Below are 123,162 nucleotides of genomic sequence, written 5' to 3'. Positions count from 1 at the left end.
AACAAGGGTGGTCTCGGGGCGCTGCGCCCTGGGCACACCCACTTATGTGACAATAGCAAATTAATATTCGCTATTGTCTTCTTGATTCTCCTTGCCAGGCCAAGTATGACCCGGTTGGCCTGAGACCCGATTGGCCTGAGAGGAGAAGCAACCGTATTGGCCGCTGAGGAGACGCAGGGGAAGCTGCCGGTGATCTGCCGATATGGTTCCGGCTAACGTGAAAGTTCCTGCGCAGGCGCAATCTGATCTGCCGATATGGTTCCGGCTAACGAGAACGTTCCTTTAAGGACTGCGCAGGCGCAAACTTGCCGAAGGAAATCTCCGAACCTCGGCCGGCATCCAGGGCGACGTGGATTTTGAGGAAAGTGGCCAGTCGGCCTCACGTCCTCGCTGCGCTCCGATGGCTCGCTCCGCTCGCTCGGCCTCCTGGCTCTTTTTTTTAACATCCTCCAATCCACGGGGATGTTAAAGAATGAGCCTGGATGCCGGGCCTAGCTTCGGAGATTTCTGTCGGCAATTTTGCGCCTGCGCAGTCCTTGAAGGAACTTTCTCGTTAGGGGAACCTTAAGGACAAGTCACCTGGGAAGCCACCGTGAAGCCGTCGAGGAGGAGGAGATACAGGGAGGATCCAAAGCTGCCAGCGACTTAGATTGGGTAATGGCGGAACCAACTGACTGGGGGGCAGGTGGTTAGTTTGACGTCCCCTGGTCATCTCTATGACCTTCGGAGGCCAAGAGCGATGACACGGTGTCACTTCCGGCACCGGCACTTTTTTTTAACTGGAAAGCCGAGGTGGGTTTTTTTTTTTTTTAAGCTTTCCAGCATAGAGGTGAGATGTGGGGACTTATAGACCCCGGATAAAAAAAATACCAAAACATGTATAAATAATAATAAAAAAAAAATACAAAACATGTATAAATAAAATCAAAATAAATGGGCAGACTCGATGAATCACTCCAGCAGAGGTACAGTAGTGAGTCAGTCAACAGTAAGTGGCTTTAAACATGCATGGGACTAACATAAATCTATACTCGGAATAGAAAGTTAACAGAATAACACCCAAGAAAAAAAAATTTATAAATAAAAAAGTGCAAAAACATGTATAAATTAAAAAAAAATTAAAAATATATATAGATTAAAAAAAAAAACACGTATAAATAAAAAAATATATATAGATTAAAAAAAATACAAAAACATGTATAGATTAAGAAAAAATAAAAAAAATGTATAAATAATAATAATAATAAAAAAAAATTCAAAACGTGTATAAATACATAAAAAAAAAATGTGCAGAATTGATGAACCACTCTGAGTTTTTTCTGCTATCACTTTTCTATTTTTCTGTGTTTCCAAATGGATTATTAGGGGGTTACACTCGCTCAAGCAATGAACTTACCCCTTCAGAAAAGATTCCAACCAACAGCACAAAAAAGAGCCAAGCCCGATACATTTTCCTTATAGCTTCTCAAAACCGGTCAGTTCAATTCAGAAGAAATATTTCTTCTCTCCTCTGGCCCATGAGGGTCACTCTACTCATTTTTCCAAAGCTCCCTATCGGCTGGGATTGTCCATCGGAGAAATTGCAACCAACATGGCCAGTTGAATGGAGAGACACCAAATGAGGTCGTTTATTTCATGACTTTGCATGGGTAGAACAAAACAATCGTTTTCTCGATGTCTTCCACAGAGTCAACCAGTTTTTCTAGCCTTTGTCAGATCGTTCACTTTGTTTGTAGAAAAGGAGGCTACACAGAAAACTTCCTCATACCTTACCTATGTGCAGACTTATTGGTATGTCACAAACTATTTTCATTTTCTGGAAACCTTAGATCACATACACCAGCTTTGAATATGAGTGCCATTTTATTGGTGATGTTTATACACTATGGGCCAGATTCACAAAAGAGATACGACGGCGTATCTACTGATACGCCGTCGTATCAATGGGGTAGATTCAGGTAGCTTTGCGCTTTTTTTACGGAGGCGCAGCATACCAATTTGCCGCTGCGCCTCCGTAAATTCCCTGCACTACGCTCGATTCACGGAGCAGTAGCTCCGTAAATTGCGTGGGCGCTCCTGAAAAATGCCCGGTGTAAGCGCGCGCAATTTAAATGATCCCGTAGGGGGCGTGGATCATTTAAATTAGGCGCGTTCCCGCGCCGAGCGTAGTGCGCATGCTCGACGTGCATTGCGGTAAATGACGTCGCAAGGACGTCATTTGCTTCAAAGTGAACGTGAATGGCGTCCAGCGCCATTCACGATTCACTTACGCAAACGACGTAAATTTCAAATTTCGCGACGCGGGAACGACGGGTATACGTAGCATTGGCTGCCCCTGCTATGGCAGGGGCAGCCTTATGCAAAAACTGACGTACGCAAACAACGTACACTGCATACACAGGGCGCGCGTACGGTTGTGAATCGGCGTTAGTATGCAATTTGCATACTCTACGCTGACCACTACCGGAACGCCACCTAGCGGCCTGCGTAGGAATGCAGCCTAAGATATGACGGCATAAGAGCCTTATGCCAGGCATATCTTAGGCTGCAGTCGGCGTATCGAGGTTCCTGAATCAGGAGCATTCGATACGCCGGCGCAAGTAAGCAATTATGGTTACGCAGACGCAATTGCTCTCTGAATCTACCCCTCTGTTTCTAACTATGCGACTGATTCATAGAATCAGTTACGCATAGCTAGCCCTAAGATCCGACAGGTGTAATTGAATTACACCGTCGGATCCTAGGATGCAATACCTCGGCCGCCACTGGGGGGAGTTCGTGTCGTAAACCAGCGTCGGGTATGCAAATTAGCAGTTACGGCGGATCCACAAAGGTTTTTCCCGTCGTTACGTTGTCGCAAGTTTTAGATTCCCGTCGCAAAGATAGGGCACCTTTAATATGGTGTAAAAGTACTCCACCATGTTAAAGTATGCCCGTCTTTCCCGCGTCGCTTTTGATTTTTTTTTTTTGGCGTAAGTATGTTACGCACGCCGCGATTCTCCAAACGTTGGCGCGTCGTAATTTCGCGCAAAGCACGTCGGGAAAATTGCGACCGGAGCATGCGCAGTACGTCCGGCGCGGGAGCGCGCCTAATTTAAATGGTACCCGCCCCATTTGAATTGGCCCGCCTTGCGCCGGACGTGTTTACGATACACCGCCGCAAATTTCCAGGTAAGTGCTTTGTGGATCGGGCACTAAAACTGAAAAATTGCGGCGGTGTAACATAAACGGGTTACGTTACGCTGCGCCGCAGCTATGTGAATCTGGCCCTATATTACCAAAAGTATTGGGACACCTGCCTTTACACGCACATAAACTTAAATGGCCTTAGTCCGTAGGGTTCAATGTTGAGTTGGCCCCGCCCTTTGCAGCTATAACATCTTCACCTTTTCTGGGAAACTGAAACCCCAAACTCGCTCATCCACGTCTTTATGGACCTTGATTAACCGATGAAGCTGACCGATGGTCCGTCGCGCCTACACACCATTGGTTAAAAAAACGTTTGTGTCAGAACGCGGTGACGTAAAACACAACGACGTGCTGAAAAAAAACCGAAGTTCAATGCTTCCAAGCATGCGTCGACTTGATTCTGAGCATGCGTGGATTTTTAACCGATGGACGTGCCTACAAACGATCGTTTTTTTCCCATCGGTTAGGAATCCATCGGTTAAATTTAAAGCAAGTTGGCTTTTTTTAAATCGATGGTTAAATAACCTATGGGGCCCACACACGATCGGTTTTGACCAATGAAAGCGGTCCATCAGACCGTTCTCATCGGTTTCACCTATCGTGTGTACGAGGCCTCAGTCTTCACTGCCTGTGTTGCTGTCGCTGGACCGCGTGACTTCTTTGACGTGCCTCACTCCTTTGACATCCCAAACTACCCCTGCATTGCAATATGACTAATAACTTACGCATTATCTCCTGGAATGTCAGGGGATTAAACTCAAGACCCATAATCCACATGTGGTGCTGTTGCAGGAGACCCACTTTATGGGAAATAGGATTTTATTTTTGAAAAGGAACTGGATTCAACATGCTTTTCACTCCACACTTTCCACGTATGCTAGGGGGTCTCTGTTATTCTGCACAAAAGCCTGCATTGTACTCTAAGCCAAGTATTCTCTGATCCTACTTGGAGATATATAGCTGTGGTTCTAGAAATAGACTCCTTAAAATTTGCATTGGGCAATGTTTATGTGCCGCCACCTTTCCAGGCTGCGGGACTCTACTCCATAATTGACAAGCTTGCTTCCCTTTTGCCTCTGAAAATTCTTATTATGGGGGATTTTGACCACTAGTGGTCCACGCTATAGCCGAATGACAGCTACAGCGCAGACCTCAAATACCGGGAGGACGTCAATAGACGTCCTCCCCTTTGCAGGCGCCCGATGCAGGGCGTGCTCTGTGATCACTGAGTCACTAAGACTCGGGTGATCACAGATCCAATTAACAGGCGGATCCCGGCCCCTTACCATGAGATCAACTGTCACCCAATGACAGCTGATCACATGATGTAAACAAAGCTCGGCAATCGCTTTTTTTCTCCTGCTCATATGTAAGGGACATCTCCCTAAGAAAACCTTGAAGGGCTCTCTAGCTGGCAGGGGTGGAGGGCTGCACTGGCCGGTCGGGGGGTCAGATTTGGAACGAAAAGCCTATGGTGCATGTGCCCCTGGAGTGGCAGTCCAGGGGTATCTGAAGATCACTGTGTGTGAGGGACACATTGATTGAAGGATACCACGGTCACTGCACCAGATACACGCTTTTTTTAGCACCTGCCTCCAAGGCCCCATACACACGAGAGGATTTATCCGCAGATACGGTCCAGCGGACCGTTTCCACGGATAAATCCTCTCAAAGATATCCGCTGATTTCGATGGGATGGAGTGTACACACCATCCCATTGAAATCCGCGCGGAAATCCTCTGCCGATGACGTGTCGCGCCGTCGCCGCGATTATGACGCGGCGACGGGCGCGACGCTGTCATATAAGGAATTCCACGCATGCGTCAAATCATTACGACGCGTGCGGGGAATCCCTTTGGACGAATGGATCCGGTAAGTCTGTACAGACGAGCGGATCCATCCGTTGGAATGGATTCCAGCAGATGGATATGTTGGGCAGCACAACAAATATTCGATCTGCTGGAATCCATCCCAGAGGAGATTTCTCCGCGGAAACAGATCCGCTGGCGTGTACACACCATAGGATCTATCCGCAGAAACCCATTTGCTGGGATTTATCTGCGGATAGATTCTATCGTGTGTACGGGGCCCAAGGCCGGGCCTTTTGGCTAGGACCGGAGGAATTTTTTATTCCTGGCCGGAGGGCCTGGTCATTGTTTCACCACAATGGCCACTTCTTTCACTCTCCTCTCCACTATCCCTTCCCCCACTTTATTTTATGTTTGTCACTTTTTGTCTTTTTTTGTTGTGCACGTTTTGTGTCACTGTGTGATCAGTAGGGTGCCGGTCCTCGGGCCAGCCCTGAACGTCTTGGGAGTGGGCAGACATGGCCTTCTGGCTTAGTTTGCCTGCTCTCATGGGGTCTCCCTTCGGGGGAGCCCCAACTAGTACTGGGAGGGTTCTGTTTCGGCAGTCCCTCCGAGGAAGTTGGGTCCGTGTCGGCTTCGGTTGCTCGGACCACAGTACCTCAGTCCCCGTCTGGAGCCTAACGCCCCGGGGGATCAGGGTTTTGGTTCCTTTCTTCACAGGAGGACCACTTGACGTTGCACCCGTCTGCAAGTTTTTGTGAACACTCTTTATGTGTGTGCACTTTTTTTCTGCACCGGGTGGAGTTTTTTGGGTGCGTTCACACGCCATAGGCTTTTCAAAAAAAAAAAAATCAGTCCCGAGTGGAAGAAATGTGCCTCTTAGCCTCAGCCTCATTAGTGCCCACCAGTACTGCCTGCCAGTGCCCCCCCGCCAGTGCCACCTGCCAGTGACCACCAGTGCAATAAATGCCACCTAAAAATGCCCATGAGTGCCACCTATCAATGCCCACCAGTGGTGCCAGTCAGTGCCTTATCAGTGCCACCTAGCAGTGCTGCCTATCAGTCTCACCTACCAGTACTGCTCACCCATCAGTGCCCATCACTGCCAGCTATCAGTGCCCATCACTGCCAGCTATCAGTGCCCATCACTGCCAGCTATCAGTGCCACCTATTAGTGTCAATTCTCAGTGCCCACCAGTGCCACCTATCAATGCCCTTCAGTGCCACCCATCAGTGCCATCTCTCAGTGCCCACCAGTGCCGCCTCGCAGTGCCGCCTTATCGGTGCCCATCAGTGCAGCCCATCTGTGCCGATCAGTGCAGCCCATTGATGCCCATCAGTGCAGCCTCATCAGCGTACATCAATGAAGGAGAAAAATTACCCATTTGCAAAGTTTTATAACAAAATATAAAAAGATTTTTTTTTAATGCGGTGGTTTTTAATTTTTTTACCAAAAGAAAGCTCTATTTGTGGGAAAAAAAATGATAAAAATGTTATTTGGGTACAGTGTATGACCACGCAATTGTCATTCAAAGAGTGAGTGCTGAAAGCTGAAAATTGGTTTGGGCAGGAGCGGGGTTTAATTGCCCAGTAAGCAAGTGGTTAATAACATACTCTACTATTCACTGGACACGTCCAACACGTCTAGGGCACATAATCCTGACTTTGCCATCTGGGCAGAGGCAGCTGGGCTTAGTGAATTATGGAGATGGAAACATCCGGCTATTCGGCAGTATTCGTACTTGTCTCATGTATTTCATTCTTCTTCCAGATTAGATATGACCTTTGCTAACCCTGACCTGTTGTCCTGGGTATCGGATGTTACATATCTAGCTGGGGGGATCTCAGACCATACCCCGCTGCAGGTCACCTTGAGCCTACCAGAGCGAAAGAAAGAAAAAAAATATATAAACATTTTTTTTTTAAATAATAAACAAATACATTAAATAATGAAACATTTTTTAAAAAAATTAAGAAAGAAAAACTGGTCCTTCTGGCCCATGGAATAAAGGGTGCAAGAAAAAAGACTTTTACTTTATAGCATCAAAAAAGGCTGGGTTAGGGCTGTGGAATAGAGTTGAGCGGACGCCTGGATGTTCGGGTTCGGACCCGAACCCGAACTCCGAACCCCATTGAAGTCAACGGGACACGGACTTTTAGTAAAAAAAAAAAAAAATGCGCGGAGGTCCCCCCAAATTCAATAACCAGAGGTTATTACCATTACCATTTCACACAGGGGGGGGGGCAGGATCTGGGGGTCCCCTTTGTTAAAGGGGTCTTCCAGATTCTGATAAGCCCCCTGCCCGCATACCCCCACAACCACCGGGCAAGGGTTGTGGGGATGAGACCCTTGTCCCCATCAACATGGGGACATCCTCCCCATGTTGAGGGCATGTGGCCTGGTGCGGTTCAGGAGGGGGGGGCCGCACTCTGTCCCCCCCTCTTTTCTGCGGCCGGTCAGGTCAAAGTGCTCGGATATCGGGTCTGGTGAGGATTTTAGGGGGAACTCAACGCCATTTTTTTTTAAATTTGGGGTGGAGTTCCCCTTAAAATCCACACCAGACCTGAAGGTTCTGGTTATGGATATTTAGGGGGAACCCCACGTCATTTTTTTTTTAAATTGACGGCGGGGTTCCCCTTAATATCCATACCAGACCTAGAGGGTCTGGTTATTGAATTTGGGGGGACCTCCGCGCATTTTTTTTCCCGAACTCCGAACCCGAACTTTCAGCAATTATTCGGGTTTGGGAAAAACCCAAAGTCCGTACCGAACCCGAACTTTACAGTTCGGGTTCGCTCAACTCTACTGTGGAACATGAAAATAAAGTGTTAGTACAGTACTAAAGTTTCGCAGGATATACAATAATTCTAACACTTAATTTTTATGATTTATTCTCCCTTAAAAAAGAGGAGATTAAAGTGGTTGTAAACCCTCCAATACAACTTTATCTCTCTGTAGTCTGATCGCTGCCTGTGAAAGTGTACTCACTGTGTTTGTTTCCATAGAAATCTTTCTGCAAGTTTGAGTGACGTCAGGCGCGAATGCGCACTAGGTATTTTCATTAACGGCACACTATGTGTGTCCTTTCTATCTCCCCTGCATGCCGGGACATCAGTATTAATGAGCTTCCTCTCAGAACGGCACAGAGGGAGGTCTCGCCATGCTGCAGTGATCAACTCCTTCCTGTTTCTCCCCTTTGTGACAGCGCTACAGCGCATGCGCGACATTTCCAAAGGGAAACATAGTAAGGGCGGAAGTGATGTCCAGAATAGATTTACGAAACAGTACAAGTAATGGCACAGCCAATACCCGGAAGTGGAGATATAATAAAGACCATAAATAAGGTATTTTCCGACCTTGTTTTATGTCGATTTAAATGTATAAACATTTGTAATTAACTATAGTATTTAGATGTTGAAAGAATAAGAAAAATCGCCCAGGGTTTACTTCCTCTTTAAAGCGGGAGTTCACCCCCAAATCAACTTTCTGACATTAGTTCCAGCATACTGCTAACTAGGGCTGCAACTAACGATTATTTTCATAATCGATTAGTTGGCCGATTATTGTTTCGATAATCGGATAATAGCCTTAAAAAAAATTAAAATTAGCATTTTTAAAACAATTTGGGGCCAATTTGTTTCTGGGCAGATTACAAAACACAAATTGCCGCAAAAACACATTACATGCTTTTCTGCAGCTTCTCCATTGAAGTATATTGAACCAAAAAAGAAATAGCACCCTTTTGCGTTAAAAAGTCCATGCCCTTTCCAAATACGCAGCAGCTGAAAAAAATCATGGATGTGAACGTGTCCCATAGGAAAACTGTAGTGTGTTTCTGCAAAAGGTGTGACCCAGGCCTGAGATGTTTAGTAACATAATGGGGTTAAAAAAACTAAAATAAGTACAAAAAGAGCAAATAATCTCTACTTTAAGGGGTTCATTTTTTTACTGTGGGACAGTGAAAGTAATATTTACAGTAGCGATTTGCTTTTTTGTACTATAAAAGGGCCAATTTTAGTTTTTTTAACCCCATTATGTTACTGGCCGATTAATCGATTATGAAAATTGTAATCGATTAATTTCATAATCGATTAGTTGTCGATTAATCGATTAATTGTTTCGGCCCTACTGCTAACATCTGCAGTATGCTGTTTTTTTTTTTTCCCCGCTACTTATCGTTTTATTTGCCCTTGTTATCCGGCTCCGAGCGGGGAATCCTGCGGGGAGTAGGCGTTCCTAAGCGAAGAGGAGTTGATTGACGGGCTGCTAAAGCTCGTCACGGCTTCCGAAAATACCCGAAGTGACACTCGGGTGTTTACGGAAGCCGTGACGCGCTTTAGCTGACCGTCAATCAACTCCTCTTCGCTTAGGAACGCCTATACCCGGAAGCGATCCCCGCTCGGAGCCGGATAACAAGGGCTCATAAAACGATAAGTAGCGAAAAAGAAAAAAAAAAAACAGCATACTGCAGATGTTAGCAGTAGGCTGGAACTAATGATTTGGGGGTGAACTCCCGCTTTAAGGGGGCATACGACCACCTTAAATAAATATAAAAAAAAGGTTCATAAAGTAAACTTGGTGCAAAGTTGTTCACTTTAAGGCCATGACAAATGACTACAGGTACTCTTTGCCCCTGTCATGGTTTGCATAACAAAAGGCTTTTTACAGTAAAAATTTGGAACATTCTTCCCCAAAGAACCGGTTCTAATTGGAAGATTTGAAAAATGGATGCGTTCCTAAGCACAAAATATTTGCACAAAATATAAATGACTACTTATATGAACTAACACATTACAATTTGGTCAAGGAGCATCTAAATACCATTGGGGATTGGGAAGGATTATTTTTTGGAGGAAATTAGAACAAATGATACAGAATTTTTTGCCTTCCTTTGGATCAACATTTCAGTCTTTGCAGATGACACCAAGCTATGCAGTGGAATAACGTCCTTGCAGGATGTCTCCAATTTACAAGCCGACCTCAATGCTCTGTCTAATTGGGCGATTAAGTGGCAGATGAGGTTTAATGTTGATAAATGTAAAGTTCTGCACTTGGGGGCTAAGAATATGCGTCATACATACTAGGGGGAGTACAACTGGGGGGATCCGTAGTGGAGAAGGATCTGGGGGGATCCGTAGTGGAGAAGGATCTGGGGGGATCTGTAGTGGAGAAGGATCTGGGGGTCTTGGTTGATCATAAGCTCAATAATAACATGCAATGCCAAGCTGCAATTTTTCAAAGCGAGCAAAGTCCTTTCTTGTATAAAGAGAGGTATGGACTCCAGAGAGAGAGAGAGAGAGAGAGAGAACATTTTGCCCCCCCTGTACAAATCATTAGTAAGACCTCATCTGGAATATGCAGTTCAGTTTTGGGCCCCAGTTCTCAAAAAGGATATCAGGGAACTGGAGAAAGTGCAGAGAAGGACAACCAAACTGATAAGAGACATGGAGGAGCTCAGCTATGAGGAAAGATTAGAGGAACTGAATTTATTCTCTCCTGAGAAGAGGAGAACAAGGGGGGATATGATCAACATGTACAAATATATAAGGGGTCCATATAGTGAACTTGGTGTTGAGTTATTCACTTTACGGTCAAAACTGAGGACAAGGGGGCACTCTTTACGTCTAGAGGAAAAAAGATTTCACCTCCAAATACAAAAAAGGTTTCTTCACAGCAAGAGCTGTGAAAATGTGGAATAGACTCCCTGCAGAGGTGGTTCTGGCCAGCTTAGTAGAATGTTTTAAAGCGGAAGTCTGCTGATTTTTTTTTTTTAAGTCAGCAGCTACAAATACTGCAGCTGCTGACTTTTAAAATAAGGACACTTACCTGTCCTGGGCGCCTGCGATGTCGGCACCCGAGGCCGACCTGTGCCTCAGTCCTCAGATGCTGCCGCCGCCATCTTTGGTAAGGGAATCAGGAAATGAAGCCTTGCAGCTTCACTTCTCAGTTCCCTACTACGCATGGCGTGAGTCACGATGTGCAATTGAAATGGCCCCCCCATGTCTTCTGGGACCCGTGTGTCTCCCAGAAGACAGTGGCGGGGGGAACAGGAAGTCCGTGGGGGTCTATGCCCGGAAGTGGGTACAAATACCTGTATTATACACCCCCCTCCCCCTGAAAGGTGCCAAATGTGACACCGGAGGGGGGGAGGGTTCCAAAAAAATTAACAAGAGTAATACTCACAAACAAACGTTATAAAAAGGATTATCAGTGCTCCAGCAATTGGAACCATGTCTCTAGACACCTGCAACCTGGAACGGGTGTTAGGAGGAACCAGATGGCATCACAAACGGTTTACGCGTTACGAGGGAGGACCCTCTTCTTCAGAGCCACAGCAATAGTAGACTGACCTCCTCAAGCTTTCTCTGTATATAACCACATTCACATGTCGAAGACTTTAGCAACTGAACCCAGCCGGATCCACCCATCCCTGACTACAGGGGCCATTCACTGGTACTACTAGCAGTTGGCATCACATAACGCCCTTCTGTAGAGATTATTTTGTTTTGTTTTTGCATAATTCTCAGAACACCAAGTTAAGTTTTAAAGATCATGAATTTGAAATATTTGCACATTTCCTTGGGCAGTTTCCCCGTCCAATTAAATAACAGACATTCTATTAATACTGACATGTAACTTGAGGTAGATACATTCCGGAGGCGACACTTAAGTGGGCAAAAAATACAATTATGAAAAATCCACCTCCTTTCTCAAAAATGGACTTTCCCAAGAACTACTCTGTGAACATTTAAGAATCAGAAGCAGACTCACTCATTTTCAGTTTTAAGATTGTAAAGATAGGCTTCTTCCATCTGATACAAATTAGAGGACACAAAATGTAAATGGTGGACCAGCTCAACTAGAGGAAACTTCCCGATAGATTTATCACTTCCATCCCTCCATTGGAGAAGACTTTTGCAGCCAACAAGGATAAAAGAACAAGATGGATATTTTTGGTGGACAGCCATTGGGAAAGAACAAAATTCCGTGGAACTTCATCTGTCTTCTCTTCATTATTGGAATAATTGGTGGGAAGGTAAGTTCTGATTCTCTGATGTGTGAGGAACACACATTAAAAAAGATGACATTGTAAGATTAAAAAACAGTGAGGCCCTGTACACACGATCAGAAAAACTGATGAAAACGGACTGAAGTTCAGCTTCATCGGTCCAAACCGACTGTGTGTGGGCCCCATCGGTCCGTTATCCTTCGGTCCATAAATTTAGAACTTGCTTTAAAATTAAACCGATGGACGCCTGACCGATAGGTCAAAACCGATGGTTAGTACGCAAAAGCATCGGTTACATGCTCAGAATCAAGTCGTCGCGTGCTTGGAAGCATTGAACTTAAAGTGGAGGTTCACCCGGAAATGTACATTTTTAACATTAGATTGATGCTCATTTTGTGAAGGGGAATCGGGTAGTTTTTTTTAAATCGAAGCCGTACTTACCGTTTTAGAGAGCGATCTTCTCCGCCGCTTCCAGGTATGGGCTGCGGGGGACTGGGTGTTCCTATTTGATTGACAGTCTTCCGACAGGCTTCCGACGGTCGCATCCATCGCATCACGATTTTCCGAAAGTAGCTGAACGTCGGTGCGCAGGCGCCGTATAGAGCCGCACCGACGTTCGGCTTCTTTCGGCTACTCGTGACGCGATACATGTGACCGTCGGAAGCCTGTCGGAAGCCTGTCAATCAAATAGGAACGCCCAGTCCCGAAGACCATACCCGGAAGCGGCGGAGAAGATCGCTCTCTAAAAACGGTACTGCTTAGTTTTTAAAAAAACTAGCCGATTCCCCTTGACAAAATGTAATTTTTCTAGCAAAAAATACTGATTTAAACTTTTAAACATAAAGTTCCAGAAAAGGTTTGGTCTTCAACCATGTATGGGTCCGGTGGGTCTGGAAAGTCGTTGGTGAGCACATGACTACCAGATATTGAGGACACACCTTGAGGGAAACCTATTGTCATACCCTCTACCATGAAGAGCTGCAACCCTGTCAGTAAGGCATTTGTAAAACTTTTACAGGAATTCCCAACTGGTTAAACCTGATTCATAATTTTTAATTATTTAGTTGTCAGTTTTTTTTACTGTATTTTGTGCGTTTTGGTGAATTTTACAGCACACAACCATCCCCTCACAGGGGTGTGATAATTTGATGCAATCAATTTAGCTACTAATTTTCAAGACAATTGGTATGGGATCTATGAGAAAAGATTAGCTAAAGTGGAGGTCCACCCTAAAAAAAAAAAAAAATTGCCAAAAAAACAAAATAAAATTGGAAAATGTGTGCAGAGGTCAGAAATGCATAATGTACAGTGTAGAGGAGTCAGGTGTGCATAATGTACAGTGCGCAGGGGTCAGAAGTGCATAATGTACAGTGCGCAGGGGTCAGGAGTGCATATTGTAAAGTGCGCAGGGGTCAGGAGTGCATAATGTACAGTGCACAGGGGTCAGGTGTGCATAATGTACAGTGTGCAGGGGTCAGGAGTGCATAATGTACAGTGCACAGGGGTCAGGTGTGCATAATGTACAGTGCGCAGGGGTCAGGAGTGCATAATGTACAGTGCACAGGGGTCAGGTGTGCATAATGTACAGTGCGCAGGGGTCAGGAGTGCATAATGTACAGTGCGCAGGGGTCAGGAGTGCATAATGTACAGCAGGCTACAGAGCAGCCCCGATTCTCCTCTTTTCGGGTCCCTCTTTGCTGCTCTTAGCCCTTCACTTCTTTGAGTGCCCCTCAGCCATAAGCTTCCTATGGGGGCACCCAAGCCAGGTCAGAGCTCTGTGTATCCATTCAGACACAGAGCCCCCGACCTGGTCCTGCCCCCTCTCTCCCCTGATTGGCTTTGACAGCCCCGGGAGCCAATGGCGCTGCTGCTCTGTTTCAGCCATTCAGGAGGAGTGAGGGAATCATGGACATTGCTGGAGAGAGAAAGTGCTCAGGTAGGTAATTAGAGAGTGCTGGGGGGAGGGGACTGCTACACACAGAAGGTTTTTTTATCTTAATGCATGGAATGCATTTGGGGGGGGCCCAGAACGAGAGGGTCTTTGTCCCACCGTCATATGATGGCGGGCGGTAGACAAGTGGTTCAATAAGGTGAACCATGCTATTTAGGTACAGGGTCCACTTTAATAGCACACCTCCCAACATTTTGAGATGGGAATGAGGGACACCTACTAGAAAACATATGTAGGCATAGGACACGCCCCCCTGCCACACCCCTTTAAAGGAGAATTAACCCAAAAAAGTTAATCAAATCCACAAGAGCTTTTTTTTAACCACTATTACTCCTTTTAATTGGCTTTAAAAAATTACAAATGCAGCAATTTAGAATTTGGATGAAAGGTATGGCACTGGGAAACATAGAGATCAGACCAAAATGAGGGACAAATGAGGAGGAATGAGGGACATTGCTCCAAATCAGGGACAGTCCCTCGAAATTCGGGACAGTTGGGAGCTATGTAGTAGGGTGAACCTGTGTTTACTTTGAAGACCCAATCATGGCCATAGGAAATTAAAAAGAACAGGATATTTGCTGGAAAATTATTGGTTAATTGAAGGGAACACATTTGCATCTTGTTTACTGAGCTACGTGAATATTCGCTTTGCCAAGTCAAAATTCCTTCAAAAAATCAACTCCAGTGATGACAGCCCTGGAAAAAGTAATCTCTGCACTGTGTACACACCATCAGACCAAAATCCCCGCGGACAGAGAACGCAGTGACGTAGAAGACACCGAAGTTCTCAAACACGGAAGTGCATTGCTTCCACGCATGCGTCAAATCAATTTGACGCATGCGCGGGATTTCGGGACGCTGGTTACACGTCATAACCATCGGACATGTCCGACGAACATGTTTCCAGTGGACAAGTTTCTTAGCTTGCTAAGAAACTTTTGTCCGCTGGAAACCTGTCCGCTAGGCCGTACACACGGTCGGACATGTCCGCGGAAACTGGTCCGCGGACCAGTTTCAGCGGACATGTTCGACCGTGTGTACGGGGCCTATGAGGTTGAATTTCCATATACAGTATATACATTTCAATGATTAAAGAACTTTTCTAATTGTGTTATTTTTTTTTTTCCATTCAGGTTAAAGCAACTTGTAAAGGTAAGGATTATTATTAGTTGTTATGATTATGCTGTGCTCCGCCCACCAATGATGTAATAATGAGGAAGGTGTGGTTCAGATTGGTAATACACATCCTATTCTGTGATGCATGAGGCAGTGCATGATGGGATATGATGTACAGGAAGTGATGTAAGCAAGAAGCATTTTTTTTTTTTATTTCAAACAAAAAGGTGAATATTCAAAGCTGCCGTGGACGAGATAAGTGAGAGATAAGCACATTGGGATAACCGGGGCAAAAAAGACATTATAAAATGCTTCTATTTATTATTAAAAGTGAAATTCTGCCTGAAAAGGTGAATTTAGGGCCAAATTCACATACAAATGCGTTACGCTGCGGCGGCGTAACGTATCCCATTTACGTTACACCGCCGCAAGTTTACAGCGTAAGTGTTTGATTCACAAAGCACTTGCCTGTAAACTTGCGGCGGCATAGCGTAAATCCGCTCGGCGCAAGCCCGCCTAATTCAAATGGGGTGGGGACCATTTAAATTAGGCGCGTTCCCGTGCCCAGCGTACTGCGCATGCTCCGTCCCTAAAATTTCCCGACGTGCATTGCGCTAAATGACGTCGCAAGGACGTCATTGGTTTCAACGTTAGCGTAAATGGCGTCCAGCGCCATTTACGGATGACTTACGCAAACGACGTGAAATTAAAAATTTAGACGCGGGAACGACAGCCATACTTAACATTGGCTAGGCCACCTAGAGGGCACCCTTAGTTTTACGCCGCGTATCTCTACGGAAACTACGTAAATTTAGAGAGACGGGCAAAGCGGATGTTCGTGAATCGGCGTAACTAGTCATTTGCATATTCTACGCCGACCGCAATGGAATCGCCACCTAGCGGCCGGCCTAGAATTGCAGCCTAAGATCCAACGGTGTAAGTCAATTACACCTGTCGGATCTTAGGGCTATCTATGCGTAACCTGATTCTATGAATCAGGCGCATAGATACGACAATCGTATCTCAGAGATACGGCGGCGTCTCAGGAGATACGCCGTCGTATCTCTTTTTTGAATCTGGCCCTTAGTCTTTAACTCTGACTTTTCTCACCGTCCAGCACCCCCAGTTCTGCGCCTCCCCCTAAACCGTCACCTTATAATTGAAGTATACATTTTATGCACACCTTTACCACTTAAGGACCGAACCTCTTTCTGAGATTTGGTGTTTACAAGTTAAAACATTTTTTTCCCCCTAGAAAATTACTTAGAAGCCCTAAACATTATGGCCCAGATTCTCAAAGGGCTTACGACAGCGCAACGCCATGTATGCCGTCGTAAGTCCTAATCTGGGCCGTCGTATCTATGCGACTGATTCTTAGAATAAGTTACGCATAGATATCCATTAGATCCGACAGGCGTAAGGCTCTTACGCCGTCGGATCTTAAATACAATTTTTTTTTTGTCCGCTAGGTGTCGCCTCCGTCGTTTTCCCCGTCAAGTATGAAAATTAGCTAGATACGCAAATTCCCGAACGTACGTGCGGCCGACGCAGTAAGGTTACGACGTTTACGTTAGGCTTTTCCCGGCGTAAAGTTGCCCCTGCTATATGAGGCGCAACCAATGTTAAGTATGGCAGTCGTTCCCGCGTCGAAATTTATAAATTTACGTTGTTTGCGTAAGTCGTTCCGTGAATGGGGCTGGACGCCATTTACGTTCACGTCGAAACCAATGACGTCCTTGCGACGTCATTTGGAGCAATGCACCATGGGATATTTTACGGACGGCGCATGCGCAGTACGTTCTGCGCGTGAACGCGCTTAATTTAAATGCTACACGCCCCCTACCCGCCTAATTTGAATTAGGCGGGCCTTTTCAAATCCGATTTTCCAAATTTTTGATTTTCGAATTTCCGAATTTTAAGTATTTCGAATTTTCAAATTTTCGAATTTCATATTTTCAATTTTTTTTTATTCAGAATTTTTGAATTTCAGATTTTCGATTTTTCCGAATTCCCGATTTTTGAATTTTCAAGTTTCCCAAATTCCAATCTTTCGAAATTTCGAACTTCCTAAATCTCGAATTTTCACATTTCCGAATTTCCGAAATTCAGAATTTCTGAATTTCGAGATTTTGGAAATTCATAATTTTGGAAATTTGAAAATTCGGAAATGTAAATATTCGGAAACTCGAAAATTTCGGAATTTGTCAAAATTCGTTAAAAAAAAAGAATTCTGAACTAAACGAATTGCACATGTCTACCTCCTGCCCAACCCTTGTCCCGGGCCAAAATCCATGACATCCTGGGCTCACAGGAAGTGGGTTGAATGATAAAGGGGCAAGTGTAGGGGGTTGGGGTAAGGTAAGTGAAAGCTGCTTTAACCACTTAAGGACCGCCTCATGTACATATACGTCAGCAGAATGGCACAGGCAGGCACATCAACGTATATATACGTCCTCTGCTTGACGTGGGTCGGGGGTCCGATCGGGACCCCCCCCCGTACATGCGGCAGTCCCCGTGGCTTCAGGAGCGATCCGGGACGACGGCGCGGCTATTCGTTTAAAGCCGCTCCGTCGCGATCGCTCCCCGGAGCTGAAGAACGGGGAGAGCCATGTGTAAACACGGCTTCCCCGTGCTTCACTGTGTCGGCGCATCGATCGCGTCATTCCCTTTATAGGGAAGACACGATCGATGACGTCATTCCTACAGCCACACCCCCCTACACTAGTAAACACACACAAAGTAAACCCTAACTCCTACAGCGCCCCCTGTGGTTAACTCCCAAACTGCAAACTGTCATTTTCACAATAAACAATGCAATTTAAATGCATTTTTTGCTGTGAAAATGACAACTGTCCCAAAAATGTGTCAAAATTGTCCGAAGTGTCCGCCATAATGTCGCAGTCACGAAAAAACTCGCTGATCGCCGCCATTAGTAGTAAAAAAAAAAAAAAAAAAAAAAAAAAAAAAAAACTATCCCCTATTTTGTAAACACTATAAATTTTGCGCAAACCAACCGATAAACGATTATTGCGATTTTTTTTTACCAAAAATAGGTAGAAGAATACGTATCGGCCTAAACTGAGGAAAAAAAATTATATATGTTTTTGGGGGATATTTATTATAGCAAAAAGTAAAAAATATTGCATTTTTTTCAAAATTGTCGCTCTATTTTTGTTTATAGCGCAAAAAATAAAAACCGCAGAGGTGATCAAATACCACCAAAAGAAAGCTCTATTTGTGGGGGGAAAAAAACGCCAATTTTGTTTGGGAGCCACGTCGCACGACCGCGCAATTGTCTGTTAAAGTCCCGAACTGTAAAAACCCCTTGGGTCTTTAGGCAGCATTTTGGTCCGGGGCTTAAGTGGTTAAAAACGAATAATTTTGAAATAGAAAAGGGTGGGCTTTAAAAATACCTTTGAATTGGGCAACAATAATCCCCTATACACAATTGATTATAGCCGGGGATGACATGTCTAGTAAGTATAAAACAACCAATCTGAAGACCATTTATGAAAACCAATCCTTGTAAAGTATAATGGAGAATTAATAGACATGTTCCATTTCACTTCTTTTACTTTAGATAAATGTCCGTCAATCTCTGTCCAAGTCTCCACCAATCAGATAACAGTCGGGGGACAGGTGGATGGATGTGTCCTGCAGAATATAACGCACATCAATGGGACAGCGGTGTTGGCTTCTGATGGCGGCTACAATAACACCTCACTGATGACCTTCGTGTCCGGTACACAGTACACCATGCACTATGGAAACGACACCTATGATTGCTGCTGCTACAACTTTACAACTAGTAAGTTCTTGAGCTCAGAGTGTATCGCACACCACAGTGAGTGACCCCTTCTATGTAGTAGAAAACTGTTAATTTCTCAACTGCTCCCTACTTCCTGTTAAAGGGAATACCGTATTTATCGGCGTATACGTACACTTTTTCCTCCTTAAAATCAGGGGAAAATCGTGGGTGCGCGATATACGCCGATACTGCTGTTCCCGGGCGCCGCCAAAATAGACCGAGCCGAGCAGGGTGTACTCGGCTAGGCTCGGCCACGCGAGAGGAGCCGAGACAAGCCGAAAGGAGCTAAGCGCTGCAGCCTAGAGCCGAGCCGAGCCGAGTGTACTGCGCACTCGGCTAGGCTCAGCCAGTTAAAGGGGTGTTCCAGTCAGTTTTTATGTTTATTAAAAGTCAGCAGCTACAAAAAGTGTAGCTGCTGGCTTTTAATAAACATACACTCACCTGCTCCACGTTCCAGCGACGCGCCGACCGGGGCTCCGCTCCTCTCCCCCCCTCTCCGGCCGGCGTCTTCATTCCAAGTGTGGGCACCCGGCCGTGACAGCTTTCGGCTTTCACAGCCGGGCACCCACTGCGCATCCACGAGCGCCACTGCGCATGCACGAGCGTCGCCGCTTCATCCAATTGGACAGGCGATCGCCTGGGACCTGTCACGTGTCCCAGGCGATCGCCTACACGGAGGGGCTGCAGAAAGGCGATTCGGCTATTCCCACTTCTCCTAAACCCTTTACAACCACTTTAACCTACAGGTAAGCCTAGATTAAAGCGGAGCTCCACCCTAAAGTGGAACTCCCGCTGATCGGAACCCCCCCCCCCTCCGGTGTCACATTTGACACCTTTCAGGGGGAGGGGGTGCAGACAGGTATTTGCACCCACTTCCGGCCACACAGTCTCGGGTAAACTGCGGGCATTACGGCATCTCCCGACCCCGTCCCCCGTTGTGTTCTGGGAACACTCTGCTCCCAGAACACAGCGGGAGCCAATCGGCAGCGCCGTAGGGAACCGGGCAGTGAAGCCGGAGCGCTTCACTTCCTGGTTCCCTCACCGAGGATGGTGGGGGTGGGGCAGCAGAGTGACGAGCGATCGCTCGTCCTCTGCTACGGACGGCGCTGGACTCCAGGACAGGTATGTGTCCTAATATTAAAAGTCAGCAGCTGCAGTATTTGTAGCTGCTGGCTTTTAATATTTTTTTTTCAGCGGACATCCGCTTTAAGGCTTACCTGTAGGTGCAACAAATATCTCCTAAACCTGCAAGGTTTAGGAGATATTTAATAAAATCATGGGCGCTGGATGTCTACGGCGCATGCGCCGAGACAGCGGCGCAGGCGCACTTTAGCAACGGTGATCATGCCGTTCCAAAAGGAGGCCATGCCATGACTGGCGGCTCCCGCACGCATGCGTGGGAGTGACGTCATCGCGGCTCCGGACAATCACATCGCCGGAGGCGCGATACCCAGAAGTAACCCCCGGGAAAGATATAGGCCGCCCGAGCGGTGTACGAGGATGGCTGCTTTGATCAGAGGTGAGTATTACAATACAAGCTCATTATGCCTTTGTCTTGCAGAGTTATTTTTATTTTTTTTGCCTTTACTTCCTCTTTAACATTGAATGGTAATAAAAAAATAAAAAAATTCTGCCAGTAAATACCGTATACAGCCCACTTCCTGTTTCTTGTTTGGTCATTAGCCTAGGCTTATGGCATCGTGCACAACTCTCTCGGGAGAGTTTTCCAGGAAGGGAGGGGGGGGGATGAGTCATAAGAGGGCCAATGAAAGCTGTGCCTCTGTGTGTCTGTGAAAATCCAGGAAGTCAACAGGCAGCAGCTTCAGCTGCCCACAGTTAAAATGGCTGCAGCTAGACTCATTGGAGGGAGATATATTGCAGCATGTTTGACAAGTACAGAATCACAGTATATATAAAATAATATGCAAAGTGGTTGGAGGGAAGCTTCAGAATGGCAAGGATTTTTTTTTTTATTACAAATTATGTGAAAGAGACTGCAGATTCTTCAATGTATTCTAAGTGTTTTTCATTCTCTTATGTAAAGTTCAAATGTATGTTTTCTATATTTTAGAACCACTGCCTGTGAAGTTGCCCCAATATTTTTATATGACTTCAACTTCTGTGTCCTTATATTGGAGCCGACCGGATGAATATCAGAGTTCTTACACATACAGAGTGCAGACAAATGTCACATTATCATCTTCATGGATAAATAATACAATAGTGACCTATGAATCAGCTACAATAGTGAATCTGACCCCGGGACAAACATATACATTCCTGATATATACAAGAGCTGCTGATAATTCCACTGAATCTGATCCGGTGTCACTAACTACCTGCACAGGTGAGTACAACTATTATTATTATTACTGAGATCTGTCAGCTTGAAAAGAGGAAGTTGACTCATTTTTGAGTAAAGTTACTTATTTTCTTTGCCATGACATGCCAGATAAAATTGATTATTTTTCTCAAATATACACACAACTTGACAGATGACCTATAAATGGATAATTTGTTAAATATCATTGCGCTTAATATTTTAGATTGTCCTGCTATTATTGAAAATAGCTGGAAGAATTCATCAACCATCAATGCAATGTACAGAATGAGCCTTATAAAGAACATAGGGCCAGATTCACAAAAGAGATACGACGGCGTATCTCCTGATACGCCGTCGTATCTCTGTTTCTAACTATGCGACTGGTTCATAGAATCAGTTACGCATAGATAGGCAGAAGATCCGACAGGTGTAATGGACTTACACTGTCGGATCTTAGGATGCAGTACCGCGGCCGCCGCTGGGGGGAGTTTGCGTCGTAAACCAGCGTCGGGTATGCAAATTAGGAGTTACGGCGATCCACTAAGCTTTTTCCCGTCGTTACGTCGTCGCGAGTGTTAGATTTCCGTCGCAAAGATAGGGCACCTTTAACATGGTGTAAAAGTACTCCACCATGTTAAAGTATGCCTGTCTTTCCCGCATCGCTTTTGAATTATTTTTTTATTTTTTACTTTTCCCGGCGTAACTCTTTTTTCACGTCGCGATTCACAAAACGTTGGCGCGTCGTAATTTTGCGCAAAGCACGTCGGGAAATTTGCGACAGGAGCATGCGCAGTATGTCCGGCGCAGGAGCGCGCCTAATTTAAATGGTACCCGCCCCATTTGAATTGGGCCGCCTTGCGCCAGACCTGTTTACGATACACCGCCGCAAATTTCCAGGTAAGTGCTTTGTGGATCGGGCACTAAATCGGAAAAATTGCGGCGGTGTAACGTAAACCGCTTACGTAAAATTGCGCCCGCTCTACGTGAATCTGGCCCATAAATACTACAAATCAGTGTACAATTTTTTTTTTCGTGACTATTAACCACTTCAATTCTCAGGGCTGTCGCAATTTGAATGACAATTGCGCGGTCATGCAACACTGTACCCAAATACATTTTTTATGTTTTTTTTTCCCCCCACAAATAGAGATTTCCTTTGGTGATATTTGATCACCTCTGCGGTTCTTATTTTTTGCGTTATAAACAAAAGACAAGGGACAAGTTTGAAAAAAAACACAATATTTTTAACTTTTTGCTATAATAAATATCCCAATTTAAAAAAAAAAAAAAAAATTTCCCTCGGTTTAGGCCGATATGTATTCTTCTACATATTTTTGGTAACAAAATCGCAATAAGTGTATATTGATTGGTTTGCAAAAAACTTATTGCGTCTACAAAATATGACATATTTATGACATTTTTATTGTTATTTTTCTTTTTACTAGTAATGAGGACGATCTGCGATTTTTATCGTGACTGTGACATTGCAGTGAACATATCGGACACTTTTAACACATTTTTGGGACCATTCACATTTATACAGCGATCAGTGCTATAAAAATGCACTGATTACTGTGTAAATGTCACTGGCAGGGAAGGGGTTAACCACTAGGGGGGATCAAGGGTTTAATTTTGTGTCCTAGGGAGTGATTCTAACTGTAAGGGGAGGGGACTCATGAGGGGAGGAGACTGATCGGTGTTCCTCTGTACTGGGAAAACACCATCGGTCTCCTCTCCTCTGACAGGACGTGGATCTGTGTGTTTACATGCACAGATCCACGGTCCTGCTGTTTAATTTTTTTTTCAATGTTTTGGAATGTAACTTATTTAATGTTTTTTTTGTTTTTTAAATTATTTTTTTGTGATGTCACATAACATCCAACAGTTACTGTACATATGGAGTCATATGAAATTCAATTTCCTGGATACTTTCTTGCTCTTGTTTTTTTTTTTTTTTTTAAATAATCTTTATTTTTATTTTCAAAAACATAAAAAAACATATCGTGTACAAAAAAAAAGTGGAAAGTGCCCAAGAGAACAACAGATCATAAATCACAAGCATTCAAAAATGGCTGATGGAGAAAGTAAAACAGTGTATTAGTTAGAAACAGTATAGGCTTATTTAACCACTTGCCGACCGCTGCACGTCGATATACGTCGGCTAAATGGCAGCGGTGGGCAAATGGGTGTACCTGTTCGTCCCACCGCGTACTCGCGGCCCGCGATCGTGACACGGAGAGGCAAAACGGGGAGATGCCTGTGTAAACAAGACATTTTCCTGTTCTGCCTAGTGACATAACAGGGATCTACTGCTCCCTGTCATCGGGAGCAGTGATCGCTGTCATGTCAGTGGTAGCCCACCCCCCCCACACAGTTAGAATCACTCCCTAGGACACACTTGACCCCTTGATCGCCCCCTAGTGTTTAACCCCTTCCCTGCCAGTGTCATTTACATAGTAATCAGTGCATTTTTATAGCACTGATCGCTGTATAAATGTGAATGGTCCCAAAATGGTCCCATTGGCTGAGATACCTTAACTATTCCTAATCTGTCCTTGCAATGTCCTTGTCTTATCTAATGTCACCAGATACCCAGCCATCTAGTGGTAAAGAGACAAGTGCAGAAATTCCAGACTCAGGCCCCATACACACGATAGAATCCATCCGCAGATAAATCCCAGCAAATGGGTTTCTGCGGATAGATCCTATGGTGTGTACACGCCAGCGGATCTGTTTCCGCGGATATATCTCCCCTGGGATGGATTCCAGCAGATCGGATATTTGCTGACATGCACAACAAATCCATCTGCTGGAATCCATTCCAACGGATGGATCCGCTCGTCTGTACAGACTCACCGGATCCATCCGTCCAAAGGGATTCCCCGCACGCGTCGTAATGATTTGACGCATGCGTGGAATTCCTTATATGACAGCGTCGCGCCCGTCGCCGCGTCATAATCGCGGCGACGGCGCGACACGTCATCGCCAGAGGATTTCCGCGCGGATTTCAATGCAATGGTGTGTACACTCCATCGCATAGAAATCTGCGGAAATCTTTGAGAGGATTTATCCGTGGAAACGGTCCGCTGGACCGTATCCGCGGATAAATTCTCTCGTGTGTATGGGGCCTTAGGGTAAAATCAATTGATCTCTCACAATTGGCCAGGGCAATGATACTTGGCAGGAAAATTTAAGAGCAACCCTGCCTAGACGTAAGGGTGCTACATAAGTTATTAAAAAACAGAATAGAATGAGTCTAATAAAGCAGATAATAATTTGAACATTATATTTCCAGTTCCCGGAAAAGCTGGGGGTGTCACAGTGAACAATTACCGGTCGGTGAATTCTCTGGTGGTGAACTGGACGGCGCCAACAGGAAAAGCGTCCAATTATAATGTCACCATAACAGGAGATGTAAATAGGACATTGCAGAATACATCTACACAAGTGACCTTCACTGACTTACTACCAGGAAGGAATTATACCGTCACTGTACAGACAATCAGTGGGAGCTGCAACAGTCCAATCACTACAGTGACAGAGGCCACATGTGAGTATTGTCCAAGGGTCATCCGTGTTATCTGTGTATGATCCGAGTATGGGGGGTGTGATTGTAAGAGTGCTGAAAGGCCACAGGTGAGTATTTGTCATGTTTTTTTTTTCCAGGAGTTAAAACATGCACCCAGAGGCATTTACCCAACCTTTTTATTTGTACCTCTTTTTACCAAAGACAGATTTGATTTGGCTTATTATAATGTATTTTATTTAACTTAACATCTTTGTGGCTTGTTCATTAAAGAGGAATTAAACTCTCCTGTATAGTTTGTACCTATAGGTAAGCCTATTATAAGGCTTACCTATAGAAACTGGGGTAGATTCAGGTACAGCTGCGCGCTCCTTACAGAGGCGCAGTGTACCCTTTTTTACCCTGCGCCTACGCAAATTATTTGCGCTACGCTTCATTCATGAAGCAGTAGCCACGTAATTTGCGTGGGCGCTCCTCAAAAATGCCCTGCGTAAGGGCGCCTAATGTAAATGATCCTGTAGGGGGCGGGAATCATTTAAATTAGGCGCGTTCCCGCGCCGAGCGTAGAGCGCATGCTCCGTCGGGAATCTTTCCCGACGTGCATTGCGGTAAATGACGTCGCAAGGACGTCATTTGCTTCAAAGTGAACGTGAATGGCGTCCAGCGCCATTCACGATTCACTTACGCAAACGACGTAAAATTTAAACCTCGCAACGCGGGAATGACGGGTATCCTTAGCATTGGCTGCCCCTGCTTTTAGCATGTGCAGCCTTACGCGAAACCCGACGTACGCAAACGACGTAAACTGCGTACGCAGGGCTCGCGTAACGTTGTGAATCGGCGTTAGTATGCAATTTGCATACTATACGCTGACCACAACGGGAACGCCACCTAGCGGCCTGCGTAAGAATGCAGCCTAAGATATGAGGGCATAAGAGCCTTATGCCACGCATATCTTAGGCTGCAGTCGGCGTAACGAGCTCTCTGAATCAGGAGAAGTCGTTACGCCGGCGCAAGTAAGCAATTGCGCTGCGTAACTATGGTTACGCAGACGCAATTGCTTCTTGAATCTGGGCCACTGTAAATATCTCCTAAACTTGCACCGTTTAGGAGATAGTTACTGTACACCGCGCCGATTACATCATCGGCGCATGCACGCTGAAGGAAAGGCCGCCCGTGCCATTTCTTCAGAGCCCTGTGCCACGAGCGGCGGCTCCCGCGTGCATGCACGGGAGTGAGGTCATCCTGGCTGCGGCCAATCACAGCGTCAAGAGCCCAGGAACGCAGATGAAACATCGGGGAAGATGTCAGCCGTCTCAGCGGTGTGCGGTTGCTGCTGCGGGGTCTTTGTTCCAAGGTAAGTATTTCATAATGAGTTTTTTTACTGCTCAGTTTATTACTGCTTTAATACAGTGCAATCATTTTCGTTAAATTAACTGTGGTAGATCAACCCTTTCTGACCATTCCAGTGGCTGAACAACCCTTCCTAACCATCCCACTGGCAGATCGAACCTTCCTGACCATTCCAGTGGCAGATCAACCCTTCTTGATAATTGTAATGGCAGATTGACCCTTCCTGACCATTGCAGTGGCAGATCAACCCTTCCTAACCATTGCAATGGCAGATTGGCCCTTCCTGACCATTCCAAGGGCATAGCGACCCTTCTTGACCATTCCAGTGGCAGGTGGACTCTTCCTGACCATTCCAATGGCAGATCGTCCCTTCTTGACCATTCCAGTGGCAGATGGACTCTTTCTGACCATTCCAATGGCAGATCGTCCCTTCTTGACCATTCCATTGGCAGATCAGCCCTTCCTAACCATTCCAGTGGCAGATCTGCCCTTCCTAACCATTCCAGTGGCAGATTGGCCCTTCCTGACCATTCCAAGGGCATAGCGACCCTTCCTGACTATTCCAGTGGCAGATGGACTCTTCCTGACCATTCCAATGGCAGATCGGCCCTTCCTAATCATTCCAGTGTCAGATCGGCCCTTCCTAACCATTCCATTGGCAGACCATGGTCCATTCACTCTTTCCTCAGCCTTGTAATTGAAAGCCTGGATAGCAGTACGGCACAAAGATAGAGAGAGAGTGTACAGGAGCTGACGTTGCACCCGTGATCCATTGGTTATGGGTGAAATGCTCTGAACAATTAATGCACATTTTTTTACCTGCATAAACCTTTTTTTTTTTTTAAGGAAAACTTTTAAGCATTGTGTAGGTGGCAGTAGATTTTTGAAGCCTAGATCTGTATAGAATTGAGAAGTATTACATTGCTATGGAAGGGGCTCAGATTCATAGAAATGTACAGTGAGGTGAAGTAAAGTGTACCTGTCTTCACTGTATATATCCAACTACATCCAAAGAAACTGGAAACATTTAGCTAGATTCACAAAGAGTTACGCCGGCGTATCAGTATCAGTACGCCGTCGTAACTCTGAATCTGCGCCTTCGTAAATGTAAGCGTATTCTGGAAACCAGATACGCTTAAATTAGGCTAAGATACAAGCGGTGTAAGTCTCCTACGCCATCGTATCTTTGGGTGCATATTTACGCTGGCCGCTAGGTGGCGCTTCCGTTGTTTTCTGCGTCGAATATGCAAATGAGCAATATACGCCAATTCACGAACGTACGTGCGCCCGTCGCAATTAGTTATGCCATTTACGTAAGAGATACGCCGGCGTAAAGATAAAGCTGCTCCCTAGGTGGCGCAGCTCATGCAAGGTATGGACGTAGGAACAAGCGTATCTTTTTACGTCGTTTGCGTAAGTCGTACGCGAATAGGGCTGTGTGTAAGTTATGTTCACGTCCTAGGCAGTGTTCGACGTATCTTAGGCATTCTATCCGACGCATGCGCCGTTCGTTAAAAACGTCAATCACGTCAGGTCACGAATCATTTACATAAAACACGCCCCCCTGTTCCTTATTTGAATTAGGCGCGCTTAGACCGGCCCATTTACACTACGCCGCCGTAACTTAGGAGGCAAGTGCTTTGTGAATACAGCACTTGCCTCTCTGACTTACGGCGGCGTAGCGTAAAGACGATACGCTACGCCGGGTCAAAATTAAGCCGCCCTACCTGAATCTGGCCCACAGAGTTTCTTCTTCCCAGGGTTTCATATGTAAAATTAACAAATTTCCACGTCACTTCAATTTACTCCCAGGTTCACTTGACTTCACCTCACTTCACAATTTAGCAAATGAGTCCTGATACATTCTGCCTCATTCTGATTGCACTGTGCTGTTCTGCTTGCTGTCTATCCCCCCCATATGCCATTGTTTCTTCTAAATATATTTTGTATTTTTATTTCCCAGATCCGACTCCACCAGGAAACATCACTTTTAGTACAATTGGCACAAACACCACCACATTGTCTTGGGTAGAGCCAGTAAACATGACAAAGTCATATAATATAATGTTCTATTGGAATGCTTCTTCCCCCATCACTGTGCCAAGTAACTCTCTAAATACAACCCTCCTGAGCCTGAAATCTGGAAGTTATTACACCGTTACTGTGGTCACAGTCGGAGTCCGGGGGTATCAGAGTACACCTGTCAGCAGATACGTTTTCACAAGTAAGTTCCAACTATCTCTATGTGTTATGAGACAAATCGTTGCTGATTCCATTGTAGCCGGTAAAACAGAAATATAATATATAGAACAATATTTTATTTCTTCCATCATATTAGAGATATGACCACTGATATATCCATGGCTAGAAATGTGTAGTTAAGAATATAGAACACTTATTTTTTTCACTAGAAGTGCCGAGTGGTCTCATGTCTCAGAGAAATGGAACCATCATTGAGAGGTAGGGGCTACAGAGGGCCTCTCATTCAAAAGACAGGTGGTTCTAATATGAAGGGGTGCTCTATCAATAATAGCATTGGGTACTTTTGATGGTTTAAAACAGTGGTCTCCAAAATGTGGCCCGGGGGCCAGATGTGGCCCTTTGCTTGCTTTTATCTGGCCCTTTGGCCACTATTTTCATCCACTTATACCAATAGGCTATAATTCCCCCACTGACATAAGTGAAGGGGCGGTATTCCTCCAAATGATGCCAACAATGGGGCACAATGCCTCCCAATAACACCAAAAATGGGGCACAATTCCTCCCAATGACACCAACAATAGAGCACAGTTCCTCCCAATGACACCAATGATGGGGCGCAATTCCTCCTCCTGACACCAATGATGGGCCATTATTCCTTCCACTGACACCAAAGATAGGGCTTTGTATAATACCACTGATATCGGGACCTTTTTTACTCCCAATGGCCACAGTCCGGCCCTCCTTAAGTCTGATGGACAGTAAACTGGCCCTTTGTTTAGAAAGTTTGGAGACCCCTGGTTTAAAACCTGCAAATAGTTATCTTAATTTTTTTAATGTATCTTTTAAGTTTACTTATTGGACCACCTAGGTTGGTTTATAATGATATGAGAATTTCTCTTGTATCACACTCTAGAAGCACTTTATTTAAGTGTAGCACCATCCTGGATAGGTTGCTAAAAGGGCTTGGTAAATCTTGCTGGACGTTAGACAAAGTAGCATCTTTGGGGCGGTTTGGAAGCGATGTTTACAGCGCTCCCAAAACACGCCTGCCTATTTTTCAATGAATGGGAGTTTTTAACCTTCTTTGGGGTTAAAAGCACCTGCCAGCGGCCAAAAAGTGCTGGTCAAACAGCGGTAAATCGCCGCTAAAATGAGCAGCGCTTTACCGCGAACACGGCCACAGTGTGAAAGGGGTCTTAGTTTGTTCTGTAAATTGCCTCCAGCATTGCTCCTGTTTCTTCTTGCTGGAGGCTGCCATTTTGTTGAAGTCCAGAGCCCCTGAGCAGTAGTAAATCCTTAGGCTGTCAGCAGATTGGCCTCTACATTTTAGGTACAGTGCCGAAAAATAGAGAGCAACTGAGTTTGTGCAGAAAGGGATTTGAGGGCGTATTACTGGGTGTTACACAATATAGAGACTTATTTTTAATGTTGTACATAGCTATACCTGCAAAAGGGGCTCGCCTGAAGTGATCTAGCACTGGACTTTATTTTCTGACTAAAGTTCCACTTTTTGGGCTAGATTCAGGTAGGGCGGCGCATTTGTACGGCGGCGTAGCGTACCGTATTTACGCTACGCCGCCGTAAATCAGAGGGGCAAGTGCTGTATTCACAAAGCAATTGCCTCCTAAGTGTAAATGGGGCCGGCGTAAGCGTGCCTAATTCAAATGAGTATGAGGGGGCGTGTTTTATGTAAATGAGTGGTGACCCGACGTGATTGACGGTTTTTACGAACGGCGCATGCGCCGTCCGTGTACATATCCCAGTGTGCATTGCTCCAAAGTACGCCGCAAAGACGTATTGGTTTTGATGTGAACGTAAATTACGTCCAGCCCTATTCGCGAACGACTTACGCAAACGACGTAAAATATTCAAAATTCGACGCGGGAACGACATCCATACTTAACATTGCGTACGCTTTATAGAAGCAGGAGCAACGTTACGCCGGAAAAGCCTTACGCAAACGATGTAAAAAAATTCCGCCGGGCGCACGTACGTTTGTGAATCGGCGTATCTAGATCATTTGCATATTCTACGCCAAAAACTACGTAAGCGCCACCTAGCGGCCAGCGTAAGTATGCACCCTAAGATACGACGGTGTAAGAGACTTACGCCAGTCGGATCTTAGCCTAATTCCGGCGTATCTTGCTTTCTGAATACAGAAAGAAGATACGCCGGCGCAGCTTTGAATTTACGCGGCGTATCTATAGATATGCCGGCGTAAATCAATGCTGAATCTAGCCCTTAGTGTTTTTCTTTTAAACTCACATGTGTATTTTTTATATTTTAGGACCATTACCTTTAAAGCTGCCACAATATTATAATGTGACTTCAACTTCTGTGTCCTTAAATTGGAGCAGACCGGATGAATATCAGAGTTCTTACACATACAGAGTGCAGACAAATGTCACATCATCGTCTTCTCTGATAAATAATATGATAGTGATCAATGAATCAGCTACAATAGTGAATCTGACCCCGGGACAAACATATACATTCCTGATATACACAAGAGCTGCTGATAATTCCACTGAATCTGATCCGGTGTCACTAACTACCTGCACAGGTGAGTACAGCTACAGTCCTGTTCTCATAATGCTGGTGGGGATATTAACCAGCTCACCCACTGTACATTTGGCGGTGGGTGGTATGGGCAGGCTGGATCATGTACATGCTCAGCACCAGCTGAAGGGCGCTCAGCGCACCCCCTTATTCACGTTTCTCAGTACCCGTACACTTTGAGAAGTTGGGGGATCACATGATCACAACGTAAACACAATTGTTATGAATAGGTTTCATTCATAACAGCTGTGCTTAGTATTTTGATGATGTGATTGATCCACAGCTATCACATGGTGCTTGGGCTAATCACAGCACCCTGTACCATGTAATAGCTGTGGGCCAATCACAGCACACAATAATATTCTCAGATGTTTTGAATGTAACTCATTCATCACAATTCAATGGTTAATCTCTGTATATATTTTTGTAGACAGTTTTACACAAACAAAAGAGTGTCAAAAGGGGAAAGTTTATGTGTCATTCTTCTCTACGCATTTTATTTGACAATATCCTCTTCTTCACGAGAGAGGGAGAAGTAATATATACTGACATCAACAACTGATTATTGTACAGTAGACATGTGCACTGCCGAATTTTTTTTTTTGTTTCATTCGTTTTTGTTTTCATTTTTCGGGTCATTCAATATGATCGCAATTCGTAAATTCAAAAATTTGTAATTTTCGTAGATTCAAAAATTCGTAAATTCAAAAATTTGTAATTTTCGTAGATTCAAAAATTCATAAATTTGAAAATCCAAAAATAAGAAAGAAAATCCGAAAATTCAAAAGAACAAAAATCCGAAAAATTCTAAATAATACCTAAGTATTAAATTATAAGTATTGGAATTTTCTTTCAAATTTGGCTGTTAGTAAACGTAAGGAATACCAATTTATCCGAAGTTATGAATTATCCGAAATAATGAATGCTAAACAAATGGAACGAAACACATTAATAATAAATAATAATAATAAAAAGTTTTTATTATTGTTATTTAATTATTATTAATTTGTTAAGTTCCATTCCTTTAGATGCAGCATTCGTTATTACGGATAATTTGTAACTTCAGATAAATTCGTATTTGTTACGTTCACTAACAGCCAAATTTGAAAGGAAATTCCAATACCTATAATTTAATAGTTAGTTATTATTTCAGATTTCCTAATTTTCAGGTTTTGGAATTGACGAATTTTTGAATATTAAAATGTTACGAATATTCAGGAAAAATGTGTTAATTCTGATGTTTCCGAATTAAGGAATTTGTCTAAATTTGTTAAAAAAAAACAAATTCGGAACTAAACTAATTGCACAAGTCTATTGTACGGGCTTCCAGAGAGACAAATTTTATGAATATTAGGGAAAAATGTGTTAATTCGGAACGAAACTAATTGCACATGCCTATTGTACGGGTTTCCAGAGAGACTGATCCGTGTGAGGGAATAAGAATGCTTATTCTTGCTATCAATTGCTGTTATTGTCAGGAAAGTTTTTACATCTTCTTTTTTTTCCTTATGTTTCATTAAATAAAATGTTTATGTTTTTTATTTATTTATTTATGGCCTGTGGATTTTTGAGCACCACCATAGTCCAGTATGAAGACATGGTGCTATCACAGACACCCATCCTCTTCCTTTTTTTAGCTACTTTAAATGTGGTTTAAAGTTAAAATGTGGAGGTTTTGAAAAAGTCTTAAAATGTTTTTGTAGAATCATTTATTAAATGTAAATGTCCGGAATTCTTTCTTGATCTTCAACTATTTGTAGACTTATCAGTCATCAGAAAATATGAATAGAATGAATCTTATTGGGCACATAACATTATGAACATTGTGTTTCCAGTTCCCGGACAAGCTGGGGGTGTCACGGTGAACAATTACCAGTCGGTGAATTCTCTGGTGGTGAACTGGACGGCACCAACAGGAATCGTGTCCAATTATAATGTCACCATAACAGGAGATGTAAATAGGACATTGCAGAATACATCTACACAAGTGACCTTCACTAACTTACTACCAGGAAGGAATTATACTGTCACTGTACAGACAATCAGTGGGAGCTGCAACAGTCCAATCACTACAGTGACAGAGGCCACATGTGAGTATTGTCCACGGGTGATCTGTGTTATCTGTGTATGATCAGAGTATGGGGAATGTGATTGTAAGAGTGCTGTAAGGCCACAGGTGAGTATTTGCTATGTTTCCAGTTGTTTACAATACATGACCTTTATTCTGCGCCCCTCTTACTAAAGACAAATTTCGGTCGCCACTTTGTGATGTCTTTCCTATAACCCTAAATCTTTATGACTACAAAGAAACTAACACCCTATATAAAAAAATTATGTACAGAAAAACTATAATGGCTTTGGGTAAATTCTATTTATTTCTTCTGTTTATTATTGATAAGTTTGTACTCATTTATTTTTGTTTTATAATGTACAGTATGCAATCTTTCTTTTACAATATTTAACATATAGAGTGTCTGCGCTAAAGCATTCCCCAAATTCTCAGAGCTGTCTACAGAGAGAACATTGCAATCAGTGACCCTCTATCCATGCATCCAGCCCCCTAATCTACATGCGGGGGCACATGGATTCCAGCCAGGGTTTTCTTTTTGAAGCACGTGATTAGAGCCAGAGGCTTCAAAAAAGGATGGGCTTAGGGTGCAGATCACTGTGCCCTGAGCCCACCCAGTTGTGTGACAAACGAATGAATATTGTCTATTGTCACACTGATTTTCCTTCCGGCCAATCAGGAAGCGGGTCTTTAGATCCCTTTTTCTGATTGGACAAAAGGAGAAGCGATTCTATTGGCCTAGAAGGAGGAGGGAGGAGACACACAGCCGCAGTGATGCAGAGGAAACACAGGGGAAGCCCGACCGACTAGCCTATCATTCGCCACTGGAAGATGGAGGAGGCACACGGAGGAGATGGATGGGGGCACTCTCCAACTTGTCAGCACGGGGACAGCACTGGGTAAGTGGGCTGACGACCGGGGGATATGGTATGCAGTGCGGGTACGAGGGCGGTAACGATGGGGGATCCGGTCCGCCTGCCGCCCCCCCTGACCAATGGAGCACCAGCTGCCACTGACAGCAATGAATATATCCTTTCAGCCAATCGGCCACTCCTGACCATTCCAGTGGCAGATTGACCCTTCCTGACCATTCCAGAGACAGATAGCCCTTCCTGACTATTCCAATGGCAGATCAGCCCTTCTTGACCATTCCAATTGCAGATCCGCCCTTCCTGACCATTCCAAGGGCAGATCGACCCTTCCTGACTATTCCAGTGGCAGATCGGCCCTTCTTGACCATTCTAATGGCAGATCGGCCCTTCCTGACTATTCCAATGGCAGATCAGCCCTTCCTGACCATTCCAAGGGCAGATCGGACCTTCCTGACCATTCCAAGGGCAAATTGACCCTTTATGACTATTCCAGTGGCAGATTGCCCTTCCTGACTATTCCAATGGCAGATCAGCCCTTCTTGACTATTCCAGAGGCAGATCGACCCTTCCTGACTATTCCAAGGGCAGATCGAACCTTCCTGACTATTCCAATGGCAGATCGACTCTTCCTGACCATTCCAATGGCAGATCGACCCTTCCTGACCATTCTAATGGCAGATTGGCCCTTCCTAAACCATTCCAATGGCAGATCAGTCCTTCCTGACCATTCCAAGGGCAGATCTGCCCTTCCTGACCATTCCAAGGGCAGATTGACTCTTCCTGACCATTCCAATGGCAGATTCGCCCTTCCTGACTATTCCAGAGGCAGATCGACCCTTTCTGACCATTCCAGTGGTAGATCGACCCTTCCTGACCATTCCATTGGCAGACCAGGGTCCATTCACTTTTTTCTCAGCCTTGTAATTGAAAGCCTGGATAGCAGTACGGGCACACAGACAGAGTGTACAGGAGCTGACGTTGCACCGGTGATCTATTGGTCATGGGTGAATTGCTCTGAAGGCTCCTAAAAACAATCAACGCACATTTTTTTTACCTGCACAAACTTTTTTGATTTTAAGGAAAACTTAGGTTTTAAAAATGGTGTAGGTGGAGGTGGATTTTTGAAGCCTAGATCTGTATAGAAATGAGAAGTATAACACTGCCATGGAAGGGGCTACAGTAAGGTGAAGTAAAGTGTACCTGTCTTCACTGTATATATCCAACTACATGCAAAGGAACTGGGAACATCGAGCTTCTCCTTTCCAGGATTTGATATGTGAAATTAACAAATTTCCACGTCACTTTATAATTTACTCCCAGGTTCACTTGACTTCACCTCACTTCACAATTTAGCAAATGAGTCCTGATACATTCTGCCTCATTCTGATTGCATTGTGCTGTTCTGCCTGCTGTCTATCCCCCTGTAACGGGAGTCACTTTTGGGCACAGATTGAGCCAGGAAATAATGGACAGATCTCGGATTACATGAGATGGGACAGTAATGATAATTCACAATGTATTGCAGGAGATCTTGCAAGTTGTTGATTCTGAACCCAACAGGCCAATAGGAGAGTGATTCATTCAATGTGGAACATAGACTGTTAAGGGGGTAATTAAGTCTGCTACTGTCATGTAAACTAGCCTTAGCCTGGCTTCTAAAGACCTTTTCATTGTGTGATGCTAATTGACACTGTATTGTGTGAAAGTTCTATTGATGATAATGTGTGTTGTGAGTTAGCACAATCTAAAAGGTCAGATGTCTGACTTATGTTTACTAAAGGAATGTGGATTGTATATAAGGTGAGAAAAGCTGGAGTCTTGATGTCTGACTTGTCAGCTGTAGTAATTAGCTAATGTTAATTATGTCAGACCTGGAGTCAGAAAGTCTCACTAAAATATGTGTATTAGGCTCATTGTATAATGTTGTGGGTGGAGTTAAGCCATTGTTTCTTGTGGTTCCTAAACTGTATATAAGAAGCCTGAGTTTTCCCATTAAAGTATCTATTAGTTTAACCCGGGGAACAGAGCTGTGTGTCTCGTTTTCTGGGGAATCCTATGGGCCTTGTTCGTCTGCTGGATTGTGGAGTGTCGATAAGCTGTCTTGGGTGGAATGGAATATCGTAAACGGCATTAACCCCTGTCCGTTACACCCCCCCATATGCCATTGTTTCTTCTAAATATATTTTGTATTTTCTTTTCCCAGATCCGACTCCACCAGGAAACATCACTTTTATTACAATTGGGACAAACACCACCACATTATCTTGGGTAGAACCAGTAAACATGACCGGGGTGACAAAGTCATATAATATAACGTACTATTGGAATGCTTCTTCCTCCATCACTGTGACAACTAACTCTCCAAATACAACCCTCCAAAGCCTGAAATCTGGGAGTAATTACACCGTTACCGTGGTGACAGTCGGAGTCCGGGGGTATCAGAGTACACCTGTCAGCAGATACGTTTTCACAAGTAAGTTCTGACCATCTCTGTGTGTTATGAGACAAATCGTTGCTGGTTCCATTATAGCTGGTAAAACAGAAATATAATATATAGAACAATATTTTATTTCTTCCATCATATTAGATATATGACCACTAATATATCCATCCATGGCTAGAAATGTGTAGTTAAGATATTTTCATCACTCTATCTTATGGGATACATGTTTTCAGAATATAGAACACTTTCTTTTTTCACTAGAAGTGCCGAGTGGCCTCATGTCTCAGAGAAATGGAACCATTTTCAAGCGGTAGGGACTACAGAGGGCCTCTCATTCAAAAGACAGGTGGTTCTAAAATGAAGGGGTGTTCTGTGTATGATAGCATTGGGTACTTTTGATGGTTTAAAACAGTGGTCTCCAAAATGCGGCCCGGGGGCCATATGTGGACTAATATTTTCCTCCACTGATACCATTAGTCTATAATTCACCCACTGACATAAGTGAAGGGGCGGTATTCCTCCAAATGATGCCAACAATGCAGCACAATGCCTCCCAATAACACCAAAAATGGGGCACAATTCCTCCCAATGACACCAACAATGGAGCACAGTTCCTCCCAATGACACCAATGATGGGGCACAATTCCTCCTCCTGACACCAATGAGGGGCCAATATTCCTTCCACTGACACCAAAGATAGGGCTTTGTATAATCCCACTGATATCGGGACCTTTTTTACTCCCAATGGCTACAGTCCGGCCCTCCTTAAGTCTGATGGACAGTAAAATGGCCCTTTGTTTAGAAAGTTTGGAGACCCCTGGTTTAAAATCTGCAAATAGTTATCTTAATTTTTTTAATGTATCTTTTAAGTTTACTTATTGGACCACCTAGGTTGGTTTATAATGATATGAGAATTTCTCTTGTATCACACTCTAGAAGCACTTTATTTAAGTGTAGCACCATCCTGGATAGGTTGCTAAAAGGGCTTGGTAAATCTTGCTGGACGTTAGACAAAGTAGCATCTTTGGGGCGGTTTGGAAGCGATGTTTACAGCGCTCCCAAAACACGCCTGCCTATTTTTCAATGAATGGGAGTTTTTAACCTTCTTTGGGGTTAAAAGCACCTGCCAGCGGCCAAAAAGTGCTGGTCAAACAGCGGTAAATCGCCGCTAAAATGAGCAGCGCTTTACCACGAACACGGCCACAGTGTGAAAGGGGTCTTAGTTTGTTCTGTAAATTGCCTCCAGCATTGCTCCTGTTTCTTCTTGCTGGAGGCTGCCATTTTGTTGAAGTCCAGAGCCCCTGAGCAGTAGTAAATCCTTAGGCTGTCAGCAGATTGGCCTCTACATTTTAGGTACAGTGCCGAAAAATAGAGAGCAACTGAGTATGTGCAGAAAGGGATTTGAGGGCGTATTACTGGGTGTTACACAATATAGAGACTTATTTTTAATGTTGTACATAGCTATACCTGCAAAAGGGGCTCGCCTGAAGTGATCTAGCACTGGACTTTCTGGATTTTCTGACTAAAGTTCCACTTTTTGGGCTAGATTCAGGTAGGGCGGCGCATTTGTACGGCGGCGTAGCGTATCGTATTTACGATATGCCGCCGTAAATCAGAGGGGCAAGTGCTGTATTCACAAAGCAATTGCCTCCTAAGTGTAAATGGGGCCGGCGTAAGCGTGCCTAATTCAAATGAGTATGAGGGGGCGTGTTTTATGACCCGACGTGATTGACGGTTTTTACGAACGGCGCATGCGCCGTCCGTGTACATATCCCAGTGTGCATTGCTCCAAAGTACGCCGCAAAGACGTATTGGTTTTGACGTGAACGTAAATTACGTCCAGCCCTATTCGCGAACGACTTACGCAAACGACGTAAAATATTCAAAATTCGACGCGGGAACGACGTCCATACTTAACATTGCGTACGCTTTATAGAAGCAGGAGCAACGTTACGCCGGAAAAGCCTTACGCAAACGATGTAAAAAAATTCCGCCGGGCGCACGTACGTTTTTGAATCGGCGTATCTAGGTCATTTGCGTATTCTACGCCAAAAACTATGTAAGCACCACCTAGCGGCCAGCGTAAGTATGCACCCTAAGATACGACGGTGTAAGAGACTTACGCCAGTCGGATCTTAGCCTAATTCCGGCGTATCTTGCTTTCTGAATACAGAAAGAAGATACGCCGGCGCAGCTTTGAATTTACGCGGCGTATCTATAGATATGCCGGCGTAAATCAATGCTGAATCTAGCCCTTAGTGTTTTTCTTTTAAACTCACATGTGTATTTTTTATATTTTAGGACCATTACCTTTAAAGCTGCCACAATATTATAATGTGACTTCAACTTCTGTGTCCTTAAATTGGAACAGACCGGATGAATATCAGAGTTCTTACACATACAGAGTGCAGACAAATGTCACATCATCGTCTTCTCTGATAAATAATATGATAGTGATCAATGAATCAGCTACAATAGTGAATCTGACCCCTGGACAAACATATACATTCCTGATATACACAAGAGCTGCTGATAATTCCACTGAATCTGATCCGGTGTCACTAACTACCTGCACAGGTGAGTACAGCTACAGTCCTGTTCTCATAATGCTGGTGGGGATATTAACCAGCTCACCCACTGTACATTTGGCGGTGGGTGGTATGGGCAGGCTGGATCATGTACATGCTCAGCACCAGCTGAAGGGCGCTCAGCGCACCCCCTTATTCACGTTTCTCAGTACCCGTACACTTTGAGAAGTTGGGGGATCACATGATCACAACGTAAACACAATTGTTATGAATAGGTTTCATTCAAAACAGCTGTGCTTAGTATTTTGATGATGTGATTGATCCACAGCTATCACATGGTGCTTGTCTAATCACAGCACCCTGTACCATGTAATAGCTGTGGGCCAATCACAGCACACAATAATATTCTCAGATGTTTTGAATGTAACTCATTCATCACAATTCAATGGTTAATCTCTGTATATATTTTTGTAGACAGTTTTACACAAACAAAAGAGTGTCAAAAGGGGAAAGTTTATGTGTCATTCTTCTCTACGCATTTTATTTGACAATATCCTCTTCTTCACGAGAGAGGGAGAAGTAATATATACTGACATCAACAACTGATTATTGTACAGTAGACATGTGCACTGCCGAATTTTTTTTTTTGTTTCATTCGTTTTTGTTTTCATTTTTCGGGTCATTCAATATGATCGCAATTCGTAAATTCCAAAATTTTTAATTTTCGTAGATTCAAAAATTCATAAATTTGAAAATCCAAAAATAAGAAAGAAAATCCGAAAATTCAAAAGAACAAAAATCCGAAAAATTCTAAATAATACCTAAGTATTAAATTATAAGTATTGGAATTTTCTTTCAAATTTGGCTGTTAGTAAACGTAAGGAATACCAATTTATCCGAAGTTATGAATTATCCGAAATAACGAATTCTAAACAAATGGAACGAAACACATTAATAATAAATAATAATAATAAAACGTTTTTATTATTGTTATTTCATTATTATTAATTTGTTAAGTTCCATTCCTTTAGATGCAGCATTCGTTATTCCGGATAATTCGTAACTTCAGATAAATTCGTATTTGTTACGTTCACTAACAGCCAAATTTGAAAGGAAATTCCAATTCCTATAATTTAATAGTTAGTTATTATTTCAGATTTCCTAATTTTCAGGTTTTGGAATTTGCAAATTTTCGAATTTTCAAATTTGACGAATATTCAGGAAAAATGTGTTAATTCTGATGTTTCCGAATTAAGGAATTTGTCTAAATTTGTTAAAAAAAACAAATTCGGAACTAAACTAATTGCACAAGTCTATTGTACGGGCTTCCAGAGAGACAAATTTTACGAATATTAAGAAAAAATGTGTTAATTTGGAAGGAAACTAATTGCACATGCCTATTGTACGGGTTTCCAGAGAGACTGATCTGTGTGAGGGAATAAGAATGCTTATTCTTGCTATCAATTGCTGTTATTGTCAGGAAAGTTTTTACATCTTCTTTTTTTTTTCCTTATGTTTCATTAAATAAAATGTTTATGTTTTTTTATTTATTTATTTATGGCCTGTGGATTTTTGAGCACCACCATAGTCCAGTATGAAGACATGGTGCTATCACAGACACACATCCTCTTCCTTTTTTTAGCTACTTTAAATGTGGTTTTAGAGTTAAAATGTGGAGGTTTTGAAAAAGTCTTAAAATGTTTAAGTAGAATCATTTATTAAATGTAAATGTCCGGAATTCTTTCTTGATCTTCAACTATTTGTAGACTTATCAGTCATCAGAAAATATGAATAGAATGAATCTTATTGGGCACATAACATTATGAACATTGTGTTTCCAGTTCCCGGACAAGCTGGGGGTGTCACGGTGAACAATTACCAGTCGGTGAATTCTCTGGTGGTGAACTGGACGGCACCAACAGGAATCGCGTCCAATTATAATGTCACCATAACAGGAGATGTAAATAGGACATTGCAGAATACATCTACACAAGTGACCTTCACTAACTTACTACCAGGAAGGAATTATACCGTCACTGTACAGACAATCAGTGGGAGCTGCAACAGTCCAATCACTACAGTGACAGAGGCCACATGTGAGTATTGTCCACGGGTGATCTGTGTTATCTGTGTATGATCAGAGTATGGGGGGTGTGATTGTAAGAGTGCTGTAAGGCCACAGTTAGGCCCCATACACACGATAGAATCCATCCGCTGAAAAATCCCAGCGAATGGGTTTCAGCGGATAGATCCTATGGTGTGTACACTCCAGCGGATCTGTTTCCGCGGATATTTATCCCCTGGGATGGATTTCCAGCGGATAAATATTCGATGACATGCTATCAAATCTATCTGCTGGAATCCATCCCAACGGATGGATCCGCTGGTCTGTATAGACTCACCGGATCCATCCGTCCGAAGGGATCCCCGGCATGCGTCGTAATGATTCGACGCATGCGTGGAATTCCTTATATGACAGCGTCGCGCACGTCGCCGCGTCATAATCTCGGCGACGGCGCGACACGTCATCGCCAGAGGATTTCAGCGCGGATTTCCATGCGATGGTGAGTACACTCCATCGCATGGAAATCCGCGGAAATCCTCAAGAGGATTTATCCGTGGAAACGGTCCGCTGGACCGTATTCGCGGATAAATCCTCCCGTGTGTATGGGGCCTAAGACAAAGAAAAGATATTCAATACATTATCAAATCGGACAGATTCGAATCGGTAGGATTCAATCTTTTTGGACACTAGTCCAACCCACCAAGAGAAATGGTATGATGGCATTCATTATATAAATCTGATTTATGAAACAAATTTGAAAATGGAATGAATTCCCCCATATTTCCGAACTACTATTGCATCATGTGTTGTCCTCCAAATTAAACAAATGCATTCGTTAATTTCGTTAAAAAAAATGGTTTTAATTTATTGTCTTTTTATTAAATGAAATTTTCTTCCTGTGTTAATTTTTTTCTCATTTTCTTATTATTTCCCAGATCCTACTCCACTAGGATACGTCACTTTCAATACAATCTCAGCAAACAGCATCACATTATCTTGGGCACAGCCAGTAAATATGACCAATCTGGTAATGTCTTACAATATAACTTATGGGAACGCTTCTTCTTCTCCCATCATTGGAGCCCAAACAAGCAACACAAACAATACCACCCTTCAGAGCCTGACTTCCGGAACTAATTACACCATTTCTGTGATGACAGTCGGAGTTCGGGGGTATCAGAGCACGCCTGTGACCGGATCTGTCTATACAAGTAGGTAGCAAATACAAGGCACACCTAGGGTGACCACGTGTCCAGGATTGCCATTCTGCAGGTCTGTCCCGGGCACCTTCACTCTGGGACAATACAGTGTCCCGGAATGAAACTGACACAGGTCCCAGCATGAACCCCTCAGAGCTTAAAGCAGGAGTTCACCTGAATTTTTTTTTTTAACATTAGATTGAGGCTCATTTTGTCAAGGGGAATCGGGTAGTTTTTTTAAAAACGAAGCCGTACTTACCGTTTTAAAGAGCGATCTTCTCCGTCGCTTCCGGGTATGGGCTGCGGGACTGGGCGTTCCTATTTGATTGACAGTCTTCCGACAGGCTTCCGACGGTCGCATACATCGCGTCACGAGTAGCCGAAAGAAGCCGAACGTCGATGCGGCTCTATACGGCGCCTGTGCACCGATGTTCGGCTACTTTCGGAAAATCGTGATGCGATAGATGCAACCGTCGGAAGCCTGTCAATCAAATAGGAACGCCCAGTCCCCGCAGCCCATACCCAGAAGCGGCGGAGAAGATCGCTCTCTAAAACGGTAAGTACTGCTTCGATTTTAAAAAAACTACCCGATTCCCCTTGACAAAATGAGCATCAATCTAATGTTAAAAATTAACATTTCCGGGTGAACCTCCACTTTAAGATGTGACACCCCCCCCCCAAACTAGTGAAGAACTACAGGTCCCAGCATAGATCTGTGAAATCTATGGGGTCACACCCTTAGATCTCACGGGTTCATGCTGGGAGTTTCAAATTTGGGGGGGGGGGTCACATCTTTAGATATCAGTGGTTCATGCTGGGACTGGTAGTCCTTTACTTTGGGAGGGGGGGTGTTACCTCCCCAATGTTAAGGACTACAGGTCCCAGCATGACCCCCCCCCCCCCCCAGAGCTGAAGATGTGAAACCCCCACCGCTCCCCCAAATAATGAAGAACTACAGGTCCCAGCATAAACCTGTGAAATCTATGGGATCACACCCTTAGATCTCAGGGGGTTCATGCTGGGTGTTGTAGTCCTTCAAATTTAAGGGGGGGGGGTCACACCTTTAGATATTGGGAGTTCACGCTGGGTCTTGTAGTCCTTTGCTTTTGTGACCCCCAAAAGTGAAGGACTACAGGTCCCACCATGAACCCCTCAGAGCTGAGTGACACCCCCCCTCCCCAACCAGTGAAGAACTACAGGTCTCAGGATGAACCATTGAAATCTATGGGGGTCACAAAAAAAGTATAAATAATTATATTGTTTTAGGAAGGGGGCGGGGGGCTGTCCCTGAATGGCAGTTTGGATATGTGGTCACCCTAGGCACACCCCACTTTTAAATACACAATTGGGTTTATTTACTAAAGCTGAAAAAGCTAAATCAGGCTCATTTCTGCATAGAAACCAATGAGCTTCCAGGTTTTATTACCAGGCTTAATTGAACAAGCTGGGGTTAGAAGCTCATTGGTTTCTATGCAGGAGTGAGTCTGATTTTGAACTCTCCAGCGATGGTAAATAAATCCCATTGTGTACTTAAAGGGGTTGTAAAGGTAAACGTTTTTTCACCTTAATGCATTCTATGCATTCTATACCGGCCTCCCCAGCCCTCTCGTTTACTTACCTGACCCCTCGAAAAGTCCCGCACCGTAAACGCGCTGTCATCTTGGCCGGCTTCACCGCTCACTCATTGGTCGTTTGAAGCAACGCAGCCATTGGCCCACGCTGCCATCAATCACAACCAATGACGCGGTGCACCGGGGGGCGGGGGGTCAAGTTATACAGTTGATCGGCTATGGCCGCTCGCTGTATCACGGGAGCGCACCCGCAAGGACTCCACACAATGCGAGGGAGCTCACATGAATGTGTGGAGTTCTTGCAGGGAGGACCAGAGACAGCCGCCGAGGGCCCCCAGAAGAGGAGGATCGGGGACACTCTGTGCAAAACGAGCTGCACAGTGGAGGTAAGTATAACATGTTTGTTATTTAAAAAAAAATAAAAACATTTCCTTTACAAACCCTTCAAAAGTGGGGTGTGCCTGTATTTATTTTTTTAGAAAGTTTGGGCTAGATTCAGCAAGCAGATACGGTGGCGTATCTCCAGATACGCCACCGTAATTTCAAATCTGCGCCGTCGTATCTTTATGCCGATTCTCAAAGGCAGATACGTTCAAAAAATAGGCTTCCTTCGCCGACGTAACTTGAATACGATGGCGTATAATTGTGTGCAATTTTACGCTGGCCGCTAGGGGCGCTTCCGTTGTTTTCGGCGTAGAATATGCAAACGACCTAGATACGCCGATTCACAAAAGTACGTACGCCCGGCGCAATATTTTTACGTCGTTTACGTTAGGCTTTTTCAGCGTAAGGTTACTCCTGCTATTAGGAGGCGCAGCCAATGTTAAGTATGGACGTCGTTCCCGCTTCGAATTTTGCATTTTTTACGTCGTTTGCGTAATAGGGCTGGACGTAATTTACGTTCACGTCGAAACCAATACGTCGTTGCGGCGTACTTTGGAGCAATGCACACTGGGATATGTACACGGACGGCGCATGCGCAGTTTGTAAAAAACGTCAATCACGTCAGGTCATCACACATTAACATAAAACACGCCCCCTCATCCTCATTTGAATTACGCGCGCTTACGCCGGCCCCATTTACGATACGCCGCCGTAACTTAGAAGGCAAGTGCTTTGTGAATACAGCACTTGCCTCTCTAACTTGCGGCGGAGTAGCGTAAATACGATACGCTGCGCCGCCGTAACTATGCGCGCCCCTACCTGAATCTAGCCCTTTGTGTTTGTAATATCTATTTTATATTACGATTAAAGCTATTATTATTATTATATTATTTTTATTATTATCATCTTTACTTTATAGAGCCATGGCCCGTGTCAAATCTGAATTTCGTTAATGTGACGTCAGATACTGTGATATTAAGTTGGAGCAAACCGCCTGAGTATCAAAACACATACCGCTACAGAGTGCAGACAATTGTCACATCATCATCTACACTGATAAGTAATACAACGATGTATAATGAATCCGCCACAATAAGCAATCTGACATCGGGAGAAACATACACATTCTCTGTATATGTAAGAGCTGCTGATAATGTCACTGAATCTGATCCTGTGAACAGAACTACCTGCGCAGGTGAGTAAAGAATGGCTTTTTAATGATGCCCAGAAACAAAGGGCCATATTCTTATACATCTAAGGCGGCGGAACGTATGTACTTTACGTTACTCCGCCGCAAGTTTAAGTGGCAAGTGCCTGATTCACAAACCACTTACCTGTAAACTTGCGGCGGCGTCGCGTAAAGTCCACCCGCGCAAGCCATCCTAATTCAAATGATCCTGGCAGGGGGCGTGGATCATTTAAATTAGGCGCGCTCCCGCGCCGATCGTAATGCGCATGCTCCGTTGGGTAAATTACCCGACGTGCATTGCGCTAAATGACGTCTCACGGACGTCATTTGTTTTGACTGTAACGTAAATGGCGTCCAGCGCCATTCACGGACAACTTACGCAAACGACGTTAAATTTTGAAATTTCGACGCGGGATCGACGGCCATACTTAACATTGAGTACGCCACCTAGGGGGCATCTTTATCTTTACGCCGCGTATCGCTTACGGAAACGACGTTAAAACACTACGGCGGGCAAGTGTACGTTAGAGAATCGGCGTGACTAGTCATTTGCATATTCTATGCTGACCGCCACCTATCGGTCAGCGTAAATATTGCAGCCTAAGATACAACGGCGCAAGCCGTCGTATCTTAGGCATGTTTAAGTGTATCTCAGTTTGAGAATACACTTAAACATAGGAAACGGACTTACGTAGGCGTATCTGCTGATACGCCTACGTAACTTGTTTAAGAATATGGCCCAAAGTTTTTTTAAAGGCAATGGGCCAGATCCACGTACCTCGGCGCATCTATACGTCCGGCGTAGCGTATCTCAGATACACTACGCCGCCGCAACTTACAGCGTATTTTCCGTATCTTCAAAGAATTTGTGCCGTAAGTTACGGCGGCGACCTGTATCTGTGTTGGCGTAAGGGCGCGCAATTAAAATGGATGAGATGGGGGGGTGTTTTATGGTAATTCCTATTGACCCCACATAATCGGCGTTTTTTTTGAACCGCGCATGCGCCGTCTGTGGGGTTATCCCAGTGCGCATGCTCGAAATTAACCCGCAACAAGCCAATGCTTTCGACGTGAACGTAATTCTACGCAAGGCCCTATTCGCGAACGTTTTACGCAAACGACGTACACGCCGGAAAATTTGGCGCTGGCCGGACGTCCATACTTAACATTGCGTACGCCTCATAGAGCCAGGGGTAACGTTATGCCGAAAAAAAGCCTTACGTAAACGACGTAAAAAAAAAGCGCCGGGGCGGAACGTACGTTTGAGAATCGGCGTATCTAGCTAATTTGCATACTCAGCGCGGAAATCGACGGAAGCGCCACCTAGCGGCCAGCGTAAATATGCACCTAAGATCCGACTGGGTGCTAAGACGTACGCCAGTCGGATCGAGCCCACATTCAGTCCTATCTTGTTTTGTGGATACAAAACAAAGATACGCCGGAGCGTCTTAGAAATTACGCCGCGTATCAATAGATACGCCGGTGTAATTTCTTTGTGGATCTGCCCCAATATGTTGTATATTAAGTTCAAGATGTGTGTTAAAATGTAACATTACTTGTAAGCTAAAGTCTTACTCCAACCTTATTCCTGAAGACCTGTATTAATTGCAGAGAGCTAATTAGTTGTGTGAAAAATTGACTTTGATTATCTCTTTGGCCTGTATATGTACAACAGAGCTCAGATTGGGAGAGGGAGGGGCAGAACAAGCAGCTAGTTAGCTGTGCTTAAGTGCTCATGTGCTAACAATGAACATGCTGACAGAAGAAAAGAGCAGAGTGACAAAGCAATGCTGCTTCTCCTTTCACTCTCCAGTCACAGGCTAGGGGAGGGACAAGGCCTGTAAATTATAATTTCCAGATTTTCCATATGAAAGCTGGGGACGTCCCTGCTACTGAGCACACCCCCTTTTGTGGCCACATCCACAAAACCACGCCTCCTCATTTTAGCCACCTCCACAAAATCAATCCTGATTTAACCACACCCACAAAATTACACCCCTATTTTTAATAGGCCCTGAAACAATCGGTCATGGACATTTGAAATAAGAGGCAAATGTTCAAATATAAAGACAAAATGGCTTGGGCAGCATAAGTAGAAAATCTGTGCATAGTGCATCATTGAAAATTGTGGGTGTGGCCAAATTATGGTAACAGTCTAAGGAGTCTAAAGGGGTATGTTTAAATAAAATCTATGCCCACTGTGCTCCTGGTCAAGTGTGTATACTGCACTGAGTGCAGGGGTCAGGAATAAGAAGTCCACAGGGTGCAGAGGTCTGGCGTATGTACTGCACACTGTGCCAAGGTCAGGAGTAAATAACGCACAGAGTGCAGAGGTAAGTAGTGCATAACACACATGGTGCAGAAGTGTGCAAAAATCTGGAGTGCGTAATGCACCAAGTGCAGAGCCCATGAATAAGTAATGCACAGCGCAGTGCAGAGGTAATACACAGAGTGCAGAAGTCAGGAGTCAATACCGCACAGGGTGAAGAGTTTAGGAGTGTGTAATTCATAGAATATAGGAGTCAGGAGTGCTTACTAGACAGAGTGCGGGGGTTAGGAGTGTGTAATGCACAGAATGCGTCGGTCAGGAACGAGTAACGCACAACAGAGTGCAGAGGTCAGAAGTACCATTCTAATTAGAATCAATAAAATATGTATCGATCGATCCGAATTCTGTGTGAAGAAGAGCTGGTTGTTAAGGAACAAGCCTGGAAGTCGGCCGCCACAGCCTTTGCAACCGATGACTTGTCAGCTATCAGCAAGCTCCACCACTGACAGCTGAATGTAAAAAGAAGAATGATGTCCCAGCATTCACCGCTCTATCCCGCGCATGTGCAGTATTTACGGCGAGCGGCGCCGTCAACACTACACAGTTGCCATCACAACTGTAATGTGTAATGGCGTTTTCACCTGTTTTCCATCAGTTAAAATGGCGGAATTGTATCCGTCCTCGTCACATGACCGGCTGCAAGAGTCATGTGACATGTAAAATCACGCAAGAGTGCTTCTGGTGGGCTAGAGAATCATCTCCTGGGCAGCGTCACGCTGTGCTCCCAGGAGACATTGCAGCCAAAGCGACACGCCCACTCCCGCGGGAGCCAAACCAGGAAGTGCCTGGTTCAGAAGAGATAAAAAAGGTATGGAATTGATTTTAATTTTTTTGGACAGCGAACTTTCAAAACAGACACTGAGCCTGTGTGTTTAACGCTGACTTTCAAATTAGGGTGAACCTCCGCTTTAACAACCCTCAATAAAATATCCCAAAAAAGCCCAGCAAGGACTGTTTTCTGTGTCAGAATGTCAGAAGAAAATGCTATGCTAAGTGTTTGGAAAATAGCAATAAAAAGATGTAATCTTTCTGCTTAGGTCCCGGACAAGTTTCTGCCATCACACTGAACAATTACAATTCAACAAACACTCTGGGAGTGAACTGGACGGCAAATCCAGGAAGAGTGGATTCATATATTATCAGTATAACAGGAGTGGTATCAAAATCAACACAAACTAATTCTACGCAAACAAACTTCACCGGATTACTGCCCGGCAGCTTATATACCGTCACTGTACAGACAAATAGCGGGAACTGCAGCCAGACATCAACGTCAGTCATGGAGGCTACATGTGAGTACAAGCGCCATTTATCATTTGCAATTTTTTCTGAGTTAATTTCGTATTTAAAGCCACTCGCTTGCTTCCCTCCAAAAATCCAATGAGTGGTCCCGGAAAAAGAAGACGGAATACTTACCGCGTACACACGACCGGTTTTTCGGCAGAATCCAGCAAGAAACTCGATGGGAGACGTATTCTGCTGAGAAAACCGGTCGTATGTACACTTTTCGCAGAGAAACCCGTCGGGAAACTCGTCAAGCCAAAAAGAGAGCATGTTCTCTATTTCCTCGACGTGCAATGGGAAAATTTGGCTCGACGAGTTTTTTGACAGCCGAACGGGAAACTCGATGGGGAAAACGATGTGTTTCGCCCGTCGAGTTTCTCGGTCGTGTGTACGTGGCCTCAGAAGTGCATCCGCCAGTTGCTGTTGTTACTCCAGGGCTGTCCCAAGACATTGAGCTGCCTGCAGGGCTGCTGATAGAAATATCGTAGGGCCCTGTACAGACTACCTGACAGGCAGGGCCGTTTAAAGGAATTTGGGGGCCCCAAAAAAGAAGAAGCGGGGGACGGGGTGTTGCTGAGGTATCAAGTTGAGAAGCGGGGGGGTTGGGTTGGTGGGGGACAGATTCTGTCACTGCAAGTTGATAAGCGGGCGAGGGGGGAGGGGGTGTGTGTGCTGCTGCCGCCGAACGGGTAGTACTTCTTCTGACTTCTTCTGAATGCTCATTGATTCCGCTATAAACCGGGTAGTACTGATAAGCGGCTGGGGGGGGGGGGTGTGTGTGCTGCTGCCGCCGAACGGGTAGTACTTCTTCTGACTGCCTCCCCCCACTTACTCCCCCCCCCATGTTCTTTTTACCCCCCCCTCCCTACCACATACCACGCAGCAGGAGATTCAGTTTGCTGTTCCTGGCTGGACTGAAAGGAAGTGAGCCCTGAGTGTGTGCACTTCCTGTCAGTCCGGCCGGGAACAGAAAACGGAATCTATTGTACCGCACGGTTACGGTACTCGGCCGGACTGCAGGAGGAACTAGGAAGAGGAGCTCAGCCACGCTACAGGCTGCAGCCCTGCTGGGGCCCCAGGCCAGCTCGGGGCCCCAAGCAGTTGCTTGTTTTGCCTGTCTTGTTCCAACGGGCCTGCTGACAGGGCCCCCTTCCCCCAAGAAAATATTAAAGCTATATTTTGCTAAAAATACAATAAAATTATTAGCAGACACAAAAGCTCACAGAATTCCTGCTAAATCTAAAAGATAAAACTGAGTTAATAAATAAAAATTATAAAAAAATAATAAATAAAAATGAAGATAAGATGAAAAAAATATACAGGCTGGGCAGTTGAAGATCAGAGAGACAGAGATAGAGAAACAGCGTTACAGAGATAACAAACTCAGGAGCAGAGCTAGCATTTGAGCCAGGGAGGGGGATTAGTAAGGGACAACTGTCTCTTTCTCAGCAGATAATGTGATAGACGTGAAACTAAAATGAATATTTTTGTGTTATGATTAGAACCACTGAAATGGAGTGTATATTTTCCTTGAAATGATTCTTCAGATTTTGTCAGATATGTTCTTAAAGTATATTTTAACTTGGATGGACATACAGAGAGAGCTGTTGAAATCAAAAAGCAACTCCATCCACTCACTCACTCTGTGTCCCCCCTCCCTCCTGGATTCCTCAGTTGTAACAGGAAAAGCCTTCCCATCCCCCATTGTAATTCACTCTTCTCTGCATTCCTGATCATTTCAAGAGGAAATTGTGACTTTGCTACATCCTGCCTTTTGGAGATGGAAAAGGAATTTGTAGCCTGGACTGTTTTTCCCTTAAAAGGCAACGTGCTGGTTTCCTGTGTATGGATTTGTAAATGGGCGATTTGCTGGAACTATTTCCCAACGAATATCCTTCCTCCTGCCCTGGACATGCCCCTTTCCAGCCCACCTCACTACATCCTTGCAGTTCTGATCGAGAAACCCCTATCATTTATGATGGAACAAAGACTTTGCCATGTGGATTAACAGAATGGGAGGGTAACTGGGTGGAGTAAAGGGTTATTGGGAGGGATTGATGGGTGTGTATTCTGTGACGACATAAGGAGAATAAAGCTAAGAATGAGAAGATTGCCATCAGCATTCTGCTCACATTTTCTCACATTCTCTGTGTGTGCATCTGTCTGTTCTTCTCTTCTCTCATCTTCCTGCTGTGCACTTCAGCTCCAGACCACAAGAAGCTGTATATGTGTGTGTGTGTGTGTGTGTGTGTCTCTGTTTGTTTCTGCTTATTTTAACAGATTATAGCAGTGAATCATTACAAATCTAAATCAATTGACGCTCAACGTGCTTCTTTTGGACTTCAAGGACAGACTTTGTGGACGCACAAGAAACTGGCTGAGAATTGAGGGACCGTCTACCATTGAAAGGGGCGTCATGAACCCCTAAACACGGTAAGTGCGAGTTTTTTTTGGCTCCCTTACACCGTGTTACAGGCTGGACGGCCTCTATTCCCATCTAGTTTGTCTACAAATTCCGAGCCTTTGAAACAGACGGTATAATTCTGGTCCAGAAGCGAACCCCGGTTTGTGTTGATTCACTGCTATTAATTTTTTTTTTGGTTCTTGCCTGTTTGTATGCTGCCTGTGAGTAGAAGGGTGAGCTTGTGGGTTGTTTGCTGTCTGTTTGTGGTTGTGTGTGAAATCGGCCTACTAAGTTAAGGTACTGGTCGTACATCGTCTCGGATTAAGCCGATGTGATAAAGGGGTGTGCACGGGGAGTGCATGCTGGCTGGGTTGAGCCTGGGACAGCTCTAAGGAAGTTGGCTGCGAAGATATGGGTTTGTTTTATTTTGGGGAACTGGGATTCTGGGGTTTATTTGAGTATGTCTGTGGTGAGATATTGAGTCAGCTTTTCCACATTTTGTCCTTGCTTTGAATAACGCGGGGGTTTTTTTTTTGTTTACTGAACTTCCCTGTGCTAGGAAAGGTGGGGGCTGAGCTGGAGGAGGTCGTTTTTGTGTGGCTTCTGCTAGCTGGCTATTTGTGTACATTTGTGTGTCTTAAATTGCTTTTTCCCTTACACTTCTGCCTTTTGTTACAGCTGGCTTGCAATAGCTAGCTTACTTAACCCTTTATCTGGACGAAGGCTGCTAAATTCTGTGTCTGGCTTCTTGCTCTGCCAACTGTGCGCCTGAAACCTTTTGCTTTTTGTCACAGCTGCATGCTAATTAAGGGTTTTCTGCCTAGCAGTCTTAACTCTTTGCAGTCTGAACAGGAAACTTTTTCATTTCTGTGCCTTTCCTAGTTAATTTTTTTTTGCTGGGATGATCCTTTTGTCTTTCTCAGTATGTCTGTGTTTTTATTATGCTGGATAACTGTGTTTGACTGAATAGAATACCTGGCTTTCTTGTTGTATGTATTGACTGCTGTTGGCACTGACTTTTGTTTTTCATCTACAGAAGTCTGAAGTTTTTCTTTATAACTTCTGACTCCCCTTCTTCTTCGTCTTCCATTTTGCTTTTCTTTGGCTTTAGATTTTTCCCGCCTTTTCTGAAAAGCTCCTCCCCCCTCTGCCATCTTTTTCTTAGCTCCTCCCTTTCTTCTCCCTTTTTCATAGCCACCCCCCCCCCCCCCGCAATCTTCTTCTTAGATCCTCCCGTCTTCTCCAAATCTTTGCCGCTTTTTTTTTCATAGCTCCTCCCCTCTCCACCATTTTCTTCTTAGATCCTCCCGTCCAACCCTTTCTTTGCTGCCTACTACACAGCCCCCCTCTTCCCCCCCAGGGACGACAACCTAGGAGACAGTTTTTTTGTAACACAGAGTTTTTTTTAACAAAAGGTTGACTTGGGATATTGCAACTGTTTCTGTACAATTAAAATTGGTCTGAATATGCCTGTTACATTGTACGCTGATTTATCAGATAATTCGATTTAACTAGAAATAATGGGATATTTCTCCTGAGGTTTAAAAAATATGGAACAGACATTTGATGCACATAATAAGCAATTGTTAAGTCTTTATTTTACAGTTAAAATCTTCTATAGAGAATTAATTTAGGTGAATTATTTCGTCCCGTTTTTTTTTTTTTTTTTATCCTTTTAATCGGATAGATTGAATGCGTGTTCTGTGGGGACCTGTCCCATCTGGGTTGCCCACTTACACTGACGATGCCATGCACTGTATTTTGACTTGATACATAGAGGTTTTTTCCAGTTTGGTTGTTGTAATGTGATACCCAGGGCCTGTTATTGTCTTTTCGTTTCCCTCATGTTCTGCCCACGATGCCTGCTGGAAGCATGGGCCCCGCCCGACTGCTTGAGGCCGTGCCCCTTCCTTCCCCTTACGTTCTGCCCAACTGTCTGCCCGGCTGGAGGAAGCATGGGCCTGCCCGGATGCTCTTCCCTGCTGAAGGCTTTGCCTCGTTCTGAACGCATATGGTGTCGCCTCCTGCCCGCTGCCCGCTGCCCATACTGGATTCTGTGCCCTCCGGCCCACGGGCCTTCTTCTTCATGCCCTCCTTAGTCTGTCCAGGGGGGGGTAACTACAATGCCACTTCGCTGGACAGACACGTAAGGGAGGAGAATGATGTAGATGGGAGTGGCAGACCTACCTGAAGGTAGAATCCGCTCATATGCTGTCCTGTGTGCCCCGACCTCAATTCCTTGACCTCATGGGGTGCCCAAAAGCGGTAGAGAGAGTGTGTAAATCCTGGCGTTCATGACTACAGAAGCTGCGTTCACAAGTCACAAATGAGGGATGAGGAGATTCTGGGTATCACATTGGAACAGTAGAACATTTTACATAGTACATTTAAATGGTTTTATTCCACATGCTGTGCCATGCCATCCTCAGGGTTAAGTGGGTAAGTGGCCCCAAGGGGGGAGCATTCAATACATTATCCCTTTCTGAAATCTTGTTTGAGACAGTCTCTAGATTAGATTGTTATGAGCTATGATTATGTGACCGCTTTTGAAAATAGGTAACTAATATCCCTGTACGAGTTTTTCTCACATTTCTGATGTAGGTACCGATAATTACCAATATCCCCTGGGTGATGATTAAGAGGTTCCTTCGAAAATATTCTCTGGAAGATGAGTGATATTATGGATTGTGCCGCCCAAATCTGGATGAAATTATATATCTTTTTTCAAATACATGGGATTGTGACCACTGGGGTTTGTGGGTTGGAATATCTCAAAGGGGGGTCCTTGTTACATGGGGTAATTAGTTAATTCATGTCAGAGTGTAAAGAAGTTCTTTAATGAGATAATTAAGTTTAATTCTGCCTGTAAATGTTTATGAATATGTTTACCCCAACAACTGAAAATGTATTATGACATGTCAAAACATGCATGGGATTAGAACAAAGGTTTAATGGGAAAATTGTTGATTGAGATTGTGTGAAGAATTGTATACAATTCAGTCTATGGTAAACAACATGGTATTTTATGTTTAACTGAAATCCTACAGATCTGGTTGTAAGAATTAATAAGTAGAGGTTTGAGCAATGTTTACAACAGATTCTAAACTTGGGTTTGGTTTATTATAAGGTTCCCCAGAGAAAAATATTAAAATATGAAAGTTATGTTCAATCTAAAAAACTTTATAAAAAATATTATTATAAAAATTGTAAAAATTAAATTAAAAAATAAACAAGTGTTAAAAGTTATTATAAAATGACATTTCTGATAAAATATAGATTGTGAGTAATTATGAGTGACTTTATCAGTAGAAAACAATGGTCGGTTCATGCGCAGGGACTGGTCAGTGGATTTCATGAGATTTGTCCTCTAAGCGATCTTTTGTCGCTATTGGAAGTTAAGGAATGTCATGTTATAATGTGGTGTACATGATTTTTGGCAGATGTACAAACCAAATATGTTTTAAAATTTTTGAAAAAGAGTTAAAAATGAGAAAAACGATGCAATTCGATTGGATTGTATATGGTCTAAAACTTGTACAATCTGCTCCAAGCATGGGGGGGACAGATGTTTTCCCTTAGAGGTCATTAACAGCAGATCAGGTTACAGGCTGTGGTGGTTTACAGGAGTGAGTGCTAGCTTGAAATCCGACTCCCAGTCTAAGCATCCTCAGCTGCTGTGCTTTACAATGGCTCTTTTGCAAGTTTGAAGGGAAAAACAAATAAATATCAGAGTTTATGTTAAGTAAACTATGGAAGCGTATTATGAGGGTAAATCTTTCTTTAATAATAAAAGGTAATTTGTACACAATCATTAGAAGATCTGCCCTTAATAATAAAATATTCTCTTTCTTTCTTTCTTTTTCTCTCTCTCTCTCTTTCTGTGGGTTTTTGCACCATTTGGTTTGAAGAATACCTTACTTAAAGGGTGTTATTTTAAAGAGAATGAAATATGGTGTTAATCTGCATAGCTTAAAAAAGGTCAGATAAAATAGTGAAAAATAAAGTAATAAATAAATAAAGTTTCTTTAGGAAATAAAATATTTAGGACAGAGCCCAATATAAAATTAAAAATGCTAATGAAGGGAAATATAGTAATTTGGTGGGAACGGATGCTTTTATGAAATTTAACTTAGTAATGTAAATGTAGATTGGATCAATTATGGTTGCTATGGTCAATAGAGGTTTGTTAACTATAAACAAGAATGCATTCCAGTATATTACTGAACACCTAGAGGCCACTTCACAAATGACTTTGTATAAAATTATGGCCTTATATAGGATATTAGGTGAACAAGGGGGGCATTTAGAATGTCACCTGCGGACAATATTTTGGGTGATAACACATTTGTACTCAAATAGGTATAGCAATTCTGTTTATATTGGTTATGATAATGTTTTGTTATATTGACCGTGTCCTCCATTACCGTCCTTGTCTGTTAAGAAATAACAAAGAGAATGAACTGATGAAATATTCATTTCAAGGGGGGGCTGTGATAGACGTGAAACTAAAATGAATATTTTTGTGTTATGATTAGAACCACTGAAATGGAGTGTATATTTTCCTTGAAATGATTCTTCAGATTTTGTCAGATATGTTCTTAAAGTATATTTTAACTTGGATGGACATACAGAGAGAGCTGTTGAAATCAAAAAGCAACTCCATCCACTCACTCACTCTGTGTCCCCCCTCCCTCCTGGATTCCTCAGTTGTAACAGGAAAAGCCTTCCCATCCCCCATTGTAATTCACTCTTCTCTGCATTCCTGATCATTTCAAGAGGAAATTGTGACTTTGCTACATCCTGCCTTTTGGAGATGGAAAAGGAATTTGTAGCCTGGACTGTTTTTCCCTTAAAAGGCAACGTGCTGGTTTCCTGTGTATGGATTTGTAAATGGGCGATTTGCTGGAACTATTTCCCAACGAATATCCTTCCTCCTGCCCTGGACATGCCCCTTTCCAGCCCACCTCACTACATCCTTGCAGTTCTGATCGAGAAACCCCTATCATTTATGATGGAACAAAGACTTTGCCATGTGGATTAACAGAATGGGAGGGTAACTGGGTGGAGTAAAGGGTTATTGGGAGGGATTGATGGGTGTGTATTCTGTGACGACATAAGGAGAATAAAGCTAAGAATGAGAAGATTGCCATCAGCATTCTGCTCACATTTTCTCACATTCTCTGTGTGTGCATCTGTCTGTTCTTCTCTTCTCTCATCTTCCTGCTGTGCACTTCAGCTCCAGACCACAAGAAGCTGTATATGTGTGTGTGTGTGTGTGTGTGTGTCTCTGTTTGTTTCTGCTTATTTTAACAGATTATAGCAGTGAATCATTACAAATCTAAATCAATAAAAGCTGGCTTCAGGGAGAAGGGGAGAGACTAGCTTCCAGCTACTGGAGGAAGAGAGACACAATTGTTGTCCATCACTAATCCCCCTCCCTGTGTCGGCCCCCCTGTGTGCTGGGGCCCCCTACAAGAGGACTGGTGGTCCCCCTATCAGCAGCCCTGGCTGCCTGGATCCAAGAATTAAATGCTGCCCCACACACCCCCAACAAAAAAAATCACGCCTACCAAAAGGCCCCCACATCCATTATTTTATATCATGATAATTAAAACTAAAATTGTATTTATCAGAAAGTCAGATTTACATGCAACAGCACCTTGTCTATATGCAAAATTACATGACATACCATTATGTTCAATTCCAAACCACAAGCTCCATATCACAGACTCCACTCATCACAGACCATCCCATCACAGACCCCTCTCCATCGATATTAGACTGCCCCTTCCATGAGATCGCAGCACTCCCTCTCCCATATCTTATTTTCACAAGACGGGAAGCTTGGCAGGTCCAGAAAAATGGTGGGACTTTTCATTGGAAAGGCCAGTGATTGATTTTTCTTTGACTGCCCCCCTATCTAGTAACCAATCTCCTTAACTTGAAAAGTCCCGCCCTTTGTCCGGGCCTGCCATGCTTCCCGTCTTGCGTAAATAAGGTAGGGGAGGGTGAGTGCTGCGATCTTATGGAAGGGACAGACCTGCCGTCCCTGCTGGGCCAGGGAGGAAAGCTGAACATGCACACCAAACTGCTGAAAGAAAAATCTTCTTGGGCGTCCCTTTTGACACCCCTCTCAAAGAATAAAATGGCAGTCGTTGCAAAACTTTCTGTCACACCCTATTTGTGCAGTGGTCTTACAAGCGCACTTTTTTTTGGAAAAAATACACTTTTTTTTTTTTATTAAAAAATAAGACAACAGTAAACTCAGCCCAATTTTTTTATTATGTGAAAGATAATGTTACGCCGAGTAAATTTATATCCAACATGTCACGCTTCAAAGTTGCGCCCGCTTGTGGAATGGCGACAAACTTTTACCCTTAAAAATCTCCAAAAGCGAAGTTTAAAAAAATCTGCAGGTTGCATGTTTTGAGTTACAGGGGAGGTCTAGGGCTAGAATTATTGCTCTCGCTGTAACGATCGCCACGATACCTCACATGTGTGGTTTGAACACCGTTTTCATATGCGGGCGCTGCTCACGTATGCATTTTCTGCTGCACGCGAGCTCGGTGGGACGGGGCGTGTTAAAAAAAAATATATCTTATTTATTTTACCTTTTATTTTTACACTATTCTTAAAAAAAAAATGGTGTCACTTTTATTCCTATTACGAGGAATGTAAAAACCCCTTGTAATAGAAAGAAAGCATGACAGGTCCTCTTAAATATGAGATCTGGGGTCAAAAAACCTCACACCTCATATTCACACTACAATGCAATAAAAAAAAATTGTCATTTGAAAAAATTAAAAAAAAAATTACCCTTTAAGAGCTATGGGCGGAAGTTACATTTTGACGTTGTTTCCGCCCTGCAATGGTATGGAGACGGGTGGGGGCCATCTTCCTCTAACTCATCTCCATACCAATCACAGAAGAGGATCCGATTGCCTCCGCCGCTGCCAGACGGCTCCGGTAAGCGGCGGAGGGCACCGGAAAGCTTCATGGAGGGGGCCCTCTTCCGCCGCTGATAAAAGTGATCTTGCGGCGAATCTGCCGCAGAGACCACTTTTATCTTAATCCGGACCGCTCACTGAAGAAGAGGATACCTGGGTTATGGTAGCTAGCTATGGTTGCCATAACAAAGATATCCCCATAGGTGTGCACAGCCTATTGCATTAGGGTGTGCACCTCAAAGCTCAAACATGTTTGCATGGGTGTGCATGTGTATATATACTGACGATGTCAGCAGGTGTCAGTAGGGCAAAGATTGGTGTCAGTAGGGCAGTGGACAGTGTCTTTGCAATTACCCCCATAATTTGTATTCCTTTTAAAGCAGATGAATCTTCTTCCACTACAGTAAAAAAAAAATCCTAACATTGTTATATTTCCAAACAGATCCCACCCCACCAGGCAGCATAACCTTTCCTATGATAGGAACTAAGAATGTCACCTTATCTTGGGGAGATCCAGTAAATATGACCGGAGTGGTGAAGTCATATAATATCATTTATAGGAATTCTTCTTCTCCTTCAATCATTGCTGGAAATGTGACAAGCAACACAGCAAGTGTCACCCTTCAAAACTTAATATCGGGGACTAATTACACCATCTCTGTGGTGACAGTCGGAGTCTGGGGGTATCAGAGCTCGCCTGTGATTGGATCGGTCTGTACAAGTACGTTTTTGCTCCTCTTAAAACCTATATTTATAAAGCGTACACACGATAATTTTTCAGCATGAAAGAAAAAACAAAGTTTTTCCAACTTCATTATTAAAACGACGTTGCCCACACACCATCGTTTTAAAAAAATGCTCTAGCAAAGCGCGGTGACGTACAACACGTACGACGGCACTCTAAAGGGGAAGTTCTATTCGCTTGGGGCTGCTTTAGCTGATTCCTTGTTAGTAAAAGACGGTTTGCGCTTTTCTGGCTGTTACAGCGTGATGAATGTGCTTACTCCATTACGAACGCTAGTTTTACCAGAACGAGCGCTCCCGTCTCATAACTTGCCTCTGAGCATGCGCGGGTTTTTAACGTCGTTTTAGCCCACACACGATAATTTTTTACAACAGGAAAAACGACATAGTTTAAAACGTCGTTAAAAAATGCAGCATGTTCGAATTTTTTTTTTGTCGTTTTTCAGAAACCGAAAAATTATATGAAGCCCGCACACCATAATTTTAAATGACATTTTTTAAAAACTATGTTTTTTTCATGCCGAAAAATTATCGTGTGTACGCGGCATTACTGGTCAGTTTCCCTACATGAGTTTGAAAATTAAAGAGAACCTGTCAGTATTTTAAAAAAAGTATTTTGAGTGCCCAGATTCTCAAACCTCTCTCATACACTATACAAAAATTGCAGAAAAAATATATCTCTGTCCATACTGCTGAACTCCACTTGGATGCTTTACAAAATTACAAAAACTTGCGAACCAAAATCACGGGGGGAAAAAAAAAACAGGGAATGAAAGAGAAGAAAAAAGAAAGAGGAAAAAAAAGAATAGGATATCAGAGGGAAAGAATGTACACTGAGAAGGATGGAAAATCTCGGGTAAAGGGGGGGAATGAAGCAAAGGAGGACAATCCTGGAGACCACACTGTGCTGGCGATCTGAGAGAGAGGAACATGGAGATATGATGCCCAAGGTTCTGCTTGTAGAAATTCACATTTATACAGCGATTAGTGCTATAAAAATGCACTGATTACTGTGTCAATGTGACTGGCAGTGAAGGGGTTAACCACTAGTGGGCTAGGAAGGGGTTAAGTGTGTCCTAGGGAGTGATTCTAACTGTTAGGGGGCGTGGCTACGAGTGACATGTCACTGATCGCTGTTCCCGATGACAGGGAGCAGACGGTCAGTGACCTGTCACTAGGATGAACGGGGGAGATGTTGTGTTTACACTGACATCTCCCTGTTCTTCAGCTCCATGACACTGGCGGACATCCACGCAACCACACAGCGGCAAATTTAAAGGGACGTGCCTGTACGCCCATTTGCACGCCATGTGGTTGTACGCCCATTTGCCTGTCTGTGCCATTCTGTCGACGTATAGGTTCGTGCGGCAGTCGGCAAGTGGTTGACTTCAATGGGGAAACTCGCTTTGATATGCAAGTACTTTGGATTACAAGCATTCTCCTGGATGCTCGTAATCCGATGTTCCACTGTATTGCCAAATGAAAAGTACATTTATTTAGTAAAATAAGCTGCTTTCATCAAGTAAGGGTAAAAACCAATGTGAGTAGTGACACACTCGCCTCCTCACCGTAATTCTGTAAAACACGACCGAAACTGACGTCACAAGGCTTCACCTCCAGGGGTGGAGCCTTGCGACGTCAGTTCTGGTGGTGTTTTACCTGTTTTAGGTGTTATTGCATTAGGGTTTGCACCCCAAATGTATTAAAACATGGATGGTGTTAGTAGAGCAGTGGATGGTGTTAGTAGTTTTCTATTTTTATAATTTTTTTTAGGAGCCCTGTTGGGGGGCTTTGGTGAAATATCAGCAGGGGGAATCTGCACCACACAGGGTGATTAGAGTGTGCCTAGGCACACCCGGCACACCCCCTGTGCACTCCTATATATAGAACTCTTCTCTTTAGCCATGTTTTTCTGTTGATCATGACTTATAACATTGTAACTTCAATATCACACTTTGAATGTAAAAATTGGTTATTAATATGACTTTTTTTCCCTTATCCACAGAACCGATATCTGTGAAATCACCGCAGATTGTTGCCAAAACTACCAATTCTATGTCCCTGACCTGGACACAACCAGACGAGTATCAGAGCTCATACACCTACAGAGTGCAGACCAATGTAATCTCATCATCTACACTGATAAATAATACAATAGTGAGTGGTGCATCGGCTACAATAGGAAATCTGACAGCGGGAGAGACGTATACATTTCTGATATATACAATATCTGTCTGTAACGTACAATCAGACCCCACATCTATAACTGACTGCACCCGTAAGTACTACTGAACAGGAACAATAACTCATAAAATCCGAGCTCAGCCATTGCTAACGTTCTGGCAAGAAGATCCCCTTATTCTTAACAGCCAATCTAATTCTCTCTTCATTCTCATAAACTGGAAATGAAGAATCTGATTTATTGCCCCCAGTAACAAGAACAGTCCTTGTGTCAGACAAATTGATTAACACTTTCCTTGCCAGAGCAGTTTTTTTTTTCTTTTTAGGCCTAAAGGTTAGTTAAAACCTCTAAAACATTAAGGCCCGGATTCAGATACATCGGCGCATATTTCTGCCGGCGTAGCGCATCTCATATGCGCTACGCCGACGTAACACAGAGAGGCAAGCAGAGTATTCACAAAGCACTTGCTCCCAACGTTGCGCCAGCGTAACGTAAATTCTTCGGCGTAAGCCAGCGTAAGTGTAAGTGGGTGTGACTTTATGCAAATGATGGTCCGAGCGTGGAGCAGTGTTTTACGCCCGGCGTATCATGAACAGAGCATGCGCAGTGACGCGGACGTATGACCGCACCCCTGTGCGCATGCTCACAACTACGCCGGCGCAACTTCCTGGGATACGCCGGCCCACCGGCTTACGCCGAGCGCATAAATACGCCCAGCCATACGCCCGTCCGGCGCAAAAGTACATCCTGCTTGTTTCCCCCCCTGAGCAAGGTACTTTTGCTAAACGATGGCTAATGTTGAGTCAGAGAGACAGGAGGAAAAAAAAATTCTCCCCAGATGAGAAGGCTGTTCTCATCTCTGCCATAGAGAAATATCATGTTTTCCTCCATGGCGCACAGAGTGGCCAGACCAGCAGGGCCAAGAGACAACAGATCCTGGAGCAGATCACCCTTGATGTTAATGCCATTGGTCATGAGTCCAGGACCTCTAAGGACATTACCAAAAAAATCAATGATTTGCGTTGGCATGTCCGGGATAAAGTGGCCGCCATCAAAAGGCACCAGGGGGGCACGGGGGGGCGGACCACCATCTGCTGTGCGGTTGACCCCAGAGGAGGAGGTGATCGCCAGGTGTCTGGAGAGGGAGCAGGTGGAGGGCCTGGAGGGCTTTGACTCCAGTGACCAGGCCTTGAGGACAGGTAAGTGTTTTTTATCCCCCATCCGGTGTGTAGCATGTGAGGGGGTGGAAGGGAATATGTGACAAGTGTGTGGGTCCACCAACATGTGAATGCTTTGTGTCATTCACAGATGTGCTGGAGGGAGCTGGGCCATCTGCTGCCGGTGGCCGTCCCACGTCATCCCCGGAACATCTGGCTCAGCCTGACCTCCTGGGAAGCCAAGAGACAGCGGTGGAGGGGAGTGCCCACACCTCTCCTCTAGAGGTGGTTGAGGAGGAGACGGTGGATCTGGATCAGGAGGTTTGCCTCTACTTTGAGGAGTCTTCCCTTTTGCCTGGGCCCTCACAGACCTCCACGCCCATCAGTGGAAGCCCCTCACCCTCCCCTCCAACAGGGAAAGCCCCTCAAGGGCCTCCCCGTACAGACGGCCCCAAGCCTCTCCTGCCCCCAGGAAGGCTACGCACAAGTCAAGGGGTGTTCCTGAATCCCTCCAGGAACATCTTGCGAGGGAACAGGCCCACCAGACCCGCCATATGGGTGCTATAGCCTGCGACGTGTGGCAGACAGCCTGGCCTCCTCGGCCAAGATATCTGACAGCCTGCAGGATGTCAGTGGTAACTGCGCTGCTCTGGTCACCTGCGTTGGGGAGCTGCAGGCCACAACATCAGGCCTTGTGGCAGAGGTGAGGAGCCTGGCAGTTGCGGTACAGGCCAACACTGCTGCCATCGAGGCGGAGGGGAGGCAGACGAGGCGCCACCAGTGGCACACCACCACCCGCCAGCTGCGGATGCAGGCTCAGACTAATGCGGTCCTCATCCGCATTGCCCTGGCATTGGAGGGCAGGCAGCCAGCCAGTGACAGACCAGGGGATGTTCCTCCTCCAGATGCCCCACCCCCCCCCACCCGAGGCTCCCCCCAGGCAACTGAGGAGCCGGAGCCGTGGCGCCATGCATGGTCCACGACAGGGCAAACGAGTGCCTCTTTTTTTTTGGTGCTCAGGTTATGAGCTTTTTTCTTTTGGAGTGTCGTGCACAGAGGGATGTGCCCGCCTCCAGTAAGGGCATGCAATGTCAGCCAATGGCATGAACCCTTTTTGTTTTTTTGTAGTGTATGCACATGGTCAGTAGTGCAGGCTACAGTGTGACTGGTGTGTGAATGTGGGTGACATGCCTGCCAGCAAGGTGTGTCACCCTGGATCGTCAGGGAGAGGTTATCCCCACGACCGTGTGAATGTGGTATGAATGGACAGTAACACCATTGGGGTCTTGGCGTGGCGTTGCTGCTCCCAAGTCCTGCATGGTGGACTTGAGCTAATCTAATGTGAGGTGGATGTGGTGTGTGTGAGCATAGGACCCCAGATGGCAAGCCCCCTTTTTTTTATTTTTTTGAAAAAAAAATTGGATTTTTTTTTTCTTTTTTTAGTTCCTTTTTTTCTATATATTTTTCTTTATTTTCTCTTTCTCAATTCGCGGCAGCACACCCCAGGCCCATGCCTGAAGCTGTGTAAGGGGCCCCATAATTCCTGCCTGGCATGTTGGCATACAGATGTGTTGTCCTGCAAGTGTGCTTGCTCAGCTCGTCCGTACTGGTGCTGCTGCAGCTGCTCTCCAGCTGACCTGTGCACGTCTGGTGCTGAGTTACACCTGCTTTATGTGGAATAACTTTACGCCGGACGTTTAACTTACGCGCACCGCGCGTAACCTGCGCCGGGCGCACGTACGTTTGTGAATCGCCGTATGTCCCTCATTTGCATATTTGAATAGGAAATCAATAGGAGCACCAGATGCGTCCAGCGTAAATATGCGCCCATGATACGCTGGTGTAGGAAAGTTACGTCGGTCGGATTAAGCCTATTTTCAGGCGTATCTAGTTCTGTGGGCATGGCGCATAGATACGATGGCGCACATTTACACTTACATCTCAAGATACGTCGGCGTAAGTTCTACGTGAATCCGGGCCGCAATATTTTCTGAAAGCAGAGAACCTTGAGAATAAAATAGTGATATTTCACAATTTTTCTGTAACACAACATTAGCTAAATAGTTTATCAAGTGCACATTGGCAGTAAAAAATACACTATACTTAATTTTACAGCAGACAAACACAATACAACCATTATTTTTTGTAAAAAATAACATATAAGGTTGCTGGAATCCTTTTTAAAATACAGCACACAGACAACTGCAAAGCAGAGACTCTATATATAGCACACTGCTATATACACTATATTTCCAAAAGTATTGGGACGCTGGCCTTTACACGCACATGAACTTTAATGGCATGCCAGTCTTAGTCCGTAGGGTTCAATATTGAGTTGGCCCCGCCCTTTGTAGCTATAACAGCTTCACCTCTTCTGGGAAGGCTGTCCACAAGTGTAGCACTACCCCCGCAGGAGCTGCTGGTTTAGATTTTGGATGGCACGTTGTGGGTGGCCCGTAGTACAGTGGAAGGATGAGAAGCTCTACTGATGATCTTGTATTAGGCCCACTTCACCACCGTTGTAGAACCCATGTACCCTTAATAAAATCTGTATGTATACCCTGTTTACTGTTTTTAAGGAGTTGAATTTTTTTCCCTTGTTAGTTCCCAGACAAGTTGTGGGCACCACAGCAAACAGTAACACGTCAGTGAATTCTCTGGCGGTGAACTGGACGGCACCACAAGGAAAAGTGTCTAATTATAACGTCACCATAACAGGAGATGTCAATAAATTAATACAGACTAACCTGACACAAGTAAATGTTACTGGATTATCACCGGGAAGAGTCTACAATGTAACAATAGTGACAGTCAGCAGTTCCTGCAGCCAGGCGGCCCCTTCGCTGTCACAGGCTACATGTGAGTATGATCAATGTCATGTGACTTCAATGTTTTGTCAAAGTTTACAAAAAATTTACAAATGTACACCATTTCACTAACTAGTACGAAAATGTTTCTTATTCATTTGCTGACCGGCTCAATCCGATATACGTCGGCAGAATGTCTCTCCTGCGCAAACTAACGTACCTTTACGTCAGTCCACAAAAGCACGATATTGGGGGCGGCCGCCGACTGCGTGCCACGGGAGCATGACCGCGGCTTCCGTGGACGAGAGGCAAAACGGGGAACTGCCTATGTAAACAAGGCATTTTCCTCTTCTGCCTACAAATAACATGACAAAGATCTCCTGTTTCCCTGTCATCGGTGTCTTCGAGATAACACTCGCAAACCGAGTCAGGATTTTTTTTTTAAAATGCTCGTATTGCGAAACACTCGTTAACCGCATTACTCGTTTTTCAGCTGTAAAAACGCTCCAAAAAATGCAGATAAACACTCAAAAACGCAGCGTTTTTTTTACCATTTTTGATCCCATTGATGTAAAAAAAAAAAAAAAACACTTAAAGATGCTTACGCTAAAAAATGCCGAAAAACGCTAACGCTGAACGGTCTTAATTAACAAAGCACCCCTTTTGTTAAACAAAAAGTTTAGGGTATTTTTTTTTTTTTTGCAAAATCATACATACCTAGCTGCATCTGTCCACCGCCAGCTCTAAGGCTGATAACCGATCGATCAAACACCTCCGATCACCAGGGCCGTCTTAATAGCATCATGGGCCCCTGGGCAAAGTAATGCTCTGGGGCCCCTACAATGATGACAGTGCAGGTAAACAGACATCAAGTAGGTAGGAAGCAGACGGCCTCCTCTGTGTATCCATCACTCTCAGTGCCATCATGGGGCCCCCACTTTCGGGGCAGCGTGGGCTCAAGGACCAGCTGCTTTGGGGAGAAAAACAGGGGCCCCTTTGCAGCTGAGGCTGAGCCAGGTGCTGGTCCAGGGATCTGGGTGGACACTGACCATATAGTCGTGATCTTTCCCCAACCTGAACTAACTCTGAGACGTCAGCCAACAGTGGGCTTCAGGGTCACAAGTGTGCAGAATGAACTGCACTTCTGTGATCCACAGGAGTACAGCCATAAGAGCTTTGCCTGTATGTCTCCTTTAACCTCTTTCCAACCAGCTCCTGTATATATATACGGTGGCAGAATGGCTCTGCTGCGCGAATCGGAACGCTGGCCACGTGCAATCGTGTGCACGAGAGCAGGAACAGGGATTTGTGTGTGTAAACAACAAAATACCTGTCCTGTCAGGGGAGGAGAAACAAATCGTGTGTTCTTACTAACTAGGAACAGTGATATGTCTCCTGCCCCAGTCAGTCCAATTCCCTCACAGTTAGAACACACCTAGGGAACAAGCAGTTTGAGAGCCTCCTAGTGTTAGCCCCTTCCCTGCCAGTGATATTTACACAGTAATTAATCAGTGGCTATTTTTTAGCTCTAAGCGCTGTATAAGTGTAAATGGTCCCAAAAAACCCAACCGCGCAATTGTCAGTTAAAGTGACTCAGTGCCGTATAGCAAAAATGGCCTGGTCAGGAAGGGGAAAAATTCTTCTGGGGCTGAAGTGGTTAATTATGAGCAGCATCTGCTCCATTTTTTTATGTTTAGAAGAGTGGTGCAACCATTATACTTGCACCCTTCTTTGCAATTACCCCCATTATATGTATTCCTTTTAAAGCAGATAAATCTTCTTCCACTGCATACATTTTTTTTTTGCCTAACATTGTTATATTTCCAAACAGATCCCACCCCACCGGGCATCATAACTTTTCCTATGATAGGATCTAAGAATGTCACCTTATCCTGGGGAGATCCAGTAAATATGACCGGAGTGGTGAAGTCATATAATATCACTTATTGGAATTCTTCTTCTCCTTCAATCATTGCTGGACCTGTGAGAAGCAACACAGCAAATGTCACCCTTCAAAACCTGACATCGGGGACTAATTACACCGTCTCTGTGGTGACAATCATACCCTGGGGGTATCAGAGCACGGCTGTGATTGGATCGGTCTGTACAAGTACGTTTTTGCTCCTCTAAAAAGCTTTATTTATAAAGTGTTATGCCGCGTACATACGATAATTTTTCAGGTTCTAAAAAATTATGTTTTTAAGGGTCTAGAAAAAACTAAGTTTTTTTCAACCCGATCATTAAAACGGCCTTGCCTACACACGATCGTGAAAAAAAAAATGCTCTAGCAAAGTGCGGTGATGTACAACACGTACGACGGCACTATAAAGGGGAAGTTCCATTCGGATGGCGCCACCCTTTTGGCTGCTTTAGCTGATTTTGTGTTAGTAAAAGACGATTCGCGCTTTTCTGTCTGTTATAGCGTGATGAATGTGCTTACTCCATTACGAACGCTAGTTTTACCAGAACAAGCGCTCCCTTCTCATAACTTGCTTCTGAGCATGCGCCCACACACGACCATTTCTTACAACCTTAAAAACAACAACCTTAAAAACGTTGTGAAAAAATAGAGCATGTTCGATTTTTTTTTTTGCCCATTTTTTAGATCGTGAAAAATGCTCTGAAGCCCACACAGGATCGTTTTTAATGACATAAAAAAAAAAAGTAATTTTTTAGAACCCGGAAAACGGTCGTGTGTACGCGGCATTACTGGTCAGTTTTCCTGCATGAGTTTGAAAATTAAAGAGGACCTGTCAGTATTTAAAAAAAGTATTTTTTGAGTGCCCAGATTCTCAAACCCCTCTCATACACTATACAAAAATTACCAAATAAAGATATCTCTCTCCATACTGCGAAAACTCCACTTGGATGCTTTACAAAATTAAAAAAACTTGCAAACCAAACTCACAGGAAAATAAAAAAAAACAAAAAAAAAACCACAGAGAAGAAAAAAGAAAAAGGAAAATTAAGAATAGGAAGTCGAAGGGAAGGAATGTACCCTGAGAAAGAAGGAAAATCTCGGGTAAAGGGGGGGAATGAAGCAGGGGAGGACAATCCTGGAGACCACACTGTGCTGGCGATCTCAGAGAGAGGAACATAGAGAAATGATTCCACAATCACACCAAGGTCTGGATCCCAGAGCCCAGACCTCCACAGGGAGACATTACAGGCAAAACCTTGTTTCTTCTTTACACGAGGCCCGGGTACCACCCATATTAGGCTTTTGATATCGGCCCGAGGTATGAATCCGGTTATAGCTCTTAGGCCTCCGCAGAAAACCATCAAAAGAGCTTTTTCTTCTTAGCACATGTTCAACGTGACCAACCACCTTAGGCACTGGCGAAAAACCTGAGGTACTCTCCATTTTGGAGGGTTTACCGTATATACTCGAGTATAAGCCGAGTTTTTCAGCACATGTTTTTGTGCTGAAAATGCAATCCTCGGCTTATACTCGAGTCACCTTTTTGTGCCTGATCTCCTGGAATTTGGGGAACCGGTACCGTCCAGCCATATGTCCCCAAGCACGTATGTAGCCGTATGTGCAAAGTTTGTTGTCCGGGAAAACTAAAGCCGGGGAGCACTGATTTTTCAAAGCCTGGCTCCCCCTCCATAGACTCCCATATTAAACAGTAATTTCTCCAGTAAATTTTGTGACCCGCTACCGGCTGGTCATAGGTCCCCTGGACCCGGAACTTGGCACACATGTAGCCCTATTTATCCTCTACAAGTTGTTGTCTGGGGACCTACGGCTGGGGAGCACGATTGTTCAAAACCGGGCACCTCTTCCATAGACTCCCATATTAAATGTCAGCCTAGGCATGGGCACAGTGAGGCATGGGCACAGTGAGGCATGGGCACAGTGAGGCATGGGCACAGTGAGGCATGGGCACCGTGAGGCATGGGCACAGTGAGGCATGGACACAGTGAGGCATGGGCACAGTGAGGCATGGACACAGTGAGGCATGCACATGGACACAGTGAGGCATGCAGAGGGACACCCAAGGCTTGTACTCAAGTCAATACGTTTTCCCATTTTTTTGTGGTAAAATTAGGTGCCTCGGCTTACATTTGGGTCGGCTTATACTCGAGTATATACGGGAGGAACTCAATTCTAATTGGGTTTACCAGCAGTGTTCAATCACCTGTGGTGTCTACATAACCCATTAAGTAATTAGGGCTCTGTGTCCCTTGATGAATGAGCAAGAAAACATGTTTTTCCGTGGCTGGGGAGCCACGTTTGGGGCCTACAGCCAGCCAAAGAAGTGATTGGTTGTATGCTCCTGTACTCATCTAAACGATGATTCTCCTCATCAGCTATTACTCGTCATACAAAACTGGGGGTGTCAGGAAATGATGTCATACAGGTATAAATGGGTAAATGCCAATGCAAATAAATATGAGTTTTCACGAGTACAGGGGGAGCACATCCATTCATTTCTATGTAAAAGAAAAAGATGAGAATGGTGCGCTTATTCAATAATGTGCCATAAAGTAATATACTCAAAGAATGGATAGGATGAGTATCCAAACATACAAATAAATAAATGTGAATAAAAGTCCAACTGATGATCAATGGTAGGAGTCAGTACATATAAAGGTAAAAATCTCATAGGGATAACTTGATAGAAGAAAAAACAGATAAAACATCAGTCCAAACATCGACTGTTAAATTTATAAATTGGCCGCTCACCTCCAACAATGACCCAAACAAGGATCATCAGATAGTCAGATAAGGAATCCTGCTGATGGATCTGTAAAGACATCCAGGTCCCGAAAAACTACGTCCAAAACTTGACATCAAAACATCTTGGGTAATTCCACATATAGAGGAAACGGCTCGCTCCAAGGACTGACACTTCTTGTATAAATGGCGCTCAAAGGAAAGAAAGAACAGCCATAGTGCAATATTGCCAAATGAAAAGTAAATGTATTTAGTAAAAGAAACTGCTTCCATCACGTAAGGGTAAAAACCGCAGTAAAAAGCAATGGGAGTACAGTGGAACCTCGGATTACGAGAATAATTCGTTCCAGGAGAATGTTCGTAATCCAAAGTATTTGCATATCAAAGCGAGTTCCCCCATAGAAGTCAATGGAAAGAAAATAATTTGTTCCGCATTGACTTCAATGGCATGCAATACCGCATGTGTCCAGAGGTAGGGGGCCCCCGGAGAGCCTTGGAAACAATCGGAACGGCCAGAGGACAGCTCGGCTGAACTCGGAAAACATTGGAAAGGCTTGGGAACGGAGTATTTCCAAGGTTTTCCGAACGGCTCCAATTGGCGCCCCCCACCTCAGGCCAATCGCGGCACTACACACCGCTGTGGCGTGAATCCTGCTTGTTTTGCGAGACAACACTCGCAAACCAAGTTAGGATTTTTTTAAATACAGCGCTCATATTGCGAAACGCTTGTTAACCGCGTTACCCGCAATTTGAGGTTCCGCTGTAGAGACACACTCGCCTCCTCGCTACACTTCCGTAAAACACCACCGGAACTGAAGTCACAAGGCTCCACCTCCAGGGGTGGAGCCTTGTGATGTCATTTCTGGTGGTGTTTTAGGTGTTCTTGCATTAGGCAGTGCACCCCAAATGTATTAAAACATGGATGGTGTTAGTAGTTTTCTATTTTTATTATTTTTTAATTTTTTACAATTTTTTGTTTAGGAGCCCTGTTGGGGGGCTTTGGTGAAATATCAGCAGGGGGAATCTGCGCCACACAGGGTGATTAGGGAGTGCCTAGGCACACCCGGCACACCCCCTGTGCACTCCTATATATAGAACTCTTATCTTTAGCCATGTTTTTCTGTTGATCATTACTTATAACATTGTAACTTCAATATGACACTTTGAATGTAACAATTGGTTATTAATATGACTTTTTTTCCTTTATCCACAGAACCGTTATCTGTGAAATCACCGCAGATTGGAGCCAAAACTACCAATTCTATGTCCCTGACCTGGACACAACCAGACGAGTATCAGAGCTCATACACCTACAGAGTGCAGACCAATGCAACCTCACCATCTACACTGATAAATAATACAACAGTGAGCAGTGCATCGGCTACAATAGGAAATCTGACAGCGGGAGAGACGTATACATTCCTGGTATATACAATATCTGTCTGCAACATACAATCAGACCCCACATCTATAACTGACTGCACCCGTAAGTACTACTGAACAGGAACAATAACTCATAAAATCTGAGCTCAGCCATTGCTAACACTCTGGCAAGAAGATCCCCTTATTCTTAACAGCCAATCCAATTCTCTCCTTCATTCTCATAAACTGGAAATGAAGAATCTGATTTGTTGCCGCCAGTAACAAGAACAGTCCTTGTGTCAGACATATTGATTAACACTTTTCTTGCCAGAGCAGATTTTTTTTTCTTTTTCGGCCTAAAGATTATTTTCTGAAAGCAGAGAACCTTGAGAATAAAATGGTGGTATTTCACAATTTTTCTGTAACACAATCATAGCTAAATAGTTTATCAAGTGCACATTTGCAGTAAAAAATACACTATACTTAATTTTACAGCAGACAGACACAATACAAACACAATGCAACCATTATTTTTTTGTAAAATATAACATATACGGTTGCTGGAATCCTTTACAAAATACAGCACACAGACAACTGCAAAGCAGAGACTCTATATATATAGCACACTGCTATATGCACTATATTGACAAAAGTATTGGGACACCTGCCTTTACACGCACATGAACTTTAATGGCATCCCAGTCTTAGTCTGTAGCGTTCAATATTGAGTTGGCCCCGACCTTTGTAGCTAGAACAGCTTCAACTCTTCTGGGAAGGCCGTCCAGATTCAGCCCACATGCCTTGTGTTTGACACATGTGGTCAGGGCCGTCATTAGGAATAATGGGGCCCCTTACACAGTTTCAGGCATAGGCCCCTGGAGCAGAGAGAACCGGGGGGGGGGGGGTTGCCGCCTCAAATTGAGAAGCGGGGAGCGGGGGGCTGCCACGAATTGAGAAGCGGGGGGGGTGCCGCCGCTAATTGAAAATTGAGAGGCGGTGGGGGGCGTGAATTGAGAAGCGGGCGGTTTCCACGATTTGGGGGGGTTGCTCTGGGGACCCCTGGGCCCCTTACAAAAAAGAAATAAAAAAATATGTAAATTAAAAAAAGGGGGGGTAGCCATCCGGGGCCCTGGGGACCTCTGGGCCCTTTAATAAAAAGAAAAAAATATATATATAAAAAACAATTACAATTTTTTTTATATAAAAAAAAAAAAGGGTTGGTTGCCATCCGGGCCCCGGAGGAGCCCTGGGCCCCTGGGGAACTCCGGGCCCCTTAATAAAAACAAACAAAAAAGACAAACAAAAAAATATATATATCATATATAAAATATAAAAAATTATAAAAGAAAAAAAAAGGGGGGGGGGGTTGCTTTCCTGATAGCCGCCCTGCATGTGGTTTAGGTAGTACAGCAAAAGGATGAGAAGCTCTATTGAGGATCTTGTTTCAGGCCCACTCCACCCCCGTTGTAGAACCCATGTACCCTTAAAAAAATCTGTATGTATACCCTGTTTACCATTTTTAAGGAGTTACATTTTTTTTCCCTTGTCAGTTTCCGGACAAGCTTCTGGCGCCACAGTGAACAGTTACACGTCGGTGAATTCTCTGGTGGTGAGCTGGACGCCACCAGCAGGAAGAGTGTCTAATTATAACGTCTAGTGTTGCTCACGAATATTCGCATTGCGAATATTCGACTCGAATATAGCATATTCGAGAAATCGCGCTATATTTCGAATTTCGCGGTGAATATTCGCAATTCCGAATATTCGCATTTTTTCAATTTGATTTTTAAAACAGATCACATCCTATCGACGTCTAAAAGCATTGCTGGTATGATTAGAGACCCTGGGCCGAGTAGCTAAGCTGAGGCGATCCTATTATGTTGCCAAATTGAAAAAAAAAAAATTGCGATTTTTCGCTATTGCGAATGCGAAAATGATTGCGAATTTTCGATAACTGTGGTAGGAGAACTCTGATTGTCTCTGATGCAAAAGGGGGGGGCTTTGTGTATGTGTATGTGTATGTTATGAATATTTGTATGTTTGATATTATTATTTTTTGTAAGAAGGAAAAAATTGCGCATACCTTAAAAAAGGGGAGAATACAGCAGCAACTCAAAAATGTTATACAACATAAATTAATACAAGACAGAAAATGGAGTCGCTCTACAAGAATAAAAAATATGTCTAGTGACAAGACATGTGGGCAAATTATAAAATAAGCAAGCGCAAATAACTTGTGAAATACACAGTGAAACAAATATATAAAGAAATATAGTCCCAATAATAGAAAAATAATCTTTCATAAAAATGTCTTTGATATGTGAAGTGAAAAAAAGTCCAAAGCATGCAGCATGAACGTGTTCAATCTTCAAGGTGTTTGATTGACAAACGGCTGTGACAGATGGATAGAGTAAAGAATCACCACCAATGCAAAACACTTTTTATTTTCTATTGTAAAATATCAAGAATATTCTGAGCCAATCAGAGTGCTCCTTCCGCATTTGCCGAATATTCGCAATTATTTTGTATTGTAAAATATCAAGAATATTCTGAGCCAATCAGAGTGCTCCTTCTGCATTTGCCGAATATTCGCAATTATTTTGTATTGTAAAATATCAAGAATATTCTGAGCCAATCAGAGTGCTCCTTCTGCATTTGCCGAATATTCGCAATTATTTTGTATTGTAAAATATCAAGAATATTCTGAGCCAATCAGAGTGCTCCTTCCGCATTTGCCGAATATTCGCAATTATTTTGTATTGTAAAATATCACGAATATTCTGAGCCAATCAGAGTGCTCCTACAGCATTTCTCGAAATTGCGCAATAAATATCGCATTCGCATGTTGCGATATTTCGATAAAATATCACGAATATTCTGAGCCAATCAGAGCGCTCCTCCAGCATTTCTCGAAATTGCGCAATAAATATCGCATTCGCATGTTGCGATATTTCGATAAAATATCACGAATATTCTGAGCCAATCAGAGTGCTCCTACCGCAGTTATCAAAAAATCGCAATTATTTTCGCATTCGCAATAGCGAAAAATCGCAATCATTTACTTTCGATAAAATATCACGAATATTCGAATTTAGCGAATATATCTCGAATATTCGAATATATATTCGAGATATATCGCGAAATCGAATATGGCATATTCTGCTCAACACTAATAACGTCACCATAACAGGAGATGTCAATAAGTTAATACAGACTAACCTGACACAAGTAAATGTTACTGGATTATCACCAGGAAGAGTCTACAATGTAACAATAGTGACAGTCAGCAGTTCCTGCAGCCAGGCTGCCCCTTCACTGTCACAGGCTACATGTGAGTATGATCAATGACATGTGACTTCAATGTTTTGTCAAAGTTTACAAAAAATTAGCAAATGTACACCATTTCACTAACTAGTACAATATTTTTTCATATTTACTTGCCGACCGGCTCAAGCCGATATACGTCGGCAGAATGTCTCTCCTGCGCAAACTGACATACCTGTACCTCAGTCCACAAAAGTAGGATATCGGGGGGCACGCGCCGAGCGCGTGCCACGGGAGCCTACCCGCGGCTTCCGTGGACTCAATGTCGTGGCGAGGAGACATATCTAAATAAGGCATTTTCCTCTTCTGCCTAGTAACATGACAGAGATCTCCTGTTCCCTGTCATCGGGGTCATCGAGACAACACTCGCAAACCGAGTCAGGATTTATAAAAAAAAAAAATTGCTCGTATTGCGAAACACTCTTTAACCGCATTACTCGCAATCCGACATTCCACTATATGGTTATCAACTGTTTTTGGCAGGAGTGTTTTTTGGCTGTAAAAAAACCCCCGAAAACTAGTGGGTTCTGAGAGGAGTTTTTCAGCTGTATTAAAAATCTCTAATGCCGCCTACACGCGATCGGAAATTCCGACAAGAAAACCATGTTGGCTCAAACTTGTGTCGGGAATTTCCAACCATCAAGAACGCGGTGACATTCAAGACGTGCGACGAGCCAGGTTTAATGAAGTTCAATAGGCAGTTTGGCTCTTCTACTTGATTCTGAGCATGCGTGTTTTTTTGCGCGTCGGAATTGAATACAGACGATCGGAATTTCCGATAGGAACTTTTTCCGTAGGAAAAATAGAGAACCTGCTTTCAGTCTTTTGTTGACAGAAATTTCCGACTGCAAAAGTCCTATGGAGCCTACACACGGTCGGAATTTCCGACCAAAAGATCGTGTGTACGGGCTATTACTCCAAAAAGCGCAGATAAACACTAAAAACACAGCTCACCAGCGTTTTTTACCATTTTTGATGCCATTGATTTAAAAAAAAAAGAAAAAAAAAACGCTTAAAGATGCTTACACTAATAAATGCTGAAAAACGCTATTGCAAAATCCACAATCAATATACGCTTGTTGCGATTTTTATTTTTTTACCAAAAATATGTAGAAGAATACATAATGGCCTAAACTGAAGTTTTTTTCCATTTGTACTACGCCGACGTAACATAGTGAGGCAAGGCCAGTATTCACAAAGCACTTGCTCCCTAAGTTACATCGGCCTAGCGCAAATGGCCCGGCGTAACCCCGCTTAATTCAAATTAGGCAGGTAGTGGGCGTGCTACATGTAAAGTAACCGTGACCCCATGTAAATGAGGGCCGTTGGTACGGCGCATGCTCATAATCACGTCGCAAATACTCAATGCTTTCGACGTGAACGTAACCTACGCCCAGCCCCATTCACGTACGCTTATGCAAACAACGTAAAATACGACGGCTGTTCCGTTGTCCATACCTTGCATGGGCTGCGCCATCTTTTTGGTGGTTTATCTTTACGCCGGCGTATGTCTTACATAAACGGCATAGCTTACTGCGACAGGCGTACCTACGTTCGTGAATCGGCGTATCTTGCTCATTTACATATTCGACGCCTAAATCCACGTACACGCCCCTAGCGGCCAGCGTAAATATGCACATAAGATACGACGGCGTAGGAGACTTACGTCGGTCGTATCTTAGCAATAGTGAGGCGTATCTCATTTTAAGAATGCGCGCAAAGATACAACGCCGCTCATTCGGACTTACGACGGCGTATCTACTGATACGCCGTCGTAAGTCTCTCTGAATCTGGCTAATTGTGTTTTTGTTTCAAAATTGCCGCTATTCTTTTGTGTATAACGCAAAAAATAAAAACCGCACAGCTGATCAAATACCACCAAGAGAAAGCTCTATTTGTGGAAAAAAGGACGTAAATTTTGTTTGGGTACAACGTCGCACGACCGCGCAATTTTCAGTTAAAGTGACTCAGTGCCGTATAGCAAAAATGGCCTGGTCAGGAAGGGGGTAAATTCTTCCTGGGCTGAAGTGGTTAATTACGAGCAGCATCTGCTCCATTTTTTTATGTTTAGAAGAGTGGTGCAACCATTATACTTGCACCCTTCTTTGCAATTACCCCCATTCCTTTTAAAGCAGATGAATCTTCTTCCACTGCATAATTATTATTTTTTGCCTAACATTCTTATATTTCCAAACAGATCCCACCCCACCGGGCATCATAACCTTTCCTATGATAGGAACTAAGAATGTCACCTTATCTTGGGGAGATCCAGTAAATATGACCGGAGTGGTGAAGTCATATAATATCACTTATTGGAATTCTTCTTCTCCTTCAATCATTGCTGGAAATGTGAGAAGCAACACAACAAATGTCACCCTTCAAAACCTGACATCGGGGACTAATTACACCATCTCTGTGGTGACAGTCGGACCCTGGGGGTATCAGAGCACGCCTGTGATTGGATCGGTCTGTACAAGTACGTTTTTGCTCCTCTTAAAAGCTATGGCCCGGATTCAGATACAATGGAGTATCTATCGGCGGGCGTAACTCACATACGCCGCCGCCGTAAATTAGGGCGCAAGTTCCGTATTCAGAAAGAACTTGCGCCCTAAGTTACGGCGGCGTAACGTATGTGGTCCGGCGTAAGCCTGCCTAATTCAATGTGGGCGTGTTTTATTTAAATTACATGTGACCCCGCGTATTTAACGTTTGCGCCGTTTGTGAAAGAATCCCAGTGCGCATGCTCGAAATTACGCCGCAAATCATCATTGCTTTAGAGGTGAACGTAACTTACGTACAGCCCTATTCGCGAACGAATAAATTTGACGCGGGGACGACGTCCATACTTAACATAGGATACCCCTCATATAGCAGGGGTAACTTTACGCCGGAAAAAGCCGAACGTAAACGACGTAAAAAAAATGCGCCGGGCGGACGTACGTTTCTGAATCGGCGTATCTACCTAATTAGCATATTCCTTCCTGATCCCCCCGAGTGGCAATCGGATTTACCCTGGATCAACTTTACCTACAAATCTTAGTACTCAGTTATTTTATGTACATTTAGGAAAGTATCCAGGCCTTTCTTAAAGCAATCTACTGATCTGGCCAGAACCACCTCTAGAGGGAGTCTGTTCCACATTTTCACAGCTCTTACTGTGAAGAAACCATTCCGTATTTGGCGATGAAATCTCTTTTCCTCTAGACGTAAAGAGCACCCCCTTGTCCTCAGTGTTGACCGTAAAGTGAATAACTCAACACCAAGTTCACTGTATGGACCTCTTATATATTTGTACATGTTGATCATATCCCCCCTTATTCTCCTCTTCTCAAGAGTGAATAAATTTAGTTCCTCTAATCTTTCCTCATAGCTGAGCTCCTCCATGCCTCTTATCAGTTTGGTTGCCCTTCTCTGCACTTTCTCCAGTCCCCCGATATCCTTTTTGAGAACTGGAGCCCAAAACTGAACTGCATATTCCAGATGAGGTCTTACTAATGATTTGTACAGGGGGGGGCACAATTATATCTCTGTAGTCCATACCTCTCTTAATACAAGAAAGGACTTTGCCCGCTTTGGAAACCGCAGCTTGGCATTGCATGTTATTATTGAGCTTATGATCTACCAAGACCCCCAGATCCTTCTCCACTACGGATCCCCCCAGTTGTACTCCCCCTAGTATGTATGATGCATATTCTTAGCCCCCAAGTGCATAACTTTACATTTATCAACATTAAACCTCATCTGCCACTTAGGCCCCATACTCACGACCAAACATGTCTGCTGAAACTGGCCCGCAGGCCAGTTTCAGCAGACATGTTTGGTCGTGTGTGGGCGCGAGCGGGCCGAATTCCAGCAAACATTTGCCCGCCGGGCCTTTTCCCAGCAGACAAATATTCCTGGACTTGTTTTAAAACAGCCCGCTGGAATTCTGCCCGCTCGGACATGTACGGTCGTCAGTACAGACCTACCGTACATGTCCAGGCGCCCGCCGTCCCTCGCATGCGTCGAATGACTTCGACGCATGCGTGGAAGCATTTTAAAGGCGGGCCGCCCACGTCGCCGCGTCATTGTCGCGGCGACACCGCGTCATCGACGCGGCGACACCGTGGACACGCCCCGCGTATTGTTTACGCGCGGACTTCTGTACGATGGTGTGTACAACCATCGTACAGAAGCCCTCTGGCAGACATGTATGGTGAAAACGGTCCGACGGACCGCTTTCACCATACATGTTTGGTCGTGAGTACCCGGCCTTAGTCGCCCAATTAGACAGAGCATTGAGGTCGGCTTGTAAATTGGAGACATCCTGTAAGGACGTTATTCCACTGCATAGCTTGGTGTCATCTGCAAAGACAGAAATGTTACTTTTGATCTCAGACCCAATATCATTTATAAATATATTGAAAAGTAAGGGTCCCAGCACTGAACCTTGGGGTACACCACTGATAACCTTGGACCATTCAGAGTAAGAATCATTAACCACGACTCTCTGAATTCTGTCTTTCAGCCAGTTTTCTATCCATTTACAAACTGATATATCCAATCCTGTAGACCTTACCTTACACATGAGCCGTGTGTGCGGAACTGTATCCAACGCTTTTGCAAAATCCAAGTATATCACGTCCACCGCCACGCCTCTGTCCAAGCATACCACGTCCACCGCCACCCCTCTGTCCAAGCATACCACGTCCACCGCCACGCCTCTGTCCAAGCATACCACGTCCACCGCCACCCCTCTGTCCAAGTATACCACGTCCACCGCCACCCCTTTGTCCAAGCATACCACGTCTACTGCCACCCCTCTGTCCAAGCATACCACGTCCACCGCCACCCCTCTGTCCAAGTATACCACGTCCACCGCCACCCCTCTGTCCAAGTATACCACGTCCACCGCCACCCCTCTGTCCAAGTATACCACGTCCACCGCCACCCCTCTGTCCAAGTATACCACGTCCACCGCCACCCCTCTGTCCAAGCATACCATGTCCACCGCCACCCCTCTGTCCAAGCATACCACATCCACCGCCACCCCTCTGTCCAAGCATACCATGTCCACCGCCACCCCTCTGTCCAAGCATACCACATCCACCGCCACCCCTCTGTCCAAGCATACCATGTCCACCGCCACCCCTCTGTCCAAGCATACCACGTCCACCGCCACCCCTCTGTCCAAGCATACCACGTCCACCGCCACCCCTCTGTCCAAGCATACCACGTCCACCGCCACCCCTCTGTCCAAGCATACCACGTCCACTGCCACCCCTCTGTCCAAGCATACCACGTCCACCGCCACCCCTCTGTCCAAGCATACCACGTCCACCGCCACCCCTCTGTCCAAGCATACCACGTCCACCGCCACCCCTCTGTCCAAGTATACCACGTCCACCGCCACCCCTCTGTCCAAGCATACCACGTCCACCGCCACCCCTCTGTCCAAGCATACCACGTCCACCGCCACCCCTCTGTCCAAGTATACCACGTCCACCGCCACCCCTCTGTCCAAGCATACCACGTCCACCGCCACCCCTCTGTCCAAGTATACCACGTCCACCGCCACCCCTCTGTCCAGGCATAAATAGATACCTAACATGTCACACTTTAAAATTACACATACTTGTGGAATGGCGCCAAACTTCAGTACTTATAAATCTCCATAGGTGACGCTTTAATTTTTTACAGAGTTACAGAGGGGGGTCTAGTGCTAGAATTATTGTTCTCGCTCTCACGATCGCGGTGTATGTCGCCTGTGTGTTTCTGGCTCTGATACTAGCCAGTGCCTCACCAGCCACTCACCTCACTGCATGACCCTGACTTCCTTATGTATATATCTTACCGCTATTAATAATGATATAGAACTCTTCTCTTTAGCCGTGTTTTTCTGTTGATCATGACTTATAACATTGTAACTTCAATATCACACTTTGAATGTAATGATTGATTATTAATATGACTTTTTTTCCTTTATCCACAGAACCGATATCTGTGAAATCACCGCAGATTGGAGCCAAAACTACCAATTCTATATCCCTGATCTGGACACAACCAGACGAGTATCAGAGCTCATACACCTACAGGGTGCAGACCAATGCAACCTCATCATCTGCACTGATAAATAATACAATAGTTCCCAATGCATCGGCTACAATAGGAAATCTGACAGCGGGAGAGACGTATACATTCACTGTATATACAATATCTGCCTGTAACATACAATCAGACCCCACTTCTATAACTGATTGCACCCGTAAGTACAACTCTTCTGGGAAGGCTGTGCACAAGGTTTAGGAGTGTGTCTATGGGAATGCTTGACCATTCTTCCAGGAGCCCATTTGTGAGGTCAGGCACTGATGTTGGAAAAGAAAGCTTGGATCGCAGTCTCCACTCTAATTCATCCCAAAAGTGTTCTATCAGGTTGAAGTCAGGACTCTGTGCAGGCCAGTCAAGTTCCTCCACCCCAAACTCACTCATCTATGTCTATGGAGCTTGCTTTGTACACTGGTCCAAATCATTTGGTGGAGGGGGGATTATGGTGTGGGGTTGTTTTTCAGGGGTCATTTTGCGGTGTTCTTTTGGTCATTGTCAGGTTAGAAGGTAAACCTTCTTCCCAATGCAGTGGCGACTGGTGGGTTTGTCTTTTGGGGGGCGGCAAACAACCACCCACCCTGGGCAGCCGGTAGGGAGGCACTAGCACCCCAATCCCCCAGCACGGACTGCACTTACCCGATATAGGTGGCGGGCTGTGGTGTCCTCCAGCACAGTGGCTGTCTCCTCTCTCTTCTGCCTAAGCACCGGGCATCCAATAGGATCGCCTGACACTTTGGCCAATCAAAGTTCGGAGTTCGGGGGTATCAGAGCACGCCTGTGACTGGATCTGTCTATAGAAGTAGGTAGCAAAAACAATATTGTAATTTTTTTTTTTTTTTGGAAAGCCTGTAAATGTTAGATCTATTATTTCTCTCAAATAACTTTTTTATTGAAAAAAGGTAAGATTGCATGCAGCATACAGGAACATATGACACAGCATAAGAAGGGATACGAAGATAAGGCACACATCTGCCTGCATTACAGGTACTCAAGTAGTAAGCAACAGGTTTCTTAGGCAATAGTTAATACAAAGCTGAGGTCGAGAGTGCCATATCATATCAATACATATAAGTGCATTGCAAAACATTAAACATGGAGGGAGTCACAGGGGTGCTCCCAATAGGTAGGAGAGGGAAAGGGGGGAGAGAAAGGGAATAAGGGGAGGGGTAGAGAGGGAAGAAGAGGGAAGGGTCACCGAGTTAGCTCGTTTACCAGATCACGTTGGGTCCTCCCGAAGGCGCCAAGGCCCCCACACTACGTCGTGGGCTTCCAATCTGTCCTGTATCCTGGCAGTCATCCTCTCCATCAGCTCCACATCCTTGATTCTAGCGTGCAAAGCCTCTGGGTCAGGGGGAGAGCGTTGTTTCCAGTGTAGAGCTATGAGGCAGCGGGCAGCTGTGAGGATATGGCGCGTTAGCTTTCTACAGGGCATAGGGGTCCTAAGGGGAGATAGGCCCAAGAGTAAGAATTTGGGGGACATAGGGACCTGTGTTTCTAGGAGGCGGCCCAGCAGTTTTTGCACCTCAGCCCAGTAGGGGACAATCAACGGGCAACTCCAGTAAATGTGAAAGAGGGAGCCCCTGTCCCCTTGACATAGATCTATTATTTCAATGAAAACTAATATTACATTTAATATTATTATCCTTACTTTATAGAACCATGGCCTGTGTCAAATCTGAACTTTGTTAATGTGACGTCAGATACTGTGATATTAAGTTGGAGCAAACCGCTTGAGTATCAGAACACATACCGCTACAGAGTGCTAACAATTGTCACATCATCATCTACACTGATAAGTAATATAACGATGTATAATGAATCCGCCACAGTAAGCAATCTGACATCGGGAGAAACATACACATTCTTTGTATATGTAAGAGCTGCTGATAATGTCACTGAATCTGATCCTGTGAACAGAACTATCTGCTTAGGTGAGTAAAGAATGGCTGTTTAATGATGCCCAGAAACATCATAAAGTTCTCTAAAGGCAATATGTTGTAGAACAAAAAAAAAAAATTGTATCAATTCGTTGTTTACATTGTTGAACTCAATGAAATATAAAGGAAACAAACAGCATGTGGTACCCCCCAAAATCCATACCAGACCAATATCCAAGCATGCAGCCCGGCAGGTCAAAAAAGGGGGGGATAAGCGAACCCCCCCCCAACCATATCAGACCACATTTCCTCAACATGGGAGGATGCTTTGGGGTAGGGGGCCTTGTCCCTATGTTTATGGGGACAACAACCTCTTTCCCACAACCCTGGAAGGTGATTGCAAGGGTCCAGATCAAGGGGGCTTCCAGATCTTGCCCCCCCCCTATATGTAGGGGTACATTGTATCCCTACTCATTCACCAAAAAAATTGTCAAAAATAAATAAAAACCCAGAGACAGTTTCTTAACCGTTATAAAAAACAAACAAAGACAATGTCCCCAAAAGTAAATCCAGTGTCAATCACGATGAGTGGCGCTGCCTGCCGACCCAAAAAATAAATAAATGACCCGTACCTGAAGAAGGCTCCCACCGTCTGACAGCTCTGCCATTCTCCGACAGTTCTTAAATAACGAAAGGGCAGGGCCACCCAAAGATGTAGCCGGGTGATCCCACCCACTTGCAATCATCACCGATCTAGCATGCCCCAAACGATGATGCCACAAATACTCCTCCATGTTGAGGGCATGTGGCCTGGTATAGTTCAGGAGGGGGGAGGGCACTCGCTTGTCCCCCTTCTATCCTGACCTGCTGGACTGCATGCTCCAATAAGGGTTGTGTATGCAATTTGGGGGGATCCCACGCCCTTTATTTCATCTTCTTTTTTTTTTGCTGGCATTCTTTTTTTCTTTTACATTCAGCTGTCAGTGGGAAACCCGCTAACAGCTAATGAGTCATCAGTTGTTAAGGATGCGGCGACCGGCTTCCGCCTGATCCTTAAAGCGGTGGTTCACCCTCCTTGACATCATTCTAGCATTACATTCGGCATCGTAGCGCGAGCTACGGTATGCCGGTCTTAAATTTTTAATCCCCGTACTCACTGTGCTATCGATCATTGAAGTTTCCGACTCCCGCGGGGAATGGGTGTGCCTATGGAGAGGGAGGATGATTGACGGCCGGCTCTGGCACGTCACGCTCCCCGAAGACAGCCGGAGTAGGTCTTGGCTCTTCACGGTGCCTGCGCACAGGCTATGCGCAGGCGCCGTGAATAGCCAAGCCTATTTCGGCTATTTCCGGAGGAGCGTGACGTGCCAGGGCCGGCCGTCAATCACCTTCTCTCACCATAGGAACGCCCATTCCCCGGAATCTTCAATGATCCATAGCACGGTGAGTACGGGGATAAAAAATGTAAGACCGGCATACTGTAGCTCGCGCTACGATGCCGAATGTAATGGTATAATAATTTTTTTTTTTTTTTAATAGGGTGAACCCCCGCTTTAATCACTTCAGGCCTAAAGACAAATTATGTGCAGCTTCATTACAGTATCTGTCACTGGTACCAAAAAGGGGTCAATTGGGGGGTATTCCTACTGTCCTGGCATTTTAGGGCCTCAAGAAATGAGATAGGCCGTCAACACATCAATTTTCAGATATATACCATACAGATTTGGGTTATTTTCACCAAAGAAATGTAGCTGAATACACTTTGGGCCTAAATGTATGAAGAACAATTAAATATTTGCAACATTTTATAACAAATGAAGAAAAAACATGTTTAGTCTTTTTTCATTTATTTAGCAAAAAAAAAAAACCCAGGGGCAGATCCACAAACATCTGCACCAGCGCAGCGTATCTAAGATACGCTACACCTCTGTAATTTACTTTGCTATTCTTTGAATCCTGAAAGAATTTGCGCCGTAAGTTACGGCGCCGTGGTGTATCTCTCGCGGCGTAAGGGCGCGGAATTCAAATGTGGCGAGTAGGGGGCGTGTTTCATTTAAATGAAGCGCGTCCCCACGCCAAACGAACTGCGCATGCCCCGTCTGTCAAAACTCCCAGGGTGCATTGCTCCAAATGACGTCGCAAGGACGTCATTGTTTTCGACGTGAACGTAAATGGCGTCCAGCCCCATTCACGGATGACTTACGCAAACAACGTAAAATTTTCAAAATTATACGCGGGAACGACGGCCATACTTAACTTTGAGTATGCCACCAGATAGCAGCTTTAACTATACGCCGGAAAAAGCCGAACGGAAACGACATAAAAAAATGCGGTGGCCGCTCGTACGTTCGTGGATCGTCGGAAATAGCTAATTTGCATACTCAACGCGGATTACAACGGGAACGCCACCTAGCGGATGCTGAAAAATTGCATCTAAGATCCGAAGACGTACGCCTGTTGGATCTAACCCAGATGCCGTCGTATCTTGTTTTGAGGATTCAAAACAAAGATACAACGTGGGAATTTTGAAATTACGCCGGCGTATCAATAGATACGCCCGCATACTTTCTTTGTGGATCTGCCCCCCAGTGTTGATTACATACCACCAAAAGAAAGCTCTATTTGTGTGAACGAAATTATAAAAATTTAGTTTGGGTACAAAGTTGCATGACAGAGCAATTGTCCAAGTTGCGACAGCGCTGTTTGGGATAATAACAATAGGACAGAGATAAATCTATCACTACAATTGAGATCAAGAAGCTAACTACAGTTAAATTACCAGAATACAGGAACCATTGCCTAATAGTCTCTGCTTCTGGGCTGGATAAAATACAACAGCAGCTTCTGCATAAATGGTTATGTGGCCCAGCTCTGTCTCTACTTCCTAGGAACTCCTCTTAAAATATCACAGTAAATTGGGGTTTCTGACCCAGCTAGCAGGGACAGGAAGTACCTGTCTATAACCAGCTAACTCTGTGGTAATTAACAAGCAACAGCTATTTACAAATGCAGACAGTAGAGGGCAGCAGATCCCTATACTGTGTTCATATAAAAAGTGAAAACAACTCAGTTACTGCAACTGTTTTTTTTTTATCTGTTCTGCATGAACTGCACTGTCAATCAAAAAAATGGCAAGTGTTTGGAAAAAGGCAATAAAAATATGTAACCTTTCTGCTTAGGTCCCGGACTAATTCTTGCCACCACACTGAATAATTACAATTCAACAAACACTCTGGGAGTAAACTGGATGGCAGCTAAAGGAAGAGTGGATTCATATATTATCACTATAACAGGAGTGGCATCAAAAACAACACAAACAAATTCTACGCAAACAAATTTCACCGGATTACTGCCCGGCAGCTTATATATAGTCACTGTACAGACAAATAGCGGGAACTGCAGCCAGACATCGTCGCCAGTCATGGAGGCTACTTGTGAGTAGAAGCACGGTCATGTGACTACAGCGCCATTTGTCATCTGCAATTTTTTTCTGTTCATTTTTTCATTTTTATTTATTTTTCACGGTCATAAATTTCAGTTTATTATAAAGAGACAAGTATGGTACAACAGTCAAGCTGATGGTAGCTGTTACAAATCAATACAGGATTGTGTACATACGGTATGTACAGTTAAGCAAAGGAAGCATGGAAACTAGGCAACGCCAACCCTCCGCACCTGACAGGACAACACATGGTGGATCTTGCCAAGCGAGGAGTTGCACCCCCCCCCCTCCAGATAAAGGCCCCAATGCATCTGTCTAGGTCCCCGTAAGAAAGAATCCGTTATCCATACTGGGGAATTTTTAAATAGGTAAATAAACTTAGGGAGGAATACCATTTTTATAAGGTTAATGCGCCCCAACAGGTTCAGCGGTAGAGTCCCCCAGGAAGTGCACCTAGCCCTCAGTTGCACCAACATGGGATGTATATTAAGGTCATAAAATGTATTCAGGTCACGCTGTATTTGAACACCTAGGTATTTAAAGCTTGTGACAAGAGGTCTAAGGGAAAAAGTACAGATTTAGTCCAATTAATTCAGACCACCGAGAAGTGGAGTTAATTTTTTTTAATGCAATTCTGTTGTGTCCCCCAAAAAAAACAGTGAGTGGTGCCTAAAAAAGAAGACTGAATACTTAAATCTTGTAGTTCAAGCTCCACTGTGTTCGAATGATACCGCTTCGGGCAAAGTCTACAGATATCAACACTTTAGGGAGTGCATTCGTCAGTTGCTGTGGTTACTCACATATGTTCCTAAGCCAATAAAGGCAAGATGGTGATGTAGGGATTAGTGGGATGAACCCTTGATCACAGCAGGAGACCGGGCACAACTTGAAGTACGCTGGATGTGAAGACTTTTTCAGAGGCTATATGGTGACATTCTGACTTGCCAACCACTTTAACTTTCTTGCCGTTTCTTTTTTTTTTAGTATTTCATATATACATATGTAGTTGCCCTATAGGGCAAAACGCTTTCCCCGAATTAGTTAATTCTCCGACTTTGCTAGAGTAGGCGGGGCACTTTGGTGTGGGTCACACATCCTGACCTTTGACCTTTGGGGGACACACCTCCTGACCTTTGACCCTTGGGGAAGGTCCCTAGTCCAACCCCTAAGTACTGGCCTTGTTTTTCAAGGGAAAATACTAACCCCCCTAAAAGTCACTGTGGTATAACAAACTGTAATGCATTTATTTCTAATGTAGCCTTCTTTTGAGTAGGGGGGCTTATGACTAACGGCCTTTCCAAAAAGAATATTGCGCTAAACATGTAGGTAAATAAGAGAACCAGAACTCCTACTAAGTGGAATAGTATGTTTAATAAAAAAACGTTGGCAGTGCCTCTATGAACAGAAAATACAAGCTTTTTATGTAAGCGCTTTATATAAGAAGAAATCAGAAGAAAAGTTTGGGATTGGAAAATAACAAACAATCATAGTCACTTAGATGGCTGCAGCACCGATCCCAGCTGCAGCTGTCCCCTGCCGTCTCTAGACCGAGAACTTAGCGATCAAAGACCACTGATCACTCAGTTCTTTGACTTCTGTGAGCTGAGAGTCGGTAAATGATAGTCATAGGCTCTCTGATTTGCCCCTCCAGCGCTCACTGGAGCACCGGGCTGTGGAGATGACGGGAGCTTATGAATCAGTCTCCCAGCAGCTCACTACTAGGCTGAAGTAGCTGCCGGTCCAGGCATCTGGGTGGATTCCAACTGTAAATATGGATTGATTCAGCCCCTGGACCAGCTGAGCAACATCAGCCCACAGCGGATTTTAGTTCGCTGTCTGCTGAAAAAGGGTCTTAGGAGTGCAGAGGTAACTGCACTCCTGTGATCTATAGGAGAAGTAGGGCCAAAAGAACTTTGACTTGACTTCTTCTTTAAAAACAGTACATACATCCCATATACAAAAAGGTATTATCAGCAAAAGGGCCCAATAGGAATCCTGGTGAAATGTTGCACATATACCCAGGTGTTGTCGGGTGCAATTTGTCCTCATTGCTGTAGGTGGCGCTGTTTAGCTGGCCACTGTGCAGAGGGATGGATGTTGAGAGGAGCTTTGTTCCTCTGAAGCCTCCTTAGGTGTTATGAGGGTGAAGTTGATTGCACGCTGCTGCCCTAGTTGACCTCTGTGGCCATCTTTAGTGAAGGCAATGCTAATAACTAGCACTATCCCACTGCAGGTGGCATGCATGTGCCAAGTTGATGGAGCAGGGGCAGGATCCCTCCTGGTTAGGGACAGTGTAATTAGCGCTAGGGAGAGGTTCCTGTCGAAGAAGAGGCAGAGCACGTATTCTGCTACTGGCTCCACTTTCTGGGGGTTCTAGAAAATTAGGACAAGGAGCTTTCTACAAGTCTACCAAGTGTTCCTGCATGGCTGCTCTGCTTATCAGCCACCCCCTTAGCTCAGATGCTGCCCTGGTAATGTAAGCACTATCCATGAGTCTGCTCAAGTGCAGAGCCTGTGTTAAAACATAGCCAACATTGTTCTGAGCTCTTGTACCCAAGTTCTGTTAGTATCAAGGCTCTGTACCAGATTGTTTAGTAAACACCTTGCTGCTATCTTGCTGCTACGTATTCCTTGTTACTACTAATTCACCAAATAATATTGGTGCCACCCTCTTAGGTCTCTGTGTGCCTTTACTACTTCTTGGGTACCAAACAGTTGGTCCCCCTCACACAGTTAGATATAGTTATTAATAGAGATACCTCCAGATGAAGGTTGCAGGAAAGTCCACTTGCAGGGGCCCCTGAGGATGATCCCAATGCTGCGTTTGTCTTGTGTCGAAGACCAGAAGACAAGATCTGCGGCCGGTGATAAGGAGACCATCCAGCCATTGTCCAACCAGCCTGGAATGCAGCTAAAAAAAATACCACACACGCAGGGTAACAACCCTCCTCCTCCCTCCCACTGTGAGCAGAGCTGAGTAGAGGGTCAATAGAAGGGCACAGGGATAGGATCATGCAGCATCAGCTCTCCTGTTCTCTGTTCTGCGCATGTCACAGCCACAGCAGAACAAGGAACGGAAAGCTACTAATTGACAAAGGGGGTGCATCTCTTTTGTTAATTAGGAGCAAAATCTGCTCAATTTTTTATGTTGATGTTTATGTTTAGAGTGGTGCAAAAGCGTTATGTGTGCACCACTCTTTTTTAACTCTCTTCATTATATGTATTTCTTTTAAAGCAATGGAATCTTCTTCCATCTCATTATTTTTTTCTTAACATGTTATAATTTCTAACAGATCCCACCCCCCACCAGTGAGCATAGCCTTTACTATCCAACAAATTAAGAATGTCACCTTATCTTGGGGAGATCCAGTAAATATGACCGGAGTGCTGGGTCAACTAATATAACTTACTGGAATTCATGCAGCAGCTCATTCTGTCTTCTGTGCCTGCCACAGCCACAGTAGAACAGAGAGCTGAACATTCCTATTTACCCAAGGGGCTTGCATCCCTTTTGTTAATTAGGAGCAAAATCTGCTTATTTTTTTTATTTTTTTTACAAGAGTAATCCAAGCATTATGCTTGCACCACTCTTTGCTAATTCCCCCCTTATATGTATTCTTTTTAAAGCAGATACATCTCCTTACTTCTCGTTTTTTCCTAACATTATTTTCAAACAGATCCCACCCCACCGGGCATCATAACCTTTCCTATGATAGGAACTAAGAATGCCACCTTATCTTGGGGAGATCCAGTAAATATGACGGGAGTGGTGAAGTCATATAATATCACTTATTGGAATTCTTCTTCTCCTTCAATCATGTCTGGAACTGTGAGAAGCAACACAACAAATGTTACCCTTCAAAACCTGATATCGGGGACTAATTACACCATCTCTGTGGTGACAGTCGGAGCTTTGGGTTATAAGAGCACAGCTGTGATTGGATTGGTCTGTACAAGTAAGTTTTTGATCCTCTAAAAAGTATTACTGGTTATTTTTTGCATGAATTTTAAAATGAAAAAGGGCCTGTCAGTATTGTGATTGCCAAGTTTTTCTACAGTCCTTTCAGTTACTGAGAGGCATATGCTTTACAAAAGGTACCAAGCAAATATTGATCTGTCTGGCTTTGCCAACCCCCTTACAAGTTTTCCCATCTCAATTTTAAAAGATATGTGGCCTGGTGTGCTTCGGGGGGTGGGGGGTATTTGCTCACTGCCCTCCTTTCCCTGAAAACCAAGGGTGCCTTGGTATTAATTTTTAGTTTTTTTTCTGAAAAAACAAACACAAGAGGCCGCCTCCATCTAGGTGTAGCGATTTATTTAACCACTTAAAGCGGAGTTCCACCCAAAACCCTCCAGATAGGGGAAGAAAAGGAGCATTCAAAGTCCATGTTTTTTTTTTTTGCACTTTTCCTATTCTTCATCAGATTATCCGTAGGCCTGGATAAAGAGGAAGGTTTTGAAACCCTTCCTGAAACTCAGGAGGGAGGGTAAAGACCTTAGAGACACTGGAAGGGAGTTCCACAGTTCATTGCCCTTTGTAAGCCGGCGTCTGTTACCAGTAGATTGTAGTCTGCTAATTGTCGGTTCTGTGAGAAGTAAGTTGGCCGATCGGAGTGATCTTGGCGGTACATAGTGAGAGGCCCATTCAGACAGATAGATTGGGCCCAGTTTCCGGAGTGCCCTATACATGTAGCACATTTCCTTGAATAGTACTCGCTTGGCGATAGGAAGCCAGTGCAGTTTTTCCAGCACAGTGATGTGGTCTGTTCTGGCACATCCGTAGACCAAGCGAGCAGCTTGATTCTGGGTGACTTGCAATTTTCTCAGTGGAAGTCCAAGAAAAAATATGTTGGAGCAATCTAACTGGCAATGCACAAGGTCCTGTACTAGAGTTAGCCGGTTTTCGTGCGAAAAGAGATCTTTCATTTTCCGGAGTCTCTGTATATAGAAGTTGGAGTGTTTGATACAGAATTTTGCGTGAGGTATAAATGACAGGTAGGGATCAAAGATGATACCTAGGTTCCTGACCTGTTTTGCCGGCATTGGGATGGGGCAGAATGAAATGGGCCAGGCCAAGAGAAAATTGGTGGTTGGTTGAGGGCCCACCAGCATCACCTCGGTCTTTGCTTCGTTGAGGCCTAGCTTGTTGTCGACCATCCATTTTTGTATGTGAAGGAGTCCATTTCTAAGTTGTAGGTGCATGTTTGGCCCAACGTCAGCGTCAGCCTGGATCTGCGTGTCATCTGCGTAGATCTGGCATGCTAGTTTGTGTGTAGCAATGATATCAGCGAGCGGGCGCATATAGCAGTTGAATAGCAGGGGCGACAATGCCGAGCCCTGCGGGACTCCTTAGAGAAGGGGTTCAATTGGTGAGCTGCATATGTTCATTCACACTTGATGGGTCTTGTCCCTGAAAAAGGAGTTAATCCAGCGGAGGACAGTGCCACTACATCCAAAAAGATATTTCATGCGGTCTTCCAAAATTTGATGGTCGATAGTGTCGAAGGCTGCGGAGAGGTGAAAATCAATTTTATTTGCTAGAAAATTTGTCAGAACCCCCAAACATTATATATTTTTAAAGCAGGGGCCCTGGAGAATAAATGGGGGGGTTTTGCAATTTTTTATGTCACATTATTTACGCAACAGTTTTTCAAACACATTTTAGGCAAATACAGAAAATACCAATTCATGCTGCCAGAAATGCCGGTTCAAGGCGTTTATTTCTCTTTGTCAAGCCTCATATCAAGAGAACCATTTTTTCAGTGTCGTCGGCACGTGCGGATGCAGTGAATATCTCCTACTGTGCAAGTTTAAGAGATATTTACGGTACCTACAGGTAAGCCTTATTATAGGATTAACTGTAGGCAGGGGCGGACTGACAACTCATGGGGCCCCCGGCCAATAGAAGATTATGGGGCCCCCGGGCTTACAGATGGCCACCATGCCAGGAGGCAGTGCAGAGGCGGGGCAGCTAAAATCTTGGGATTTTCACATCAAAAGCATGTCGGTTTCGTACATATCAGGGACAGATGTAAAAAAAACACAGATTTTTACATACTGTCCCTGGTTTTACTGGGGCCCCCTAGTGGCATGGGGCCTTCGGGCAGTCCCCGAGTGCCTCAATGGTCAGTCCGCCCCTGCCTGTAGGTACCTGTAGGTAATATCATTTATTGTATGATAAAAACAAATTGGCAACTCACATGAAGTCAGGAGGAGACTCCAAAGAAACCCAATGCATGATGTCAGGTGCCGGGAGATGTCCTGGGGGCATGGCTACACGTTTCAAGGTGTTCCTGTCTTTGTCAAGCCTCATATCAGGAAAACAGCATAGGGTGACAACCTCTATAGATAGAGTGATGTAGCCACCCAGGGACAACATGTGTGTTATTTGCAAGATTACCAGGTGAAGATAAAGCAAAAGAAGCTTAAAAAAAATGCAACCACCCCACCAAAGACTAGTAAGTTGAAATATGTTACATTTTTGATTTTGGGTTTAGATACACTTTTGCTGCCTAAACTTTACAATATGATGGTAGCAATGTGAATCACAATCAGTCAATAAGATCTTCTTACTAAGGGAAGGACACAGACAAGAAGAGGTCTCCTTATCAACTTACTGTACATTATCACTATTATTAATATTATTATTTATTATTAATTATTATTCGTGTTTTTCTGTTGATAGTGATCTCTATCATTGCAACTTCATTGTCACCCACTGAATGTAACAATTCTTACTCTGGCTATTAATGTAACTTTTTTCCTTTTTCCACAGAACCGTTATCCGTGAAATCACCACAGATTGTTGCCAAAACGACCAATTCTATGTCCCTGACCTGGACACAACCAGACGAGTATCAGAGCTCATACAGCTACAGGGTGCAGACCATTGTAATCTCATCATCTACACTGATAAATAATACAATAGTGAGCGGTGCATCGGCTACAATAGGATATCTGACAGCGGGAGAGACGTATACATTCACTGTATATACAATATCTACCTGTAACTCCACTGAATCAGACCCTACGTCTATAACTGACTGCACCCGTAAGTACTGCCGCACTGGAGAAGTAACTCATAAAAGCCATGATAAACTATTGCCAGCAAACATTCCCTCTGCCTTCTTTATTAAAGTTTCCACAAGCGGTTCTTGTTCATATAACTAACATTCATAGCAGCTGTAACGGTCACCACCGTTTACGATATTCCCATTCCATCAACCACGACAGCTTATCGGACACTCCAACCATCCAACAGACATCATACACGATCCAACTAATTTCCCAGAATAACGAGACATACGCTCTGTTACTGGTTTCAAAATGTATGAACGAACTTTAATGGTTAGCTCTCAGCTTTTTATGCAGTACAGGCATGTTTACAGTAATCACAGGGACAAAGGAACTCTCCACCCACACATCACACAATGGGGCTTCAATACACCTTCTCTTAGACAATGACCTTCAGAGGAGCCAATTATCCCCCAGACGTTCCGTCTCCGATACTAAGTGATTCACCTGCATAATACACATTTCTATGTCAGATGTTTTGGCACCGATTTACCATGACCTAATTACTACAGCTGAGAAGTCACATTCCTTTACTAAACATAATTGACATGCTAATTCCCTATCCCTGAAAGGAGACATCTGACCCTTAGACTGCTAACTCACAACACATATCTATCATCAATAGACTTTTCACACAAAACAGTATTAGCATTGAAGGAGACACTCTTATTGACCGGGTGGGGGTCAGAATGAAATCACCTGTAATATTCCAAGATCCTGCAAAACATGAATTATCAGTAATGTCCCATCTCATGTAATTTATAATTAATATTTCTCAGTCACCCTATGCCCAAAAGGGGCACAGGGTAACCCTAGACCCAAGAGTCATTAGTGACGCTGGCACAGGAGTACCCCACATCCTTCAAAAGTCTCTGGGTGTTCCGGACCATTCTGTTACAGCTGCCAATCATCCATACCAACAAAAAATCCAACGATATTGTATGCTGATAATGCTTAACCACTTGAAGACAAAAGCCCCCCCCCCCCCGCCCCAATGCACCCCCCCTTGTTGAGGGCTTGTGGCCTGGTATGGTTCAGGAGGGGGGGGTGCTCGCTCATCCCCTCCCTTTCCTGAGCTGCCAGGATGCATGTTTTGGGGAGGGGGAACCCCACATCATTTTTTATTTTTTTGGGCATGGGGTCCCCCTTAAAATCCATACCAGACCCAAAGGGCTTCCCACCAAGCTATTGGAGGGGACTCCCCACACTTGTTTCTGACATATACCTCTTGTGATACCACCAGCAAAACCCTGGTTATAAATATTGCATGTTCCGTTTGTGAATTGAACTTAGGAGCTTACCGTATGTTTTTTGGATGATATATACCGGCACATCATTACATTTTCATTTACCATACCAGCCCCCATCTCAATTGTAGATCGCCTGCACCCTTTATAATAAAATCTGTATGCATACTTTTTACTACTAAAAATATTGTTTTTCCTGTTAGTTCCCGGACAAGTTGTCGGTGCCGCTGCAAACAGTTACACGTCGGTGAATTCTCTGTTTGTGAACTGGACGGCGCCACAAGGAAAAATGTCTAATTATACCGTCACTATAACAGAAGACATCAATAGCACAATACAGACTCTCACAATACAGCCTAACACTATGCCAGTAAATGTTACTGGATTATTACCGGGAAGAGTCTACAATGTAACAATAGTGACAGTCAGCAGTTCCTGCAGCCAGGCGGCCCCTTCGCTGTCACAGGCTACATGTAAGTATGATCAATGTCATGTGACTTCCAGGTTTTCTCAAAAACAATTCTCAAAAATATGATATTTCACTAAATCATACAAAAAAATTCTATAAAAGGGCAAACAGAAAGAAAATTATGGGCTAGATTCAGAAAGAAGTTACGTCGGCGTATCTGTTGATACACCACGTAACTTCTAGGATGCGCCGGCGTATCTTTTTTCTGTATTCAGAAAGCATGATACGCCGGAATTTTGCTAAGATACGACCAACGTAAGTCTCTTACGCCGTCGTATCTTAGTTGCATATTTACGCTGGCCGCTAGGTGGCGCTTGCGTAGATTTACGCGTAGAATATGCAAATTAGGTAGATACGCCGATTCACGAACGTAGTTGCGCCCGGCGTATATCTATATGCGTCGTTTACGTAAGGCGTCGGACCGGCGTAAAGTTACCCCTGCTATATAAGGTGTACGCAATGTTAAGTATTGACGTCGGGACAGCGTAAAATTTTACGTTGTTTGCATAAAACGTTCGCGAATAGGGCTTTGCGTAAGTTACGTTCACGTCGAAAGCGTTGACTATTTGCGATGTGATTTCGAGCATGCGCACTGGGATACGTCCACGGACGGCACACGCGCCGTTCGAAAACAGCGTTAATTACGTGGGGTCATGATAGTTTAACATAAAACACGCCCACTACCAGCCAAATTTGAATTAGGCAGGCTTACGCTGACACATTTACACTACGCCGCCGTAACTTAGGGCGCAAGTTCTTTCTGAATACGGAACTTGCACCCTAAGTTACGGCGGCATAGTGTATCTGAGATACAATGGGCTGTATCTGAATCTAGCCCATTGTATGCTAATAATGCTTAACCACTTGAAGGTATATATATATATATATATATATATATATATATATATATATATATATATATATTTTAGCAGAGACCCTAGAGAACAAAATAGCAATCATTGCAATATTTTATGTCGCACAGTATTTGAGCAACAGTCTTTCCAACCAAATTTTTGGCCATCCTCACCACTAGAGGCTCTGGTGAACACAAAGCTGGGTCTTAGACTCAGCGCCCTGGGGGATCTTGGGTTCACGCTTCCTCTCTGATAGCAGCAGTTGGCTATAGGGTTCACTACCCTGAGGTGCATCCCTGACCCCAACTGGGGTGCACTTGTCACCTGGCCACAGGTGACCTGACAAGGATAAAATCATCGAAACGGCTTGTCTTTAGATTGGAAACGCTGCGTCCCTATGAGCTTCGCTTCACTTCCATTTGCTTTTCTATTAACCTCCTGGGAGGTGTAGTTCAATGACGTCACCGTCGTAGGCCCCCCACGCGTTTCGTCACAAAAGAACGTTGCCTGGGGATTGGCCAGGTTTTTTCACTTATGTCATTTTAAGCACTGCACTCATTTTGTATTTTATATTTATTTGAGTTTGTATTTGACTTGAGGGTGCTAGCAGCTCTATTTTATATTTTGCACTCACATTTTTTTTTGCCTTCCTCTGAAACTGGGTTTGCAATGATATTGTATGATATTATTATTATTTACATTTTTTATGGTTGAACTGGATGGACTTGTGTCTTTTTTTAACCTGACTAATGCTGGCCATACACTATACGAAAAATTTGGCCGAAAATCGGTCGTTCAGACAGTTCTTTTCGACCAGTTAATGGGCACAAAATCAATAATCGTTGGGACATTTTTGAGCCGAAAAAACGAAGCACACATTTGGAAATTTTCTGCCGAACGAACGATAAATCGGAAGGTTAATGTGTTTCCCGTCCGAACTTTCTGCACTAGGTATATGTAAAAAAACGAACCAAATTTTTTTTATTTATGTCCACTGAGCGATTTATCGGTCATTACATGATGGATCTATCGTTTGCGCTCACAACCAGAACGTTCGTTTTTCGAAAGTTCATTCGGACGATTTTTCGTGGAGTGTATGGCCAGCATAACTCTGTAACTATGTAACTACGCTGAACATGATAATAGTAACACTGACTAGACATGTGCATTTCATTTCGTTCCGAATTCGAATTCGGACAAATTTTTCATTATTCGTAAATTCGTATGCATCCGAATTTCCGAATTACAAATTAACGAATTTAAACAAATTCGAAAAAACGCGAACGAAATTCGAATTCGAATCGAATTTGAAAACAAATTCAAATCGAATTTGAAAACAAATTCAAATCGAATTTGAAAACAAATTCGAATCGAATTTGAAAACAAATTCAAATCGAATTTGAAAATATAGAAATCGGTTTTCTAAAAACTACAATAAAATAGAATATAAAACAATAAAGCAATAGAATCAAAAATAATAGAATAGAAGTTAATAGAATGTAATAAAATAGAACATGACAGTCTTCCGAAATTCGAATAGTATAAATTTGAATTCTAGAATAGATTGGAAAATAATTTAAATGTATAGAAACTAAAATATAAAAGAATTGAAAAACAATAGAACAGAATAGAAACAATTATAATATATATTATATTTTATTCTATTCTCTTGTTTTTCTTTTCTATTCCATTCTAATCTTTTCTATTCCATTCTAATCTTTTCTATTCGAATTTGAATTCATTTTATACGAAATTCGAATTTCTTATTGAATAAAATCGAATTTGAATAGAAAAGATTATAAAAGATTAGTTTCATATTAGAATTTGAAAACAATTTGAACGAATTCCTAAAGTCGATAAAATTTGAAAAATGTAATTCGATTAGAAAAAATCTACTGCATTTGAAAAAATTCTACCGCATTTGAAAAAATTCTACCGAATTAGAAAAAACTACCGCAATTGAAAAAAAAATCTACTAAATTAGAAAAAATTACCACACTCGATTTTTTTTTACATCAGAATTCGATTTCATTCTATACGAAAGTCGAATTTCAGAAGATGTTATATATAAATATATATATATATATATATCTCTATATATAGAGATATATAAAATATATTTTTTCTGTTCTGTGCTATTGTTTTTCTATACTATTCTTTTCTAGTATTCGATTCTATTTTAATCTTTTCTATTCAAATTCGATTTCATTCTATACGAATTTCGAATTTCAGGAAATGGTTATATATAGTTTCGTTTAAATGTGGTAGCATTATTTCGAATTTGATAATTTTTTTCGAATTCGGTAGATTTGTTTTCGAATGCGGTAGAATTTTTTTCGAATACGAAATAAATCCCGAAAACAAATGTAATGAATGCAACGAACTTAACTAAACAAATTTAATTAAATAACGAATCGAAACAAAACAAATTTTTTCATCCTGCACATGTCTACAGGGGTTGGGATAAAGATTTTTTCAATCATTTTATTTTAAACATTTGAATTTGAATGAAAGGTGACCATTTCAAGCGCCCCCATCATTATATTTATTTAAAAGCAAATTAATCCTCTTGAGTCTCATTCCTTTCTTTTTTCTTACATTGTTACATTTTCAAACAGATCCCACCCCACCAGGCAGCATAGTCTTTACTGGGATAGGAACTCTCTTTATCTTGTTGGAAATCCAGAAAATAGGAGCCGAGTGGTGAAGTCATATGACATAACTCAGAGGAGGGGCGGGGCAGAAAAAAAGAGATTGGTACATGCAGCTCCAGCTCTCCTGTTCTCTGAGCCGTGTCTGCCACAACCACAGCAAAACAGAACTGATCACTCCTAATTAACAAAGGGACTTGCACCCATTTTACTTACTAGGAGCACCTTCTGCTCCATTTTTTTTTTATGTTCAGTAGAGTGGTACAAGCATTATGCATGCACCACTCTTTGTTAATTACCCCCATGATATGTGTATATTTCAAAGCAAATGAATAACCCCCCCAAAAAAAGGTTAAAGCGGGGGTTCACCCTAAAAACTATTTTCTAACATTACATTGACATGACTCTCGACAATGACAGTATGCCGTTTTTTTTTTTTTTGCTGTACATACCTTTGTACAGTTATTTATTTTCTTCCCTGGATTTCGGGTAGGGCCTCCCGCGGGAGTGGGCGTTCCTATGCAGCAGGTGATTGACGTGATGACAAACACTAGCTCCCCCCGTCGCATAAGGAGCGTCACAAGTTGCCGAAAGAAGCAGGCGCCGTATAGCTCCTTTCGGCAACTCGTGACGCTCCTTATGCGACGGGGGAACTAGTGTTTGTCATCACGTCAATCACCTGCTGGATAGGAACGCCCTCTCCCGCGGGAGGCCCTACCCGGAAGCCAGGGAAGAAAATAGCTGTACAAAGGTATGTACAGCAAAAAAAAAACGGCATACTGTCATTGTCGAGGGTCATGTCAATGTAATGTTAGAAAATAGTTTTTAGGGTGAACCCCCGCTTTAATTAAATCTTTTTCTTTCTAACATTGTTATATTTTCACACAGATCCCACCCCACCGGGCAGCATAACCTTTCCTATGATAGGAACTGAGAATGTCACCTTATCTTGGGGAGATCCAGTAAATATGACCGGAGTGGTGAAGTCATATAATATCATTTATAGGAATTCTTCTTCTCCTTCAATCATTGCTGGAAATGTGACAAGCGACACAACATCTGTCACCCTTCAAAACATAATATCGGGGACTAATTACACCATCTCTGTGGTGACAGTCGGAGTTTGGGGGTATCAGACCACGGCTGTGATTGGATCGGTCTGTACAAGTACGTTTTTGCTCTTGTGGATTTAATTAACCTTTTTTTGGGGGGGGTTAATTCTCTTTTAAGTGGGCATGGCAGGGGGTGTATCCAATACGTTTGCTAGTAGGTGTCCTTCATTCCCATCTCAAAATGTTGGGAGGTATGGTGTCGCATTCGGGACATTATGTCGTATACGTATACGTACATGGGTAAATGCCAATGGAAAGAAATATCAGATTTTATACAAGTACAGGGGTATACAGCCATTCATTTCAATGGCTGCCTGTAAACCACAGCCATGGGGAAATTATGATTTTTTTTTTTTTTATGCCTAGTTACATTTGCTTGCAAGCAGATTGCTAGTGGGATTAATGAGGAGAAGACCATGTAAAAACTTTGGGTCAGATCCACGTACCGCGGCGTATGTTTGAGAGGGCGTAGCACATCTCATATGCGATACGCCGACGTAACATAGAGAGGCAAGTACAGTATTCACAAAGCACTTGCTCCCTAAGTTACGGCAGCGCAGCGTAAATGGGCCGGCGTAAGCCCGCCTAATTCATATTTGGAAGGTAGTGGGCGTGTTGTATTAAAATTAACTGTGACCCCATGTAAATGAATGGCCGAACGAACGGCGCCTGCGCGCGCATGCTCAGAATCACGTCGCATATACTCCCTAAGATACGACGGCTCAATGCATACGACGTGTACGTAACCTACGCCCAGCCCCATTCACGTACAACTTACGCAAACGACGTAAAATCCGACGGCTGTTCCGACGTCCATACCCTAACATGACTTACCCCTGCTTTATGAGGGATAACTTTACGCCAGGCGTACGCCTTACATAAACGGCGTAGCTTAATGCGACAGGCGCAAGTACGTTCGTGAATCAGCGTATCTAGGTCATTTACATATTAGACGTGTAAATCAATGGAAGCGCCCCTAGCGGCCAGCGTAAATATGCACTCAAGATACGACGGCGTAGGAGACTTACGTCGGTCGGATGGAGCCAGAATTCAGGCGTATCTGGTTTCAATAATACGGCGCATAGATACGACGGCGCATCCGTGGACTTACGCGGCGTATAAGAAGATACGTCGCCGTAAGTCCTACCTGAATCTGGCCCTTTATAGACAAAACAATAGGGTTAGTGGCGCTGTAATCAGGTATGCAAGACAATATGTCCGTTGAATGATAGTCCTTTTATGTATTATACAGTGTGTGTCACACAATGGGAGAAGTTGGAATGGGGAATGGAAAAATGGGGAAAAAGTCCTATAGATTAAAATAATACAGAGTCCATGTTCCAGGGCAAGCCTCCAGGGGGAAGATGAGAGCAGGCTCCAAATATGCAAAACAAAAGAAAGAAGGCGCCACCAGGTCAGGAACTATGTGATTTTAATTTTACAATAGGTGCATTATCCACTTACATTTAAAATTGGAGAATTCAGCATACAAGTCCTTGCTGGCCCATAGGTGGCGATCATCCGCTGCAGATGTAGGCTGTGATGTTAATCTATCCCCTGGATCTTAGTCAGCTGGAAAAGCAGGAAGTCCGGGCGATGTGTGCACCGAGAATGAGGCTTGAGACACAGACACAAACAGCGTGGGAGCGCAATGACGTCACGGGCAACGACAGAGCGACGACGTTTCAGAGCATACGCCGTAGGTTATTAGGCACGCTCCTTTTTCAAGCATCTGAAGATCTGCTCTGATCTGTCGCTGCCTGTGACGTCATTGCGCACCCACGCTGTTTGTGTCTGTGTCTCAAGCCTCATTCTTGGTGCACACATCGCCCGGACTTCCTGGTTTTCCAGCTGACTAAGATCTTGTGTGATTGGGAAGCAGGGCCGGGACAAGGGGTGGGCAGGAGGGGAAGCTGCCCCTAGCGTAATGGTTTATTGCAGGGATAAGGGTGGGCACCCTGACCCTAACCCTAAGGGAAAGGAGGGGCGCAGTTTGGCATCTTTGCCCTGGGTGCTGGATGACCTTGTCCCGGCACTGTTGGGAAGGGAAGAGGTGAAACAAGAAGAGGTCTCTTCAGCTGTCAGGCGTCAGGCGCGACTCGGTTCTGTACTATGGAACCGTTCTAATAGGAGCGACTCAAGTCGCCCCCACTTAGAAAAAGGTTCCTGTACTACTTTGGGACGACTTCAGGGCAAATTGCATTGACTTGCACTGAAGTCGTGGGCAGATCGCCTTGCCGAGTCGCTCTGGCAAGTCGTGCTGCCCCTGCGTGAACCGCTGTGTTTTTCTGTTGATCAAGACTTATTACATTGTAACTTCAAATATCACACTTTCAATTGGTTTAATAATGTCACTTTTTTTCCTTTATCCACAGAACCGTTATCTGTGAAATCACCGCAGATTGGAGCCAAAACTACCAATTCTATGTCCCTGACCTGGACACAACCAGACGAGTATCAGAGCTCATACACCTACAGGGTGCAGACCAATGTAACCTCATCATCTGAAATGATAAATAATATAATAGTGAGCGGTGCATCGGCTACAATAGGAAATCTGACAGCGGGAGAGACGTATACATTCCTGATTTATACAATATCTGCCTGTAACATACAATCAGACCCCACATCTATAACTGACTGCACCCGTAAGTACTACTGAACAGGAACAATAACTCATAAAAGCCTCATTCAACCATTGCCATCTCTCTGGCAAGAAGATCCATTTATTCTTAACAGCCAATCCAATTCTCTCCTTCATTCTCGTATACTTCACTAGATGTATGGAAGTTAAACAATCTGGTTTGTTGCCACCAGTCACAAGAACAGTTCTTGTTTTAGACCCATTGATTTATGCCCCATACACACGATCGGATTTTCCGTCGGAAAAACCTTGGATGGTTATTCCGACGGAATTCCGCTCAAGCTTGGCTTGCATACACACGGTCACACAAAAATGTTCTCTGAACATCCGAACGTCAAGAACGCGGTGACGTACAACAGTACGACGAGCCGAGAAAATTAAGTTCAATGCTTCCGAACATGCGTCGTATTGTTTCTGAGCATGCGTCGGAATTATGCGCGTCGGAATTGCTACAGACGACCGGATTTTCCAAAAGGATTTTTTCCGTCGGAAAATTTGAGAACCTCCTCTCAATGTTTTGTTGGCTGAAATTCCGACAGCAAAAGTTCGATGGAGCCTACACACGGTCGGAATTTCCGACCAAAAGCTCACATCGTACTTTTCTTGTCTGATTTTCCGTTGTTTTTTAGGCACCATTGAGAATAAACTGGTGGTAGTTTCCAATTTGTATGTAACACAATATTAGAGACACACATTTTAAGTAAAAAAATACTTTGGGCCAGATTCACGTAGATCTGCGGCGGCGTAACGTATCTCATTTACGTTACGCCGCCGCAAGTTTTACGGGCAAGTGCTTGATTCACAAAGCACTTGCCTGTAAAGTTGCGGCGGCGTAGCGTAAATCCCCCGGCGCAAGCCCGCGTAATTCAAATCAGCCGGATAGGGGGCGTAGAGCATTTAAATTAGGCGCGTTCCCGCGCCGAACCTAATGCGCATGCGCCGTCCCTAAAATTTCCCGTTAAATGACGTCATTGGTTTCGACCTGAACGTAATTGACGTCCAGCCCTATTCACGGGCGAGTTACGCAAACGACGTCAAATTTAAAAATTTCAACGCGGGAATGACGGCCATACTTAACATAGGATACGCCACCTAGGGGGCATGTTTATCTTTACGCCGCGTATCTCTTACGGAAACAGCGTATCTTTACTGCGACGGGCAAGCGTACGTTCGTGAATCGGCGTAACTACTCATTAGCATATTCTACGCCGACCTCAATGGACGCGCCACCTAGCGGCCAGCGTAAATATGGCACCCTAAGATATGACGGCGCAGGCCGTTGTATCTTAGGCATGTTTAAGTGTATCTCAGTTTGAGAATACATTTAGACATACGACGGGCTTAGATTCGGAGTTACGTCGGCGTATCTACTGATACGCCGGCGTAACTCTTTGTGAATCTGGCCCTTTATACTTAATTTTATGGCACACAAATGCAATATATTATTGATTTTTTGTAAAATAAAAAATATGAGGTCGCTGAAATTCTTAAAAAAAAAAAATGCAAAGGTCTCCAAAAATACATAGCAGGCCGCGTTTTCTTGTGTAGGAGTCCCTATAATGTGTGTTTACATGTGTATGTTGGAGTGGGGCTTAATATATATATATATATATATATTTTTTTTTTTTGGGGGGGGGTGTTGGGTGACAGTTCGCACTGTGATATGTGAACTGATCTAGGGTCTAAGGGTGTCATTAATTTTTAGGCCTGGTTCACACCTATGCATTTTTTGGTGCGTTTTCAGTTTTGCAGAAACACACTACAGTCCATATAACATGGCTTCCTATGAATGTAGTTCACATCTGTGCATTTTAGGAAAGGGGCGGGGACTTTTTGCTTCTATAGTCTTCAATGGATCAAAAACGAGTATTGCAAAAAGCCAAAAATATACCTGGAATATGCAAACTGCAACCTGCATAGGTGTGAACCAGGCCTTAATGGACACCCGCAGTGGTTCGCATAGGGCAGTGTGAACTGCCTGCGGGGGAGATGCGATGCGAGAACTGGCACTGGAATCGCGCTGGTTCCCGCATCACGCCAGTGTGAACCGCCACTTATAATAAAATTTGTGTGCGTGCTTTTTTTTTACTAATAAATTGTTGTTTTCCCTGTTAGTTCCCGGACAAGTTGTCGGTGCCGCAGCAAACAGTTACATGTCGGTGAATTCTCTGTTTGTGAACTGGACGGCGCCACAAGGAAAAGTGTCTAATTATACCGTCACTATAACAGAAGACATCAATAACACAATACAGACTCTCACAATACAGCCTAACACTATGCCAGTAAATGTTACTGGATTATTACCAGGAAGAGTCTACAATGTAACAATAGTGACAGTCAGCAGTTCCTGCAGCCAGGTGGCCCCTTCGCTGTCACAGGCTACATGTAAGTACCCTGTTTCTCCGAAAATAAGCCCTACCCCGAAAATAAGACCTAGCGTGAGTTTCTGCCATGGCTGCAATATAAGCCCTACCCCAGAAATAAGCCCTAGTAACCCAGTCACAGCGCTGGAGCTGCGATACCTAGAAGACACTCTGGGGGAGATGGCAGCGTCGGAGGAGGCGAACGAGGACCGCTGCAGGGGCTTCGATCTCAGGTAAGTAATTCATAATGAGCTAGTATGCATACTAGCTCATTATTCCTTTGTCTTGCAGGGTGTATTTTTTTTCTGAGAGGATTTACTTCCTCTTTAAAGCCTGCCTTGTTTACTCGTACCTACAGGTAAACCTAAAATAAGGCTTGCCTGTGGGTACAGTAAATTTCTCCTAAACGTGCACCAGTTAGGAGATATTTACTATAGTAGCAGCCAGTGACGTCACCGGCGCATGCACACTGCCCTTTCAATGGATGGCGTGCCGTCCATTGAGAGAGCCGTGCTGCTGCCATGACTGCCGCACAGGAGTGATGTCATCGGGGGGTTGTCCAGTCAAACTGCCGAAGCTTGCGAACCGGGAAGGAAGACCGGGTGAAGAGGGAAGCGATGTCAGCATTGACAGCATGCTGTTGGAGGGCTTCATTCTAAGGTAAGTGTTTCTTAATGTGCTAGTATGCAATGCGTGGAACTTTAAACAGCAAATATGACAAAAAATACGTATGATGATAATGCTATTAATACATTTTATAATGATAGTCAACATATGATTGTTTTATTTCCCAAATCCTTTCTTTATAGTTTTCTCCAAATACACAAGCAGACCATGCTGAGCAGAGATAAAGCGACAGGGGTTGGGACAAAGTTTTTTTTTAATGATTTCAAATTTAATGGAAGGTGATCATTATAACACCCCCCAGCCCCCCCCCCCCCCCCCCCCGCCCCATCATTGCCTTCCTTTAAAGCAGGTGAATCTTCTTCCATGCTATTGATTTATTTTTTCTTACATTTCCAAACAGATCCCACCCCACCGGGCAGCATAACCTTTACTATGGTAGGAACTAAGAATGTCACCTTATCTTGGGGAGAGCCAGTAAATATGGGCGGAGTGGTGAAGTCATATAATATCACTTATTGGAATTCTTCTTCTCCTTCAATCATTGCTGGAAATGTGACAAGCGACACAACATCTGTCACCCTTCAAAACTTAATATCGGGGACTAATTATACCATCTCTGTGGTGACAGTCGGAGTCTGGGGGTATCAGAGCACGTCTGTGATTGGATCGGTCTGTACAAGTAAGTTTTTGCTCCTCCTAAAAACTTTATTAACAAATATTCCTGGTCATTTTTCCGACATGAGTTTGAAAATTAAAGAGGGCCTGTCAGAATATAAAAAAAAAAAACATTTGCGTACCCAGATTCTCAAAACTCTTTCATACACTATATAAAAGTTACCAAAAAAAAACTATATCTGTCCATACAGCCAACGCTGGGAAGTCATCGTCCAAAGTGAAGCTGAAGTTGATCTCCTGAGTCCTCCACATCTCACACTGGTTTATCTTGCTGACCTCCGTCCCAATACAGGAGAGAGTAGTGCCATGGAGGTCAGCACCAGACAAACTCTGCTTCAGTGCCGGGAATTCATCACCGAAAGTTTGATGGGAAACTAAACTTCCAGGAGCGTTGGTCTCCTGGGTCCCTCACAGCTCACACTGGAGATCAGGAGGAGGAACCGGTAAGAGCTTCGGGGGATCCAGAAGATTGGCACTAGCAGAAGTGTTGGTTTACTAGTGGATTTTAGAGAGTGATCTCTATTTTATTCACAGCATCAGAGTGGTGTTCAGTGGTGTGGGAAAGGTATTTACAGCCTTCAAATATAGATTGCCGGCTGCGCTACGTACCGAGTGCAGGGTTGCGGGGTGTGCTACGTACCGAGTGCAGGGTTGCGCTATGTACTAAGTGCAGGGTTGTGCTACTTACTGAGTGCAGGGTTGTGGGATGTGCTATGTACTGAGTGCAGGGTTGTGGGGTGTGCTATGTACTGAGTGCAGGGTTGTGCTACGTACTGAGTGTAGGGTTGCGGGCTGCGCTATGTACTGACTGCAGGGTTGCGGGGTGCGCTATGTACTGAGTGCAGTGTTGCGCTAAGTATTAAGTACAGGGCTGTGGGGTGCAGAGGGGGGAGAGGAGAGTGGACGAGGGAGGAAAGTGAGAGAGCCCTAGCCCAGTCTTCAGTCCCTGTCTGTGGGAAGGTGTGTGTGACACAGTACCATCCATGCCAGCAGTGGGCAGAGTCGGTTCTTATAGATGGGTGAGGACAGGAGGCCACGGAGAAGCTTCTTCCAAAGGATCTTTTTAACGTCAGATGCAGCTGTCCCTGGCTGCCTGCACCTCCTGCCCTTCCTAGTTCTCTGACCCTGGTCAGCCTGTCCATCGATCCTGGGGAGGTCTTCGGAACTCTTCTTCCTCCAGGGCAACCAGTCCTGGCCACCCTGGTGTTTATCCCCGCTGTCTCCTGGAGCCGGGTGCTGTCCCACTCTCTGTATCTGCTGTCACCTGACTCTCCATGCTCACCCAGGGCAGCACCTGATTGGTCAGTCTGCTACTGGGCCACAGAGTGCCATGGAGCCAAGTACTGGAACAGCTGGGGGCTGGAAGGTATGCCCGCACCCCCATATCAGCGCCTCCAACTGATGTGTGCTCTAACTTGCCTATGGGTAGCGCTGGCCCTGCTGAAGACAGAAGCCTCACAGGAAAGTTTATCATAATGTGCAAGTAGGGCAAGGACTCCCGGGTCACATTTAACATGATTTTGCTTTAATATAATGATGCCGCAAGTTCAATAGAGATGTTGATTACTATGAAAATATCACTTTAAAAAAATAATTCATATTTTCCTCTTTCAGTTCCTGGGCAAGCTTTAGCCATCACAGTAAACAATTACGAGTCGGTGGATTCTCTGGTAGTAAACTGGACAGCGCCAGCGGGAAAAGTGTCCAAATATGTTGTCAGTATAATTGGTGATGTAAATGGAACTCAAGAAACAAATTCTCTATCGGTGACTTTCTTAAAATTGCTACCAGGCAGAAGTTATATGATCACCATACAGACTTTCAGTGGGGACTCCGCCAATACAGCCCCACCAGTGACTGAGGCCACATGTAAGTATTGCCAAGTCATATGTCCTGATGAGCCTGTTGCAGGGGCAGACTGACAACTCATGGGGACCTCGGGCAATAGAAGATTATGGGGCCCCTGGGCTTACAGATGGCCGCCGCGCCAGGAGGCAGTGCAGAGGCGGGGCAGCTAAAATCTCAGGATTTTCATATCAAAAGCATGTCGGTTTCAGACATATCAGGGACAGATGTAAAAAAAAACACAGATTTTTACATACTGTCCCTGGTTTTACTGAGCCTGGCAACCCTGATAGGGCCCCCTAGTGGCATGGGGCTCTAGGGCAGTGCCCGAGTGCCTCAATGGTCAGTCCGCCCCTGGCCTGTTGTGAGTGTTGTATTCAGGGCTGCTGATAAGGCAGTACAGCCGGCCCTCCTGTATTGGACCCAGGCCCCATCAGTTCAAAAGGAGGTCTGGGCACCTGCCTAGCAGAAGGGCCCGGCTCTACTGCCCTTTCGCTGACACTTGTGACTCTTGTGGATTCCCCTGCTGCACTACAGGCTTCTCCTCCTCTCCCACCGAGTGTGCTGCAGGGGGATCAGTTGTATTTAGGGTGACCACATTTCCAAATTACCATTCAGGGACACCCTCCCTTCCCAAAAATCAGCTTGTGCTGTAACGAATCACAGCACAGTGATTGGACACAAGAGACGGGATTTATGATTTCTCCAATCACAAGCAGGGGGCGGGGACTGTGCTCCTCCAAGCATTCCCGGCCAGGACAAGTACCGTCAGTGAGTAAAGCCTGGGGGGGTGGCTGTGTCAGTTTCATTCCGGGACACTGTATTGTCCTGGAATGAATGTGCCCAGGTCAGACCTGCAAAATGCGGGACTGTCCCGGGCAAGCCGGGACACATGGTCACCCTAGTTCTATTATCTGCACCCTCTTACATATGCTGTCGGGATGCGACCTGGTTCTGACTTGCTGCAAGTTCATTCTCACCATAAAGGGGCCCTGGTGAAGAAACAGGCTGGGACTTAGACTCAGCACCCTGGGGAACACTGGGTTGGTGTTCTACAAGGGCTCACTACCACAGAAACCTAACACATATTCATGATGTTGAAGTCCAGACGAAAAAGTTACAACTTTAATTATTGGTGCCCTTTCACATGAGCGGACCAATCGGGTACACCTGTCAGTTTTTCAGGCAGAACCGATCGAACCCTCCAGTCTCCTCAATGGTGCCGCTGGTGTCAACGGACACCCGCCGACATCTGATTACGATTCTGTTTGCTTAAAACAGATGGATGGGCTGGCAGTCGGGTGTAAACGGACAGACGGTCCATTTATATCCAACTGCCCATTTGTATAGCACTGATCACTGTATAAATGTGAATGGTCCCAAAATAGCATCAAAAGTGTCCGATGTGTCCGCAAAAATCGCAAATCGCCGCCATAACTAGTAAAAAAAAAATATAATAATAAAAATGCCATAAAACTACCCTCTATTTTGCGCAAACCAATCAATATACACGTATTGCGATTTTACCAAAAATATGTAGGAGAATACGTATCAGCCTAAACTGAGAAAAAATTTGCTTTAGAAAAAAAATGGGATTATTTATTAGCAAAAAGTACAAAATATTGCTTTGCTTTTTTCAAAATTGTCGGAGTGGTGATCAAATAAATACCACCTATTTGTGGGGAAAAAAAGGACGTCAATTTTGTTTGGGAGCCACGTAGCACGACCGCGCAATTGTCAGTTAAAGCGACGCAGTGCCGAATCGCAAAAAGTGTCTCGGTCATTTGGCCAGTCAAATGGTCCGGGGCTGAAGTGGTTAATATAACTATAGTATGCTGTGTAAAATTAAATAACACAGAAATTTAAATTAGAAAATATATTATTTTTTGCCAAAATTATTATTGTAGGAGAAAAAGTATAGCAAAGTGAAGCAAAAGCTTTGGTCGAGTGCCATGAAAAAAAGAGGTGCTCACTTCCCCCCACTTCCCATTCTATTAATCTCTGCAGTACTAAAAAAAAAGGGCCCGCTGAAGATCTGGGAGGATCTGACACTTCTGGGAGTGTCAGATTCCTGATCCTTTGCTGCACTCTGTGGTTCAATCTGCCCGCCTGTACTTCAGAACTGTAGGCATGGACATTGGTGGAAAAATTTGGTGTATATCGCGCTGACATATATCTAGTAGCAGCCAGCACAACACTGAAGCCCTGTACACACGATCGGTTTGTCTGATGAAAACGGACCGATGGACAAACCAATCGTGTGTGGGCCCCATCGGTTTGTTTTCCATCGGTGAAAATTTTTTTTTAACATGTTTTACATTTTTCCTATGGATAAAAAAACTATACAAAAAAAAAACGATCGTCTGTGTGGAAGTCCATTGTTCAAAAATCCATGCATGTTCAGAATCAAGTCGCCACATGCTCGGAAGCATTGAGCTTCATTTTTCTCAGCACGTCGTTGTGTTTTACGTCACCGTGTTCTGACACGGTTGGATTTTTGACCGATGGTGTGTAGGCAAGACTGATGAAAGTTCATCGGATATCCGGCAAAAAAATCCATCGGATTAGATTCCATCAGATATCCGATCGTGTGTACAGGGCTTTAGACAAGTGTAAATCAAGGAATAAGTAAAAAGTAAAATTATGTGGAGCGCTCAAAACATGGACATACATATTTATTCAAACATAATGCACACTGTGCAATGACCACAAAAACTGATAATAATGAAAATAAGATGTGAAATTCACACCCAAACTCAAGTCCACATGCCATCAGCAGTCTTTAAATAAACGGTGAAAACAAATTACCGTATATACTCGAGTATAAGCCGACCCGAATATAAGCCGAGGCACCTAATTTTACCACAAAAAAATCGGAAAACATATTGACTCTAGTAGGGTTGACCCGATACCACTTTTTTTAGACCGAGTACAAGTACCGATACTTTTTTCAAGTACTCGCCAACAGGCCCGGACTGGGACAAAAAATAGGCCCGGGCATTTTGGATTGAGCAGCCCATGACATGCTAACCGGCATCTCTGGCAGAGAACATGCGGGGAGGTGGAGAGCACTGGGGGGTGGTTGAGAGCACTGGGGGGTGGCAGAGAGCATGGAGGGAGTTGGAGAGCACTGGGGGGGGGTGGCAGAGAGCATGGGGGTGGTGGAGAACACTGGAGGGGGGATTGCAAAAAGAACTAGGGGGGTGGCAGAGAGCATGGGGGAGGTGGAGAGCACTAGGGGGTGGCAGAGAGCCCTGGGGGGTGGCAGAGAGCACTGGGGGGTGGCAGAGAGCACTGGGGGGAGGTTGAAAGCACTAGGGGGGTGTGGCTCGTCCCGACGTGTTTCGTCTAAAGAGACATCATCTGGGGTCATTGGTAGAGGTAAGTGTAACAGTCAGGGGTTAACACCGTTTACGATATTCTATTCCACCAACCCTCAACAGCTTATCCGACACTCCACAATCCAGCAGACACGATCTATATGGATTTTCCCAGAATAACAAGACACAAGCTCTGTTTTCTGGTTCCAAACGAATGAATACTTTAATTGTAAACTCAGCTCTTCTTATACAGTTAGCAACCAAATATGGACAATTACTCAACTTCACCCACAACATGACACAAGGAACTTCAATACACATTCCTTTAGATAATGACATTCAGAAAATCTACATGAACTAATTATTAATCATTACCCAGACGTTCTGACTCCGCGACAAGCTATTCTCACCTGATGCACAATACACATTCCTTTAACATAAGTCAGACATTCCTTTAACATAAGTCAGACATCTGACCTTTTAGATTGTGTTAATTCTCATCACATATTATCATCAATAGAACTTTCACACAATACAGGGTTAGTTAGCATAGCACCATGAAATATCTTAGGAGCCAGGCTTAATTAACACAATAGACAATAGAATGCAAGCTTTCATCACTACAGCCAGGTAGCTGGAGGTAATTAACATCAATTAACATATTAACAGTAGCAGACTTAATTAGCACCTCAACAGTCTATGTTCCACATTGAAGGAGACACTCTCCTATTGACCTGTTGTGGTCAGAATTAACAACTTGTAATATTTCAAGATATCCTGCAATACATGAATTATCATTACTGTCCCATCTCATGTAATTCATGATATCATTTCTCAGTCATCCTATGCCCCTATTGGACATAGGATGACCCTAGACCCAAGAGTCATTAGTGAAGCTGGCACAGGAGTACCCCACATCCTTCAAGAGCCTCTGGGTCCCACGGGCCATTCCGTTACAGTAAGTTTTCAGGGCCATCTTAATTCTGAAGGTTCATTTAGCAACTGGCTCTGTTTACATACCGTATTTCTCGCGGTATAACGCGCTCCCGCGTATACCGCGCACCCCTAAAGTGGCCCCGAATCCTGTGGGAAAAAAGTTTTTTTTGTACTTACAGTTTTGGTGTCTTGCGCGGCGTCCATCGGCGGCCTCGTCTGGTCTGGCGTCCGTCTGCGGCTTCGGGTGTCCTCTTCGTCGGGTCCGGCGTCCTTCTGCGGCTTCAGGTGTCCTCTTCGTCAGGTCCGGGGTCCGTCTGCGGGCTTCGGGTGTCCTCTTCGTCGGGTCCGGCGTCCTTCTGCGGCGTCCTCGCGTCCTCCCCGCTCGTTTCCCGCGCCGAGTTTGAATACTGCGCCAACATATACAGAGCGCAGTACACTCGTGTATTGTCGGGCAGGCTCCGCAACACTCGCGCTCACGTCCTGTACGTCCAGGACGTGAGCGCGGAAGGAGCCGAGACTGGACGACTATACCCGAGTGTACTGTGCTCAGTATATGTCGGCGCAGTATTCAAAACTCGGTGCGGGAAAGCGCGTATCGGCACCCACGATTTTGCCCTGATTTTCAGGGCAAAAAAGTGAGCGGTATACGCCGATAAATACGGTACTTTGATCTCCAATAATGTTTGTTATATTTTGTCCCTACAGATCCAACTCCTCCACAATCTCTGAATTTTAATAGTGTTGGTTCAGACAGCATCACAATATCTTGGGAAGACCCAGCAAATATGACCGGCCTGGCACTGTCCTATAATATTATTTGGAATTCTACTTCCATCAGTGGAACTGTTATAAGCAATGCACCAACTGTCACCCTGCAGAGCCTGGCACCTGCGACTAATTACACCATTACTGTGATCACAGTCGGAGCCCGGGGGTATCAGAGCACGCCTGTTACTGGATGGATATTCACAAGTATGTTTTGCCTTTGATTGATTTTCATAACTTATACGTCAGCCATATATTTAGAAATGCATTTGAAACATTAGTGCCTTCTCTAATGGTCGGTAGACATGTGCAATTCGTTCCGAATTTCATTTTTTTTTGCAAATTTTCGACAAATTCGGTACTTCGGAAACATCCGAATTACCGAAAACCCGTTAACTAATTTTTCTGAATATTCGTAAATTCTAATATTCTGAAATTAGAAAAACAGAAAATGCGAAAATCGGAAATAATAAATAACTATTAAATTATAGGTATTGGAATTTCTTTTCAAATTTGGCTGTTGGTGAACGTTAGGAATACGAATTTATCCAAAGTCATGAATTATCCGAAAATAACGCATGCCGCATATAAATGAATGAAAAGTAACAAAATAATAATAATAAATAACAATAATAATAATAGTAGAAACTTTTTTATTATTATTATTTATTATTAATTTGAAAGGAAATTCCAATACCTATAATTTAATAGTTCTATTTACAATTGTACTCCAGTGCCTAAAAAGTCCAGTTAGGGGATATTTTCTTCTTCTGTATAATTTAAAGTAGCACTATAGCTTCTATTTTTTTTTTTTTTTTTAAATAACAAACATGTCCTACTTACCTCCGCTGTGCAGCTCGTTTTGCACAGAGTGGCCCCGATCCTTGTCTTCTTGGGGCCCCTCGACGGCTGTTTTTTCGCTCCTCCCCACATCAGCTTATCCCCCTGGGAAGCCCTTTTCCAGGGGGGTTACCTTGCGGGTGCGCTCCCGAGTCCTGTATTCGGCATCCATAGCCGCCAACTACAAGACTCGACCCCGCCCCTCTCATCATTGGAGTTGATTGACAGCAGCACGAGCCAATGGCTTCACTGCTATCAATCTATCCAATGAAGAGCCAAGAAGCCCGGGACGAGAAACCAGCGCGTTCTCGACACGGGACTTCCAAGGGCTCAGGTAAGTAAACGGGGGGCTGGGGGGCCGGTAAGCATTGAATGTTTTTTCACCTTAATGCATAGGTGAAAACACAAAGCTTTACAACCCCTTTAATAGTTAGTTATTATTAGTTAGTTAGTTAATTAGTTCCAATTTTCAGATTTTCTTTCTTATTTTCGAATTTTCAGATTTTTCAGAATTTTATTTTCAGATTTACAAATTTTCAAATTTGCAAATTGCGATCATAACGAAGGACCAGAAAAACGAAAGTAAAAAGAAAGCGAACAAAACGAAAACAAAAATGAATGAATTTTTTGGCAGTGCACATGTCTAATGGCCAGCTATATGGCACTGTACATTTTAGACTCTCAAAACTTAACTCTTGTTAACTTGCTGCACATTTTCATTGGCAAGTTGTACACTTGCAGAGCACTTGAAGCACAACTTCTAGTTGACACTTTTCCAATTTGTAGCAAATTTGCAAGTCTCTAGCAAGAGCAAAGTTGCAGTGGTGAGTCTACATCAAGAGCTCTGCAAGTCTACAGCATCAAAGTTCAGCCACAGTGCCCCCTGTGGTGGGATGAGTATTGCACAAAATAACTCAACCAGGCATCGCAGCAGACTTGCAGAATGTTTGCAAAAAAAGTTGATCTGGAGTCATGCAGTGCAACAAACTTGTGAAGCCCGGCAAGTCTAGCAATAGCTTAGCAAGTTGTTTTCAAACTTGCATCACAATTGTTTGCTATCTGGGTTGTGGACAGTGAAAATCTATTGAAAACACTCTGTCCATATAATTGATCTGAGAGTGGCTGTAAAAGTGAAACCCCTGCTAATGAGAGAACCAGGCAATGTCTAATGCCGGGTACACATGATCGGAAATTCCAACAAGAAAAGTCCGACGTGAGCTTTTGGTCGGATATTCCGACCGTGTGTAGGCTCCATCGGAATTTTTCTGTCGGAATTTCCAATTTCTCAAATTTTCCGACAAGAAAAGTTGTTGGAGGAAATTTTGATCGTCTGTATGCAATTCCAACGCACCAAAAACCGCGCATGCGCAGAAGTCGACGCATGCTCGGAAGCATTGAACTTCATTTTTCTCTGCTCGTCGTAGTGTTGTACGTCACCGCGTTCTTGACGGTCGGAATTTGGTGTGCCCGTGTGTATGGAAGACAAGTTTGAGCCAAGATTCTGTCGGAAAAAAATCCACGGTTTTCTTGTTGGATTTTCCGATCATGTGTACGCCGCATGTGCCATGTTAAGAGCCCACCAACTGGAATACCTGAGCCCTAAAGGAGGTGAAGTTTGATTTACTCCAAAAACTGATTTATTCTTCTGTTTTCCTGCAGTGAACATGTTGATTATTGAAAGTTGTGGACTCTTAGCAGTTGTTTTAGTCCACACACATGGATTCTCAACTCTGGGTCCACCCTCTTCTCTAATGGGGTGCCCCTTTTGTGAAAGGCCTCCAGACCAAAGCCAGTGTGCCCTACTGAAAATCTGCATCTAGAGTCTCCTTTTGACTTTTGCCTGGACCTTATCCAGCATGGCCAATTCCAGTTTTGCCCAAGACCACTCAACTCAGGGTATTGTTAGTAGTTTGATGGCACCAAGAGTTAAAAGAAAATTGTTGCCTGTCATACAAGGTTAGCATGTCGTTTATGCAACAACAGTTCTCACATATTATACTTGATTGGTAGTTCTGGAATTTGCCACTAGATGGTAGTATAATGTTGGTTTAAAGTTTGATGTTCTTGCTAGTAGATCTACGTGCTCACGGGTATAATGTAATGCCTGTCTCAGTGATATTGTTGTTCCTGTTTTCTGATAAAATTAGAAGAACACCCGTGTGTCTAGTAGCATTATGAGACTGGGGAGAGACATATCTGCAGCAGATGTCCAAAATACAATGATGTGATGAGGATGTTTAATTACCTTTTTAGGTCCTCTGGAGCAGCCGGGCGGTATAAAGGTTGTTCGCTCAACATCTGGAGATGCTATGGATGTCACCTTCCAAGGGTTCGATACCTCAAACGGACCAATAGTGGCTTATGCCATCATTGTGACGACTGACCTGAATGGTATGACTAGCAAACTGAATACCTATTTATATATATTATATTTTCCAGTAGCCAATTTCACTTTATACCTTATTATTTAAAGTCCTTATCTTATGACTGTCAGTCACCGACTCTCTGTTATGCCCCTCCAGCATGCACTGGAGCACCGGGCTGTGCCAGGGGTGGTAGCGGCTGGCCGAGACTCTCGGAAGTATGCTGGGAGGCTAAGCTAGCTTCTGGTCCAGACATCCAGGTGGATCAATTTTAAATGGAATTCAAATTCAAATAGTTTTGAATTTTCAGAATTCGGTCGAACTTAATTTGACCGAATTCCGAAAATTTGAATCAATTTGAACTCGAATAAACGAAACACATTTATGTAAATAACAAATTAAAAGGAAACAAAGCACATTTCTTCATTCTGTACATGTCTAAAAAACAATTAACATAAAGTCCAGAACAAATTTTATTCAGAAATCCCATACAGTTAAAAGATCCAGTGTTGGGGGCTCAAATGGATTTTTTTTTTTTAGAACTACCGTATATACTCGTGTAGAAGCCGAGTTTTTCAGCAAATTTTTTTGTGCTGAAAATGCCCCCCTCAGCTTATAGTCGAGTCACCTTTTTGCGCCTGATCTTCCAAATTTGGTGACCCCGTACTGGTCGGCCGTAGGTCTCCTGGACCCCAAACTGGGCACACATGTAGCCCCACTCTTCCTATACAGGTGTGCAAAGTTTGTTATCCGGGGGATCTACGGCTGGGGAGCACCAATTTTTCAAAGCCGGGCACCCCTTCCATAAACTCCCATGTTAAATGTCAGTCTAGTCATGGACACAGTGAGGCATGGGCACAGTGAGGCATGGGCGCAGTGAGGCATGGGCGCAGTGAGGCATGCACATGGAAACAGTGAGGCATGGACACAGTGAGGCAAAGTGAGGCACAGAGAGGTGAGGCATGCAGATGGACACCCTAGGCTTATACTCGAGTCAATACGTTTTCCCAGTTTGTTGTGGTAAAATTAGGTGCCTCGGGTTATATTCGGGTCGGCTTATACTCGAGTATATACGGTACATAGAAATGAGAAAATATTTCATAAATAATAAGTATATGGACTTACAATTATTAATACTTGAAAATGTTGCATACTTAACCTTTATTCATCATTGATTGCATTCCTTCAGCCACCGGGTACACTTAATATTTATGAAATCTTTTATGTGATATCTTCATACCCCTGTTTTTGGCCCTGTTTGGTACCCCAAAAAATATTGGCTTTTTATTTTGTTTTATTTTATGCATCTTGTAATTTAACGTTACATATACATTTTGAACCTTAAAGCTCAATCTTTGGAAAGGTCACCTTTACATTAGTGGTCAATGCCACCTTTAATAATTAGTGGTAGGTAATAAAAATGTCCCAAAATACAGTACATTATTAGTATTTAAAAAAATATTTTGAACCTAAGCTTTTGCTGAAGACTCGGAATGTTACTGGTCATGCATTCAGACACTAGGCAGAATCGGAAATGGATGGGGGATAATATCTTATTGCACTATAACTATGCTAGCCCATGCTGGCAGAGATTACTGCCGAGATGCTGTCCATATTTCTAGAGGTTGGTACAGAGCATAAAAGGCTCTTTTTTTCAGCCAGGATAAGTTGAGATTTAAGTTTTCTGGTGCGCCCAAATTTGACATAGAGAGGTGCTTTCAAGGGTTATACAGTACACCTCTGACCCCCTTGCCCCCTCTGCCTCTACCCTAGCATTCATTTTAAGACCTTTTGATTTAGGGTTATAAAAGGCCAGTTCTTTAATTTTTTTGTAATTCCTTCCTATTCAACAATATTTAGAGGGTAATGAATCTTTTTTGAACATTTGTCACTTCTTTTACATTGTTAATGTTTTTTTTCTTTCTTTATTTTGTAAGCCAACAAGTCACCTGAAGGGGTTTTAGCTAAGACATACAATGACTTCAAGAATGGGACAACCAAGACTTACGTGACCTCCATAATTGAGCAAAAATCACAGAGAGTTTCACGATCCAGTGAGATAGGTGCACATGTGGGGGATGGGTCTGAATCACATGGATACGTCAATGGACCATTGGACTCAACGTTACAGTACAGGTAAAGTAAATCTATTTTCCTGCATAAAATGTGAATTGTGTATAAAAAAAAAAAGTGTACAGTATGACAATTTCATGGGCTTGTTAAAAAAAATGCACCTAAATGTTGTATTTCATTTGGATATTGATTAATTTGTATATCTTTGGAGGTGCAGGGAGATCTTCAGAGAATATGTGACGCTGCTGGTCAAGATTGTTATGGCTGAATTAGGAGAAGCTTGGAGAAGTGAATTAGGTATCACTTCTCCAAGTTTAAAATATAGTGGCTTTAGCTTAGGAATTGTAATAAAGGTGTTAAAAGCAGATTGTGCCAGAACTACTGGTGTATGATTTATGCAGAGACAATTTATGCTTTCCCTGTCCCTGTCCCACCCCCCCCCTCAATTTCACTATGATCTTTGATGGTCCAGTGCATGCGCAGATGTGGCGAATGGCTGTGCCCGGCCTTGTGGAGCTGCCAGACCACACAAAAAGTCCTCCATAATTGATGCCCGAAAGAGGACTTTAGTGCGTGCTTACATTGATTTGATTTTTTTATTATTTGTAAAGCGCCAAATACAGTTCATGAACTGCGCCTAGGGAGTACATGGACATCCTCCAGTGCTTGCTCTGCTCACGTGCACTCTGTTAGAGCCGCGCGCTCTGCGATCACCAACTCCTTGGGAGATACTGGCCCTTTACCACGTAATTAGCTTTTCCAATGACAGTTGATCACATGATGTAAACAGAAGCTAGTAATCTGCTTTTTTTCAGCGTGAGAAGAAAATAAATAAAGCCCATTTCCGGCTTCTGTAAAAGGGACATTGGTCCCACACAGTGTCAGGTCACCTGTGGCTAGGTGACAAGTACACCCCGTGGGGGTCAGGGATGCACCACAGGGTAGTGAACCCTATAGCCGACTGCTGCGATCAAAGAGGAAGCATGAACCCAAGATCGCCCAGGGTGCGGAGTCTAAGACCCAGCTTTGTGTTCACCAGAGCCTCTAGTGGTGAGGATGGCCTTCGCCACAGCTGGATCCAGGTCGCGACCCCTGGGATCCCCTAGGTCACGCTCCACAGAGAGAGAGGGGAAGCAGCAGGCAGGACAAATGGTAGTGATGGGTAAGCCAAGGTCAGGGCAACAGGCAGACAGGGTAACCAAGGGACAGGCAAAAGGTCAAGGGCACAGGCAAACAGGAGAAGTCAGGGACGAGAAAAAACGGTACACAGAGAGGTAATCGTAGCACACTGCAGACAGGAACTTGAGCAAACACTGTTGAACAGCACTGCAGGCCTGTAGTGCAATAGTTAATATAGACTTCCTGGGATGGCCTGGGTGGGGCCATACAGGAAGGAGAGGAAATAAGAAGGTAACCAGAACAAAGTCAGGCCTCTAATGGACAGATGGAAACAGGTAAGCTGCCAGAATATTGCATATCCATGACACACAGTCACCGGCATACTGCTAACCAGTGCCATCTAGTGCTCCTAACCAGTGCCCACCAGTGCCACCCAGCAGTGCCCAACAGTACTGTTAACCAGTGCCACCTATGAGTGCCCATCAGTGCCACCTATTAGTACCCTTTAGTGCCGCCTATCAGTGCCCTTCAATGTCGCCTATCAGTGACACCTATCAGTGCAGCCTCGCTAGTGCCTCCTAATCAGTGCCCACCAGTGCCGACTCATAAGTGCAGCCCATCAGTGACCATCAATGAAGGAAAAAAATACGTGTTTGCAAAATTTTATAACAAACTATGAAAACTATCTGTTTTTTATTTTTATTTTATTTCAGTCTTTTTGTTTGTTTAGAAAAAAAATAAAAAGCCCAGTGGTGAATAATACCACCAAAAGAAAGCTCTATTTGTGTGAAGAAAATTATAAAAATGTCATATGGGTACAATGTTACATGGCCGCGCAATTGTCATTCAAATTGTGAAAGCGCTGTAGGGCTGAAAATTGGCCTGGGCAGGGAGGGGGTATATGTGCCCAGTAAGCAAGTGGTTAAAGGATGAATTAAATAATATCACATGCACTGATCTCTTTATTTTCAGGGTGAGTGTTGCAGGCTTTACTCGAGTAAATTATGACCCCACCATAGGCACCATCAATGAGGATCAATCAACAGCGACTATCACCAGCTTCTCTGGATCTCCTTCCGTAACTACTACTACTGCTACCACTACAACAAAAGCCACCTCTGCCAGCACAAAGCCAAGCTATACAAATGCTACTGTAACAACATCTAATACAGGCACACACCATGGGCAACACATTTGTTGTCTACCCCTTTCATATTTTCAACTCATGATATTCGTGCTTTATTCTTTCATTTATAGATGAAGTGGAACTCATATTACCAACTGAATAAAGGTCTCATGAGCAAAGCTTATCAAAGCATGTGAAAAGTATATCAGTATTCCGATAATGAATTCTAATCATCTGTTTTTTGTTTGTTTTTTTTGTTTTATTTTTTTACTTTTGTTGTTATAAAGGTTACACCATGCTTTCATATGCCTTTTTTTTTGTGACTGAGGTACATCGATGACATACTGGCACTGTAGACTTAAATCTGAACAGGAACTGAGGAAATGTACTGTATGTTTGAATTGAATAAAATTGAGCACAATATAAAGTTAACTTTTAATTTTGACAAAGTAGCAATTGCATTTTTGGATCTACTCACTTCCATAGAATGGGACATCTACCGTATATACTCAAGTATAAGCCAAGTTTTTCAGCCTTTTTTTAGGGCTGAAAATACCCCTCTCGGCTTATAATCGAGTCAGTGTACCTTGGGGGCGTCCATTTTTTAAAACTCGCAGCTTCCTCCTGGCCCGTCCCGTTCTGTGGCGATTGACGTTTGAGACTGTGTTCGGTGTTCCGCCTATCATGGACCTTCTCTTGTCCGAGGATGAAAGAACGTCCGTGATAGGCGGAACACTGAATACAGTGTCAACCGATTATCACGGAACGGGACGGGACCAGGAGGAAGCCGCGAGTTTTAAAAAATGGACACCCGCAGCGCAGCCTCTCAAGAATTTCAGGTACGCTGCAATGGGCACAGTGAGGTAATGGGCACAGTGAGGTTGCAATGGGCACAGTGAGGTTGCAATGGGCACAGTGAGGTTGGGCACAGTGAGGCATGCAAATGGGCACAGTGAGGTGTGCAAATGGGCATTGTTGACCCTCTTTTCCGCTTACAGTAGCTGCTGCATTCTCACCCTAGGCTTATACTCGAGTCAATACGTTTTTTGTGGTAAAATTAGGTGCCTCGGCTTTACTCGAGTATATACAGTAATCCAAAATCATATTGCAAAGGGATAGCTGCAAATACCTTATTACTGCCGAGCAGCAACCATCCCAGATCTTTTATCCATGTCATCTCTACAGGCCAGTTCCTATGAGTTTGCCAGAACTGTACCTGGACAAACGACTTTAGGGAAGAAGCCATACAAATATATGGAAGATTTTTGGAGGAGGCTACTCACATAAGGTACTCAAGAAAGACAGGAAATGGCCGTAGATAGGGATAGAAATGCACTTTTAAACTGCAATAACCGCCGCGCCGCATATAGACACTCCCCCTTGCTCGGGTGAACTGTCCAATCCCGAGTAAGGGGGAGTGTCTATACGCAGCGCGGCGCGAAACACTACAGCTATTCAAATGAAAGCTGTAATGTTCCCCGCCCGTATTAACCAAGCGGCGGCGCGGCAGCATGTAGGTAAGGGGGACATGGCTGCATATATGGGGGGGACATGGCTGCATATATGGGGGGGACATGGCTGGATATGGGGGGGACATGGCTGCATATGGGGGGGACATGGCTGCATATGGGGGGACATGGCTGGATATGGGGGGGACATGGCTGCATATGGGGGGACATGGCTGCATATGGGGGGACATGGCTGGATATGTGGGGGACATGGCTGGATATGTGGGGGACATGGCTGGATATGGGGGGACATGGCTGGATATGGGGGGACATGGCTGGATATGGGGGGGACATGGCTGCATATATGGGGGGCACATGGCTGCATTTGTGGGGGGACATGGCTGCATTTGGGGACACATTTAAAAAAAAGTATCGGTATTCGGTATCGGCGAGTACTTGAAAAAAAGTATCGGTACTTGTACTCAGTCCTAAAAAAGTGGTATCGGGACAACCCTATTGTTTGAAAAACCAAACGATTTTCTAATCAATGATGGGAGAATCGTGTGGGAAATGTAATCGAATAAGAAATGCGCATGTGCAAGAAACGAAAATGCCCGGAAAGACAAGAAGATTCCCATAAAATTATTTTCTGTAGCATCATGAGGTGACATTGAAGGCTTGGTCGGTCGAATTTCGAAATCAATGGTGGCACCATCAGATCACAAAACACACACATTTTCTTATTTTTCAAAAAAAAATTCTTCCGAAATTCGACCCATGTATGGCCAGCCTCAGGCCTCATACACACGCTCGGTTCACTCGGAGAGAACCAGCAAGAAAACTGCTGGCAGAACTTTCTTGCCGAGTATACCGTGCGTGTGTACGAGGCTTTCAGGTTTCTCCACAAAAAACTGCCCAGAATCTAGACGAGAGAAATAGAGAACATGTTCTCTATTTTCTAGTCGTGAGATTCTCTGCAGTTTTCCTGCCGAGAAACCCAAGAGTGTGTATACTTACCTGTCGCCGTGCTCAAAATGACTTTGACGCATGCGCGGTAGCTTCCTAGGCATAGGTAGGGTGCAGCAAGATGGCGGCGACGGCATCGAATGTGACGAGCGCATGCTCGTCGTACGCGATGACGTCACTGCGTTCTTGCCATTCAAATATACCGGGGTTCTTTTGAATGGAGTGTCTGTACACTCGGGCGGCAAGAGATTCTTGCCAAGAATCTCGTCAGGAAAAACTTTTTTTTTTTTCTGATGAGATTCTGGCCCGTGTGTACGGGGCTTCAGGCTTCCAATAAAGGAATTAAGCCAGTTTGCCCAACTTCTAAAAATCAGCCTGGTTGATCGGATTCAATTAGACCCCTTTCACAATTACCGCAGCTGTTTCCTCTAAAGGGAAATCCTGAAAACATGACCTGTTGGGGTGCCTTGAGGACTAGAGTTGAGAAACACTGCTCAATGCTTCTCTGCACAATGCAGATAGATAATAGCTGGTAACTGGGACTGTACATACACTGCAGTAAAAACAGCAGGCCACCCTAGGTAATGCCCACTTGCTATGTTCAGCCTCCATGATTGACAGGACTAAAATGAAATAAATGGGCCAAGCACCGTAAGATTGGAGAGTAAAGGGCTAGATCAGGCATGTCCAAAGTCCGGCCCGCGGGCCAAATGCGGCCCCCCTGTTGATTTAATATGGCCCCCCTGGGGATTTGGATATATATATATTATTTGTGGTCCCCAGGGCCACAAAAGATATATACCGTATTTATCGGCGCTGCCTTGGAGGTGACAGGAAGGGGGCAGGACGAGCGCCGT

At 44.1% G+C, this 123,162-nt stretch overlaps 3 protein-coding genes and 1 long non-coding RNA gene across 4 annotated transcripts; all 4 read left to right on the top strand.

Moving 5' to 3' along the window:
* The first annotated feature begins 11,742 nt into the window (after positions 1–11,742).
* LOC120917029 lies at positions 11,743–18,702 on the top strand. Its single transcript, XR_005744159.1, has 3 exons — positions 11,743–12,034; positions 15,092–15,110; positions 18,655–18,702. It is a non-coding gene; the product is annotated as an uncharacterized LOC120917029 (long non-coding RNA).
* A 7,253-nt stretch (positions 18,703–25,955) lies between these two features.
* Positions 25,956–82,408, top strand: LOC120917422 (receptor-type tyrosine-protein phosphatase eta-like). Its single transcript, XM_040328700.1, has 9 exons — positions 25,956–26,088; positions 28,048–28,308; positions 30,574–30,849; positions 32,681–32,935; positions 35,989–36,258; positions 38,530–38,805; positions 40,598–40,852; positions 41,757–42,032; positions 82,125–82,408. Exons 1-9 carry the CDS (start codon positions 25,956–25,958, stop codon positions 82,406–82,408), a joined length of 2,286 nt encoding a protein of 761 aa, XP_040184634.1.
* LOC120917028 (receptor-type tyrosine-protein phosphatase eta-like) lies at positions 66,892–71,223 on the top strand. The gene is made up of 2 exons (XM_040328017.1): positions 66,892–67,128; positions 70,913–71,223. The coding sequence occupies exons 1-2, from the start codon at positions 66,930–66,932 to the stop codon at positions 71,197–71,199; spliced, it is 486 nt and encodes a 161-aa protein (XP_040183951.1). The 5' UTR covers positions 66,892–66,929; the 3' UTR covers positions 71,200–71,223.
* A 3,111-nt stretch (positions 82,409–85,519) lies between the features above and the next one.
* Positions 85,520–120,267, top strand: LOC120917026 (receptor-type tyrosine-protein phosphatase eta-like). The gene is made up of 13 exons (XM_040328015.1): positions 85,520–85,780; positions 89,466–89,744; positions 92,564–92,839; positions 94,313–94,582; positions 98,972–99,250; positions 101,571–101,843; positions 103,955–104,224; positions 105,230–105,508; positions 107,119–107,373; positions 112,311–112,577; positions 115,464–115,601; positions 117,511–117,709; positions 119,738–120,267. The coding sequence occupies exons 1-13, from the start codon at positions 85,594–85,596 to the stop codon at positions 120,024–120,026; spliced, it is 3,261 nt and encodes a 1,086-aa protein (XP_040183949.1). The 5' UTR covers positions 85,520–85,593; the 3' UTR covers positions 120,027–120,267.
* Positions 120,268–123,162: the final 2,895 nt, after the last annotated feature.

The sequence above is a fragment of the Rana temporaria genome, chromosome 11 (genome assembly GCF_905171775.1).
Source record: "Rana temporaria chromosome 11, aRanTem1.1, whole genome shotgun sequence".
NCBI classification, from domain to species: domain Eukaryota; kingdom Metazoa; phylum Chordata; class Amphibia; order Anura; family Ranidae; genus Rana; species Rana temporaria.
Note: the sequence above shows the minus strand (reverse complement) of the source record. Positions and strands in the feature narration are given on the sequence as shown.

What these genes read in the sequence shown, in the direction of transcription:
- LOC120917422 (XM_040328700.1), top strand. Translation starts at nt 25,956, where the DNA reads ATGCACGGGAGTGAGGTCATCCTGGCTGCGGCCAATCACAGCGTCAAG. An exon ending in TACAGTGACAGAGGCCACAT is followed by an intron (nt 32,936 to 35,988) that starts GTGAGTATTGTC and finishes TTCTTTTCCCAG; the next exon opens with ATCCGACTCCACCAGGAAAC. An exon ending in CAGCAGATACGTTTTCACAA is followed by an intron (nt 36,259 to 38,529) that starts GTAAGTTCTGAC and finishes TTTATATTTTAG; the next exon opens with GACCATTACCTTTAAAGCTG.
- LOC120917028 (XM_040328017.1), top strand. Translation starts at nt 66,930, where the DNA reads ATGACCGGAGTGGTGAAGTCATATAATATCACTTATTGGAATTCTTCT. An exon ending in GATTGGATCGGTCTGTACAA is followed by an intron (nt 67,129 to 70,912) that starts GTACGTTTTTGC and finishes CTTTATCCACAG; the next exon opens with AACCGTTATCTGTGAAATCA.
- LOC120917026 (XM_040328015.1), top strand. Translation starts at nt 85,594, where the DNA reads ATGGCAGCTAAAGGAAGAGTGGATTCATATATTATCACTATAACAGGA. An exon ending in GATTGGATTGGTCTGTACAA is followed by an intron (nt 89,745 to 92,563) that starts GTAAGTTTTTGA and finishes CTTTTTCCACAG; the next exon opens with AACCGTTATCCGTGAAATCA. An exon ending in TACTGGATGGATATTCACAA is followed by an intron (nt 112,578 to 115,463) that starts GTATGTTTTGCC and finishes TTACCTTTTTAG; the next exon opens with GTCCTCTGGAGCAGCCGGGC.